The sequence below is a fragment of the Eubalaena glacialis genome, chromosome 2, assembly GCF_028564815.1.
Source record: "Eubalaena glacialis isolate mEubGla1 chromosome 2, mEubGla1.1.hap2.+ XY, whole genome shotgun sequence".
NCBI classification, from domain to species: Eukaryota; Metazoa; Chordata; class Mammalia; order Artiodactyla; family Balaenidae; genus Eubalaena; species Eubalaena glacialis.
Genome location: NC_083717.1, coordinates 55053345 through 55197523, shown reverse-complemented (window position 1 = coordinate 55197523; position 144179 = coordinate 55053345). Strand labels below are relative to the sequence as shown.

General features: G+C 36.3%; 1 protein-coding gene across 5 annotated transcripts; it reads right to left on the bottom strand.

The window, feature by feature from the left end:
* Positions 1-32837: 32837 nt before the first annotated feature.
* On the bottom strand, positions 32838-123292 carry UBE3A (ubiquitin protein ligase E3A). 5 transcript variants are annotated; one of them, XM_061180006.1, is made up of 13 exons: positions 122703-123292; positions 95729-95792; positions 92988-93107; positions 89834-89878; positions 65128-65432; positions 57882-59128; positions 49360-49504; positions 46060-46265; positions 45272-45436; positions 44030-44185; positions 43861-43934; positions 35892-36035; positions 32838-34857 (listed from the first exon to the last, which is right to left on the bottom strand). In XM_061180006.1, the coding sequence occupies exons 3-13, from the start codon at positions 93005-93007 to the stop codon at positions 34737-34739; spliced, it is 2628 nt and encodes an 875-aa protein (XP_061035989.1). In that variant the 5' UTR covers positions 93008-93107; positions 95729-95792; positions 122703-123292; the 3' UTR covers positions 32838-34736. The 5 variants fall into 5 exon arrangements, with proteins under 5 accessions (XP_061035989.1, XP_061035991.1, XP_061035990.1 ...); XM_061180008.1 differs by lacking the exon at positions 92988-93107; XM_061180007.1 differs by lacking the exon at positions 95729-95792 and having other exon boundaries at positions 122703-122749.
* Between the last annotated feature and the right edge of the window lie 20887 nt (positions 123293-144179).

The following is a 144179-nucleotide window of genomic DNA, read 5'->3' as shown; positions in this document are numbered from 1 at the left end:
GATTTTTGCAAGTATCTTCATGAGAGACATTCTTCTGTAATTTCCTTCTTTACAATGCCTTTCTCTGGTTTTGGTACTAGGATAATCCTGGCCACACACAGTAAATTAGGAACTATTTCTTCAGCCTGTATCTTCTGAACAAAATTGTAGAGAACCTGGTGAATTCTATCAACCATTTAAGAAAGTGTTTATTTCTCTTTCACTTTTGAAGGATAATTTCACAGGGTACAGAATTCTAGTTTGGGATTTTTTTCCTCAATGTTTAAAATATTTCACTCCACTCTTTTCTTGCTTGCAAGGTTTCTGAGGAAAAGTAGGTATGATTTTTATCTTTACTCCTTTATAGGTAAGGTATTTTTCCTCTCTGGCTTCCTTCAAGACTTTTTTTTAATCTTCAATTTTTTTGTAGTTTGAAAATGATATGCCTATCTGTGTTGTTGTTGTTGTTGTTATTTACCATTTGGTGTTCTCTAAGTTTCCCAGATCTGTGGTTTTGTGCGTGACATTAATTTGGGGATATCCTCAGTCATTATTGTTTCAAATATGTTTCTGTCCCTTTTCTCTCCTTCTTATTCCTACTAAGTGTATGTTACACATTTTGTAGTTGTCCCATAGTCCTTGGATATTGTTATGTTTTTAAAAATCTTTTTTGTCTTTGTCTTTCACTGTGGAAAGTTTTTCATATTCTCAAAATAGGAGATTATTTCCTCAGCCATGTCCTGCCTACTAATGAGGTGTTCTTCATTTCTGTTACAGTGTTTATCTCTAATATTTCCTTTTAAAACTTTCTTAGAATTTCCATCTCTTATTTGCATTATCCATCTGTTTTTGCATGTTATCTTCTTTTTCTATTAAAGTCTTTAGAATGTTAATCACAGGTTTTTAAAAATTCCTCATCTGATAATTCCAACATTTCTGTCACAGCTGACTCTGGTTCTGATGCCTAGTCTCTTCAGATTGTGTTTATGCCTTTTAGTGTGCCTTGTAATTTATTCTTGAAAGGTGAACCTGATATACTGGGTAAAAGGAATTGCACTAAACAGGCCTGTAGTAATGTGGTGGTGTGGTGTGTTAGGAGGAAAAGTATTCTATACTTCTCTGATTAGGTCTCAGTCATTTGGTGAGCCTGTGCCCCTGGACTGTCAACTTCACAGGTGCTTCTCAGTTTTTTTCTCCCTTAAGTGGAACAGGAGAGCTAGAGAAGTCTGGAGTTGGATATTTCCCTTTCCCAATGTAGGTAAAATAGTTTCTCCTATTGGCAGGCCTTACTAAGAAGAGCAGAATGCTCTGACCAATTTCAAAATGGTTTCTTTTTCCCTTCCTCTGCTGAAAAATATAAGGGGATTTTTCTCTGATATATACTATGAGAATGAGGTTGAGCTCCTGGAGAGAAAACTCACAAAAGTATGGGGGACCTCCCCCTATGACTTGGTTCCACTGGAGATTTGAACTCTCAAAATTGTCCACTCTGAACCTCCTTCAGTTCATCAATTACAGTTCAGGTTTTCCTAACTCAGCACTGGTTCCCACAGAGGTTTCTGCTCATGGATTTCTGCTGTAGTAAATTGTGATTTTCTGTATCTGCCTGTATACCTTTCCAATTTTTCAGGCAGTGGTCTGCATTGTGGTTTCTCTTCTCTGATGGATCTAAGAATAGTTGTTGATTTTTCAGTTTGTTCAGCTTTTTACTTGTTGTTAGGAATGGTGGTTTCTAAGCTCCTTACAGGCAAGTTTTTGTTAGCTTGTTAGTTTCTTCTTTGAAGGGCTGGAGCCCTGTATTTCTCTACTTTGCAATTTTTGGTGATGTTGTTCCTTAGTCTTTTAATTGGTATTTGAGAGCATTTACATTTGAGGAAATTATTATTTTATGGCTTACATGTGCCACTTTATTTGTTTCCTATTTATTTTCTGTTTCCCTTTTCTGGCCTTCCTATGGATCACTTGAACATATTTTTTAAGGAACAATCTGATTTATCTATGAGTGTCTTTGAGTTTTTATAGTTGTTTTTTGTAGTTTTACCCCTCCTTGGGCATAACAGTATAAACATATACCATGTCATAATCTTCTGATATTGGCATTTGCCACTTCAAGTGATAACCTTACTTCCATTTAGGTTCCTTTACCATCCACACTTTTAAAATACACATATCTGAAGTATTTCCTCTACCTATTTTAAGAACCAAATCAGATAGTATTATAATTTTTATTTCCACCATCAAACATGTTTAAATATCTCATGAAAAGGATAATCTACTATATTTTTACTCTTGTATTCACCCATTCCAATGTTCTCCTTTTCTTTCTTACGTTCTAAGATATCTTATATTCTTTCCTTTATGTTTAGAGAACTTCCTTTAAACTTTCTTTAATGATAGGTTTGTTAGAGAATTTTTCTTTGTTTTCCTTCATCTGAGAATGTGTTTATGTTCTCTTTTTTTCCCTGATTGTTTTGCTGGGTTAAAAAAAAAAAAAGTAGTTGGTGATTATTGTCTTTTAGTACCTGAAAAATTAACATTTTTCTACATTAACATTTGTTACTTCCTTTGGCCTTTATGTTTTCAAGTGAGAAATGTACTGTCATTTGAATCTATTTTCTTTCCTTAACACACTTAAATGTGTCATTTCTCTCTAGCTTCTTTCAAGATTTTTTCTTTTTCTTTAACTTTCAGAGTTTGATTATGATGTGTTTTGGCATGGATTTCTTTGGGTTTATTCTATTTGGGTTTGTTTAGCTTCCTAAATCTATAGGTTAATGTGTTTTTCTAATTTGGGAGAATTCTAAGCCATTATTTTTTAAAATATTTTTCAGTTCCACTCTCTTCTCTCTTCTGATACTCCAATGTTTTGAATGCTAGTTCTTTTGTTATTGTCCACAGGTCCCCAAGACTACTATTTTTTGTTTGTTTTTAGTCTTTTTGTTTGTTTATTGTTCAGATTAATTGGGCAAATTCTTTTCATCTGCCCTCAAGCTCATTAAATCTTTCCTCTGTCATCACCACTCTATTATTTGATCCCATCTATCAGTTTTTTAATTTGGTTATGTATTATTCCTTTCTAAAGTTTGCATTTGGTTCTCTTTTATAAATCTTATTGTTTTGCTAAGATTTTCTATTTTTTATTTGTTTTAAAAGAATTCATGATTGTTTGCTGTAACTTTTTTTTTTTCATTTTATTTATTTATTTATTTATGGCTGTGTTGGGTCTTCGTTTCTGTGCAAGGGCTTTCTCTAGTTGCGGCAAGTGGGGGCCACTCTTCATCGCGGTGTGCGGGCCTCTCACTATCACAGCCTCTCTTGTTGCGGAGCACAGGCTCCAGATGCGCAGGCTCAGCAATTGTGGCTCACGGGCCTAGTCGTTCCGCAGCATGTGGGATCTTCCCAGACCAGGGCTCGAACCCGTGTTCCCTGCATTGGCAGGCAGATTCTCAACCACTGTGCCACCAGGGAAGCCCTTCTTGTAACATTTTCATGACAGCTGCTTTAAAATTGTCAGATAATTTCAACATCTCATCCATGGTGGTGTTAATACCTGTAGACTGCCTTTTCTCATTCAAGTTGGGGTGTTCCTAGTTCTTGGTATGATTAGTGACTTTCAACTTTATCCTGAACAGTTTAGATATTATATTTTGTGACTCTGGATCCTATTTAATCTTTTTTTTATTAGGCAGTTCCGTTATTTAGGTGTAGCTCAAGGTCTTGGTGAGGGTGTATGGTAGGCTTTCTATTGCCCATTCCTCATACACATACACCTTTTCAGCAAAAGTGGAGTGATGACTCACACTGCTATGATGTGTGAGAAGTTCAGCTTCCCTCTTAGCCCTGTTGACACCTTCTCAGCAAAAGTAAGGTGCCAACTCACACCACTTTGTTGTCTCCAAGTGGGGGTGAAAGGTCACTTCCCCACTGGACCCTGCTGACATCCCACTGAGGAAAAACTAGCCCAATCACACCTTGCCCTGTTCATTCTCACTTGATATCAGGTGATAGTAGAATCTCAGATGCCCAATGGGCCCATTGTTATCAAGGTGCACTTTATATGGGGTGGAGTGAAGAGTGGTGACTAGCCTTGCCTCACACTATCTTATTAAGTCTCATTGCTACATGGTGGCTCAGCTTGCTACTGAACTCCATTGACACTACCATGGGTGGGGGGTGGGGAATTGGGAACGTGGCATCACTGTTTCCTCCTGGCAAGTAATGGAAGTTCAGCTCTCTGTTCAGTCTTGTTAACACTACTCTAGCTGGGGAATTGATGTACACTGCATGCTTCCACCAGATAGAGGATGGAAGATCAGCACAGTAATACCACCCTGCCAGGTAATCAAAGTCTTATCACCTATTCCATGGTGCAGGGAAATGTAATGGAATAACAATTCCCCATTCAACCCTGATGAAACTTCAGAGAAGGGGTCTACAGTTGTTCCATTGGTATGTGGCTGAAGTAAGATGGATACTGCCAAAGAGTCTGTTATTAGGTTCTTTGTCTAATATGAACAGATTTTTTTTCCTTATGTCTGTGCCTATTGGCAGTTCAAGTTGGAGGCTTGAAGCAGTGCCCTGCCTAGAATATATGGGAAGTATTAAAGAAACATGGGGACCTCACTACAACATTCCTCAAGTCTCAAGGTTCCTAGGTAGTCCACCTTCTTCCTTCCACACAGTAGGACTGTTGGAGTCCTCCTATGCTTGTTTGTTATGTCTAGGGAGTTTTGATTGAAAGGGAGAGAATCTGAGAATAAGGGGGATACTCTCTTTTGGCCTTAATCAGAAATCTCTTACTAATTTATTGGCTTAAAATTTATCTCCCTTCCATATGTCAATTGCCTGAACTCAGGAAGTTGTGATCACATTCTACTGAAATGATTCATTGTGACTTAGCAAAAAGTTTTGAGGTTTTATGTAAAAGCCAACTGGACATCATTTGGGCCTTTCTGGTGTGACTTCCTTCACTGCTGTGTCTCATTGACTTTCTGACTCAACTTTGTAATAAAGCTCATGGATGTTTTACAATCTTCTAAGAAATTCAGATATCACCTCCATTCAGAGGTGTCCATCAAAGCAGGGAACAACACAGTATGTTCAAACATCATGCTGCAGGCCTCCCAGAGCTCCCAAAGTCCCCACAGACACATTCAGTAGCATACCATATTGCATAGATTGAGAAATTCACTGTTCCAGAATTTTTCCTTGGCAAATCTAAGCATTATTTTTAAATCTTGGTCTCCTTCCTCCAGTTGTTCTAGACACTCTATGTATTTCACTCCAGAAGAGCAGCACATTTGCATGGAGAAATTTCTCCAGCCTGTGACGGTCTTTTTACTTCAAGTCAAGGTGAACTAATGATCAGTGTCGCTGGCATAAAACTATCCAGCAGGACAGTACTTTATGCCTTCAGTAAATCCATTCTTCTAGAAACTATGGCACAGTTTAGAGTATTGAGGCTTCAGATAAATTCAGTACGCCAGTTGAAAGAAAATCATGGTCCTAAATAATTCTGCAAGGAAGAAAATACTTTAAGATTAGTTCTGATCATAGGTAAAGAGAACAAAATTTTCTTTTACAGAGAAATTGTTTCTTGAGTAATGAAGAAACTTTATTAAAAAGTTCATACCGAATCCCTCCATCTCTTTGATGGCATACGGTTTTTCCAAAGTTGTGTGCATGTTCTCTTCCCAATTTTCTCTTTTTAGTTCATCATATGATTGGATAACGTGTGGAAATATGTAGAATTTTCACCTTATGTAGATAGTGAATGTTCCATTATTTTGAAATCTGTCATAGAGTACCTCTTCATATAGATATTGAGATTTCCCCCCTCATACTATTATGATTAATGTAGGTATAAAATATTGATTAATATTATGCTCTTTTTCTACAGTGGCATAGTTGAGCCTGAGGATAATTCTATAATTTCTGGCCAATGGACACAATTTTCTTGAGTTTTCACACTGAGGCTACAGTCCAGTCAGAGATGCTCAGTACAAGGATATATGTACATATATTTCTCATTGAAGTCTTCCTTGGCTCTCACTACATAAATTTGGAAGCTCAGCATTTCCTCTCCCTTATCCTGGTTTATTTTCCCTCAGAACTTTTGTCACAATCTGATATGCCATTTGATAACTATCTTGCCAGATTATAAGCATATAAGTTTATAAGGTTATCACCTTATAAACACATAAGCTTTATGAGTAAAGGTTTTGTCCGTTTTTTTATAAAACTGCTCTTTCAATGGTGTGTTTTTGGCCATCTTTATTCATGTTCACCTCTATTCTAAGAAGCAAAAAGAAGTTACTTTTGAGAAGACTGTCTGAGATGTGACTTCTTTGCTCTAATACTGTCTATTTTCACAAACACTGCATTTGCTGTAAATGGTAGTAAGAAGCACCTTTGTATTGAGCACAACATAAGAATTGAGATGATGTTCAAACACACTGCTACATTCATCTCAACCTGCTCTAACAAGAAAGTTCATTTGATACAAATGTGTGTTTCTGAGCTATTTTGCTCATGTAAAACTTAGAGTCATGTCATTTTTTTTTTTTTTTTCTAATGGCTAAAGAGACCTTTCTCTCTTTAACAAGAAAGGTCTGATTCTGAGCTTCATTTCGTCTTGGGTTTTTTGTTGTTGTTATTTGGGGTTTTTGGTGGATTTTTTGTTTATTTTTGGTGCACATACACTTCTTGTTTCATCCAAATTTCTTCTATTAGCAATAAAAAGATACTTATCAGAAAAACATATGATATTGAGATCATTTACAATTATGTTCGTTTAAATACTACTTTGACTCATTTTTCTCTAACTCAAAATAAGGATGAACTTATGAGGACAATGTATAATTCTGAGTTCATTTTCATAAATACTGCTTAGATTCATCTTGATTTCTTCTTACAGTAAGAAAGCAAATGTGAGATTATTGTTTTAAATTTAATTGCTAATATAAAACTTACAAAAATATTTATAATTGGCAAGTATTAGAAGGAAGGGGAACAAAGGGAAGAAGGAACAAGAAAATCTTGGAGAATAGGCAAATAGTAGAAGCAGAAAATAAAAGGAGAGGGAAGAAATTCTGCAGAGTCAGCATGTATTAGATGAGGTAAAAGAAGGGAGTAAAATCTTGGGGAATCAATTGGTGTCATAATGGGAAGATGAGGGAGAAAAAGAAGGAAAATCTTAAAGAATCAGAAGATTTCATTATTTCAAAAGGGAGAAAATAGTGAAGATTGGCCGTGATTAGAAGACAAGTGAAGGGTGACAAAGAGGGAAAAAATCATGGAGAATTTTCCAGAGTGAGAATGAGAAAAAGAGATGATAAAATCTTATAAAAGTGGCATGGACAAGTAGGGGTAGAAAAGGGAAGAAGTAGGAAGGGAAATTTGGAGACAACATTGGGAAAATGGGGGAAGAAATTCTTGGAGAATTGGCTTGCTCTAGAAAAAGGAGATGGGTGGAGAATACTAGAGATAATCATGTAAAATCGGCAGGTACCAAATACAGAAGTCGAGTAGAGGGAAAGAAGATAGTGAAAATTTGGGAGAATCACAGGTGTAAGAAGGGGAAAGAAGTGGTCAGGATGTGAGAGAAAATGTTGATACATTGGCAGATGTCAGAATGGGGAATTGGGGATGCAAAAGAAGAGAATATCCAAGGTACAGATCCAAAATTCAGGTTCAAGGTCCAAAGGCAAGATCCAAGAACAAGTACAGGTCCAAGGTCCAGGTCCCCGTCTGAAGTCCAGATCAAAGGTCCAATTCAAATCCATGTGAAAGTTCTAGATCCAATATCCAAATTCAGGTACAATGTCCAGGTCCAAGGACAGGACCAGGGCCAAGGTCAAGAATCATAATGCAAATATAAGGACCAGGTCCAGGTCTGAGGTCCAGTTCCAACATCATTATCTAGATCTGAAGTCCAAGAACAATGTCCAAGGTAAGGTCAGGTTCAAGTTCTGCTCTTTCATCTACTCTCTTTTATCCAATTATTTCATTAGGATGAATTCATGTATGCTGAATTGCTGGTTCACTCCCTAAAGCTTTACTTACATATTGCCAACGTGCACATTTCTTAGGGCAAACCAACAAGATCACTCCAGAGCACAATCATCGTGACACTTCTATGAAGGACTGAACAAAAACTCTCTGGTGATATAGTTTCATCTAAGGGTAAACTTAGGATACTAGTGGAGCAGCTGGACTGTGTGTTCTCCAAAAAAATCCTCCTTAACTATCATTTTCCAAAATTAAGATTTAGAAATGCAAGCAATAAATAATGTAATGCTGCTGGCAAAAGTAGTAGTAATAGCAGCAGCAGCAGCAGCATTAGAAGAAGAAAAAGGAGAGGGAGAGGGAGAAGGAGAAGGAGAACGAGAAGGAGGAGGAGGGGGAGAGGAAAAACAGCTCTTCTTTGTTGCTAATCAAGGGTGAAGTTTTTTGCTTTCCCGTTCACTGGGGCAGAAGGTAGATTCAAGCAAATAGTTTCTCTTATAAAAAATTAAAGGGTTTAAATGGATGGCCAACCGACAGATGTGGAGGAATTACAGTTTTCATTTTGCATTTGCACAGAATTAAATTTGCCTTTCCCTCAACTAGTCTGAATGAATGAGATTGGTCAGTTGTGACAGCATCTAACATTTATAGAATGCTCTTCAGTTCACAGAGCACATTCCCACTCCAGTGACACTGCCTTGGTCCTCAGCTTCACCATCTCCCACTGGGATTATTACATCAGCATTCTCTCTGGTCTCATGTGTCTAGTCCCATGGAGATTAACTGACAGGATCTGATGGATCTGATGGAGTCTCTGGACAATCTCTCAGAAAACAGTGCTTATGCACATTCACAGGAAACTTACCTTAGAATTTCAAGATTTTTCCCCCTTTCCTCTGCATCCCTGATTCTATCCCTGCATTCCTGCTGCAGTCTTACATGCTCTTGCCAGGGTGACCAATGAAACCCTCTGTGATTCTTAATTGCTTCCAAATAAAACCTGAATCCCTCAGAATATGTGAACTCATCATCTGCCTCTGCCTACCTATCATATACCATACCTCCTGACATACACCATCCTCTCCAGGCCCTTTAACCAACTGCCCTTCCAAGATCGTCTATGAGCATCTCTGCCTAGAGTAACTTCTCTCCAACTCCTCCCTACTCTCTCAAAACTAGGGCAGACATTGCTTCCCCTGGACATCCACTACTGGAGGCAGATTTGAACACCCCTTTTATGTTTTCATTGTCTCATATAAACACACTTGATGGGTCACTTTGCCACATTCAAGTGTGCAATTATAAACTGGCACATTTTTCCTCAACTTCACTTTAGGCTTCTTGAAAGCAAATACAATACAATATTTATGTTCCCAGTGTCTAGTACAATGTGGCTGTAGTAAGAGATCAATGAATACTTGCTAAAAATTTATTTGCTGAATAAAATGGATTTTATGGATGATGTATGTTAAGTTAAAGTAACTTTATAGAAGCCATGCCAATCTGAAGGGTAGATCTGGAATTAAAATCTAAGTACAATTCTTAATCCACTGCCCATGCCCATATGATGTTCATGTGCCATTATCTTGCAAGTGTTCCTCAAAGCCATACTGAGGATATAATCCTCAGGGCTAAGGGCTCTGGTTACACTGGGGTGAGAGAGAGCTGAGAAAAAGGCATATCATTTCCAAGGAGAGCTACCAGTCCTCTTCCCCTGCTTTCATGCTTCCCACTGTCAAGAGAGAGATGTCACTGAAGGCCCTAGGCAGGGGGATTGACAATGTTCTCATACACTTTCAGACACTGAACTTGCCCCCCAAAGTGATTTAATCAAGCAGGTTCTGGGAGAATGGAATTCAGAGATGGAAATCAAGCTGAGCTCTGTAAATACTGATGGATTGTTAATGCCACTCACCTCTTTTGCTAGTGCCCAAGCAAAAGATTAAGCATCTACTGCAAGAACTTCTAAATTGAGCAGACCTTTGTATTTGCCTATTTACAGGCAAAACAGCTCTCAGTTATGATGCAGACCTCACTGTGTTAAGTACATAAACATAAAATTGCTAGGTGGGGTCAGTATTCAAACAACTTCCCTAATGGGAATGCAGATAATCTTTAATGGTGGCTTAATCAAAATCACCTATAATTGACTATAGCATAAGCTTCTGGTGCCTTTGGCTCAAGGATTACCTCAGTCTAGCACACCTATAGGACTCAGTACTGGAGCATGGTCCCTTTGTGGGGAACAAACACAGTCTAGAAAGAATCTACTCTTGATGCCATGTGGCAGCAGGTCCACAGCTTCTGGATGAAATGAGTGTGATGAGGAGAGACTGCTGCCTCTGCTATGGTCTGTGCCTCTTCATGATCCCTAAACATACTTACTTTGTTGGATATAGGTGTGTGCCAGGAGAAAAGCAGACAATCCACTTTCATAGCCTTAGCCAGGGGAAATGGGTAGGCTATATAGGTCTGCTAACTGCCCTGGCCATAGTGATTGGTCTAGGGATCGGCACATGACACAAGGTAGAGCATTCAGTGTCTTTGCTGGGATTTTTTTCCGCCCAAAAAAACCATCAGGGAAGAAACTCTCTTTCTCCTGGGGTAAATCTTGAGCTGCTGGCCGTCCTACTCACCACGTGGGAAAAAACCCAGAGGGATAAACTTCCGAAGACCTCATGAAAGCCCTGCATGCAGCTGTGCCAAATACCAAGCTATACCTCAACATTTTTCTTTAAATTGAGGCATAATTGACATATCATAAACTACACATATTTAATACTGAACACATCCATCACTCCACTATTATCACAACTTCTTTTCTTCCGCAACTTCTTTTCTTCCACTAAGTTTCCTCTTTCTTCCCCTCCCCAGGAAACCACTGCCACTTTCTGTCACTATATTTTAGTGAAGAATTTTATATAATTGGAATCTCACAGTATGTACTTTTTGGTTTGGCTTTTTTCACTCAGCATATTTATTTTGAGATTCATCCATGTTGTTATGGGAATCAGCAGTACATTCCTTTTTATGTATAGATATAACACAATTTATTTATTCATTCACCTGTTAATGGACATTTGGATTTTTTCAATTTGGAGTTATACAAGTTGCTATGTACATGCATGTACAAGTCTTTGTAAGGACATCTGATTTCATTTTTCTTAGGTAAATATCTAGGAGTGGGAATGGCTGGATTATGTATATGGTAGGTGTATGTGTAAATTTTTTAAGAATCTGGCAAACTGTTTTCTGAAATTATATCATTTTACATCTCCATCAGCAGTGTATGAGAGAACTAGTTTCTCTACAACCTTGCCAATACTTGATATGGTCAGTCTTTTTATTTTTAGTATTCCAATAAGTGTGCAGTGGTATTCAATTGTGCATTAATGTGTTTTTCCTGAATGTTTAATAATGTTGAGTATTTTAAATGTGCTTATTTGCCATTCATATGTATTCTTTGGTGAAATGTTTTTTCATCTTTTGCCAATTTTTTAATTGGGTTGTTTGTTTTCTTACGGTGGAGATTTAATAGTTTTTAAATATGTTCTTGATAGAAGTCCTTTATTAGATATGTGATACACAAAATTTTCTTCTAGCTTACTAGAAGAAACTAGTGTCTTTTCACTCTCTTGCTGTCTTCAAAGGGCAGAAGTTCTTAATTTTTATTAATTCCAACTTATCAAACATTTTTCTTTTGTGCAATGGAGTTTTGTGTCGTGTTTAAGTCTTTGCTTAGCCCCAGGTCATAAATATTTCTTCTAGGAATTTTACGTTTTATATTTAGATCAGTGATCCATTTTTTCCTTAATTTTTGTATATAGTACAAGGTACAGATAAAAGTTCTTCTTCTTTCTCCTTCTCCTCCTCCTTCTTCTTCTTTTTTGGCATGTAGATATCCAATAGTTCCAGTACAATTTGTTGAAAAGATTAACCTTTCTTCACTGAAGTATACCTTTGATTCCTTGTTTAAAATCAACTGTCCATATTTGTTTAGGTCTATATCTAGATTATCTATTCCATTTTGTTATGTTTATGTCAAAAGCACATTCTTGACTACTGTAGCTTTATAACTAGTCTCAAAGCCAGTTTTAGTCCACTCACTTTTTTCTTATTTTTAGTTATTTTGGCTCTTCTAAGTCCATTGCATTTCCATATGAATTTTAGAATCACCTTATTGATATCTACAAAAAACTTCTTGCAATTTTGTTTGGGATTTCATTGAATCTCTAGATCAGTTTGGGGAGAATTGACACTAAAAATATTGAGTCTTCCAACCCATAAACAAGGCATATCTCCCCATGTATTTAGCTATTCTTAAATTTCTTTCAGTGATGATTTTAGTTTTTATTATACATGTTTTTCACACCTTTTGTTCAGATTTATCACTAAGTATTCCAGATTTTTGATGGTATTGTAAATGGTAGTTTGTATTTCAACTTGTGGTTGTTCACTGCTGGTATATAAAATATAATTTTTTATTATATTGATCTTGTATCCTGAAACCTTGCTGAACTCATTTATTAGTTCTAATAGCAATTTTGTAGATTCCTTCAGATTACCTACAGAGATGATCATATCATCTGTGAATAATGACATTCTTATTTCTTCCTTTCTTACCTAAATGACTTGTTTTGATTTCTTTATTTGACTGGCCAGAACCTCTAGTACAAATGTTAAATCAAAATTGAGAGACTGGACTTATTTGCTTTATTCTCAGTCTCAGGGGGAAATAATTTAATCTTTCACTAGTAAGTACGATGTTAGCTGTGGATTTTTATAGATAACCTTTATCAGGTTGAGGAAGTTCCATTCTATTCCTAGCTTACTGAGGATTGAAAGTGGATTTTGTTAAAATGCCTTCCCTGTGCTTATTGAAATGAATATGTGGGTTCCTTTTTAGTTTATTAATATGGTGAATAACATTGATTGACATTCAAATGGTAAACTAAATTTGCTTTCCTGGGATAAACTTCACTTGGTCTTGATACATTACCTTTTTAATGTATTATTGGGTATGATTTGATGGACTTTTGCTAAGAATTTTTGTATCTATATTCATGAGGGTTATAGTTCTATAATTTTCTCTCTTTTAAAAACTGTCTGGATTTTCTATAAGGGTAACACTGGACTCAATAATTTGAAAAATATTCTACTGTCTTCAGTTTTCTGGAAGATTTTGTGTAGAATCCGTATTATTTCTTCCTTAAATGTTGAGTAGAATTCAGGAAGGAAGACATCTGGGTCTGAAGTTTTCTTTGTGGATAAGTTTCCAACTACATATTCAATTACTTTAATAGACATGGGGCTCTTCACGTTTATCTATTTCTTCTTGGGTGAGTTTGATCATTTCATCTAAGTTGTCAAATTCATTGACAAAATGTTCACAATATTCAGTTGTTCTCCTTTCAGCATCAGTAGAATCTGAAGTGAGGTCAACACTTTTAGTCTTTAAAATGGGAATTTTGTGTCTTCTCCATTTTTTTGACCTGATCAATCTGGCTTGAAGTTTGTCAATTTTATTGATTTTTATATTGATTTTACTCTATTATTTTGTTTTACGTTTCACTGATTTCTGCTTTGCTCTTTATTATTTCCTTTCTTCTGCTTATTTTGGGTTTAACTTGTTTGTTGAGTTGGAAGCTGATGTCATTCATTTGAGATCTTTCTTCTTTTCTAATATAGATACTAATGCTATAAATTTTGCCCTAATTATTACTTTGGTGAAATGCAACAATTTTTTTTTTATTGGAGTATAATTGCTTTAAAATGTTGTGTTAGTTTCTGCTGTAGAACACAGTGAATCAGCTGTATGTATACATATGTCCCCTCCCTCTTTGACGTCCCTCCTGCTCCCTACCCCATCTCACTCATCTAGGTCACCATAGAGCACCAAACTGAGTTCTCTGCACTATACAGCAGGTTCTCACTAGCTATCTGTTTTACACATGGTAGTGTATATATGTCAATCCTAATCTCCCAATTCATCCCACCATCCCCTTCCTCCCCTGTGTCCACATGTCTTTTCTCTACATCTGCATCTCTATTCCTGCCCTGGAAATAGGTTCATCTGTACTATTTTTCCATATTGCACATATATGCGCTAATATACTATATTTGTTTTCCTCTTTCCGACATACTTCACTCTGTATGACGACAGACTCTAGGTCCATCCATATCTCTACAAATGACCCAGTTTCATTCCTTTTTATGGCTGAGTAATATTCCATTGTATATATGTACCACATCTTCTTTATCCATTCATCTGTCAGTGGACATTTAGGTTGTTTCCATGTCCTGGCTATTGTAAATAGTGCTTCAATGAATATTGGGGTACATGTGTCTTTTTGAATTATGGTTTTCTCAAGGTATATGCCCAGTAGTGGGAATGCTGGGTCATATGGTAGTTCTGTTTTTAGTTTTTTGAGAAACTTCCATAATGTTCTCCACAGTGGCTGTATCAATTGACATTCCCAACAATAGTGTAAGAGGGTTCCCTTTTCTCCACACCCTCTCCAGCATTTATCATTTGTAGATTTTTTGATGACGGCCATTCTCACCGATGTGAGGTGATACCTCATTGTAGTTCTGATTTGCATTTCTCTAATAATTAGTGATGCTGAGCATTGTTTCATGTGCCTCTTGGCCATCTCTATGTCTTCTTAGGAGAAATGTCTATTTAGGTCTTCTGCCCATTTTTTGATTGGGTTGTTTTTCTTGATATTGAGTTTTGTGAGCTGTTTGTATATTTTGGATATTAACCCATTGTCAGCCACATCATTTGCAAAGCATCGAGCTGAGCTCCCTGTGCTATATAGCAGCTTCCCGCTAGCTATCTATTTTACACATGGTAATGTATATATGTCAATGCACTCATTGTCCACACCTCATTGTGGTTTTGATTTGCATTTTTCTAATAATTAGTGATGTTGAGCATCTTTTCATGTGTTTGTTGGCCACCTGAATGTCTTCTTTGGAGAAATGTCTAGGCTTTCCATCCATTTTGATAGAAAGCCCAGAGTTAAACCCACACACCTACAGTCACCTTATCTTTGACAAAGGAGGTAAGAATATACAATGGAGAAGAGACAGCCTCTTCAGTAAGTGGTGCTGGGAATACTGGACAGCTACATGTAAAAGAATGAAATTAGAACACTTCCTAACACCATACACCAAAATAAACTCAAAATGGATTAAAGATCTAAATGTAAGGCCAGACACTATAAAACTCTTAGAAGAAACATAGGCAGAACACTCTTTGACATAAATCGCAGCAAGATCCTTTTTGACTCACCTCCTAGAGTAATGAAAATAAAAACAAAAATAAATAAATGGGACCTAATTAAACTTAAAAGCTTTTGCACAGCAAAGGAAACCATAAGCAAGACAAAAAGACAATGCTCAGAATGGGAGAAAACATTTGCAAACAAAAGATTAATCTCCAAAATATACAAGCAGCTCATGCAGCTCAGTATCAAAAAAAACAGATACATTTTTACATGTTGTGTTTTCATTTTTCTTTAGTTCAAAATTTTTCTTAATTTCACTTTGGATTTTTGTGTATGTGTGCATTTGGTTAACTAATTTCAAATATCCATGATTTTCCAGAGATTTTTCTGTTATTGATTTCTAATTTAATTCCATTGTGGCCTGGAAACATGCTTTGTATGCCTTCAGAATTAATTTTTATTACTGTGGTAAAAAGTCACATACATAAAATGAACTTAAAAAAATTTTTTGGCCACACTGCGTGGCTTGTGGGATCTTAGCTCCCCGACCAGGGATTGAACCCATGTCCTTGGCAGTGAGAGCACAGAGTCTTAACCACTGGACTGCCAGGGAATTACCAAAATGGACCATTTTAAAGTGTACAATTCACAATTCAGTGGCATTTCGTACATTCACAACTTTTTACAACTATTACTTTTATCTAGTTACCAAATATTTTTATTAATGTAAAAGGAAACCCCATACCCATTAAGCAGTCAACCTTCATTCCTCTTTCTCACAGCCCCTGACAACCAGTAATCTGGTTTCTGTTTCCATAGATTTACCAATTCATATAAATGGAATCATATAAAATGTGGCCTTTTGCATATGGCTGCTTTCAGTTAGTATAATGTTTTTGAGGTTCTTCCATGTTGTAGCACATATCAGTACTTCATTCCTTTTTATGATTGAATACTATTACATTGTATGGATATACCACATATTGTTTAACCATTCATTAATTGATAAACATTTGGGTTTTTCCCACATTTTGACTATTGCGAATAGTGCTGCTATGAACATTAGTGTACAAGTTTTTGTTTAAAACTTCAATTCGTTTGGGCATATACCTATTAGAGGAATTGTTGGGTCATATGGTAATTCTGTATTTAGTTTATTTTGGAAGTACCGAACTGTTTTCCACAGTGGTTGCATCATTTTATATTCCCACTCGCAATGGATGAGGGTTGCAATTTCTCCACATTCTCATGAACGTTTGTTAATTTCCTTTTTTTTTATTATTATTATAACCATCTTGTGAGTGTGAAGTGTTATCTCATGGCTTCGATTTGTATTTCCCTAATGAATAATGATGGTGAGCATTTATTCAGGCATTTGGTGGCCATTGTACACATTAATTGGAGAAATGTCTATTTATGTACTTTTCCCGTTATTTAACTGAGTTGTCTTTATTGTAGAATTGTTAAGAGTTCTTTAGATATTCTGAGTAGACATTTTTATGTTTGTCCATGTATCTACTCTTACTAGAGATTTTTATATCTTTATATGGCTTTGAATTATTTGCATCCTTTCATTTCAACCTGATGGACTGCCTTTAGCATTTCTTATAGAGCGGGTCTCATGATAATTAACTCTTTCAACTTTTGTTTACTTGCAAATGTCTTAATTTGTCCTTCAGTTTTTTGATGGACAGTTTTGCTGGATATAGAAATCTTGGTTGACAGGTTTTTGTTTTTTGTTTTCCCCTTCAGCCTTTTAAGTATATAATTCCACTGCTTTCTGGCCACCAAAACTTCTGTTGAAATAATTCAACTGATAATTTTATTGAAGATACTTTGTCTTTGTCTTTTGACAGTTAGATTATAATGTGTCTTGGCATAAGTCTCTTTGAACTTATCTTACAGAGTTTGTTAGGAGTCTTAGATTTATAGAGTCATGTCGTTCAACAAATTTGGGTAGTTTTCAGCCTTATTTCTTTAAATCTTCCTCTCTTTTCCATAGGGGACTCCCATAATGCCTATATTGGTTTATTTGATGATGGCTCACAAGTATTTAAGGCTCTGTTCACTTTTCTTTAATCTTTCTTCTTTCTGCCTGCCAGACTTGACTCATTTCAATTGTCCTGCCTTCAAGTTTGCCAATTTTTCTTTTGCCTTATTAAATCTGCTGTTGAACCCCTCTGGTAAATTTTTCAATTCAGATATTGTATTTTTCAGATCCAGAATTTCTTTTTGGTCCCTCTTTATAATTCTATCTCTCTGTAGGTATTCTCACTTTGTTCATATATAATTTCCTGATTTCCTTTAGTTTGTGTGTGTGTGTTTTCCTTTAGCTATTTGAGCTTATTTAAGACAGTTCCTTTAAAGTATTTACCTAGTAAGTGCAATGTCTGTGCTTCTTCAGAGGTGGTTTCTGCCAATTTCTTTTCTTTTTTGTAATTGGCCATGTTTCTTTGCATGCCTTGTAAGTTCTCTTTGTTGAAAATTTGCATTTGTAAGAACAGCCAGCTTTCTCAGTCTTTGTAGACTGTTTCTGTGCCAGAGCAGTCCTTCACTGATTAGCTGGGCATGTTCTGAACCTAGGGATCAGCTGAGATAAAAGCTTAAGGTCTTCTTAGAGCATGCACCTTGCTCATGCCTGTTTATAACCTTCTCAATTCTCATGTCTTAATATCTCAAAGAGTCTCACCTCAGCTTCTCCCCAGGACTTTAAATGGTCTGTTGTATGTCTCCATCCATAATTTCTTGCTCTGGATGTCTGCACAGCTGTAGCATCATTGCAACTTTCATGACCAGTGGCTGCCACTTTTCCCCATCTGAGATTTCAGTTAGTTGAGACAGACAGCAGTCCTTCAGGAAGCCCCCAGGCAGGTTAGAAAGTTGCAAAGAGGTCTGTTCTGCTCCCTCTGGTTTAAAGGAGGGAACTGGGAACTGAACTTTCACCTTATCAAAGCAAGACCACACCACACGAGGGAGTTGGTGGTGCATGTGGGAGTAAAACAGCAATAAAACTTTCTACTGTTTTGACTGTGATTTTTTCCTTGATTGAGCATTTGCATGTTTGCTATAGACTTTTGTCTGCTTTCCAGAGCTCGTACAAAGTTATTTTAGCCAGTTTCTGGTTCTTTTCTTACATCTCCATGGGAGAAAAACAGTTTAGAGCTTCCTTGTTCACCATTTTGCTGAAATCACTATTCTGTATTCAACTTTAAATATATTGATACTTATTTTATGGCCCAGAATATGATCGATCTTGGTGAACATCCCATTCACTTGAAAATTATGTATATTAAGCTGCTATTGTGTGGCGTGTTCTAGAAATGTCACTTAAGTCAAGGTGGTTAATAGTAGTGTTCAAGTCTTCTATAACCTTGCTGATTTTCTGTCCATTTATTCTATCAATAATAGAAAAAGATGTATTAAAATTTCTGACTTTAATTATGGATTTATCTTTTTCTTAACATCTTTATTGGAGCATAATTGCTTTACAATGGTGTGTTAGTTTCTGCTGTATATCAAAGTGAATCAGCTATATGTACACATACATCCCCATATCCCCTCCCTCTTGTGTCTCCCTCCCACCCTCCCTATCCCACCCCTCTAGGTGGTCACAAAGCATGGAGCTGATCTGTTTTTATTTGCATTTCTATCAATTTTTGCTTCAAGCATTTTGAAGGCCTGTTAGGTACATAAATACTTCAGATTGTTATGTCCTCTTATTAAACTGACTCCTTTATGATTATGAAGTAAAACTTTATTATCCTTTCCTGTATGTGTGTATATATATATATATATATGGATCTTTTTTAAAAATCCAATCTGATATTCTCTACCTTTTTACTGCAGTTTTTATATGATTTACACTTAATATGATTATTGTTATGGCTAATATTAAGTCTATCATCTTGTTATCTGGTTTGTATTTGTCTCATCAGTTCTTTTTTTTTTTCTTTCCCTTTTCTGCCTTCTTTTGGGTTGAGTATTTTATTCATTTCTTAGAGCTACTGTAAAAAAGTAGTACAAGCCAGGTTACTTAAAATAATAGAAATTTTTTGTCTCACAGTTTTGGAGGCTAGTCATCTGAAATCAAGGTGTCAGCAGGGTCATGTTCTCTCTGAAACCTGTAGGAGAGAATTCTTCTTGCCTCTTCTACCTTCTGATATTCTTCAGCAATCCTTGGTATTCTTTAGCTTTTAGATTCATTTCTTCAATCATCTCTGCCTCCATCATCACATGGCCATGTTCTCCCTGTGTGTGCTGTTCTCATCCTCTAATAAGGACACCAGTCATATTGAATTAGGTCTCATCCTAATGATCTCATCTTCACTTGATTACATCTGCAAGATCTTATTTCCTAATAAGGTCACATTCACAGATATCAGGGGTTAGGACTTCAACATACCTTTTTGGGGGACACAATTCAACCCATAACAAGTGTTTTATATGACTCTATTTTATCTCCTTTGTTGGCTTACTAATTACAATTTTGTTTTATTAATTTAGTGGTTGCCTTAGGGTTTATTATATACCTCTTTATTACAGTCTACCTACAAGTGATATTATACCTATCACAGTGTATAGTTTAAAAGCCTTATAATACTTTATAATACTTTTAAAATTAAAAGTTATATACTTTTATAAAACATGTATAATTAAAGGCAGTAGCGTTTCAGGTACAGAAGTGTTCTCAGCTTCAATGGTTGTTTACAGCTGGCATCTGTTCCAATTGGTTGGTGCCACATTGTTAAATATTTGAAGATTATCCCTGGATGGGCTCTGTTGACTATAAAACAAACTAGCACTTCTAATTTGTAGGGGCTCAAACTAGGGGAAACAACCCTGATGGAGAAGGGAAAGACAGTCAATAAACGAGTAACTGGGTTAATTCAGCTCCTTCACCAGTTGTGATAAAACAACCAAACCACCCAAACCACTGTGATGGTTGTCCTGCTATTTAAAGTCAGTGAAAGAGGGACCTTCCTGTACAGTGTGCAATGGGTCAACATCATTCTCCCACAGCCACTTACCCATTCAAAGGAGTTCTGATACTTTGCTAAGAAGTAAAATTTTCTTATGTCAGTTAAAATACCGTTAGCTGAAGACTTCCAGGATGGTTTGATGAAATGGCTCAGCCATGTGATTTAAAATCTGGGTTTTGTCCCACCACACAACCATCCATGTGTCAGCATCATCTCAAGGCTGGGTGTGCATGTTGGTAGGAAGGCATGACAGCACCTGGCATTAATAGCAACTGGAACAACATGCTTCCTTGTTCAGGCAGCTTGTTGCTTCTTAAAACCCACGTAAGAGAAGCATGCTCTTTTCCTCAAGCCATAGTAAACATTCTGTCATAGTGGTTTTGGTCAGACCCAATCCAAGCCAATCACTGTGGTAAGGCAGGTGGCATTATTCTGATTGGCTTAGATGGATCTATCTACCCCTGTGGCTGGGCCTGCCCTCCAAACTGCATGACAGCCATTCAGTTGGAGAAACATGGCCTGGATATTTGGGAGGCAACCTGAATTCATGAAAATTCATTTAGATTTACATAATATTTTCTAATTTAGACATCACTTTTATAGAATTTAATTTTACTAATAAAAATACCACTTTTACCCGAAATGTAAGTAAAGGATAAGGTCCAGGTAGGTGTGGGAGCTATCAAAACTTTGTGATTTTACACGGCAGGGTTTGGCAAAGCAGTAACTCTTAAGGGGAACAAACACAGAGGAAGTCTAAGATTTAGAGAAGGTTTGGTATGCTGAAGGAAGGCTCAGCACTGTTTCAGGAATACAATGTTTACATAAAAGAGGTTGGGGTCTGCTGCTCTTGAGGAGAGTCGAGGATAGACTGGGAAACAGGAGTAAAAGGGATAGGAGGAAGAGGAAGAGGACAGATGATTTACATACTACATGGGCAACAATCAATGGACCCCTAAGGAGAGGAAGATAATAGTTGTTAAAAGGTCAGTTGTTAAAAAAAAGAAACCATAACAAGTAACATTCTGAGTTGCAAAGTGGCTGGGTCACTAACACACTAAATTCCTGGTAGAACAAACGCAGCAGTTTATTTGAAGGTGCTTAGGTAAATGGAGCTATGGTTTGAGGAATAACAGAGCCAGGATTAGGAATTTGGGACTTCTGCAGGCTGGCACCAGCACCTTCTATCAGGCTCTGTGAGCCACCCTGTTGTCGCCCTCTCTTAGTCTATCTAGAGAAGGTCTACAATTAGGGCCACATTTCTTGAGCTCAGGATCCAGGGACAGTCTGTCAACAGCTGATGCGCCCTCAGCAAAGGTATCCTCATGTATTATCTTCTCTTCTTCCTCCTCCTCTACCTCCCTCCTCCCCACCGCCCCCCTTTTTAACTTTTGGGAGGTCTCATCTTTGAATAAAATTCTTATATAACACAATTAAAGAAAGGGCTCAATTTTAACCAATTGACCAACTCTATCCTTGAGAGATTCATACAATAAAACTATGAAAAGTATCTTTTTTCAACCACCTACATAAAAGTTCTCCTATTAGATTATACGTCTAAATCTCATATCTCTGTTGTTAATCTTATTAAAAACTTCCCCATTACCACCTGCCAGGGAGATATTGCCAATTCAGGTCCTATCACTCAGAGACGGTAGATGGCGTTTAAGTCTCCTTCCCCTTGGAATGGGGACAGTTCTCAGGTAGAAGCTGGGCCTGTGGTAAACAGGTCAGTGAAGAAGCCTCCTAGGACCTCTGTCCTTGGGAGAAGAACTTGCCCTTGATGATCCACAGTTCTTAACAACAAACACTGGAGCCTGGAATAGAACCCTGTGGTCATAGTGCCCACACATCACTAAGCTCCTTCACAGGTCTGCTGACAGAACACTGGCTGCCAGGTCTCCAAGTGGGCGGAGAAATGTCAGATCCCCAGACCCAACTTGGCATCTCCTGGAAAAGCCACCAACAGAGTGACCATCAGAGCTTGTTAGCACCAAAAATCAGGGACATAGGTGCTATTCCATATTAGGAGAGAACATAAAGCTTATGGAAACAGAGAAGTCCTACTCATTTCTGTCCTTCAACCGGAAAGAAGAGAATTTGCTGAAAAAGAAACTCAGTTTTCTGGACTCCATGAAGAAATACAAAGCTAATGCCTGGCTAATGGAGCAGAAAGCCTTTTATAAACGATGCCACTCGAAACTCTGAAAGTCAGAGCTGGCGCATGCTTGGTTGCTAGGCAACAAGGACCTGGTCAAACAGCTCACCTCCAAGAATATGTTGTGTAACTACACCATCACCTTGGTGGATGAGAGTGAGGCAGCAGTGAAGGCAATAATCCAGAACAGGAGAGAGGGGTAGAAGAACTAGATGCTCTTCAGACTTATCCTGGACAAGGACAGACTCTACCCAACCACAGCTTCCAGAGCAACCTTAAAGGCAGACTCTAAAGATAAGAGTGGGAGGGCAACTGTAAAAATAAGGGGGTCTCCCTCCAGAGGGGAGGGCAAACCAGCTCTGGTTTTATCTTTAGAGTCTTTGGATAATCCAGAGCAGGAAGAAAAACAGAGAAAGCTTCCTGTGGACAGCAGGCCACCATTCAGGGGAGAAGTGATCCTTAGAGACTCCCCTAGCAGGCCCTTGAGCATTGTGCAGAGTCATTTCCAAGATCCAGCCATTGGCAGGAAATCGAAAGGCAAGCTTCTTAAATACATAGTCTATGGCAACAGGAGTGGGGAGCACCCCAAGAAGAAAAGGTCAAGACCCCAGAACAGCCCACATGGCCCAGAGGATGTGCAAATGGACTAGGCACTGCTAACCCAGATCCAAGTTAGCCTAAGGCAGGAGTTTCTCATGAGTGAAAGAGCCAAGTATCTGGAGGACAGAATCCAAAGTCTACCACAGCCCACATGTTTTCTCTTTCAAGGTTACTCTTCTAACAGCCCCTGGGAGAAAGGAAGTGAAGGAGTACTGCATGCTCCAGGAATCAGAACACAGGGTGCAGGAAGAGGGCAGAAAATCATTCTTGAAGAGATTGGAAAACAAACTGGAAGCAATCCCATCACCAAGAAGAACATCTTTTTTCCTAAGGCACCCTTCCCCTTTCCACCCCTTTATCATTCAGCAACTACTTCTTAATACTTACCAAGAAAAATCTTACCCCTGACCTCAAGATTGCTCCGGAACTCAGGGAGAAAATGCTTTTCCTCTTCTATAAAAACATGACAACCAAGGCAGTATTTAACAGTAAGAAAGTGGACCTGGGTCACGACTCGCCCTGCAGCCCTTCAAATGGAGACACGGAGACAAGCAGCGAGCACGAGCAGCAGAGGCAGAGCAGGCTGGGCTGGGCCCGCATCTGGAGCTTCCCACGCAAGCCTTCATATCCACATCAAGGAGGAATATCTAAGAGGAACATGATTCTGGGAAACTTTTTGCCAGTAATGCTCTTACTGTAAAAAGAGAGAGTAAAAGACAATAATTTGGGGAATGTTAGCAAATTTGTTTCTTCAGTGGCTTGGGGAGGGAACAAGAATAGGAACCTGGTTCTAATTTTTGACCTTTTTCAATAAAATCAAACCAATGAAAACTAGTCGACTTGAAAACTAGGAGAGACCTCTCTCTTTTACTCTCCCTCTGCACCCCATCCTCAGCAGGCAAGCCCTACGGGGAGCCTCCTTACATTTAGTTAAGCAAAGAAATGCTGACTGAAGCAAGCAAGTCACCTGATGATGTGATAAGAGCACCAAACGGGAGGCAGAGGTTCTACTTTCTAGCTTCATATAAATTCATATAAATGTAATGACCAGAGTAATCTTGGGCAAAGTGCTTCACAGCTTGAGACCTAAGTTTCCTCATCTATAAAATGAGGGTTGGAGAAGATGATTTTTTAGAAGGTCATTTTTACCCTTACACCTCTACAATACAATTACTTTAACTTGTCACAGAAGCAGATGTTGGATGACTGCCCTTGAGCAAAATAAAACATCTTCAGTGTTTTTTCCTTCCAGTGGTCAGTCCAGTGGTTGGTTAACATTTCAGACTTTTTTCTGAGGTAATATAAGGAAGTTAAAGTCTTCGTTATCAATTAGATGGTCATGAGGTAAACATATAGAGAAGTGGCAGTTTTACATTAAAATGAATAATGGTAGGGCTCTCTTTAAATGTTATTTCTCTGTATTTCCTAAATACTTAAGTCCCATGATGACAGCAATCTAAGTAAGTGGAATTCATGTTATAAAGCACATGGCTAAATAACTGCAGGCTAATGTCACCTGAAATCAGATCTGCAGGCAGAGGCTACTCCTGTCCACTGCAGTGGTCTGCACTGTCCCAAATGACTGCATCCACTTCATGTAGATTCAGTGTGAATTTTATTAATTTCCTCTATGGGTTACTTGCATAGAAGTGTTGAAAGCACACAGGTGGTTGTGATGAGAAACAAAAAGCCACCCTTATATAAATAATGGGATTACAAGCATGGTTTTAGAGTGGGGAGTGGGGTGGGGACCTGCAGTAGAAAGAAGCTCATAAAACTAAAGTTACTTAGGAAAACATGATTGTTTACTCACCACCTTCTTAGGAATATATGGAAAACTGGTTTCCCTCTTATTGCTTTCCAAAACCAGCTACATTTATAAAAGCAGTATAAGTATAAGGTTGTGCTATCCCTGAACAGTGGAATGTGTGAGGAGCACCTGAATGCCAGAAAAGCTCCATCCAGGACCCCCTCTTCACATGCAGGAACAGCTCTTACACTACTTTTACTGGTAGCTTCTGTGGAGATCTGGAAGTCCAGTTGACAAATCAGGCCCTTTGGTTTTACAAGCATAATTTCATTCATACATTCACTCAACAAATACGTTCTGAACACTGGGGTGAAGAAAACAGACACATTCCTACTCTCATGGAGTAGAATTTAAGGGAAGAGTTAGGCAATAATGAAGTAAGCAAAATAATACACTGTGAAAGGTACTTTGGAATTATGAATATTTTAGGACTATAGTTTAAATTTGAAAAATATTTCAGTCCTTTTAACATGTTGAAGGCAAATGGCATTTTCTTTGGGTCTGGGTACAGGATGCAAGCACATGGGGGCAATTCTGAAATGCATTTTTAGGTAATAGGCTAACTTCCATTTGACAGGCCCAAGTATACACTGTAGTTGTGGTGAGCTGGGATTCTCCTGCTCAATCTCAGCTTGAAGCATTGGAGGTTATTTTCCTGCCCTTGGTGATTATCTCCAGAGCAAGGCTGCCTTCTTAGTTGCCTCAAGAAACCGATTTGATCTCGCTACTGTGAACTTTTTGACCCACTGGTAAGTGGGCCGAACCCAGCAGTGTTAGGCAGTGATCAGTCCTGAAAGGTGGACATTTGCTGTAATTGATGATTTTCAAGTTAATATATATCACATTTCAAAAGTTTTGAAATATTTTCACATAGCTGATGTATTTCCTGGGATGACCTTCTTTAAAACTGCGGTAAGAATTGAGGTGGGGGAGGGTATCAGCCAGAAGTGTGCGAGGGACAGAAGAGAAGAGGATGGGAAGGAATTTCTGAGGCAACCTGGTTGCTCTGTAGCTCTACAAAGCTTGTTTACATTCTGCTCTAGGCACTGGGGGCACAGCCATGATTAAGACAAGGTCCCTGCCCTCATCAGGCTTGGTTTCTAGTGGAGCACAGATAAAAATGAGCAAATAAGTGAACTGCTTTTCATTTTCCTTTCCTTGTGTAACCCTCAAATGCTAGCATTTTCCAGAGATTCTGTCCATGTTCTTTCTTCCTCCCTTTATTCCCTTTCCCTGGTGATTACCTAAAGGTTCATCTATACTGAAGAACCATACATTTTAATCTTGTGTAGGCTTTTCTTTAAACCCTTTTTTTTAACTGCCTCTGAACAGCTCCACTTGTGTATCTCTCAGACACTTCAACTAAAACATGACCCAAGAGTATTAACGTTCCCTCCAAAACCTGCTTCTCTTCCCTGTAGACCCCACACCACCACTACCGACCCATTAACCCAAACCAGAAATGTGGGAGTTATCTTTGACTACTCTCTCCCAGGAATATCTAATCAGTCACCCAGTCCCAGTCCCTAATATGTCTTAGACTGTCCCCTCCCTTCTATCCTCAGGCTCTTATATACCATTCTAGAATTATGGCAATGGTCTCCTAACTACAAAGACCGCGTGGCACTTATGCTCCTCCAGTCCGTGTTATAAAATAATACATATAAAATGCAAAATGAATTATCTTTGTATTATAGTATCTGCAAAATAAAAGTCCAAAATCCTTGGTACAGTCTACAAGGTCTTTCATGATCTGACCTGTCTTCCTTTCCAATCCTGTCTTGATCCCTTTGAGCCCTACACTCAGGCATACTGAACACCCTCCACTTGTCTGCCTAGTATACACCCACCCATCTGTTAAGATTCAGCTAATCCTTCACCTCCTAATTGAAAATTTTTTGGATCTGAATTCTCTGTCCGAACTGTATTTCTACATACTTCTATTACGCTTAGTGGTTTAGATGTATGTCTGGCCCACTAGATTCTGTCTCCCCATAAAAGATTCCTTGATTGAACAAAGCAGCTCTGAAATCAATCTGAAACCTCAGCAAACCTGTAACATGATTAGCATTCAATTGGTATTTGCCAGGTAAATGTTAGTGAAGAGAAAAAACTTCACACTTCATTTGGAATAGGACTAGAGGTAGGTTTGAAATCTCCCTTAGAGATCTTTCCTTAGCACCATCCTAAGTGTGCCTAAGTCCTTTCTATAGGTCTGATTTACTAAATAATGAGGAACGTGTGTGTCAGGAAGGAGGAAAGTAAGGGGGATGGTGCAGCAGAACACAACTTTTTTCTTTTTGCAAGTCTGCTCTCTGGCTCTGGATTTGTTTTTCTAGGAATGAAATCTCAGGTCGTGTAGTTTTTCTGGTCACTTTCAGGTAATAAACAAAGCATCTATTTTTCTGGGTATGAAGTCCACACTAGTGAAACATCAAAAGGCCACTCTCTCTCCTAATTGAAAACATAACTCTTGCTCAGGCCTTCTTCTTGGTGGGAAGCCTGAAGATAGGCTCTTCCTCACTTTACCTTCTTTCTCACTCAAAACCTATTTCTGGCCCTTCTGGAAGGGAGGGAATTAGAGGAAAGAATCCTGCCTTATCCAGTTGGTGCAATTATAATAGGATACTGAGCCTTCAGGTAGAGGTGGGGGTTAATGTCTTTCTTTCATGAAGTAGACTCTACAGGGAACCCCAACTGAGAACCTCTGGCTTGGTTGGTAGCTTCCAATTTCTTCTCCTCGCACAGCTTCTACATTTGATGGTACTCAGATGTTGGATGCCTCGCTCCAGAGCAGGAAGCCCACTTGTGCAGGGTAATTTTCAAGACGGCTCGTGACCAGTCTCTTACAACGACCCCATGTGGCCTATAGGAAACATACACTTCAGCCTCATCATTGGTAAATGTGCCCTTTATTCGGCAATATTCTAAACAAAATACAAACAAACCAAACCCAGCAGCATATTAGAAGGTTTGTGTACCATGGACCTGTAGGATAACCCCACGAATGCAGGGTTGGTACAACATACCAAAATCCATCAGTGTGATAAAGGACAAAACCCACATGACCATCTTAATAGAAGCAGAAGAAGCATCTGACAAAATCTAATATCCTTTCTTGAGAAAAAACACTCAACAAACTAGAAAGGGAAGGAAAATTTCCTCAACCTGAAGCAGCTATGAAAAACCTACTGTTAGCATCACACTCAATGGTGAAAGATTAAATGCTTTCCTCATAAAATCAGGACTAAGATAAAGATATCTGTTTTTGCCACTTCTATTCAATATTGTACTAGATGTGCTAGCCAGGGCACTTAGAAAAGAAAAAGAAATAAAAAGAACCCAGAGTGAAAGGGAAGAAGTTAAACTATTTCTATTTGGCAGATGCATGATCTTGTATATAGAAAATCCAAAAGAACAAAAAGAATAAAATACTTAGGAAAATATTTAACCAAAGAAACCAAGACTTGTACACTGAAATCTATGAAACATCAATGAAAAAATTAAAGACCTAAATAAATGCAAAGACATCCATGTTCATGAATTGAATACCTTTATATTGTCAAATTAGCGATATTCCCCATATTTATTTACATATTCAACACAATCCCTATCAAAATCCTAGCTGCCTGTTTTGTAGAAGCTGATAAGCTGACCCTAAAATTCACATGGAACTGCAAGGCACCCAGAATAGCCAAAATGACCTTGAAAAAGAACAAAGAAGATTCACACATCCCAAATTCAAAACTTACTACAAAGCTACAGTAATCAAGACAATGTAGTACTGGCATAAGGACTGACATATAGGTCAATGGAATGAAAATGAGAGTCCAGAAATAAAGTCTTATATTTACAGTCAATTATTTCTCCATAAGGGTGCCAACACTATTCACAGGGAAGTTAAGTCTTTCAACAACTGGTGCTTGGACAATTGGATATACACATGCCAAAAAATGAAGCTGGACTCCTACAATGCACCACATGCAAAAATGTATTAAAGATCTAAATACAGGAGCTAAAACTATAAGACACATATGATTTTTCAAGATATGACACCAAAAGCACAAGCAACAAAAGAAAAAATAATTTGGACATCACCAAAATTGAAGTCTTTTGTACTTCAAAGAACACCATCAATAAAGTGAAAATACTATCCAAAGGATGGGATAAAATATTTGCAAATAACTTATCTGGTAAGGGACTTGCATCAGAATTAAAGAACTCAATAATAAAAAGACAACTCAATCAAAAAATGGGGAAATGCTCTGAATAAACATGTCTCTAAAGATGATAAAACGGCCAAAAGCACATGAAAAGATGCTCAACATCATTAGTCATTAGGAAAATGCAAATCAAAACTGAGATACCGCTTCACTCCCACTAGGATGGCTGGAATCAAAGTCAGATAATAAGTGTTGGCCAGGATGTGGAAGAATAAGAACTCACAAGTTGCTGGTGGGAATGTAAAATAGTGCAGCCACACTGGAAAACAGTTGGCAGTTCCTTGAAAGGATTGGGCATATGACCCAGGAATTCACTCCTGTGTACACAGCCAAAAGAAATGAAAGCTTATGTCCACATAAAAACTTGTACACAATGTTCATGGTTGTAGTACTTAAAATAGCCAAACAGTGAAAACTACACAAATATCTACCAAATGAACAAAAATATGGTATAGCAATACAATATTATTCAGCTATAAAAAGAAATGAAGTACTGACACATGTTGCAACATAGATGCACCTTGAAAACATTGTTCTAAGTGAAAAAAGCTAAACACAAAAGGCCACATATTGTATGATTCTACTGATATGGAATGTCCAAAATAGCCAAATCTATAGACAAAAAGTAGGTGAGTAGATTAGTCGTTAGCACTTGGAGAGCAGGGAGAGATAGTCACTTTTAATGGGTACAAGATTTTTTTCTTTTTTTGCAGTGATGAAGATGCTCTGGAATTATATAATGTGATGCTTGCACAATTTTGTGAATATTCTAAGAGCCACTAATTATATACCTTAAAGGGGTGAATTTTATTATGTGAATTATCTTAATTAAAAAAACAAAGATGAGGGAAAACACCCCTCCTCCATTTTGAGGTAGATGAGGAAGGGTCAACTCCTGCAAAAGAAATCACTACAAGCATCTCCAACCTCTCAATAGATTCCCTCTTCTGTCTTGCAACAGGTTGACTAGCATCTGTATCTCAACTTCACTGAGTCTTGGATATGATAATCCAAGCTGAAGGAAGGGCAGGGCCAGGACTGAGACCCAGTCATCCAACTCTGAAGGTTGTGCCCTCAATCTGTGCACTATTTACTAGACACATGCCCATCACATTTTCTATGGTTTCCTGGAGACTGGAAGATAGGATAATTATTCCAGGTCCTGTTCAGCTGAACATTAAGAATCCTGATTTAAGGGTCAATTTGTAGCAATGGTTATAAGGTTCTGACAAAACAGGTATTCATCATGGTGAGTGCTTCATTTAGTATAAAAAACACAGTATTTAGCAAAGAATAGCTCCTCGATATGAGGGTTTGGCAACAGCAGGATGGTGTAAAACACCCGCTCCCATCTCCACTGGGAAAGGAGTGTAGCCACAGAGGTTGGCTGCACAGAGGCTCCTGGTTGCCAGAGCACATCCATAAAGCAGGAAAATCTTGCCTTCAAGGACTTTGTTCTTTTCATCCTTCCCCTCTTAGTAATCTACCTTCTCACAGGCTGAAATGACAGAGCCGGTCATTCTGGGGAGCCACTTCCTCCAAGAGCAAGTTCTTTAGCCACTAAATATTCAAATATTTAAAAATAAAAACCTTTTTGGGGGAGGAGGGAGAGGAGATAGGAGACTGAAGCCATCTTTAGTGGAAAAAAGAGAAGCTTCATTGAACATTCTATGGCACACTGAGTCATTTTCAATCATTCATCAGGTGGTGATTGACAAGCTAGTGGAAAAATAGAGCTAATCCTTTAACAAAGTTATTATGCAACTACTACATGGCAGAGGCACAAAGATAAACAATCTTCCCCATGAATCTGCCCACGTCAGGTAATGATTATGGGAAAAAAAGAAAAATCCCAGTGATTCCTCACTGTTCGATGTGCCCAACCATTCATGTACTACCAAATGGAAGTTTGGGTTGCTGTTAGGTTACAGAGGCACTCTGGGGATTGATGAAGTCTTTATGGGTGAGGGGCTTTTAAAATTTTGGCCTTCAAGGTTACTTGAGAAATATGAATTAAGCACAGCATGTGAAGATGTGGGTGGGGATGCAGGGAGACATGCCTGTAACTGATGGTAAAATTGGAAAAGGTGGGGCTGAGCCTATGGAGGGTTTTGGATACAGGCTTGCAGATTTATTCAAAGGGGAACAAGTTTTGAAGCAAAGGATATTTAAATTAGCAAAATTGTGTTTTGGCAGAACAAAAAAGAATGCAAGAGGACGTTAGTCAGGCAGATGAGTTAGGAAGCTACTAACAGCATCCAGGTGAGTCAGAGGATCAGGGGCTGAAAGGAAGTATGATGAATGATGGAGGGGGAAAGAAATGATACAAGCTGTGATAATTGAGGGATGAGGGATTCTGAGTTGAAAATGATGCTTTTAAGGAAGAAACAATAAATGGTAGGTACAGACATAAGAGTTTCATTTTTAAGTGCATTGATTTTGAGGTACCAGAAAGATATTCTGGGGATAGAGACTGAGCAGAAGACACGGATTTGAGGAAGAATCTTTTTGAGTGGTGGAGGTGTACCAGACAGAATTGGGCAAGTACAGACCAGAACTTTACAATTATAGTAGTATCCATCCAACTGAAAAAAGGACAGTAGCAGCTGAACCAAGTTCAGGGTGCTGCCGAGGTTAGAGTTCTCACTGGCAAGTAGGAGGCTATGAGTATCTTTCAGGAGAGCATTTCTAGTGGCACAGCAATAGTTTAGCAGCATTTCTCACAGGGACAACACATCTGCACCAAAATCTCCCTACAGTGGTTAACAAAAGTCAACTACTAGATTTGAATAGGGGTTAAGAAAAAGTCTTGGGACTCTGCACTAGTAACACTCTCTAGCCTCCCCAGGAAATTATACACTAACACTGTGGGTAAAAGAAGACGAGAGGGAGCCAGAGGAAGCTGTGCTTTGAATTCTCTCGTGGCTCAGGGAAGGGGTAGGGAGGGTAAAGATGGTCCTTAGAAGCCAGTGGAAGGTCAAAAAAGAAATTTAAGGTAAACAGGTAAGGGGAGCATGACTACAGATAGAGCAGCCTTGGGAAGACACTCTTTCCAATGAGAGTTTGCATGAAATTCTTGAGAAAACCCCTTAAAGGGGCCTGAAATCCCAGCACAGTCATGGTATTATGGGAACAGGGAGTGATGTTGCCAGGTTACAATCATGTCTTTTCTAATAAGATGGACCTGTGCCAATGGGGAAATGAATACCATTAGCAAGTTCTGTTTGAAGCCTCATTTCGTGTATCTCCCTGCTTAGGTATGTATCCCAAAATAAAGCTAGGGAAGTTGTCATTGGATTTTATCACACAACTCAGCACAGCCCAGGAAAGTATATAGGGGAGGAAATCCAACTCAATTTGCTGAAGCTGCCAGCCTCCAGAAAAGTTTGGCTACAGGCCGTGTTTTTATTTTATGTTTGAAATATTCAGTAACAATGATATGTAAGAGAAAGTTTGTATTTTATTTGGAAAACCAATTACTTTAGTTTATGGTTCTTTATTTCCTCCAGAGCTTCCTGCTGATCCAGGCAAAAGAGTACTTTATAACACGACATCTGGGGTAGATATCTGCTATAGTCAAAATTTCTATTTTTTTCCTCTTCCTAAAGATATTGTTCCGTGACATTTTTGTAAACAGTAGTGAAAAGGAGGCAATGATAAAAAGAAGTGGTAACATGCCTAGGATAATTAGTTACTAAGCAAGTGACAGCAATTAGTCTAGACAACCAATGAATTTTTCTCTTAAAATATTTTCAAGGGTAGGTTTATTTTCAACTGTTTGTTAAAAGTCTATTTGATGCGAATTCTATGTCTGATAACCTATACTCAATTACTATTCAAAAACTTCACACGTATTATTACAACTGTAGAACTTCAATACTGTAGTGATAATAAAACTTGAGAACCAAAGAACACAAATTTCTTCATGAATTTATTATACAAAACGCCCCCAGAGTATTTGATTTCTCTTATTCTCACTTTCATTATACACAAGAAGCACAGGAATGAGAGGCCTTTTAAGATGACTGTAGTAGCATGAGGGTCCCTTGCATCAAGGTAGTGTACATACCTTAACAGTGTTCTAAAGGCTGGCCCAGAAAAACCCCATGTTACTTTATCACAATATGGAAAGCAATGTCTTCTTTTTCCACTAAATTATGGTGAAAAATGTCACTTTTATTTAGCATTATGGTACATAACAGTTAAGTCTCAATTACTAAAAGAATTAAAATAATTCTTAAAGACATCCTCTTTCCCCCTCCAACGATTTGAAAGCTGTATTTTTCCTGCCAATTTCAAACAAATCATCAAATTGATCTGTCATAGTCAGTTAAAACAATCATCGAGGCACAAGCTCAGCACATTAGCTGTAACTTGTAGTAAAAGGATATATCAATATGTCTCTTCTCAGTTAAAAATACATAATCCTTTTATTTTATATTGCAATAAAAGAAATTAACAACACAGACACAGAAGACTAGAAAGGGGAAGAAACTACTTACTTCTGAATGTCCAGTAATTTAAACCAACCTGTACTTTTCCATAGTACATGAAAGTATTATTTAACACTTACTTTTTGAAATAAACTTTAATCTTTGGGGATAGACAATGTAAATAGGACTTAAGAGTAACAGTTCCATTCACTTCCAGCTCTCTGCTTACTGTATGATTAGGTAAAACAAGGCACAGTAGCCATCCTTTCCATTATGTTCCAACACTGATCACGTGCCTTGATAAAATGGCTGATTAGATAAGATGATGGCAACATGAAGGGAAGACTTTGGATTGTCTATTTAAAATGCGGGTAATAAGCAATTAATAAAAAATTTATTTTAAGTGCACTTTCACATGCTTTATGTTTATAATAAACAACAAACTTCCTACCTTTCTTGCAAAGGGTTTGACTACCATTTCTTTTGGCCAAATGCACTTTTCCCCAGTAAACTTAAAACAACAACAACAACAGTGACGACAACAACAAATCCCTGTCCTTCCATATACTAAGAAAGAGGATTGGCTACTGAAACAGTTCATTGCAAGACACATGAAGACGACATACTGTGGCATGAGTTGTTTTTAATTTGTTGTGCTGTTACTAAAGTAAAGTTCTGAGGGCTGCAGTTAAACATTCCAAGTTCTCCCTTCCATCTTTATTGATTTTAAGATTTTGCACAGAAAACTCTTTGGGGACTAGAACAGCAGCAACTGCATCACACTGTTTTCAAGACTTCAAGTTTCAAAAGCAAATTGTTTAAAAAAAAAAAATACAGCTCCTGATTTGAGTTAGATACAGGGACAAAAAAATAGCACATACTTGAAGGTTACATGGTCTACAAATGGTGGCAATATTTTCCTTGGGAGAGTAGTTTGTTGGTATATATTTTTTAAATATGCAAAAAGGCTCAACCTCAAGCAGTAATAAACACAAGCAAAAGTGATTTAACCCTTAAAATAAATATTCAGAAAAACCTCTCTGTACATACAAGTGAAAGAATAAGTAACACTTTCACGCAAGAAAAAAAAATATTAATAATAATAAAGGATTTGTTCATATAAGTAGCTGAAATCTGCTGTTCCAGCCCACATATCCCCAATAAAGAAGGGAGGCACAGACATAGGTGACTACTGTGGTTCACTATTTTACAGCCTTTTTGTACTGGGTCACTATCACCACCAATTTTATCCCTCTTGTTATATTTATTAAAATTTTAAATTTTTTTCTTTCCCTCCCCCCCTTTTTTTTGTTTTTTACAGCATGCCAAATCCTTTGGCATAAGTGATGGCCTTCAACAATCTCTCTTTAAGTTTTTCTTTGCTTGAATATTCCGGAAGTAAAAGGACATTAAAGCAAGTATGAGATGTAGGTAACCTATATAGAGAGAAAGGGGAAAAATAGGAAAATAAGTCATGGGAAATACGCTCAGTATTAAATGATCCTACTTTAGATGGTATATATGTTGAGATGGTTTGCAATGCAGACTATACATTAATGCAAGTCATGGATAAACTTTCTGCTCTTGCCATACAACTACCAAACAGCAGTTTGTCTCTATCTCATAAATTACTCAATGCTAATAATGATGATGGTTGATGATAACATATTGCATCCACAAAATTATTACCACATACCAGATATTGTTTTAGGTACTTAACCCTGAGAGCTCATTTAACTAAATTTTCTCACAATAAACCTACAGACTGGGTGTCAGTTTCCCCACTGTAGAGTTGAAGTCACTGAGAAGTTAAGTAACTTACTCAAAGGTGGAGGTAATATATTCAAACCTCGTTTCCAAAATTTCAAAGTCTGGGCTCTTTAATGCTTATTAGAAATATTCCTATATGACTATGTAATTGATTTGATAACCAATAAATTTACATTAATACCAAATAATACAGACAGTACCAAATAATATCAAATAATGTAGAAAACTAATAGAAATGTTTCTATACATTCAAGCTATTAAATATACTACTGCTCACATACGGTCTCTATGCACCAAATGTTAACTTACACGATGGAAACACAATTAATGTAAGGACTATGAAACTGGTGATTCTAGCATAATCTAGGACTGAACAGACAATCTCCTGAGCCTCAACTTTACCATTCTAAATAGATGACATAATATGGCTTTCAATTAAAAAATTCTCAACCAAAAACTAAACGAATCACACCAATTTATAAAATTTCAAATCAAGTGAACTCCATAATAATTTTTAACCTGGCCAGTGTTCAAAAACTTTCTCAAACATTAACAGCAAAATATTCTCTGAACTAATATTTCATGTGGTTTGAAGATTTCTATATAAAATTGCAAAAGTGCTCAGAAGCTTCTGGATAGATCACACATGTGTAATGTGGAATGCAAGGTTTTCAGTATACAGTCACAATTTAATAATTACCTTTCTGTGTCTGGGCCATTTTTGGCTATAATCATCTTTAATTTTCCTAGTCCGCCCACAGGTGCCCTGTCTGTGCCCGTTGTAAACTGCAAGAAGAGTCTTTTCTGCTCATCTGTAAATGAATGAACGATTTCCCAGAACTCCCTAATGAGAAAAGATAAAATACTGATTTTAGTTTGGCATTCATTATAACGAGCACTAATGTAAGTCTATGATTTGCATTAAAACCATAATAGGAGATAACCTGGAAGTTAATATCAAGTACCCTGAAGATTCTTTTCTGGTCATCTAGGACCTAGGAATTCCACTATGCAAATTTATCTGAAGGAAACAGTTTTTAAAAATATAAGAGCTCTTGTTCATCACTACATTACCTACAACAGTAAAAACTGGTAAACCTAAGTGTCCAACAAAAGGAAATAATTATGTAAATTGTAAATATATCATCAGTAACAAACAAAAGACAAAATGTGTGTACTGTGAAAAATTAACTCCGGATGTCTTCGGGTGTGTGTGTGTATTTTATTTACCCCTCCTTCTTTATTTTCTTTGTCTACGTGTGTGCGTGTGTGTATGTATTTTATTTACCCCTCCTTTATTTTCTTTGTCTGCTCATACCTTACACAACTTTGGGGGAGAAGGTGATACAGATTAGAGACAAAAGGAAAAGAAAAAAAAATAAAAAACAAACCCCACACCTAAAAGTACTAATAAAAAAGTATACAATTATTATATAATCAATATCAATAGTGTGTGCTGTGGAAGGGGAGATGGGGGATTATTCTGATATATCTGTCATCTGCAGTTATTTTAAGAGAATAATTTAATCCCTGGCATTCCTAAAACCTATGTGATAAAAGTCATGTTATAATGATGCTTGTTAAACTTACTCTAAAAACAAAATGCAAGCACATTAAGAACAATCCTGGCATGCTTGTTTGAATAATAATCCATAAATTTAACATACACACTACTTCTCAGATAAAAATTTTTAAGATTTTAGAAAACAATTAAAAACATTTTTAATTGGTGAAAGAACGCATTTTTTAAATTTAATTTTTATTTTATATTGGAGTATAGTTGATTTACAATGTTGTGTTAGTTTCAGGTGTACAGCAAAGTGATTCAGTTATACATATATCCATTCTTTTTCAGATTCTTTTCCAATATAGGTTATTACAAAATACTGAGTTCCCTGCGCTATACAGTAGGTCCTTGTTGATTATCTATTTTATATACAGTAGTGTATATATGTTAATCCCAAACTCCTAATTTATCCCTCCTCCCACCTGTCCTCTTTGGTAACCATTAAGTTGGTTTTAGAAGTCTTTGAGTCTGTTTCTGTTTTGTAAATAAGTGCACTTGTATCATTTTTTTTTAGATTCTACATATAAATGGTATCATATGGTATTTGTCTTTCTCTGATTTACTTCACTTAGTATGATCATCTCCAGGTCCATCCATGTTGCTGCAAATGGCATTATTTCATTCTTTTTTATGGCTAAGTAATATCCATTGTATATATGTACCACATCTTCTTTATCCATTCCTTTGCTGATGAACATTTAGGTTGCTTGCACGTCTTGGCTATTGTAAATAGTGCTGCAATGAACACTGGAGTGCATGTATCCTTTCGAATTATCCTTTTCTCCAGATATATGCCCAGGAGTGGGATTGCTGGATCATATGGTATCTCTGTTTTTAATTTTTAAGGAACTTCCATACTATTCTCCATAGTGGCTGTATCAATTTACATTCCTAGCAACAGTGCGGGAGGATTCCCTTTTCTCCACACCCTCTCCGGCACTTATTTTTTGTAGATTTTTTGATGATGGCCATTCCGACCGGTGTGAGGTGATACCTCATTGTAGTTTCTATTTGCATTTCTCTAATAATTAGCAATGTTGAGCATTTTTTCATGTGCTTTTTGGTCATCTGTATGTCTTCTTCGGAGAAATGTCTATTTAGATCTTCTGCCCATTTTCTGATTAGCTTGTTTTTTGATATTCAGCTGCATGAGCTGTTTGCATATTTTGGAGATTAATCCCTTGTTGGTCACTTCGTTTGCAAATATAGTCTCCCATTCTGTGGGTCGTCTTCTTGTTTTGTTTATGGTTTCATTTGCTGTGCAAAAGCTTTTAAGTTTCATTAGGTCCCATTTGTTTGTTTTTGTTTTTATTTTCATTATTTCAGAAAGATATTGCTGTAATTTATGCCACAGAGTGTTCTGCCTATGTTTTCCTCTAAGAGTTTTATAGTATAGCCTTACATTTAGGTCTTTAATCCATTTTGAATTTATTTTTGTGTATAGTGTTAGAGAATGTTCTAATTTCATTCTTTTCCATATAGCTGTCCAGTTTCCCCAGCACCACTTACTGAAGAGACTGTCTTTTCTCCACTGTATATTCTTGCCTCCTCTGTCATAGATTAATTGACCATAGGTGTATGGGTTTGTATCTGAGCTTTCTATCCTGTTCCATTGATCTATATTTCTATTTCTGTGCCAATACCAAACTGTTTTGATTACTGTAGCTTTGTAGTATAGTCTGAAGTCAGGGAACCTGATTCCTCCAGCTCCATTTTTCTTTCTCAGAATTGTTTTGGCTATTTGGGGTCTTTTCTGTTTCCGTACAAATTTTAAAAATTTTCTTCTAGAAAATGCCATTGATAATTTGATAGGAATTGGATTATCTGTAGGTTACCTTGGGTAGTATAGTCATTTTGACAATATTGAATCTTTCAATCCAAGAACATGGTATATCTTTCCATCTGTTTGTGTCTTCGACTTCTTTCATCAGCATCTTAATAGTTTTCAGAGCACAGGTCTTTTTTCTCCTTAGGTAGGTTTATTCCTAGGTATTTTATTCTTTTTGATGCGATGGTAAATGGGATTGTTTCCTTAATTTCCCTTTCTGATCTTCATTGTTAGTGTATAGAAATGCAAGAGATTTCTGTATATTAATTTTGTATTCTGCAACTTTACCGAATTCATTGATAAGCTCTAGTTTTCAGAAGAATGCATTTTAATATTTATTTGAAAGTTCTTTCCAGAAACTTGGCAGAGAATGTCACACTTCCTACATCCATAATTACAATTCTAGTTTTTGATATTCTAGTATTCCAGTATACAATTTCTATTACCAAAATGCTAGTATTTTTGTTGGTGTAATGCCATTATTTCTAACATAGCTTAGCAGCTTTATCAGAATTCTTGGCTCTCTCCACTTCCCTTCCCTGACACTCTAATATCCTCCCCACCCTTCAGTTCTTGCAAACCCCCCATTCACCTAGAGAAAAGAATTAAAAAAAACCTACACAACAGGAAATTGGACATGGAACGTACAGGCACAACTCTCAGGAAGGAGAGAAATCATACCACAGTTTAGGTCATTCCTTTTGGGTGGCTGGCAAGAAAAAGCAAGTCTGCTGTAACCCAGAGCCCTTTGTCGGGGCAGAAAAGCTTCCTCACCCTTCAGGAGTGTTCTAAAGCCAAACTGAATCAGCCACACCTTAAGAGGCAGACCAACGGGTGCCCTTGAGTAGAGGAGACAAACCCTGAAGGATGTAGCAGACCAGCAGTGGTCACTGTGACAAGTTTAGCTGTTTCTTTGGTTCTTTCTAAAAAATTAGAACTTAAAATATTAGGGTTACTATCAGTTTATATAATGAAAACACTTACTGAGCAAAATTCTTCTTTTCCTATAAGTGTTATGTTCTACATTAAAACTGTGAACTAAGAATGCAACTATTTAGAAAACTGAAAATGAAAAAAAGAAGTTGTTGTGTTTCTACATTAAAGTGGTAGCTGTATGGATTGCATCCCACTCACATCTTCTAAAACCTATCCAGTACATAAAGGAGACAAATTCCAATAAAAACACCCATAATCTATGCCTAAGTTAACCAGAAAAACAGAGTGGAAAACTCAAACTGACATGTAAACTGGAGTTTATATACACCTGAGTCCACACTAGCAGAGTTCAGCAGGAGCTATGTGGAAGAACGGGGTGTGCAGAATAACATGGGCTACGGTTCACCCGAAAAGGGCAGAGCCCCACCCCAAGAGTGAACTACTAAGGGCAGGTAAGAGCACTGGCAACAGGAAAGTATCTTGGACCAAATATGGCAGTCTTAGGAAGACATCATGCCTGAAAGGGATAGGGGGCACCCTGGAAAGCAGAGGTGTCCCTTGAAAGTAGCTTCTGGTTGTAAAGGGATGAAAGCAGCTGACAAAAATTGGCCCTAGTCAGGTAGAAGGCACTGGGCCACATAAACACACATGGAACTCAGTGAGAGATGGACAAATCTGAAATAGAAATTAGAATTCTCTAAAATACTCAAGAAATATGCAAAATAAACTTGGAAATAAAGCTAATTTATGTGGTGACTAAAGAAACAATATGACTAAAATTTCTACTATGGACGTAGGAGGTCAGAAACAGAAAAGCAAAAATAAAAAGTATTTTTTAAAAACTAAAGAAATATAAAGTATTTAACTGCATAAACATAATAGTTTTCATTTGCAAAAAAACCCCTGTAAGCAAAGTCAAAAGACAAATGACAAACTAGGAAAAAATATCTGCCAATTTATTCAAGTGCTAATCTCCCTAATACAAATATAAAGTTTCTAAAAATCAAAATGACTGAACAGCAAAATGAGCAGAACTATAAAAATTACTAATAGCTTTTAAGTATAAGAAAAGATGCCCAACCTCCCTCATTCATAACGAGAAAACCACAAATTATAACTACACTGAAATGCCATTTCTCAACTAACAGACAGGTAAACAGCTGAGTTTAACAACACACTGGGTTTGGGAAAATTGTAAGAAATGAGATACTCATATATTACTGGTGGGAGTGCAAAATGTCACAATTTCTGTGAAGGAGAATTTGGCAGTATTTAGCAAAATTACATATGTATCTACCATTTGGTTCAACAATCCCACTTTTAGCACCACTTCCCAATTTAATAATGTCTCTACATATGTATGGAATAATCCATATGCAAGATGATTCACTGTGACATTCTTCTAACAGGGTTGGAAATAACCAACATGTCTGTCTACACAATACGACAGTATTCAGCCACACTTTTTTTTTTTTTTTTACTGCTAAAGTAAAAAACGTAATAGGACCCAGGGTCTCCTAACAACACAGCCAAAATGTCCAGCATACAATCCAAAATCACCTGTCAAACCAATAACCAGGAAAATCACATGAAAGAAAGAGAATCAACCAATGTCAACACTGGGATGAATAAGATACTGGAATTAACTGACAAAGATTTTAATGAGGTCATCATAAAAATGATTCTACAAGCAATTACAAGTTCTAGTGTTTCAAAACTGAAACATTAGAAACTCTCAGCAAAAATTAGAAGTTATAATAAGAAAGAGCCAAATGGAAATTACAGAACTAAAAAACAGAGTAAGAGAAAAATACGAGATGGGCTCAATAGTAGAGTCAAGATGACCAAGGATAAAAATCTGAACAAAAGAGAAAATAGACTGAAAAAAGATAAATAGAGCCTCAGGTACATGTGGAACAATGACAAATGACTGAACGCTGGTATCATTAGAGGCATAGAAAGAAAGGAAAAAGAGGGATTTCTCTGGTGGTCCAGTGGGTAAGTCTCCGTACTCTCAATGCAAGGGGTCTGGGTTTGATCCCTGATCAGAGAACTAGATCCCGCATGCATGTCGCAACTAAGAGTTCACAAGCCACAGCTAAAGATCCCACATCCACAATGAAGATCCTGCATGCCACAACTAAGAGAGTCGGTGCAGCCAAAACAAATAAATAAAGGAATACTTAGAAAAAAAAAAAAAAGGAAAAACAGAGTGGTACTGAAAAAGTATTTCAAGAAATCATGGCTGAAAACATCCCGTGTTTGGAAAAAGACACAAACCCAGACTTAAGAAGCTAAGAAACCCCAAATAGCACAAACAAAACTGTTCTTCAGAAATAAAGGGGAAGTCACCCTCAGGCAAAGGAAAACTAAAAGAATTTGTCATTAGCAGATCTGCCTTTGAAGACTAACTAAAGGAAGTGATAAAAGATGGACTCTGAGGCAAACGGAAGAAAGAATAGAAATAGTAGAAATACAGGTACATACAACAGACTACCATCCTCCTCATGAATTTTATAAATCATATGTGATGACTGCTACAAAAATTATAACAGCATTAATATTCAAGACAACGATATTTAAAAGTGGGGTTTTCCATACTTCACGGGAAGAGATTTTGATAGCAATATCACATATGTATAATGTAATACCAACAGCAACCATGAAGAACACTATACTAAGCAACACACACAAAAAAAGAACACTAAAGTCATGAAGAAATCCTTAAAAATGTTCAAGTAACTAAGTACCCCACAGAAGGCAAAAAGACATCAACAAGGAACCATAAAGAAAGAAACAGAAAACAAATAAAATGGCAGACTTGAGCCCTAACATACCAATAATTACCTTGAATACAAATGGCCTAAATATACCAATTAAAGGCAAAGATTGACAGACATGAGTCAGCTATTTTTAAGAAACTCATTTCAAATTCAGCAACAAAGATAGGTTGAAAAGTAGAAAGACATAAAAAGATATTTCATGCAAACAAAAAGCAAAGCAATAAAAAACGAGGAATGGTTGTATCAGATTCAGAGCAAAGAAAATTACAAGACATAAAGAGAGACCTTACATAATGATGGGGGGTGGGGGTGGGGTGGGGAGTCAAACTAGAAGTATGGGATTAACAGATACAAACTACTATACATAAAATAGATAAGCAACAAGCATTTACTGTACAGCACAGGGAATTATACCCAATCTTATAATAACCTATAATGAAATATAATCTGCAAAAAAAAACACTATGTTGTACACCTGAAACTAACACAATATTGTAATACTGCAAATCAACTATACTTCAAAAAAAAATTTTTTTAAGCATTCACATATGATCTTAAGACATGTATCAAGTAGGAATTATGTTATATAAAAGATAGAAATAAAATTAAGACCTTAACTTAAAAAGTAATTTCTCCATAAGGAGGAGCACAAGATATCTTCAACTATTCTCAGGGAAACATTAAGATGCTACACAGTCATAACTATCTGTGGTCAATAATATCACTAACAGAGATACTGCTGTGATAATACTCACAAGTGAGGTTATCCTTTCATCATGTTATCTCAACCCTTTTATGGGTCACCTTTGAACTTCAAGTAAATAGCAGAACCGTGGTTGCTAAAAGTAAAAAAGCTCACAACTGCTGCTAGAAATGACCAAGGGTGTGCTAAATAGAGGAAATATCAGTAACCTCCCACAAACCAGAATGAAGAATAAAATAACAGAACAAAAGAAAATAATAGAACATAAAATAATATAAAATATTTATTTCTAGATACAATTGATATTCATTACGGTTTTCACACACTTGAGTCTTAGAGTAATAACCTTCAGAGACAACCTCCAGGAATGCCTTCCCATCTCACTCCACCAGTGACTGCCAAAAGGGCATCTTTGTCCCCTTAAACCCACCTTAGCAGGAGAGGAAGAAGCCTATGTCTTTCAGGATTGGACAGTAGTAAAGAAAAGAAGACAATAGCATTTGCTAGGAAGCAGTTAAGACTGGGAATCTCTGCCTCTTTCTGTGAGAATTTGGAGTCTTCAGATGTAGAATAACAATTCTAGTATGTATCTTGCCATGTTGTAAGGATTAAATCAAAGAATGTACCATTTCACATAAAAGATGCTTCATATAGGGTAGGTAAGTAACATTTCACAGAGTTCAAAAGAAAGGAGAAATACTCGGAAGTGATAGTTCTATTTTCCTCATCATGTAACCGGCAGTAAGCACATTCTAACCAGAATTACTAGGAATATTAGATACTTTATACCCCCAATGCAGAAAAAAGCATGCCACTTACATAAATCTTCCTTTTAAGAATTAAGCACCTTACCTAATCACAACAGAGTCCCTGGTATAGCCACCGTCATATTCTGTAGTTTCTTCTAGTGCTTGGAAATCTAGATTCTGCAAATTCAAGAAAACATGTCTTAACATCTATACCACACCATTACAAACAATTAATCAATAGAAGGTATTTTTGCAAACCCTTGCTTTCTTACCCGGCTTCCACATATAAGCAATTCAATTTCCTCTGGTCTGAATAAGTACTTTAAAGGAGATTCATTGGTCACCATATGAAAACCTCTCCGAAAAGCCTTGAACTGTTTTTCTACTGATTTATTGAGAATGTAGTCAGAATAGAGATTGACAAATTCCTGCAGAAAATATTAACCACAAGAACATCTTATAATATGCAGTACAACAAAACACAACGAGCTACAGGGCTGCATAACTTTTTTGTTTTTATTTTCCCAAAGAAAAAACATTCAAGAATATTTTTTAAAATTCAAACTTTACACACACAAAGGAAAATACCTTTAACAATTTCACAGCTCTCTATTATAGTCAATATTAAACTGTAAAAAGGCCATGTACAAATAAGTTGATACAATTTTAAAGTTCTCTCAATTAGGTATGCAAACAAAGAGACATTTAAACCATTTATACATCAATTTATAAAAGCTAACATTTTTAATAAAGTGCAATGTACTGGATATGTATAAGCAAACAAGGAGGTCGCATGTTTTCTATTCTAGAATATTTGGGGAGCTGTCTACTGTATCCAGTTCAACAAAAATATTGGTGTTTTAATTGATGCACAAGCTACTATACCAAATCATAAATGGAAAACATACTTTTGTATCCTAACTTAGTGAATATAATACTTTATCAAAAATTATATTAATATAAACACACACTTACTAAAGGTTTTATACATATCATAATTTCCCTGTTATGTTCTGGGTTATTCCCCTCTGTTTCCAGATGCATACTTTTCTAGTCAACAGAAAACACAGAACTGACTTCTTTAAAGTATTCTTTAATACTTTTCAGACGTATACTTAAGGCACATATATGTGTGAGTACATTAAATGCAATTATCATCTGTTTGGTTATAAGGACCTTAATTACAAGGTCCCTATTTCCCTCCCCTCTACAGCTTAATATGAGAAACACCCCACTTCATGCTTTATACCACAGCCACACTGAGCCATTCACTACCTCCTACGCATGCCTTCTTTCTCTAAAAGGGGCTTAGTGCCCAACCATGTGCTCTCACACCAGCTTACAGCCAAGATTTAGAAAACTGTGGTTATTTCATTTATAATAACTTGGTTACTTGATTTCTTGGGTCTCTGTATGGATGATATTAGATACTCCTTTAAAAACGGCAAGCATATATGATTTAAAATTCTGTTAATAAAGAGGAAAGACAAGGATGACATAAAAACATTTATTACCTTCCTGTTTTCATTTGTAATTGGAATTTTATCACCATTTTCCTTTAGATCATACATCATTGGATTACCAAAAAGATCCGTCTGAGATATCTGGAAAGTGATCATCATATCATCTTCCACATTCCCTTCATACTCCAATAAGTCTTTTAAACTCTGATATAGAACCTAACAGTCAGAAATGGAAAATTAAGGCTACCACAGAACTACAAAATACAACAGTTTGTATCACTCTTCTTGGGAAAAGATTAAAAAAAAAAAACCTTTAACAATAAGAATTAAAGCATAGATAGTATTCTTGCCCCAAGAGTTTATATGTAGAAACTAAAGAAAGACTGTCAGTCATTGGTGATGTCCCATTCTCTGCTGAGAAACCCCACACCAGCTACTTAGCTATGGATCTCACACTGTGCTCTTATGAGAGCCTTAGAGGTGTCTCAAGGTTAAAGAGCGGCTGTAGCCACCAGCCCCTTACTCAGCGCAGCTCTGATTTAACTGGGCAATTTCATGATTTCATTAAAAACAAACAAACAAACAAAAAATTAAAAACACTTTCCTACAGAATCAATCTTTACAAAGCCAGCTTGCTGACAGCAATATGTAAAAAAGTTCCCCTTCGAGTTTTTAAGTGTTTATGGTACTTCAGACAGATTAAAGCAACTTTATCTTACTAGGTATAGATACTAACAAAGATTCCAAATGAAAGCTTTAAAATTTTTATATAAATGAAACTCTATATTTGCTTTTAAATAAAATCTAAAAGAGAGAAGAAAAAATGACCAAAGACTTACAGGGTGAGAGTCTCCCAGGTCAAGAAAAGTTCCTTTTTTCCCCATTAGCTTCCTGTAGACAACCATGGGAAAATGTACATCCAGTATACAGTTATTGTAAATAGCCAGACCCAGTACTATGCCAATCAGAGTGAACTGACCCTCAGTTTCAAAAGAGGATGGATTAAACCAAAACAATTTTGTAGATTCATCATATGTGAACATACCTATAAGAAATGATTTTTAAAAATACATTACTTTCACATTTTATTACAGACTGATGAACAAATATTTATACATATAAAATATAAAAATATACAATAATTATACATGTAAGTTTATGTGCACTACGTATAGAAATATTTTTTCTCTTACATTAGCACTTGAGAAAACAAAGTTCAAATACATATGAATGTTATAAATTGTGGCAAATGGTAGCATATATTTTTAAGAAGCCAAAGAAATAAAGTAATAAGGCACTTTGGTGGCATTTTCTAAGAAGTTAGGGAAAATGTTCATTAAATTCAAGTTCTCTAATCTTCTACTAACACAAATGAAAAGTTAATCTGCATTCACACTTTATCCACTCAATCGCTGAAAAATAAATGTAAAAGGAAAAAAGGCTAATCATACTTTGAAAATGTTTCACTTATAAAAACATATTCAATCCATACATACTGTTTTAAAAAACAATTTTGAATTTCATTAAGGAAAAGTCTGTGTTTTCCCCAAATTGCACAATGGTTCCATGAAGTTTTTCCAGCACCTTTCTAACAAAGATGCCAAGTACTTAAACTCAGGTAAACTTGATAAACTTAGATTATGCCCAAAAACCAAACCCATTTAATACACACATTAACTGTGAGCCAATAAGTAAAACAAAAGTAATTTGTATTTGTAGTCGTCTTTCAGTTTCACATGGTCTTCACTATTTTAAACGCAAGCTTGGAAACCTTTTTGATATCACTCATTTAAAAATGGGAAACTGAATAACCATTAACAAGGTAGATTTATCTCCTTCCCTTTAAAGAAATATCTAAGATAAAAGTTAAATGATATTTTAATTGAATTAACAATTTCATTTTACTAAAATGTTTTTCACTTGCTACTGTGAAACTGAATGAAAATATTTTAAGAATTAGGTCTGGAAAACAGGGGGAAGTTCCAATAGAACAAACTTTAGAAATCAATAGAGCATATAAATCAATTTATAAGTTTTTTAAAAGCTTTGAAAATGTTTCTTCATTTGCACATTCAGTTTAAGTTAAATATAAAGGTAAATTTAAAAGGTCCCCTTGATCATAAGAACATGAATTAAACTAAGACATTTTTCTAATGCAATTTAATGTTCATGAAATAACATTTTATAAATTATCCAATTCATACTTGAATTTCACAGTTTACATCCAACTTTTTTTTACAGGCCTAAGTTACAATACCCACTGAAGTGTTTAAAAACTTCATTTAATTATAAATATGGTATTAACAGGGTCAGAACAGTTAAAAATAATTACAATTAATAACTTTGATGAAACATCACAAATGTATGTCCTTGGTCTCAAGGGCAATAAATTACAAATTAATCAGAATGTAAATTACACAGGTCACTACTCTCATCTTTCTGTGTGAAAGATAATAATCTTAAAGTTCAAGGAGATACCATTTGGGGCACATTTATTTTCAGGTCCCTGGAAGAAAAGCTCCATAAAGGGTGGCTCTTCTAAAATATTCCTTTTTGATATTTCTATTGTCATCATTTTAATTGTTTTACTATCAAGTGGAACTGTTTAATGTATGTTTTTTCTTAAAAGTATTTCTGCATATTATGTAAATATACTTTATAGCTAATGTTTAACTTTAGATACATCAGAACCTACAGCTAAAGTTTACCAAATTTATGAAGCTCATAAATTTTCTTTTCTATCTCAAAAAGGGCATGGTTCTATGTGTCTAGGTTTACTTTGAATGAATTACATACAAAATGGCATAGCTTTCTGATTAACAAACATTAGCTAAAATACAAAGTCTAAACTATTATATTTATGTCATGAACTCAAAATGTCTATTTTCATTTGCAAGTAGACTAAGAACAATTACAGAGAAGTCAATTCACTGTACATACTGAGAATCAATAGACTTTACCGGTTCAACTCTCAAAGCTTAAGGGAAATGATCTGTAGTACTCTCTGCCACATTCTTCACAATTATGATGGTAGCTTTTGAGAAATTCTTTTCCTATAACTGTCATGCATTCAATTTTAAAAGTAAGCAAACCCAGTAATCAAGTAGTTATACTGCAGAAATCGAATCAGATCAGAATTATACAATAGTATACTACCTAAGAAGCTGTTGTCTTTTTCCTGTCCTACTTTGCCAAGTTTGTCTATTACTTTGTCTATCAGTGAAACCCAAATTCTTCACTTTTAGACTGATATATTATAGATCAGTTTTTCCCAAACTGTGTTCAATGAAAACTCTTCTGGGAAGCAAATACTATTAGATGCAGGATGGAAGAAGGGTTCTGGAGTTCAAAAAGTTTGGGAAAATATTACAATATTAAGCCCAAGAAATCCTGTAGCAAATAAACCAAATTAATTTGATATCAGCCAGTGTTTCCAAACTTTGAGCATGATACACTTGTGAGACATTCCCAACAGTCTTCAGACCATTATTTTATGAAACTCTTGTCTCAGAAATGCTATGGGTCGGACTTTCCTGGTGGTCCAGTGGTTAAGAATTCACCTTCCAGGGGCTTCCCTGGCGGCACAGTGGTTAAAAATCTACCTGTCAATGCAGGGGACATGGGTTCAATCCCTGGTCCGGGAAGATCCCACATGCCGCAGAGCAACTAAGCCCGTGTGCCACAACTACTGAGCCTGCGCTCTACAGCCCGCGAGCCACAACTACTGAGCCTGCATGCCACAACTACTGAGCCCGCATGTTGCAACTACTGAAGCCCACGCACCTAGGGCACATGCTCCGCAACAAGAGAAGCCACCATAATGAAAAGCCCGCGCACCACAACAAAGAGTAGCCCCCGCTCGCCGCAACTAGAGGAAAGCCCACGCGCAGCAACGAAGACCCAATGTGGCCAAAAAATAAAATATTTGTCTAAGTTATCTAAATAAGAACTTGAATAAATGAGTGATGCAGGATCAATCCCCAAAGTCCACAAATTCAGTCATTATCTGTGACTCTAGGTAATCCATACCAAAATCTCCTTCTGTTGCTCTTCATAACTGAAAATATTTATAAACCTAGGTAAATAAATTCTTAATTCAAAAAGATATGACACCATGATCACATCACTAAAATATTTACCGATATCTGGATTGAAGATTTCCTCCACAACCAGCTGAAAAAATTCTTTGGAAACACCTCCCTCATCAACTCCTTGTTCTCCTTCAAATTCCACATACAACTGTTTCTTCAAGTCTGCAGGATTTTCCATAGCGATCATCTCTAGCTAGTGAGTGAAAAGATAAAGTGAAAAGGTGAATGCCAGTATTAGGATGAAAGAAAATAAAAATAAGGTGTAGGGGTAGGGAGCAAATAAAAGATAACATTTTTGATATATTTTAAATGGAAACAGGAAGCAAACTGGTAAAAAGCCAGTGAAGGCAAAGATTCAGTCTCATAGATAATGGAAAAATAGGACAGAAAAAAACCCGGCATAGAATTCTAAAAGGGTTACTTTCTAACTACTGATCTGTTATGAAATTAACATACAGTAGAAAATTAGAATTAGGTTTTCTGTAATTATGTATATAACAAACCTGGGCAGTAAGATTAGGACATGGAAAAAAGTCAAGATAACAAAAATGCCTTAAGTAACTACTCAAATTATTTCAGGAAAAACAACGGCATATAGAAGTTTGACTTCAAAACTGTTCACTTGTAGTTCTTTATGTTTACTAGAATAGAAGCTCAAGAATTAAGTCTTAATATCTATTAAACCATAAATAAAACAATTTCAATTAAGAAAAATACATTTAGGGAAGCAGTTTATGGTCTCCTAATAGCACCTTAGGTACAAATTACCATTTTAATGGATTAGAACATAATTTATATCCACTTTTTTTTGAAAGCAGATGAGACATATACTTGCTTATATCCTTACTCTTAACTTCTTACTAACAGTTATCAAACCCCAGTTTCAACATTTCTTCAACTATAAATCTTTACCAAATACTTTTTGTATCTATAGAATAATATAATGATTGCACTCAGTTATTGAGATTAATCATAAAATCAACACTGTATTCTAATGTGAAATATTTATACTGCAATTTGTTGTCTTATGTGTCTGAAATTTAATAACAGCATGCCTGACTGATCATCCACCTTATTTGCTAAAGTGACTTTAAATCTGCCAAAACAGAATATATTTAAGGGTGTTCAGGTTTTTGCAACTATTCCAACTAGAATCTTTAAAATGGTTTTGAGCAATGCAAACATCATCAGAGTAAGTGTACTATAGTCAGTCCTAAAGTAATTACTTTAAGTAACACACTATTTTGTACATTCTAGTGTGTCTATAAAAAATAAAATCTCACAAATTCATGATTCAGGTCAGTTGCCCTAGATAAATATTCTTCAAGCTGCCAACTGCAATTCATTAGCGGGTAGTCCAATCCATTTAATGCAAACCAAATAAGGGAAAAAATCAGAATGCATTCCACATAGTACTGGCACCTACTGTTCTGTGAAACTTTTGCTTCAATTACATGTACAGGCAGATATGCACATGAGTACTGGAATGCTATGTAAAATATCTCTTACTATAGGGGTTGCAATCAAAAACATTTGAACAAAGGCCAAAATGATCTCCTGGATATCTTCGACTTTTGGATTCTATGATTCTGTGAATTTAGAATCTTTAGCTTTAAGGAATGTCTATCCCGTACAACAGTGGTATCTACCATTTGCAAAATCATTTTTATGCCAAGTTGTATTAAGATAATTTATTTTTGAGACAGTGTCGCTGTGGAAAGATTGAGTCAAATACTCTGTATTAGTCCCAACTGTCACTTAGCATCATTTTTAACCTTTAAACTTTAGCAAGGAACTCAGTTGAACCTGTTTCCTCATCTGCAAAGGGGGAAAAAATATAGGATGGTATTCTTCACACTGCAAAGTTGTGAAGGCTTAATAAGAAAGAATGTATGAGAAAGAGTTCTAGAGTGGGTGATATTGTTAAGATAACACATCATATTGTTGCCTTTTAAAACACCTCTGCTCTTTGAACAAAAAATTCTCAATTTGATTTTATAGCCTAGTCTCAAATTTTGGAAATAACTTAGGGGAAAAAAAATAGTTCCAGTTGGAAACCTGTTTCAAGTCACTGGCTATAAAGAATTCCAAGGACTAAGTCAGAATTATCATCTTAGCTCAAATGTGGTTTACCCATCAGGCCAATATCCCGTATTGCCATGAAACGCATTGCTAATTCCTTCTCCCAGTTTCCACCTGCCTAGGTGTTATAGAAATGTACATCAATGTTTATGTACACCCTTACAACACAAAGACAAACCGGCTTCTATCAGGTACAGCTATTCCAAGGTGGAAAAAACAATTTTCTGTTATTTAATTATGTGTCCTGTATCTCTTCCTCACTAACATTCATAACTGAGAGCTGACTCTGTGTCAATGTGACTGATACTTTTTAAAGGATTTGGTGTAGTTTCTAAAGGATTCAGAGGCCCTGTGTTCTAGTCTTAGCTCCACACAAGACACTTCATATCACAAGTGAAGCAAATTTATCTTCACTCTTAATAAAATGTTACATGTCTGTCCATTCCCACCAATCTTCACTCCACTCCACACCTTGAATGCCAAAAGAATTTAATACAATATGTTCTATTATTATGATAATTATAAACAGGTCACTTTATCTGTTTTAGTTTCATCTGTAAAATGAGCATAAAAATATATCAATAAGTTAATGTATGTGAAGCACAGATGAATTCCCTGCACAACAATTCTTTATAAATACTAGCTCTTATTATTACTTTTATTTTATTGGCTCTCAGATTTTTTTCAGGCTTGGCTGAAAATTTAACGACTCAGCTATAACGGAACAAAAATATTCCGGTATTAACAACAAAACAATATATAGCACTTAATATGCCAGGACACTTTACACGTATCAACTCATTTAATTTTCAAAAGAATCTTATCAGGTCGGTAATATTATTAACCCTATTTTACAGATGCATACCCTGAAGTAATGAGATTCATAAACTTGCTCAAGTCAGTCAGTAAATGGTAGAACAGAAATTCTAGTCCAGGCAGCAAGCTCTTTACTATGCTTTACTGCCTCTCCTCAATGACTAGCAACAATCTTTTTTAAAATATTGAGTGATTTTCATTGTTATGCTCTTCTGTATGTTTCAATCTTTTTTTTTACAATAAATATATATTATTTTTAGAATAAGGACATATTCAAATATAAATATTCGTAGAAAGAATGATTTGAAAAATAGACTGCAACTGAATTCCGTGGGTGAAAATTTCCCATTATTAATTTTAGATTATCATTCTCAGATATACTACGTGGTTCTATAAATTATGGTATAATTTATGACATCAGTAGCCTATCTTTTACAAAACTTACTTTTGTGGTAACAAACACATAACAAAATTTAGCAATAATTATTTTGACAAAGCCCATTATTAACGGACTGCATTTATTTTTTCTTAAAAACAAGCACTTCTAATTCACTGTTCAATTAGAGAAGACTTAAGAATTAAATAGTAAAGGTATATCACTTTATGTAATAGACACATACCATTTAAAATTGAATTTTTTTAATCAAAAGCTATCTTGAAGGCAGGAGAATATTTGGAAATTGGAAGAATATGTCAATGAACAGTCTGAAAAAGGAGAATTTGCATGCATCCTTTAATTAAATTCATTTAGTACACAGACCTGGATTTTTACATATAGGTTTTCTTAAAGTAGGGTACACTTTGTATTAATTTAATATGGAGACTGGCAAAAGACAGATAATGTCAAATGTATCCTGATTCATAGTCGAAAAAAAAATTCCTTAATGGTATGGATATTTAAGTAGAAGTAGTAGTATTCAGATAAAATAGACCTCTCTAATACTTAAGAATGCTTAGGATCCGTAAGAATGGCTGGCTTAAACTACTTCAGTCAACTTACTAGAATCTACGTTTAAACACTTTGCTAGTGAGTATATTAAAACTATTGACTGGAATGAGATTTTTAGATTACCTGGATATATTTAGTTTTTTCATTTCTCTATAAAGAGATGAGGAAAAGTTGTTTATCTTAAATATAAAGTTTAGATGTCTGGGTAACAGCCAAATCATATAATCACATCTGCCTGTGAGACCAGGAACCCTGAGTTCTACTTCCAATTCTGTTATTAATTTCTGTAGGTCAGAATCTGAGTTTCATTTTCCTCACATGTAACAACTAAGGAGTTTGACAAGTTTCATTGTTTTAAATTATTTTACGATGAATCTATGTAGATCTACTTCACTCTCTTGCTCTACTTAAAGGACATAAATCAGGTATGAAGTTCTTCAATTCAATTAGAATAAATCTGAAGAAACTATAATGGCCATTGCATTAAGCACAATATAGTGAATGTAGAAGATACAATTAAACATACCTAAAGGAGCACAGAATAATCTTACTCCTAAAGCACTGTAGGTCAATTGACAAGTAAAAGAATCAAGTTTTGTTTCAATAATAACTAAGGGTGTCTATCAAGGAAAATGCTGGGGACTGGGTTAGACAGTATTGGTATAGCAGAGCCCAGAAATAAATGAGTGAGTGATTTTTAGAAGAGACTGAGCATAACCTCTTGGCAGTAGGGCTTGCATTTTTACCTATCACCTTTAATATGTTCTAGTTCTTATTTTTGCACTTTCCTATCCAATTCTACATCTCAGCCATTTCTTTTGGTCTTTAGATCTCTACTCAAAGTTCTAGGACTCCCTGACTAATCTGAACCAAGTCTCATACCACCATCACCCCTATGCCTACAATCCTCATCACTCTCTTAAAGCCTGCCAGTTCCTAAACATGTAATTGTATATAAAAATGGCCTCAATAAATATGTATATATAAACTGTACCAACAGCCATCTCCCAAATACTGGTTTCCAGTCTGGCTTTATCAGAATACCTGCGGTTACTAACAGAAATATATATTCCTAGGCTATACACGAGAGCTCCTAATCTGAATCTCTAGTGGGTAGAATTTAGGATTTTTTTTTTTTTTAAACAAATCTCTCATTCAGATGCGAAGGCAGTTTGGGGCACCTCACAGACAGCAATACTGTCTTCCAAAATACTCATACCCTCAACTCAATTTCCTAACATAAAAGGTAATTAAAAAAATTTTTTTTACATCTTCTTCCTTTGAAGATGCTTTGTCTAAGAAAAAAATGACAAATTATCTAAAAGATAATTTAAAAGAACATACAAATAGATAAATGTTATTAGCAAAATACTGTAAAAACCTCATCACATTAGGATCGTTCTCATTCAAATGAAAGCTGAGTTCTGAGCCCGTTTATCACTGTACTATTTCCTACGGAACAACAAAAAGTAGTAAAAATAAGTCCTAGGGAGAAATATTCCAGTAATTTAAAGGTGTAGGGGTAGTTTTTAAACGATTCTGATATCTATTTGTGGAAAGATAACATATATTTCATTGATTTTTAAAATTTGCTTTTCTGTTTTCATATTTTAACATCTCTGAAATCAGGATATAACATAAAACTGACAGCATCTCAAAACTAAATTGGCAGCATTTGTTCTTTTTAGCTGTAATAAAATAATAGTGTGTTCCTACAACCAGTGAAGATATCTTAGGTTTGATAAAATATTGTAAACACTAATACTCTTATTGTCATCAAAAACAGTTCCTCTAAAAACTCCAGTTAGGAAACAATTTGCTACTCTGGTTTGAATTATATGGTACATGAAAGCAAGGAATGTATTTTTCTTTAAATAAAAAAAAATCTATAATCATTAATTTACTACCGCTCCCTCCAAGCTAGTCAGTCTTACAATTAATAACTGAAAAATAAGACCCAATAGAAATACTCAAGAGTGCCATATTTTCCAGGAAATAGTCACTATCTTCCAGGCCTCATTTATAAACTAACGAGTAGATGAGCTCCAAGGCTCCTTTTAGCTCTTAAAGTCTAAGGCCCTATATAACCTTGATTTAATTATTAATATCGAGCACACCACGAAGTTTCTCATTTCCTCTTCTCTTCCTGACCCTACTCTGTAGTTCAAAATTAGCAGGTCATAAGAAAGTGGTCAATAGGTTTATTTCGTTTGTCAAACTGTGATATAAAAAGATGAGGCTTAAAAAAGGCAAAGTAGATCTTACTGGGGAATAAGATGTTGAAAATCCATCAGTACTTCTGAGAGTGTACCTGAGAGGATCACCTTAAACTACTTTTTGTTACTAAAACACTATAACTTTATCATGATCATCATCTGCTATGAATGTTTCCAAAAAAATTGGCAGATTATCAATTTGACTTCCAAGACCTATTTTGATGCTTTTTATTTTTAACCTTGTCACACTGTGTTATTAAAGAAGGAAAGAAGGGGAGGGAGGGAGGGAGGGGGGAGGAAGGGAGGGAGGGACGCGAAGGGAGGAAGAAAGTTAGCAGTAAAATCTGCTTAATGTGTACCCCTAAGAAGCTCCTCAGTGGTCATGATTCATCTTTACATCTCTATTGCTTAGCAAAGTGCCTCACACAAAGGGTTTCTGAAGTGGTAATATTCAAGTACAGATATTATCTAGTGAATCCTAATTTATAATAGGGCAACTGATAATATTTAGCTTTAACATAATTAAGCTGAACTCACTAAAAAAACAATTTGTTAGCATAATTTAAAAGCTCACAGTTAAATTTACCCTAACACTTACTCAAAGGACATCCTTATAAACTAAAATGGTTGTTTCCTCAAAATTCTAGAGGATAATTTTTAAAATAGAATAAAGCAAGTATACAATAAGCACCTAAACTTTTGTAGGTTCTTAGTCTTGCTTTACTAGGGGGGGAAAATGGGATGGTGTGGGGGAAGACAGTAAGGCTCAGTAGATTTCTGAGAAGGCAGCTAAGTAAGGTAGACAATTTTTTAAAACTCTGGATTGAATGTTACAGAGAGTAATTTCATTGTTTTTAAAGCCCAGGTACAGCTTTTGCTGGAAACAGATGAAAAGATCCTAACCCAAGAAGACAAAGATAAAATGTGTAGTTTGGGGATTTGCAGTTCTGCTCTAACAACGGAAATTCATAAGATAGACCTCAACATGCTTTCCATAAAATATCATCACACCCTTATACAATACCCTATCATTCTGCTAAACTATGGAAAATAAGTTGCTGGCTGTGTGAGGATCAGTTATTAAGTATATTAAGTCAGTAGTTATTCATGTAGCTCAAAACTACTAAAGTAAAATTAAAAGGGCACCAGAAAGCAAGCAAGCAATGATAATTACTCCAAGCAACTACTGCCCCTTTCTGTCTCCGGTGAAAAATTGCCTGAGTTGCTTAAATAATGAAGAATCTTTTTTCAACATTAGAAACCTATTTGGTATTTAAAAAAAAAAAAAACGGTAACAAAGAAAAGGAGCACAGAACCTCTGCAACTTTTAAATTTCTAAGATGTCAAACAACTTTTTCCACTGGTTTAGTTTTATAAATTCTCAGATTTAGACAAATCCATTCTAAAACTAAAATATATTTTGAAATAAATTTCATTACTTTCTAGTTATCTGTGTCATGGGTTCTTTTCCTTTATTAGTATAGAAGACTGACTATATCTTAATTTTAGTTGCCATTAAATTTTACTTGAAGTTGATGAAAAAGAACTAGCAATGCCAGGTACATCTAATATTATAAATACAATAAAATCCTGTGATAAAGAACCCTATAACAAATGTAAATGTTGGTACAATGTGATTGGCAATTGGTTTCTGTCTTCTGGCCAGGCTTACATTCTTAAATGGGGGCACTAAAATTCTTATTTTCTGTGGAGGGAAGGAGTGAACAAAAAGCAACCCATCTGGAGAAACAGGGAGCTAGAAGGTGGGTACCTGTGTTCTCAGTATTCTCCCAGTTCAGTCTCCCTGGATTGTGTTGATAATACAGGCACCATTAATTACAAGATTCCTGGAATAGTTGCTGTTTTCCCAGAAGTTCCAACCAACTCCAAGGCCCAGTGTAGTCCATATGATATGTAAGTAGGAAGAAACTACCACCATCAGGCAGTGCCAAACAGGGACCTTCTGAGTGACCCTGAAGGAACTCCTACCAGCAGCATGCACCACCTGCCCGGGTCACTTCATTAACCTCACAATAATGCAATACTCAACTTCACAGTATGGCATTTTTAGACACCACTTATTATTTCATGGTGTGGTTTTATTCTACCATTTCTCCCCATTAAGACTTGACATTCATACTTATTATTGGGTATCTCCACAACCCCCTTGTTTCTGTGCTCTGCAACATCCACTTCTCTTCTGAATGACAAAACTTTGGGGTTAGTTGTCAAGATTTAGAAAATTTATTCTTTTTCAAAGAGAGAGTGATCATGATACAAGACAATCAATATTTTGTGGAACATTTATGAACTTGGACAGGAGCAACAAAAATATAGTACTTACATTTACAATAAAAAAGTCCATGTGTTCCTATACTATATAATCATATACATACATTTTCCCCCCAAAGAGTCACTTATAAAATGAATTCACTGAACTGTATCACAGTCTCCCCATCATTAGGTATTCAATCTAGTACTAATTTTTAAACAGTAGCCCAACTTACCCGGACGAGTGCATCATCTATGATATGGTCACGTCTGACTTTGAGTCTCAAATATGGATTCAACTGCTGTCCTTGAACTAAGCTGTAGAGAACAGTGATTCTTCGTTCACTGTACATGCGAATTCTATTGTCATAATACAATCCCAAATTCTTTGTGACAGCATTCAATATAAAGGGACATGTCATAAAAGAGAATTTGTTCTCTGTTTCTACTTTGAAAAAAGTATAATCTTTATCCATTTCTAGAACATCATTCAGTGGTTCATTAATAAACTCTTCAAAAGGGATAAGTGGTTTTCGACAATCCAGAGTTTTAACAGCAAGTTCAGTTTCTAGTGGGTCCACTCGAGGACCTTTCTTGTTCCTTCTTTCTTCTCCCAATAGCTCCTGAAGTGTCAATTCACTGGACTCAGGAATGGGCTCTTCATCATCTTCTTCATTATGATTTGTGTCCACTTCCCCTCCCACTACATTTGCATAGTAAACCATTTTCAAGCACTTGGAAGCAGCAACAATAGCATCATCATCGTTCACTAGATTTCGATTGTTAAAGTCAGTGCTTATGACTTTGTATGTAATAAGTTGCTGAAACGTTTCCATCATTCTCCGAATCTGGTCTGCACTGTATTTAGACCACAGTCTGACCAGTTTTCCTTGGGCTGCAAGGGGTAACTTACTCATTGCTTTGCAAAACAGTGGCAAAGCCATTTCCAGATATTCAGGACTGTGGAGATTTCTATTCTCCATGACAATAATGAATAAATTCAGATAATTAGGATCTCGGGAGTATACATTGTGATATGTCAAGTCACATTCCACATTAGGTGACAAATACACAAGTGCATTGAGAAAGGCAGTTTCTATTTTTTCATTAGACAGCAATCTGGTATAGACCCTTCTAATGGCCTCAATATCCACAGACACATCATCAGGACCTAATTTTTGTAAGTTGTTATCTCCTTGTGAGCTATCACTTATCCTTGAGGAAGATGCTTCTGAATCTTCTTCCATAGCTGCAGTAGAACATGCAGCTTTTTCCTTTTCATCTTCATCTTTGTCTTCATCCTTTCCTTGAAGAGATTTCAGTTCTTCCTTGGTGTGTTGTTTGACTTTCCGAAAGCTTTGTACCAATGCCTCAGCACTAGAAAAAACTCTTCCAATAACACGAATTAAAGGGGAATAATCCTCCCTCTCTCTACATAATTCTAGAATTTCATATACCGTCTCTTCTGTTAGGTAAGTCACATCTAGAAAATTAGGAAAAAAGAGAACATTTATTTTCATAATATATATGTATGTTTGCTTTCTTTAAATAAGTTCTAGTGAAAAATAAAATCACCATTTTGCAATAAATACCATTTATGATTTACAACTCTTTTAAAAAGTATCTTAATACTTAGGTTCAACCAACAAAATATGCTTACTTATTTTTTTCAATGTACTACTAACAACTTTACTCATTCTTTTATATTCTATATATATTCTTATATATAGCTTTTAATGAGCTCAAGCTCTTTTCACAATGATGGTATATATTAACGTGCAGTTTTAACTGTAAATATGAACCAAGATATCATGTGCCGACTCATCACAATATACCGCTTACAACTTCGCTTTAGTTTAGAGCAGAAACACCACTATTTTTCTGAGAGGTTTCTTTCTTATTTCACTACTCTGTTTTCAAAAGACTAGGAAGGCAAGGTTTTAAGAAAAATTTCTTCAGAGTCCTCTTTTGGAAATAGCCCTTGTCCTAAAACCAGACTAATTCCTTTCTGAGTCTTCTTTTCTGAGTCTTAGTTTTTTTTTTCAGGGTGGCCATTCTGTGGGTGACCGAGAAGGATTAATATATCATTTCCCATAAGCTCTGAAGTTGACAGACACTGCCATCTGCAGCCAGGTTGGAATAAATCTTACACAGTGACAGGAAATAGTTACAAAGCAGTGAAAACAATAGGGTGGGAAGAAGGCAACTTATGAGCAGACAAGTGAAACAGACTACTAAGTAGTCACCAAAATCTGTTTCCTCTCCTTCCTGGGCACAGAGTTGGACACATTCTCCAGCTTTCCCAGCTTTTTGAGATAAGTGCTACTTTCAGGCTAATGCTTTTCTCCTTCTGGCTAATGGGATGATGCTTCCAGGATGGTTCTGAAAATCGTGTGTTAAAGATAGTGCCATTACAGCTGCAACTCTGAATGACTGCATGAACCAGAACTCTCTGCCAATCTAAAATATTATGGCTGTTAGATGAGCTAGAAACAAATTTCCACTGTTTGTAATAAGCTAGTATTCTTTCTGGGGTCTACTTAATATTGTATTCTAGCTGATCCTTACAAGCAGAGAAGCCTTTCATTTTCCCCATCTTGCCTTCAGAGTCTTTAAAATACAAGTAATGACCATCTCCCCCTAAGCTGATATATTACCACTGTTTTTGCAGCTTGTAGTATTTAAATCCATGGGAGTTTTATTATGATTTTCTATTATATCCATTCTTCCCCATAAAGAAATAACATCATAAAAGGCAAAAATGACAGGAGGCCCTGAAAGGCCAGACTGAATATCGACTTATTACACATTTTCAGAGTTACCATAATGTTAACAAATTAAAATCCTAATGAAATCACAGAAGAAACAAAGAAGAAGAGAATACTTCAAGGACTTTTTGAGATAAAAATCTCTGGAGCCATGGACAGTTGCAGCGGTTAAAGAGTTTGTTGCAGTTTGCTGGAATTCATTTTACTTCCTTCTCATATCTGTCTTTAAATATAGTGGCTTAGGCCTCCACTGTCAGCTTTTGCCATTAGACTTTTTACGTTTGTTATTATTCGCTTTCAGACAAAACGAGATAAACCTATACCTCCCATTCTCTTTAACAACAAAATTTAAATCTATACATATACTCCCTTAAGAGGAACAGAGTAAGTTTGGAGGTTACAGAATGCATGAGTGCTTAAGGTGAGTGCCACTGCATGAAATACATTAGAAAAAGAAAGAAAAACTCCATGTGTTCCTTCTCTTACACTTTTCTTACTCGAGAAGAAAATACAAGCACACACACAAAAATGAATTTTAACATGCTGTTTTCTAAAACTCCAAGTTCTCATCTTACTCACATGTTGATTTATTTTGTGCAGTTTAATATGAGCTTTCATAATGTTTGACTTTTTTCAAAGAAGTTACCGAGTACAATGATTGGAGTGAAAAACAATGTAAAACATTCAAACTCAAAGAGTAGTAAATCCCAATGCTTGGGAACATCATACAACAGGCAATGTGTTGATTTAACACCTCATATCATAAAACTCCCGGGCACTTACCATGAGTTTCAGCTAAAAAAAAAAAAAAAAAGAAGAAGAAGAAGAAGAAAAAACCTAACAATTTAAAAATTAAAATTAGCTTAGCTATAATGCACTCACCCTCATGATGTTATCAAAAAAACTCAAAAAGAACCAAACCCACCCTACATTCTCTCACTTATTTTCTGAGATAAGCCTATATAATTACAAAATTTCACCTACCAAAGCTGAGAAATATACCCCAATAACACTATTTTTTGTTATGACTTGCATGAATATTAGATTACTAGATATAAAATAAAATGTTTTAACAGTCACCAATTCATTGCATACAATAAACACGAGCATAAACGATTGTATTTTAAATGAAAATACAGAAGTAAAAATATTTCAATCCTGTAGTCAAATGACTACATTAATAAAAGAAGTGAAAACAGCCTTTAAACAGAAGATAACCAAATTTCACTTTACAAATCAATTCTAATAGCAAAGAAAAGAATGAATGCTCTGGGCAGAGATAATTCAAAAACCCTGAAAGGGGGTGGCTGGGCGCGCGCGCGCGTGTGTGTGTGTGTGTGTGTGTGTGTGTGATCCCTAATGACTATAAAACATGTCTGGCATTACTCAAAGTACTCAAATGTTTGACAGGTAAGACTAACCGATTACTAAAAGTATATGAAACGTCTAATGACCAACCACAAGATCTCATTCTCAACTAACAGAAGTTGAGTAACGCTGGGTAATACCCCAAAACTTTTGTGTCCTGATTAATAGCAGTTTAGTTTACATGGCTGTATCAACTTAAATTTTCTATTGCGATTACTTCTAACTCCAAAGCAAGTGCTATAATTGTTCTGTATCTGAAATGTGATCCTCTGAAACTGCTCTCTTTCCTCCAGCTCTCTAATATATCTGGGCAGACACTTTAGGCTGGCTAACTCCAAATCTATTCACCACCTTTACCCCGACATGCCATTGTGATATAAACTGAAAACTAAACAGTAGTATTCCAATCCTCACTTGCATTGGGGGACGGTATGTGACACAGGTCTGCCAGTGACCTAAGTGGAAGCCTATTGGTGGACTTCTGAGTATTTGTTTTCCTGATAAATGAGACAAATATGACTAACTCATACTTTGAGTAGGAAAAAAAATAATTTATTCTTATTAGCAGATGTACAAAATAAGCCAACTAATATCATTTTCAAATTACCCAAGCAAAGACTATACAGGTCTCCATAAATTATAAAACTGTCCTTCAAATTTAAAAAAAAAATAGTGTTTACTAATATTTTGAGACCACTTTTCATACAGGCCAGTAAAAATTATCGAACTGTGGAAGAAATAAAAATGGAGCACCCCAAATAAAGAACTTTTGTCATTTTGAATTAACTATTCAGATATGTTATTTTACAGGAAAGAGAACAAATGATATATTTGTCTGTTAACTCTAAGAAGATGTATTGGTAAAACAATATTACTGACAAAAGTCTTAATCCCTTTAATCAAAAGAGTGACAGCCTTGTCATCAAATACTTCAGCAGAGGATAATTTTAGAGTCATGTAGATAATCCTATCTTCATTGTGTCAAATGGACCCTTATACTTGTAATGAACACATATAAAATTTCTTAATATGATTCCTACCTCTGCTTTTATATTTGCTTCATAGTAAAAGACAATACAAAATGCAAATGGTTAGCGAATGAGCAGCTTCCAAAAACTGAACCACAAAAATACCAAATTTTATCACACCACGAATCTAATCTTTGGTCCTTGCTACCAGACTGTCAACACCTTCTTTTATGGGCCATAACTCTTTAAGAACGAATCCTTAAGGTTTGTTCTATTCAGGATATTTAGGCATCTTCTGCTAAACTTCAGTAACCTCTTCCTGAAGAGTGTGAAACTGCTAACTGGGAACTTATTTCGCACTATTTTAATTGGAAAAAATTATAATATGTTCTTATGACACCAGGCCCCCCCCAAAAAAAACAAAAACAAAAAACACCTAATTTCTTAAAATATAACCAGAACATAGTAACTATCTATTATAAATAACTATCCAGTTAGGACATAGGACATTCTGTTTCCTAATCATCAAATAATAAAGTTGTTAACAAAGAGTTGCCTTGCATGCAGTAAATATGGCTTATCTTACAGATAAGCAGCGTTCTAGACCCACGCACCCTCTGTTGGCATGACATGCTCTTCAGAACATCTTCAAGTGATTCTGACATTCTACTAATTCTACATAAAATGTACTAATACTTTATTCACATGGTGTTTTGTTTAAAATGTTAAACTGAGTTTTTCAGACATAAATGTAAATTAGTTAAAACATTGCATTTTGAAATATAAACATTCATTAACGTTTGAGTATCAATAAAAGGAGGTACTCTACTGAGAAAACAATAAATGAGACATTTTTGTATGACATACCTGTATATTTTATGATATATGTGTATTTGAAAAATACTCTTAATCTATAAAATTTTAAACTTAAATTCTGATGCGAAAAGAGTTTGGGGCAGACTATTCAACACCGGAAACTTTGTAACTAGAGCTAACATATATAATTAACACTCGAAATAAAAGTACTAGTGCAGTTACTATATTTATAATTCCTAGTAAAAATATACTATAGTAAATACAGATGTTGCAGGAAAAAGGGGGCAGGGGGAAAGAGTGTGGTATATTGGAAGAAAGTACAATGAACTGCTAAATTATATAGACTTGAGCTTAAACAGTACACAAAGACTGGGGATAATCACCCAATAAGTACCTCTAAAATGAACCACATAGCCAAAAAGAAGATGGGTACATCCATCCTGTATTATAACCCCCAAATGGCTTGCTGCCTTCAACTGTGGCAGCACATCCTACATTCACAGTAACAGTTGTTCTTATGGTGCACACTTGCTGGGGAAATATGTATAATGCAACTTCCACATTAACATATTGACAACATTCACTTATTTATCTAGTGTGTGAGCTAATTCATGGAATAGAAATATTCATGCAATAAAGCTGCAATAAAGTTATGGAAACAGCTTTATTATGGAAACAGAGTAGAAGCTATTAACACAATTCCATTTCACTAATTAATTTAAACTTGATTCAAATGACGTTACTGAAAACTTCAGAGGTAGTATCTAACTTCTATATATTCTAAACAAAAAGCTTCCTCTTTTAAAATACAATTACCTCTGGCAGGACTGTCAGTCATTCAAAAATCTGATTAACTTGTTTCTAATACCAATTTGCCTTCACTGGGAGAAAGAAAGCTTGAAGTTTATTAAAAAGAAAAAAACTTTTAAAAGTTTTGGAATACAGGATCATTTAGAAAGTAAAATAAGGCTTGGGTAAGACTACCATTGTTAGGTAACGATTCTTGGCAGTATGAGTGTGCCAAATGCCTGGGAGAAGGTGAGCAAGATACAGGAAGAATACATTAGGAAGAAAAATTGATTATTTCTCAGGTAACTATTAACATTTTGCCTTGCCTTCAGAAACAGAAAAAGATCACTGATTCCTCTTTCTGCTACTTCCACTGTATAGTGCTCGGGTTCCAAAATGCATGCCAGATATTTAGTCCAGCTATTCTAACATCTAAATGACTTTGTGGCCTAGTTTAGGTTATTAACTACTACTTCATACATTTTTCCTAGTGGAAAATATTTAAAATTTCTAATCAATCCATTAGCAAAGGAACTTTTGGGAATATAATCTGCTTCTAATTAGAGATCATCGGAACAGTAAAATAGAGTGAAATCATTAACTCAATTATTAGTTCTGTCCTCTATCACAATAAAAAATCGATTCCACTATACTATCATGTCCTAAGGTCACAAAATGAGACAAAAAAAGCAAACAGCAACACCTCACACATTTTGAAAATCTCCAATGTGGTTTTCAGTCCAAAATTCTCAATTAAAAATAGAACATCTTACCTTTAAAATCATCTCTTGCTCCTTGTCCATCTTTCTTGTTCATTTTCACGTCAGAGCAGTTGTTAGGGGCACCTTTAGAGTTTTCAAGGTAAGCTGAGCTTGCTCCTTTCTTGGAGGGATGAGGATCACAGAGTTTTGCATTAATCTTATAAAGCTCAAGGGCTTTAATAGCTGCTGCATTGTTATCCATACGACGAAAAGTTGGACAGGAAGCACAAAACTCATTCGTGCAGGCCTCATTTCCACAGCCCTCAGTTAACTGGTGGTAGTAGCGTTCTATTAGATGTTTTGCAGCTGCTCGCTTCCTGTACCAAACATTCAAACAATAAGTACAGTGATTAGTAGAGCTCTCAGGTACAAAGCTCAACAGACCATCAGCAAGGCAGAAGTTAGTCAAGCACTGAAGTAATAAACCTGCATATTAAGATGAGGTATAGAAAATGGAGATACACTATTTACACAAAACTTTTAACTGGTGAACTATTTGATACTTATTTCCTAAGACATATGATAAAGAATACCAATGCTTGTCAAAAATCATTGTTTTAATAGAATATGCTTTCCTTTGGTTTGGGGCGCAGTGGAGGGGCGCTTGTTTGATGTGCTTCAATTGTTTAGCACCACAGCTGAAAATCACAAGTTTTATGACTAAGAGTTTTAGTATTTTATCACTTTAAAAATTAACATTAAGAAAATGAGAGTCTATTTAAAGTATCAATCCAGCTTTCCTTTATATAATCACCATTTTGTTTCAACAGTCTGTAAATATTTGACTTATAGTTAACACAGAACTTCTACGTGGAACAAAGAAGGACACCCCCCCCCCATTATCTACTATATGGGAGATTTAAAAAGAAATTTATAAATAAGATATCCAAACCTTGTGTTATATTATAAGAAAGTGGCTCAAAACATACAATTTTGAACCCAAAAGGTATCATTAAACTTCCTCATTAATACCATGTCATAGGAACATGGAATATTTTAAATTCCTTTTAGAGCAAAATCTTATATTCTTCTTACTTTGTGAACATAAAGTATGTGAATTAATGTTCCATTATGGCTGTTCTAGCAGACCTGGGAAGGATATTGAAGAAGGGGTTATTTCATCAAGCAAGAAGCTGGACTACATTTCTATCTCTATGGGTTATTCCAACTCTTAAGATCTATACTTCTACTATTGATGATATGAGATCACCATAACTTGAGTAGTCTACTGGATCCAAAAAAACATAATTCATAGCTATTCCTTTTGCTTCCAAATAGACATACAGGAATAAAAACTACAAATAATCAAAACTATTTAAAAAATAATTTACCTAATTTAATTCTCAAAGTGTTCCTACAATGATCTCACAAACATGTAGGACTAAATGGCAAATGGCATTAGAGTTTACATCTTGTTAATCGTGAGATACATCTTGTTAATTATGAGAAACTGAACAACTAACAAGAAGACAAATAAGGGAAACACTAATAAGTCCAATTTTGTCTCAGAAGTAGGACTCTGTCTCTAAACTATCAAGGTAAGTGACAAACAGTAATAACTCAAACACATTCAATTCATTCTGGTGCTCTGTTTTTCATATGTTCCATGCAAATTTACCACTCAATGCATGCGAACAGAGAAAAAAGAAAAACCCACAAAACGCACTTAGATATTTTATTATATGTAGCTATAAACAATTCCACTCCTGAAAATTAAAACATACTATTTCAGATATATCACCGTGCAAAATACTAAGTGACAACATGTGAAGAAAAAGAAATATAGAATTTATAAGGTTTATACCATACACTGCTATTCTTCTTCCAAAATGCAATAGCTTTCCCTAGTGAGAATGTAAATAAGTATGTATTTCCTTTCTGGAAGAAAATTATGAACATTTATCAAAAGTCTTAAAAATGAATCAGAGGATGAACCATATGAATCAAAGATCCCATTTTGGGTGAAAATAATAGGACAATTTTGTTTCTACAAAACCTGGAAAAAAATTGACATGCCCAAAAATAGATTACTAAAATGAACTGATAACCATTCACACAATGGAATAAACAAAAATTATCAAGATATGAATTTGGCATAGATCACTAATTGATCTTTTAATTGTAAAAGTCTGTTACAAAGTAGTCATATGAAGCCATTTTTATTTCAAAGTGTCAACAGTCATTTCCCTGAATAATGTGATTGAATGAGTTTTTGAAATTATTCTATCATTTTACTTGCAATTTATTTTTTCTATAACATGTTACTTATATATTAAAATTAATGAATATGAAAGGGGAAAATGTTAGTGGTTTCAAAACTTCATATACGTGATTTGAATGGCCTCAGGGTTTACTAAATTGTCCGTATGAGCTTTTAAAGATTAATTTCAAAAATCAAAATACCAAAACAGTCTAGCTATTTTTCTTATTGTTCCTAAAAAAACAAACAAACCAAAAAAATACCGGCCATACACATAATGCTTCTGAATATAATACATAAACAAGTGTGAACATTAAAAACAGAACAAGACTGAGAAATCAGAAAACCGGCTTTAAGAATCAAAGTAGCTGTACTATCTGAACAACTCTGGGCCTCAGTTTCCCATCTTTAAGACTCCTTTCAGTTCTAAATCTGTTAATAGGGAGGTGAGCAAGGAACTATAATTTGTTGAATGCCTGGTAACATACTGGACACACTGCAAGGGACTTTTACACAGGTTATCTCATCTGAATCCCATGACTTTGAGGATGATCTTCAGTCCACAGCCGAAAAAGGAGACAGGACTGAAAGAGTCAAATCACATATCCAAGGTCGCACAAAGAAAAGTGCAGAACTAGGATGAGAGCAGAAGTCCAGAGGTCTTCCGGCTTCAGAGTCTAAGTCGTTTCTACTATATTGTCTTACAGAAGGTGATACATTTCAAAATAATTCTTAACAATAGTAGTACTAAAAACTTTTATGGAAAAAAAATCCCATAAATAATGTGTAATTGAAAAAGTAAAATGCCTTCTGAAAAATCATAATTTGAATCTCAAATTTATGCATATCTGGTATCACACAAAACACAAGTTTCTTGAGGAACAGGTAGCACTATATTCTGTAAATTTAATGTATCTATAATTTGTTGAAGACCTACGTGCTAGGCTTACAGATGTTCTCGCTTTAGACGACAATAAACCCTAGAAGTTAAAAGCTCACACTCTGAGGCCAGACTGCCCAAGTTCACATGCTGGCTCCGTCACTTAATAACTATGTGACCTTGAATGAGTTTACTTAACTTCCTGTGTCTCAGTTTCCTCATCTTAAAAATGATGGCATACAGAATTATTATGGCTGTGAGAGAATTAAATGAGTTAATATATAAAAAGTGCTTAGAACACTGCATGGCACATAGTAAGCACCATTAACTTATGGCACATAGTTAGCCACCATTTATTGTTACAATTTTTATTAGCATCCTCACAAGTCTATGATTAGCTATATTAACCTGCATTCTGCTGATGCTCAGAGCTGTTACCTAACAAGTCACATATCTAATAAGAGATCTGAACCCAGGTTTGACTCAAAACTTGGGCTTTTAATACCACTAAGGGTAGATTTAATATAAAAGTAGGCCCCTCTATTTGATCTGCTTCGCTGCCCCAAGACGTAGAAACAGCAGCTAGACTGATGAAACAGGACCGAAAGGAGGCCAAGACAGAACCTCTGTGTTATTAGTGGAATCAACCACACCAAGCATTTTTCTTCTTTCCTCACTTCAGTGACACCTTGAATTACCTGTATATAATTCTGTATCCCCATCTAATTTAGAGCACATAAAAAAGCCTCTACATTGGGAATATGTACACTAATAATGACATTTTGGTAAATAACCTGTACAAGATTAAACCCTATACATCAAGTTGCCAAATCATAGCTTATGGACCAAATCTAGCATGCCACCTATTTTTTTATAGCTTGTTTGGTTTTTAAATTTTAAATGGTTGAAAAAGTCAGTAAAAGAAACACATTTTGTGACATGTAAAAATTACATGAAATTCAAATTTTAGCATCCACAAAGTCTTACTAGAACACAGCCAAGCTCATTCATTTATATATTGTCTACTGCTGTTTTCATATTACAACAGCAGAGCTGAGTAGTTTTAACAGAGACTGTACAGCCTGCAGAGCCTAAAATAAATACCACCTGGCCTTTACAGAAAAAATTTCCCAACTCTTAATTTAGAGACTGTGCTTTCTGCCCTCCAGTGACACTTCCATCCAATCACATGGCCTCCTACTCTTTCTTTTCCCGCAGCAAATCATTTTATGCAGTAAAATGTATAACTCCCTCAAGTATGATTTCAAAAAAGAAAGGAGAGAGGGAAAAAGAAAGATAAAGAAGAGACGAGGAGAGAAAAAGAGGAAGAAAATGAAATAGAAAAAAGGAAAGAAATGAAGAGATGTCTTTTCCCAACGGGGTCCCTTTAGTGACACCTTATCTGTCATTCAAAACTACCCCAAGAGGGGCTATGGCTAACTTTCTACAATTTCCTCACATCTCACTGCCTTTTCTTCTATGTAAAAAACAAACCAAGTATTATACTTTATAATATACTGATTTTCTATAAAGGGATTTTTTCTTATCAAGTCAAGTGAAACCATTTAGTGATAGCGCTCTCAACGCTCTTGAGATTACTTACAGAGGTTAATACTTTCCATTGACTTCTTTTATTTCTATGACTGAATCAATGAGACAGTCCTACAAATAAATGTTCTGTGGAATAATAATATGGAGAGCCAGAGTTACTCTAGAAAACTTGGTGGAAATCTTTTAAAAATGGTTTCACCTTAGGGGGAAGTGTACTGATGTCAGCAATTAACTTTGAAATGCATGGGGGAAAAAAGATGGATTGATAAATAGAAGGGTGGATATATGATAAAGCACTGTAAATATTAAAGGTAGAATCTAGATGACAGGCATATGGCATCAACTGTGCAATTCTTTCAATTTACCTGCATGTTTGGAAGTTTTCAAAGTAAAACACTGGGGGAAAATACTGTTGCCATATTGTAACTTTTTAGACAGCAGATCAAATGGCAGAGGAAATGGTTTCAGCCATCAGGGGAGGAAAAGGAAAACCAATGTCAACATCATCAATGGTACTAATACCACATTTGCCGACTCTGTTTTTGGAACAGTCCGGTACTTAACAAAAACAAAAAAACAAAAAAACAAAACCCTATAATAATAATGATAAATACAAGAGTTAAACTCTGACCACATTATGCACAGCAACTTAATTTGCCTGTCAAGGAAACAAATACTAGGAAAGTATGTTTAATGTTCCTATACCAATGGCAAACCACTGGAATCAGAACCACTGAAACGGCTGCCAACAATATAAGAGATGGAAGTGGAAAATGATCTTAAATTGAACTTAGTAGGAAGTTGGAAAATAAACAATGAATACAAGAACGAAGAAAATGAAGAAATAAAAATAGTAACTGTCAGGGGACTTCCCTGGCAGTCGAGTGACTAAGACCCCGAGCTCCCAACGCAGAGGGCATGGGTTTGATCCCTAGTTGGGGAACTAAGATCTCGCATGTTGCATGGCGTGGCCAAAAAAAAAAAAGCAACTGTCAGAAAGTGAAGATGTATCAGTGAACAGTGAGCAAACAAGACTAATTATAATACAAAACGATAGAACTTAAAAGAAATAGTAACTGTGATGTGCAACATAAGAACTATTGGTGGAGGAAGTACAGAATAATGAAAAGAGATAAAAAGGCAAAGATCAAAAGAACATGTGAATGTTAAGTAGAGGGGCTTTAATTGAAAATGAAGTCAAATGAAGATGTGAGGAATCAAGAAGCCAAAGATAAAACAGAAAGGGCCCAAGGCTTATATAATCAGTCTATAAAGTTAATGACCACTGCTTACTAGCCTCAAAGAAAGTAGAACAGCTTTGTTCCTTCTAAGATGTTGCCTTTGTAAATCCTCCACCCCCTTCCCCAAAGTTTTATTTAACATAAAAAAATTTTAAGAACGACCAATGTTATCCTAGATAGTATCAGGCCTTACAGAAATAGATCCGACAAAAAAACATCTGTGACACAGCCACGATCAGGTTTAAGGTTGGGTCTATTACAATGGATTTGAGTGAATTATTAGATTATTTCAACTGTGAACTCATTATTACCATGATCCAAGCAACAAGCCATTAACTATAGAATAAGATACAGTTTTCACAAAAATAAGTTTTTATTTAAATTGTTACTTTTTTACTGTTAGAAATATGTTTACTGTAATAATAAGTCCTCAGTATTCTTTTATTGAGGCTTATAATCTCAATGCCTAGAGAGTTTGTTATACAGTAAACACAACTGTAGAACTAAATATTTATACAAAATTACTCACCTTAAAAAAACTTTTTGTTTTTTAAAACAGTGTGACATTTGAGAATGAAGAATAAACAAAATACAAAATATATCCATCCACCTCCCTCCAATTAAGATCCTAAAGGGAAAGGAATACAAAGTACATGTTGGCATTAGTGTAGCGCAACTACTAATTCTCTGTGATGATCATGAAATATGGTCTTTGATTTTTATTTCTGATTCAAAGACAATCAAGACAAAACTTGTACCTTGACTAATTATACACCTGAGTGTCTACCATGGATCAGGCAATATGCTGTAAATTCTGTGATAAAGATCTGGTTGGCTGACTATTTTGCATTCTAGAGAGCTGGATCACTCTTATAAAATAATCTTTTCTAGGAGGTTAGGGAGCTGAGAAAACCTTGGAGTTATTTAAAAACTTAATAGCTTTTATATATATTGTTGAGAAACACCTAGAGTTCTTTCAGTGTTAGGGTGAGAAAATTCTTAAGACTTAACTTTGAATTTATACTAAAGATTATTCAATACACATCAAAGTTAGCTTTGTATAGGTGATAAATGAGCCTATAGGTGCATTCCTATCAACTGAACTGTAGAATTACTACATCTATCTGAACAAAGATAAAAAAACTAACCAGCCAACCAGAAAGGACAGCAGGACGGAGAAAAAAGAAGCACCAGAACTGATTCCCCCACAGAAACTCTGACTTATATGTGATCCCAAAACCTTTTAGGAAACCTCCAAAACCAATTAGAAAGTTGCAGTACCTCAGGCAAGCTCAAAGCCTAAACCAGCCAGAAATGTGTAAGAAAAGTTGTTTCATATCAATTGCCTCAACCCCTCCTCATACTGGCACAGTTCACAATAGTGATGAAAAGCCCAACTTGCAGCATCACCCTTGGAAACAGAAAAAAAAAAGAGAAGAATTATGTCCAACATTCTCAAGGGGGCTGCCCAAAGAACTACCTTCTGTCTTGCCTAACTCAGAAAACTGATGGAACTAGCATACACTGGATGCCTAGGGAAAACAAAAGACAGTTCTCTGGCTTGCTGTAGCCTCAGAGAACCTTAAGTGCTACAGAAAGACACAAGAGAAGGCAAAAGACTATAAGCTCTTGAAAAAAAACCAATAAACCTCTTCAATTGGGAAATTACAAGCACAAGTCCAGAGAAGATGCACTCCCTAAAAGGTTTTAGAGGTACCAAGAATCTCTAGCTAGGCTGAATGATGGTGATCTTCTCCTCTATGAAGCCAGACCATAAAGACTGGGAGAGAAGCTGTTTTCCAAATGCAAAATCCACATCAATAACAACAAAAAAATAAGGCACATAAAAAAACAGGGAATCATGACCCAGTCAAATGAACAAAATAAAGTTCTAGAAAATGACCTAAAGAAACAGAGCTCTACGAATTAAATGACAAAAAATTCAGCCTAACTGCTTTAAAGAAACTCATAGTACTACAAGAGAACACAAAGAGAAAACTAGATGAAATCATGATGCATGAACAAATGAGAATATCAAAAAATATATATATAAAGAACCAAAGATTCTAGAGTTGAAGAATACAATAAATGAACTGAAAAATTCTCAAGAGGTAATGGCAGATTTGATCAAGCAAAAGAAAAGAATCAATGAACCTGATGGGCAGGTCTTTGAAATTCTTGAGTCAGAAGGAAAAAAGAAGAAAAAGAAAAAAAAAGAAAGAAAAATGAAGAAAGCCTAAGGGACTTATGGGACATCATCAAGATGACCAATATATGCATTAGGGGAATACCAGCAGGAGAAGAGAGAATGAAGCAGACAGCTTATTTGAAAAAATAATGGCCAAATGCCTTCCAAATATGAGGAAGAAAAAAATGGTATCTAATTTTAAGAGGCTCAAAGGACTCCAACTAGGATGAACCCAAAGAGGCCCGTACTAAGATGCATTATAATCAAACTATCCAAAGCCAAAGATAAAGAGAAAATCTTGAAAGCAACAAAATGGAAACTACTGGTCATGTACAAGGAAGCTACCACTAGACTATCAGCAGATTTCTCAGTAGAAACCTTCCACACCAGAAAGGAGTGGGATGACATATTCACAGTGCTGGAAAAAAATACCTTCCAACCAAAACACTATTATCTGGCAAAACTGACTTTAGAAATGAAGGAGATATAAAGACCTCCTAGCATAAACAAAAGCTGAGATAGTTCACCACCACTAAACCTGCCTTACAAGAAATGCAAAAGGGAGTCCTACAACTTGAAACAAAAGGACACAAAACACAACATAAAAGCATATGAAAATATAAAGCTTTCTGGTAAAGGTAAATATATAGACAAATACAGAATCCTTTAATATTGTAATGGTGGTGAGTAAATCACTTTTAATTCAGGTAGAGAGTTAAAATATAAAAACATTTTAAAAACTCAACTATATGCCAACAGATATGAAATATAAAAAGGTGTGATTTGTGTCATCAACAAAAAGGGGAGAGATGTAAAGAAGTAAAGTTTTTGTATGCAGCTGAAATTATTATCAGTTTAAAATACTTCATTACAACTGTAAGATTTTATGTAATTGCCATGGTAACCACAAAGAAAATACCTATAGAAGATGCACAAAAGAAAGAAAGGAATCAAAGCATGTCACTACAAAAAAAAATTAACAAAACACAAAGGAAGGCATTTCAGAGAAAAAGAGGGGAAAAAATAACTACAATATATACAAAAAACAATTAACAAAATGGCAATAGTAAGTCGTTCCCTATCAGTACTTACTTTAAATGTTAATGGATTAAACTCCCAATCTAAAGACATAGATTGGCTAAATGGATTTAAAAAAGAAAAGACTCAACAATATGTTGTCTACAAGAGAGTTACTTTAGATACAAGGACATACACAAGCTGAAAGTGAAAGAACAGAAAAAACATCCTATGCAAATATAACCGAAAGAGGGAAGAGATACATATGATCAGAAAATAAAGAAAATATTTATATATAAGAAAATAAAGTCAAAAACTGTCAAAAGACGCAAAGGACACATTATACAATAATAAAAGGGTCAATTCACCAGAAAGACACTACAATTATAAATATATATGCAGAGCACTGAAACATACTAAGCAAACATCAACAGAATCAAAGGGAGAAATAGACAGTAACACAATTACAGTAGGACATTTCAGTACCTCACTTTCAATAGTAGATATATCAACCAGATAGAAAATCACTTCGGAAACAGAGGACTTGAACATCATAATAGACTAAATGGACCTAACAAATAAATGACACTCCACACAACAACAGCATAATCTACATTTTCTCAGTTGCACATAAAACATTTTCTAGGAAAGAGCACATGTCGTGCCACAAAACGAGTCTTAACAAAATTTAAGAAGACGGAGATCATACCAAGTATCTTTCCCAACCACAATGGAATGAAGTTAAAAATCAAAATCAAAAGGAAAACTTGAATATCCACAAATTTATGGAAATTAAACAACATAGTCTTGAACAACCAATGGGTCAAAGAAGAAATCAGAAGAAAAATTAGAAAATACCTTGAGACAAACAACAATGAAACACAACATACCAAAATGTATGGGATGCAGCAGAAGCAGTACTGGGGAAGTTTATAGTGGTAAACACCTACATTAAAAAAGACCTCGAATCAATAACGTAACTTTAGACCTCAAGTAACCAGAAAAACAGACTAACTCAGAAGGAAGGAAACAAAGATTATAGAGAAATGAAATAGCACAGACAACTGAAAAAATAATCAATGACAGTAAGAGTTGTTTTTGGAGAATTTCAAGAAAATCAACAAATCATTTGCTAGACCAAGAAAAAAGAGAAATGACTCAAATAGCAAAATCAGAAATGAAAGAAGAGAAATTATAATTGATGCCACAAAAATAAAAAGAATCATAAGAGACTACTAACAACAAGTATACACCAACAAATTGAATAACCTAGAAAAAAATGAATATATTTCTACAAAAGCCCAGGATAAGATAGCTTCACTGGAGAATTCTACCAAAGATTTAAAGAAGAATTAACACCAATCCTTCTCAAACTCTTTCCAAAAAATGAAGAGAAGGATACACTTCCAAACTTACCTATGAGGCCAGCATTACCCTGATACTGAAATGAGACAGAGCTACGAGACAAGAAAAATACAGGCCAATATCCCTGATGAATATGGATGCAAAAATCAATAAATTACTAGCAAGTAGAATTTGACAACACCTGAAAAGGATTATACACCATCGCCAGGTGGGATTTATTCCTGGAATGTAAGGATGCTTCATCATATGAAAATCAATCAATGTCATACACCAAATTACCAAAATGAAGGACAAAAATAACATGATCATCTCAACTGATGCAGAAAAAGCATTTGACAAACACCCTTTCATAACAAAAAGTCAAACTAGACACAAAAGGAAATTACCTCAACATAATAAAGTCCATATAAGCAAAGCCCACAGTCAATATTATACTCAATGGTGTAAAACTGAAAACCTTCCCTCTAACATCAGGAACAAGGGAAGGATGCACACTCTCACCGTTTCTTTTCAACATAGTACTGGCAATCCTAGTCAGAGCATTCAGGCAAGAAAAACAAATGAAGGCATCCAAATAGGAAAGGAAGAAACAAAATTATCTTTGTTCACAGATGACATGAATATGCAGGAAACCATAAAGATACCACAAAAAAATGTTAGAACTAATAAATGAATTCAGTAAAGTTGCAGGATACAAAAATCAACTTGCAAAAATCAGTTGTGGGGCTTCCCTGGTGGTGCAGTGGTTGAGAATCTGCCTGCCAATGCAGGGGACACGGGTTCGAGCCCTGGTCTGGGAAGATCCCACATGCCGCGGAGTGACTATGCCCGTGAGCCACAACTACTGAGCCTGCGCGTCTGGAGCCTGTGCTCCGCAACAAGAGAGGCCGCGATAGTGAGAGGCCCGCGCACTGCGATGAAGAGTGGCCCCCGCTCGCCGCAACTAGAGAAAGCCCTCGCACAGAAACGAAGACCCAACACAGCTAAAAATAAATAAATAAATTTATAAAAAAAAAAAAATCAGTTGTGTTTCTATAAACTAAAAATGAACAATCTGAAAAGGAAATTAAGAAAATATTCCCATTTGCAACAGCATCAAAAATAAAATACTTATGAACAGACTTAGCCAAGGAGGCAAAAGACTTTTACAGTGAAAATGACAAAAAATTTCTGAAAGAAGCTAAAGAAGACACAAACAAATGGACAGACAGCCTGTGTTCATGGATTGGAAGACTTAGTTAATGTTGTTAAAAGGTCCATACTACCCAAAGCAATCTACAGATTCAATTCAATCCCTACTGAAATCCCAATGGCATTTTCTCAGAAATAGAAAAAAAAATCCTAAAATTCATATGGAATCTCAAAGGACCCCAAATAGCAAAACTAATCTTGAGAAAGAAAAACAATGCCAGAGGCCTCACAATTCCTGATTTCAAAACATCTTTACAAAGCTACAGTAATTAAAACAGTATGGTACTGGTATAAAGACAAGTCATACAGACCAATGGAACACAACAGAGAATACAGAAATAAACTCTTACACATATAGTCAAATGATCTTCAACAAAGTTGCCATGGGTACACATGGGAAAGAACAGTCTCTTCAACAAATGGTGCTGAGAAAACTGAATATCCCCACGCAAAGAATGAAGTTGGACCCTTAACTTATACTATACAATATAAAAGTTAATTCAAGATGGATTAAAGACCTAAATATGTGACCTGAAACTATGAAACTCCTAGAAGAAAACATAGTGGGATAGTTTCAGGACACTGGATTTGGGTAATGAATTCTTTGATATGATACCAAAAGCATAGGCAATGAAAGCAAAAATAGCCAAATGGGACTATATCAAACTTAAAAATAAGAAATATCAAAGGAAACAATCAACAGAGTGAAAAGGCAACCTATGGAAAACAATCTATTCAATCTTCTGGGCTCAACAGTCTATGTCAGGAGTACAGGAACCAGAGGGTTGAGGCTGGAAGATAGTAGAGGGGCCAAGGGACATCTCTCAAAGACAAGGAAGGACAGATGGGATGAGAGAAAGCAAGTAAGAAAGCACACAAAGTCTGCAACCAGAGGTGGGTGTTTTAATTAAAGGTTTCAGGGGCAGAACAGTTCAGACCGGTATGCCTATGGGAATGGGAAGGAGCAGGAAGCAGCAGTGAAGGTTTTTGAAGATAAAATGGGTGGGGAACTGAGATGTTGTTAGAGGTTACCCATGTAAACAAAGACAGCAGGGGATCTGCAGCAGAGTACAAAAGTATGAGTTCTTCAAAGACTGAGAAAGGCCTGGGAGATAACTAGATAATGGAGAGAGAAGATGACACAGCCAGAAAGCACAGCCTCAAAGGAACAGGGATTCTTATACTGAGGAAATAACAGAAACAGTCCAGAAGCATTAGTGGAAAAAGAGTAACAGTGTGTAGGAAATAACGTCAAGGCTTACAGCACCCTGTATCCAGTAATATAGAGACTGTTCTCACCAAGTCACCACTTTTCACTCCTTATTTCACTTAACCTTGCTGCGAAATGTAGGCCTTTTGGAAATTGTTGACTGTGGGCTTTCAGGACGCTATTTCCTGATTTCCTCCTTTCTCTCTGGCTGTTCTTCAGATACTTCCCTTCCTAATCTAGAAATGCTTATTATACTCCCCAGGGACCAGCCATTAGACACTTTTTCTTTTGTATTTCTCTTTGGACAGTTTCATCTTTCAAGGCTTTAGAAACACCTGATGACTTCCAAATGTCTCCTTCAGTACAGTTCAAACTTTGCTTGAGAAACTAGTACTATTCCAGCTCCTATGGCTATTTTTATATGGGCTCTTTCTTCAAGGAACTTACTGTTTAAAGGGAAAAAAAGCCAGAAGATTTTAACATCATAGGGACTCAAGAGGTATGGCAATATAAAGAGAGGCAATTTAGCCAAGATGAATCACAAAGGATAACTAGGAACTGACAACACAAAGGGTGGGAAGACCGGTTGAGATAAGAGGGAAATGAGTGAGTGAAGGCAGAAGAGCCTAAGAACATGGTCTTATGACAACTGGAAGCAGTTCAACAGTAAAAAGTAAAAAAGAAGGACTCAAAAAATATGAAGAGGCAGGGAGAAGCCAAATTATGGGAGACTTTATAAGACATGATAAGAAATTCAGATTTTAGCCAGCAGAGGAGTAATCTTACAAAGGCTAATAACTTTCTCCACATAAAAATGCATGCACATATACTCCATCTGGCAAAAAGTTTCAGAATGTTCACACTATTCATAAACCACTAGATAAGAACACTTGCAGCAGGAGTCACTAAAGGGTTTTAAGCAGGTCAGTGACTAAGTCAAATCTGCCTTTATGATAATTCCATTTTCGAAACTGGGACCCAAGTTGGCAAAACTGGAGGCAGGCAATCCAGTTAAGTGATGACTACTATTACAGACCAGGCAAAGAATGAAGAAGTAGCAGGAAAGAAGAGGAAACTGATGCAAGAAACATTTAAAAGATGCAGTATGTAGGGGCAAATGAGTGGGAACAGTTGAATACCTAGGTTTCTAAGATGGGCACCTGGGTAGAAGGTAGTGCTACAAGCTGAAATAACAAAAACAATAAACATTCATTAACATACAGTGAGTGGTTTTTGTACATTATGTCCTTTAATCCTCACAAATTATCCTAGGAGCAAGGATTGTAAACTATTCCCACTAACATTTCTTAAAATTTTTTTAAGGACACGTAAGATATAATGAATAAAATACAACATTCACATTGATTCTAAAAACTGCTTCATTGGAGTACTTCAACAAAATAGCAGAATTTTGCTCATTCTGCCTTCTGAGAAGACTCAGTCAGAGGCAGTTCATCTATTCATCCATCCCTACCATGAACCAGGAGCATGCTTCCTCGTATTTAAAACAGAATATATAGGTTTATACAATGCTTTGTGGAAAAGTGGACAGACTATGACTCATGTCACTTCTATGCCTAACACCTTTCATTAGTTCCTATGTCTATCAGGAGAAAACCAGGGACTTTTCAGTAGTGTCAAGGCCTTTCACTATATGGTTCTAGCTTTCTAATTCCAACTACATTTTTTGCCACTTCTCCCGTCTCTTAACTCTGTATTCCAGCATAACAGTTCAGAGGATTTGTTCTGCTGTCTTCCTTGGCTCCAGGTCTTAAAAAAGTTTTTCTTCCTGCCTAGAATACTATGATCTCTACATTTATAACTAATCATCCTCAAAGATTCAGCTTAGCTATCATTTCCAGGATCACGACTGCTGCTCCCACAGTAACCTGTACCTACTCTCAGTACACCTTATAATAACTGCCTATTAATTACATGGTAAGCTCCCTGAGACACATGATCCGATAATTTATTTATTAATAAATTAATAAATAACCTAGTGAATTTCAGAGCCTCAATGAGGAGTCTTCAATTTCTCTCCTGATATTGTCTAGATAACAGTGTCAATTAACTCTATCTTTTTCTAGTACTTAACCATAAAGGGAAACAGATGTCAGGACACCTCCCACTTTCTTAGGTATATCAGATGCACACAAAAGAATATGCAAAGGCTCAGTCTGAAGAAGAAGAACGTGCTATCAGAACCCATAGGAGAGAAACCTGAAAACAGAAGAGCTATCTTTATTTGGTTGAAGAGATTTGTATCTTTTACTTCAGAATGTATTTCAAGATGTTATTTAATCCATAAATGTTTTTATACACATGTAAGTACATCTGAGTTGGAAGTTGTATAGAAATATTTTCTCCCACTCCATATTGAAAACAGCATCCAAGCTATATCTCAACTTCTGATTTCTGGTTCCACAAGTAAGGAGCTAGGAAGTCACTTCTCCAATCCAATAACAAGTAAAAAGCTAAAGAGACTAAAAAAATCCACAACTCTTCTTGAATCCCTAGGGAGGGAGAACATAAACTGCAAACTGTTGTCCCTAATACTGAAGAGACAGTCAAATACAGGGAGTCACGGTTTTACTGAAGCAGAGATCCACAAGCAGGAACCTGTGACAGGACAGGAGACTGAGCATAGGTAAGTCTAGAGTTAAAAACTCTAGGGGGGGGCCAGTCACAGGGGAGCCCCCACAGTTCTTATGAGACTTACCCAAAGAAGCTCAAGCAGGTTCTCAAAGCAAGTACTAGGGAAAATCCCCTCATGCTTCCAGCAGGGGGAGGAGGAAAGGAACCATTTTGAGACACACCAGAGCCCTCTATTCTTCTTACCAAGGCCTGTCCTCAAGCAAACTAGTTTACCAGAGCGTACCCTGATGGGATATTATCAAATGCTTCCTTTCCCCTTACATCTCACTATCACATTACTAAAGGCCTATTTATAGCAATTCCTTTACTTGGGAAATCATGTCCAGCTATTAAGAAAAAATTACAAAGCATACTAAAAGGCAAAAAAAACTATTTGTAACCACAGAGCAAGCATAAGAACTAGAAATGGCAGGGATGTTGGAATTAACACACCAGAAATTTAAACCAACTAAGAGCTAGTTAATATATAATTTACTAGCTTTAATGAATAAAGTGGACAGCATGTAGGAACAGATGAACAATGTAAACAGAGAGATGGATATCCTAAGAAAGAACTAAAACAAACAAACCTAGAGATCAAAAACACTGAAACAGAATTTAAAAATGTCTTTTATGGGCTTAATAGTAGACTGGAAACAACTTTTCTCAGTAGACTGAGCAAAGACTCTCTGAACTTGAAGATGTATCAATAGAATCACCGAAAACTGAAAAGCAAAGAGAACAAAGACTAACAAACACAAAACTGACTATCTAAGGACTGTGGGACAACTATAAAAAGTGTAACATACACATACAGGGGATACCAGAAAAAGAAGAGAAACGACTATCAGAAATACTTGAAACAATGACTGAGAATGTCCCCAAATTAATATCAGACACCAAACAACAGATCCAGGAAGCTCAGAAAACACCAAGCAGGATAAATGCCTCCCCAAAAACCCTACACTTAGGCATATCATTTTCAGACTATAGATAATCAAAGGTAAAGAAAAAATTCTGAAAGAAGCCAGAGGAGGAAAACTCCTTACCTACAGCAGATCAAAAATAAGAATTGCATCTGACTTCTCCTCAGAAGCTATGAAAGGAGAGTGAAATGAAATATTTAGAGTATTAAGGGGAAAAAAACACCAACTTAGAATTCTGTACCCTGTGAAATTCTTCTTCAAAAGTGAGGAAGAAATAAAGACTCAGACAGATAAAAATTCAGGGAATTTGTTGTCAGTAGACCAGCCTTCTTGTTAAAAGAACTTCTCTAGAGAGAAGGAAAATGATACAGATCAGAACCTCAAATTTACATAAAGGAAGAGCACTGAAAAAGAAATAAGTGGAAAGTAAAGTAAAACCTTTTATTTTTCTTAATCTTAACTGACCTATCAGGTAACAGTTTGTTCAAAATAATACCACTATGTATTTGGTTACGAATACTTATGTGTGTGTACATATACGAGTGTGCACATATATGCTCATATATGTGTATATATACGCTTATATATGTATATATGTGTATATATGCTATTATCCAAGTGAAATGTATGACAGCAACGATACAAAGAATAGGAGGGAGGAATTAGGGTTATTTTGTTATTACAAGGTACTCACACTCCCTGTGATGTGATATAGCATTATTTGAAAGTGGACTAAGATTAGATGTAAATGCAAACTCTATGACATCCACTGAAAAAAGTAAAAATGTAGGATAACTGATACGCTAACAAAGGAGAGAAAATGGAATCATATAATATGCTGAAGTAAAAACCACAAAAGGCAGAAAAAGAACAGAAGACAAAAATAGGAACAAAAAACAAGGGCAACAAATAGAAAATAGTAACAAACATGTTAGATATTAAACCAACTGTATCAATAATCAGTTTAAACATTAACGGTCTAAATGCACCAATTAAAAGAGATGTCAGAGTGGATCAAAAAATAAGACCCAACTATATGTTGTCTATACTTTAAATATAAAGACACATGTAAATTTAAAAAGATAGAAAAAACATATACCATGCTAACAATAATCAAAAGAAAGCAGGAGCAGCTACATTAACTTCAGCCAGAGGGCTTCCCTGGTGGCACAGTGGTTAAGAATCCACCTGCCAATGCAGGGGACACGGGCTCAATCCCTGGTCCGGGAAGATCCCACATGCTGCGGAGCCACTAAGCCCGTGTGCCACAACTACTGAGCCTGTGCTCTAGAGCCCGCAAGCCACAACTACTGAGCCCATGTGCCGCAACTACTGAAGCCCGCGCGCCTAGAGCCTGTGCTCTGCAACAAGAGATGCCACCACAATGAGAAGACTGCGCACTGCAACAAAGAGCAGCCCCCGCTTGCTGCAACTAGAGAAAAGACCATACACAGCAACAAAGACCCAATGCAGCCAAAAATAAAATAAATAATTTCAGCCAGAGCAGATTTCAAAGCAAAGTAGTTGTCAGGGTTAAAAAAAGGGCATTACATAATGAGAAATGGGTCAGTTCTCCAAGAAGATATTATAATCCTTCATGTGTATGCACCTAACAACAGAGCATCAAATTACATGAGGTAAAAAGTGATAGAACTGCAAGGAAAAACAGATGAATCCACTACCATAGTTGGAGACTTCAATACCTCTCTATCAGGAATGGGCAGTTCTAGCAGGCAGAAAATCATTAAGTACACAGATGAACTCAATAGCACCATCAATCAACTGGATATAATCGACATCTCTGGACTACTTCATCCAACAACAGATTACACATTCTTCTCAAACTCCAATGGAACATTCACCAAGAGAGACCACATTCTGGGCCAAAAAACACACCTTAACACATTTAAAAGAACAGAAATCATACAATGTCTACATTCAGACTACAATGGAACTAAACTAGAAATAAGTAACAGAAATATAACTGGAAAATCTCAAAATACATGGAGATTAAACAACACATTTCTAAGTAACACAAGTCAAAGAAAAAACTCACAAGAGAAACTAAAAAATATTTTGAAATAAACACAACTTATCAAAATTTGTGAGATGCAGTGAAAGCAGTGCTTTAGAGGGAACTCATAACATTGAATGCATTTATTAGAAAAGAAGATCTTAAAAAAAAAAAATCAATCATCTAAGCTCCCACCTTAGTAAACTAGAAAAAAGAGCAAATTAAATCCAAAGTAAGCAGAAGAAATAATAAAAATTAGAGCAGAAATCAATGAAATTGAAAAAAGGAAATCCACAGAGAAAAATCAAAATCAAAAGCTGGTTCTTTGAAAAGATCAATAGTAAAACTGGTAATTCTCTAACCAGGCTAATTAAGGAAAAGAGAAGGCACACAAATTATTAATATCAGAAATGAAAGCGGGCACATTGCTACAAATCACATGGACATTAAAAAAACAATAAAGGAATACTATGAACAATTCTATGCCCACAAATTTGATAACCTAGATGCAATGGACCAATTCCTTGAAAGACACAATCTGCCAAAACTCACAAGAAGCAATAGACAACCTGAGTAGGCCTATATCTATTAAAGATATTAAATCAATTAAAAAATAACCTTCCAAAACAGAAAGCACCACTACCAGAAGGGTTTAACAAAAATTTAAGGAAGAAACTATACCAATTCTCTACAATCTCTTTCAGAGGACACAAGTTATATCACCATAGTCTATTCTGATAAAAGACTTACTTCTCCTATGATATAATGCATGTACAGTACTGAGCACAATGGCTTGTCATATGGTAAGTACTCAAGAAGATGTTATTACCCAAGTTCTGTAGGCTGTGTACATATATATCAGTTTATTTATATTTAACTGATCCCAGAAAATTCTTCCTACATTTCTACAAGGGAATTGAAAAGGTAGAAATAAACATTTTACATAATTGTAGTCATTTCACTCTTTTACATAATAAATATTTACTGACTACCGCTTGTATGCCCGGCACTCTCATTAGGCTTCCATGCTATTGATAGTATTAAATGAGCCAGACAACAAAGAAATCAATATGAAACCAGTCAGATGACATTAAATCCCATGAAGATAAATACAGCACAGGAAGGGGCATAGGGAAGACAGAGCATGACCATTCTTTGAAGAAAGTTGGTCAAGGAAGGCCTCTCTGATAAGGCATCATTTAAGAGCTCTAAAGCAAGTAAGAAAAGAGGCCATGTGGATATCACAGAGAAGGGTCAGAGAAAACAGGCACAAGTCTTAAGAACACCAAAACATTAAGGGCAAGAGCATAAAGCCAGTGTAGACAAAAATGGTCAAGAGAAAATGGAAAGGTCACAGAAGTGAAAGGAAGTTCATACAGGGCCTTGTAGATCCTTTGATTTTACTCTGAGAGAGACGGGAAGCCTTTGAAAGGTTTTGAGCATAAGTAACATGGTTTAACTTCGATCTTAAAAAAGATCACTCTGGCTGCTACATAGAAAATACCTTGGTAAGGGGTAAGTACAGAAGCAGCAAGACTACTGGGAAACAACTTCATTCTTTTGGCAATTGATGGCTTTAATCAGAGTGGTTGAGGTGGAAACGGTGTTTAAAAAAAAAAAGTTGTTGCAGTATCAATTTATTTTAAAGGTGGAGTCAATAGGATTTGCTGATGAGCTGAGTGAGACAAAGAGAAAACAAGGATGCTTCCAAAACAAAACTTTGGATGAACTGGAAGAAAAGAAGAGTTGCCACTGATTAAAATGCCAAAAAGATTACAAGAGAAGCAGATTTGAGAGGATGAAAATCAAGAGCTCTATTTTATTTTGGACTTAAGTGTGAAAATCAGACATCCAATTATTGTATATATATGTCTACAATTCAGAAGGTAAGTCAGAGTTGGAGATGAAAATATGCAAGTTGTCACAGTATATATGGTAAAGTTCTTACCTAGAGAGAATAGATAATGATGGCCTGAGAACTAGGTCCTTGGTCATTCCAACATTTAGAAAAAATAGGCTTTCCAAACACTGAACCATAAATCACTTGATACATTTACCCTTGGTTCCATTTACTGTATTAGTTATATACCTGAAAACATAGCCTAAGTGTTAGAGGTAGGGTTGGGGAGTAACTACCAAAGATAAGAAATCTGAAGTTACTAGAAACTGCTTTGAAAACATTAAGAAAATTAAAGAGTCTAAATTAATATGTGCAAAAAGACTACTACATGGTATATATAAATTTAAACCAAATCCGAGTACATAATACATATAATTGAATAAAAAGATCTCGGTTATTGTGTTAGTTCTATTTCTAGGCTAAACTATAAATTAGCATGCAGCTCTTAAAAACTTTTACTATGTTTTTCTGCACTCTAGGAAATGGGTGACACTAGGAATTCCTAAAAGCAAACAGGCATATTCTTTAATTTTATATAAATTACTATTTTAAATGTACTCAAGGTGTTCCCTAGTTAAAGGATGTCAAATGCAAACGCATCTCAAAGTGCTAAAAAAAAATCATGCTTTAATAAATTTAAGATGTTGCCATTAATAAAACACACTAGTTAATTCTTAGGTAAAAACAAGACTCCTTCATCACCTATTTTGTAAATCAATACCCACAAGATTAAGGTAGAACAAATCTTACTAAATTACTGCCTGGTTACAATTTCTACAGGTACAGGAATTTGAGAAACTGTATCAACCTCACATTCTTGCCATCCTTGGTTTTTACTACAAAATGCAAGCCTCCATCTTTCCTTTTCCATTCTTTACTCTTGATTTATCCATCTAACCTCCTCCACCAAGATTTCTAGAAATACATTTATGATATAGGCTGTCACCTATCTTCAACTGCTTTATATAATGGTTCCTCAATCTCTTAGCTTTCACTAAAACCTGATTTACCCCCAAAGGCTTTTCTTATGTTGCAACCCTTTTAGGTGAGGGTTCCATAGACAACTCAAACCCCTAAGTGCACCATTATTATTCTAACTGCTTATATTAAAAATAATGCCCATCCCCCCCAAACAAAACAAAGCACAGCACAAACACAACTTATTCTTTGAAACTCACGTTATCTACCTGAAATCCTTCTTCCTTCCCTCTCTGGTTTGGTAAATTATACCCATATACTAAAGGCTCTACTTTTCCCGAGTTATATTGCTGGCATTGTGACTTCCATGTCTGTGTGCATGATCTATCCCAACACTCTAGCCGCCAAAATATTTGACTTTCTTAACTTGAGGGTCCCTCACCTCCTCTCAATTTCAGCCAATCACTACCTTAGGCTCTGATCATTATCATCTATCCTTGTAAGAGTTTCACTTATACTGAACTATCTCTTTGACCCATCAGGCTTTTTGTAACCAACCCAACATCTTCACCTGGCATCACAACCTTTCCAACAGTGGCCATCGCCAATGACATATAAGTTCAACTACTCCAATGTTAACACTCTACACACATGCCACTTCCCATATGCTCTAATAGCCAACCCTGAAATACCACGCATCTTCTTCTCACTATTAAAGAAAAGTCTTTAAACTGCAAGTATGCAGTAAGCTAACCTTAGCTGGCCACTCAGTAGCATGAGACTCTCAATAATATTTGGTCCACTTCTTCAACCATTTCCCCCAATAACTTTCGAAGTTTTCAGTCTTCTCAAATCCCCTAATCAAACTCCATGTTCCACAAGAACTACTTGAAAATGTTTCTTAAAAAGTTACATAGTCAGGACTTCCCTGGTTGCTCAGTGGTTAAGAATCCTCCTGCCAATGCAGGGGACATGGGTTCAACCCCTGGTCCAGGAAGATCCCACATGCTGCGGAACAACTAAGCCCGTGTGCCACAACTACTGAGCCTGCCCTCTAGAGCCCACAAGCCACAACTACTGAGCCCACATGCCACAACTACTGAAGCCCACGTGCCTAGAGCCCATGCTCTGCAACAAGAGAAGCCACCACAATGCAAAGCCCGCGCACCGCAACGAAGAGTAGCCCCTGCTCGCCGCAACTAGAGAAAGCCCGCACGCAACAACGAAGACCCAACACAGCCATAAATAGATAGACAGATAAATTTATTACAAAAAAAAAGTTACAGGGTCACAAAACTACCAAGAAATATCACCTTACTCCCATTAGGATGGCTACTATGAAAAAAACAGATAATTACAAATGTTGATGAGAATGTGGAGAAATTATAACCTTTGTGCATTATTAGGTCAGAATGCTAATTTGGTGCAGTCACTGTAGAAAACAGTACAGAGGTTCCTCAGAAAATTAAAAATAGGACTACCATATGATCCAGCAATCCCACTTCTGGGTATATACCCAAAGAAATAAAAGTAGGGTCTCAAAGAGGTATTTGTACATTGCAGCATTATTCACAATAGCTAAAACATAAGCAACCTGTGTCCATCAACAGATGAATGGATAAACAAAATATGTTACATACATACAACAGATTATTCAGCCTTAAAAAGGAAGAAAATTCTGACATATGCTACAACAGGGATGAACCTTGACATCATGCTACGTAAGTAAAATAAGCCAATCACAAAAAGACAAATATTGTGGGCGCTCAGAGTATATGAGGTAGAGTCGTTAAAATCATAAAGACAGAAAGTAGAATGGTGGTTGCCAGGGGCTAGGGAGAAGGGTGAATGGGGAGTGATTGTTTAACAGGTACAGTTTCAGTTTTGCAAGATGAAAAGAGTTATGGAGATGATGGTGGCAATGACTGCACAACAATATGGATGTACTTAATACCACTAAATTGTATACTTAAAAACAGTAAAGATGGTAAATTTTGTCATGTGTATTTTACCACAAAAAAAAATTTTTTAAAGGTTACATGGACACATAAATTTGAGAAATACATTTTATAGCCCCTTCTTGGAGATGCACAATGTACATCAGCATTTTAAAGGATTTCCACTGTTTTCGGTAAAGAAATCTGCTGTTTAAGTCTGCATGTCCCAAGTTTAATCCACAACCACTTTTTCAAGAAGCACACAGTGGTGTAGCTGACCTAATTTACTAAGAAAATTGACAGTTCAGACACAAATGACTTTGACTTCCCCATTCTTACCTACCAACACATTTAACATCACATATGCATTTTTACTTCCTTCTTCTAGTTTCATAAGATGAGGGTCTTTGCTCTTATTCAAGAGAAATCCCTACACCTATATTCTTCATTCCAACCCTTACTATCTTAAAAACCTTGCTTCAACAATTACCACTTCTCACATTATCTTAAACTTCTTATATTCTCACAACCTATCACTGAAGTCTTACCTACTTCACCTTCCATTTTTCTTTCATCCAGAAAACTTTATCTTGAATTCCTAATATACCACTGCCCTTATTTAGGCCCTCATTGACTGAAGCCCTGGTCAACGTACCACCACATGATTTCTCCTCAATCCTGCTTCCCTGTTGGCAAAGTTATTAAAAATATACACCTAACAAGGTTACTACCCCTACTTAGCAAATTCTTTACTGACTCCCAAATACCTATGAGAGACAGGCCAAGGTCCTTTACATAGCATGCAAGCACCTAGTCCTTTCTTTCAAGTCTCATCTCCTTCAATTTCCTACCTTTCAGTCAGTCTATGATCTAAAAATCCTCAACTGCCTACTGTTCCCTACATTCACTATGCTGCTCTATAACTCTGCTCCTGCTTCTGCCTAGAATGTGCTACCTAACTCCCAGTCACACTTCAAGACTTAACTTAGCCTTCCCTAATCACCCCTATTTCCCTGCCATCTGGATTAGGTCCCTATTGCATCAGGGTACTTGAGTACCCTGGTACTTCTTTATGTTCATGTTCCATCCTGGGTATCCTTCTACCACAGTGATTGAAATGATTTGCTTCTGGGTCTTTCACACTGAGTAGACTAAATTTCTGTAGGTTAGGAACTAATCTTATGCATCTCTGTATCCACAACACAGCACCCAATATCTTATACACAGCAGGTACTTAATAAATGATTGTTAAGCTGAACTCTTCCCCCATCTATTTCCCCAAAACTGCTAGGTGAGCAAAAATATATAAGAATCCAGGGGCGTGCAATTATCTATCCAGAAGCAGTAATCTAGTAGCATGTTACCAAGATTTAGAGGTATTTATTTGGTAGGGAAATTATTAAACATGCGTATTCCTATCTTCCAATTTACTTTTTAAAGCATTATACTCTCTTTAACTGGAAATTAGTTTCAAATTATGTGATACCATTTAAAGCAATCCAGGGCAACTTAAAAGACACCACAGCCTCAACCAAGTTATACTTACATTCGGCTAGCTTCAATGTCGTCAGACTGAGGTTCTCCTGATGATCTGTAAAATGCAATTCAGGCAAGTTAAGCAAAATATTCCATATTTCAAAAAGGGGCAAACATTTTATTTTGGAAGACAAATTTGAAAACAAGATTTAATGGTTAACAGTTTTAAAAGTTCAACATGAGAAAAAAGTGATCAAATCAGATTGCCATACAACACATTTATTGTAAGGGCTAGACTAATAAAAACTCAGTTTTTTTTCTTTTTAAGGAAAGGAAACTGTAAACACTATATTTAGATACCAACATACAAACCAGTGTAATAAATCATAATTATTCACAAAGTCAAATATTTATAATAAAAACCCACAACTATGAAACCTTCTACAGCGAAGTATTGGTTATCCACACAATATCAAAAGTATTCACTGGTATTAACAGTCCCAAGCTTTAGATGAGGGATCAGCAAACAACTGCCTGGGATGACAAACTAAGACCTGGGTTGGCCGCCTATTTTTGTAAAGTTGTACTGGCACAGAATCACGCTCATGTATTTACGGCCGCTTTTACATTACAAAAGCAGAGCTGAGAAACTCTGTCGGAGACATTTGGCACACAAAGCCTAAAATATTTATTACCTAGCCCTTTAAGAAAAAGTTTGCCAACCTCTGCTGTAGATAATTCAAATTTCAATCTAATACCCTTATGAATTTTGAGACATTTAAGTCTGTTTTACCATTCTGACCATGATTACCTTATTTCAACAATGAAAGTAGCTTTCCCTGAAAATACACTGACAGGATGTACTACCTGTCAAAATTGTACCATCCTAGGGTATTAAAATTTTGCTGTGGATAACTGTGAATTGACTTCAGTTATAAATAGTTGCCAGTTATTTTCTATTCTTTTTTTTAATACACTGCTGCTATTTTAAGTAGAAATACTGAAAATTCTAAGACACTAAGAAGCCTTTTATTTTCATTTTGGGGCATGAACCAATTTTGCCAACCCCACCATGCTGTTAAAAATAAATTCCTGTTACTCTATTCACTTTTACAACCAGCATCAGTCAATATATATTGTATTAAGGTGAATCAACGTAATACTGATTTCTGACACTTTCAATTCACGAAACAGGTAAAATATTTTTTAGAGGTCAAAAGCTAAATTTTCAAACTGACATTACAAGGACTTGATTTGTAAATTTATCACTGACTTGAGACTTTAAATTCTAAACAACTTTTAACAAGAGAATCTTAAAATCAGAGCCACCAGAATAGAAAAGAATCTGTTTTCCATATTTCTTAGATTTTAAAAAACTCACTTCTTTATCAGACTTTCAAAATTACCCCTCACTGAGTGGTCCAAGGACAAGAATGCAAAAAATAAAAATAAAAAAAAATCCAGCAGCTCAAATATTTATTTTAGATCTTCTTTGCAGTATATTTACATTTTCAATTTTGCACAAAATGATATTAGAACTAAAAACTGGGGCATGCTGGAGGTGGCAGTGACTTGGCAGTGACACAAATGCAAAAATTTCACTCCACCCTCTCCCCCAGGGAGCAAGCAAATCACCTTTGTGACACACCTGGTCTCCACCAGCCTTGTGGGTAAGTACCCCAAGATTGCTTCCAAACTTGTATCTCTCAGACAGAAGAGCTAAAAAGTGATGATAACCCCATGTACCAGCTGACTCATTTTTGAAAGTGCGACCCTCCAGCATCAGATGTCATACTGTAAGGAGGCAGAGCAGGCTTGCAAAACAAAAAATAAACCTGCTGGCACTAAGGGAAGAGAGGCAGATTAGAAGCTTTCATACATGTAGGCGGCAAAACTTTTAAAATTAACAGGGAAAGAGAGAGAGGGGAAAAAATGAGGACACAATGACAGGGAAATTAAACTGCTACTGCAAAAAGGTAAGATGCAAGCAAGAGGAAAAACAAATCCAAGTCTCAGAAGCACAATTTGTAACTGCTACAAAGTTTTGAGATTCTGAAATGGGATAGAGGTTAAATACATCAAATGGTAACTACATTCTATTTTCCAAAGTCTATTCTCTAAACAAGAGGATATGTAAACATTAGCACCAAAATGTCATCAAATTACTGTAAATAAACTAGATCATTTAACATTAACATATATTAACGTGAGCTACCAAAAACCACTTTTAAGTCAAACCAAGTGATTTAAACCAATTCAGTCAACAAGAAGAACAAAAGAATAAGGATTGAAGATTATTACCTTAAAACAATCTATCCTAGGTCTCTTAAACAGAGTTAGCATAATTGTTTTTTACTCAAAACAAAAATCGTTTTTTAATCAGAGAAAGGTGAATATACACTGAACAAATAGAAGCACCTTTTACCTTAGTGAGCAATAAGTAATAGTACCTGCCTGAATAAATTTCTAGTCATTCTGCTTATTGTATTCTGTCTGTTTTATTCTAAATATTCTAAATAATTAGAATATTATTTATTCTAAATATTTTACTAATTTTCTAAACAATTTACTAAAGAATATCCTAAAATTAGGATCCAAACTCTCAAAATTATAAAATACCTAAGATCTAACAATAGTTTCCAAGCTTTAATTTAGCCCCTGAAGAGTCTCTTTATTCTTTACTCTCAAGTTCTTGGAAGTAAGGATCTGGTACATATTGTAATTTTACCAAATTGAGGACATATAATCAAAGGAGAAAAAAACCCAAAAAGTATTGACTTAGGTTAACCTAAAGTTCGTCAGAATAACAAATCAGAAAAGAGATTTCTATGAGGTGCAGCTTCTCTAGCCTGCAAGCCCTTCCACTGTAACTCTCTAGGAGAGACAAGTATACTATATTTATTAAAACTCTCACCACAAAAAAAGCACACTTTAAAATGCATATTAAGACTTTTTTCATAGTTTTTTTAATGTTCATAATAAAATGTTTATTTAAAAACTTGAAATTTTTTAGAAATACTTTCCTGTTTATTCATACAGATAGGTCTGGGGAAAAGGCACAAAATATTTTAGGAAGGAGATTAAATGGAGAAACAGGTCAACTCTTAGGTCCACTGTTCTTAGCAGTCAGTATTCCTGCCAACTATATATTTTCTTCATTTTTTTACAGCACGTATTTTACAATGACAGCCTTTTAAAGGCTGTAAAATAACATTCAAAATTACCTTTTACAAGCTGTGGCCATTCGGTGACATCAGGGTGATCACAGCTTTGAGTCACTGATTAAAAACAGGTTGTCACACCAGTCTAGCTGCTAACTTGATCTGAGCGTAGGTTTAATAACTCTAATAAATTAAACAAATCTTTAGTTAGAACACTTTAACATATAAACCCAATTCATTGTTCAAAAATAATCTTCAAAGGTTCAAATTAGGTGCCAATGCAACATCATCAGAAGAGTAATTATAGAAATGTTTTTAAGGACTATTTTCCAGCATTTTTTTTTCCTTAAATGATTTCTTCACTTGAGAAAATATAATAATCTCCTGTACTTTTATGAAGTGTTACAGTTTACAAAGCACTTTGGTCAACGGCATCTTAAGTCTAAAGACAATTTGGGCTCTACCTATTCAGAGCAGATACTATAGAAAGAATTTAAAAAAAGAAAAAGAAAAAGAAAAAACCAAGCAGCCTTAGAGTGATTAATTGACTTGCCCAAGATTTTAGTATTAGTGTTGAAGCCAGGACTAGGATTAAAAACCCAGATATACTGACTGCCTATCCAGAGTTAGTATTTTGTGATTTCATTTAGTTTTGCTATAGAGTCTCATGATTTAAAAATATGAACAAAGATTTAAAATATGGATTGACACCCCACAATTACAATAATTTAAATGGGACTAACAGTAGTAGAGTTTTCCAGGTAGTCAAATGATTAATGGAATAGTTATACGCCCACACCCACACAGATACACACACACACCACCCCCCCCCCCAGTCTATTCCTACTTATTCCATATTTAAATAGGATAATCTAACATTAGCCAAAACTCCTTGGGTATTTCATGAAAACATGTTCTCCACATCAGCCATAAATCCACTAATATTCAATTTCATGAGAGAGAATGGCAAAATATGAAAACATTTCCTCCTCCCTCAACCTAGTATCTTTTGATCCTCTTACTTGGCCTTAGCTGAACTTTCCTGATTCCTGATTATCATGGTTCACATTTATCAGGCATCCTAATCACACTGTAGTTTCAGGCAAAGATACACATCTGAAATATCCCAGAATCAAGAGCTCATGTCCTGCAACTAGTTTTTCCCCTGATGATTTCCCTACCAAACTATACATCCAGGCCAAATCTGAAAAGTGAACTAAGGAAAGATGAGAAAATTAGGAGAGAAAAAAAAAGATCCTTGATAGTTAACACCTTCCAAGTGACAACAGACAACCACAGAAGGTGGTTTACAGCATGGATCCAGAGCCCTATATAAAATAGCAAGTTATCTGAGAACCCCAAGAGAAGGGATGAAACATCAATGCTTAAGCCCATACCTCTGCAGCCTATGAACTTGGGCTTCAAATTCAGATAAGGGTGAGAGTTGGCCTAAGAATACATTAACTTTAGGGGACTCCAATACAGGCATACTTCATTTTATTGTGCTTCACAGATATTGTGTTTTTTACAAACTGAAGGTTTGTGGCAGCCCTGCATCAAGCATGTCTATTGGTGCCATCTTTCCAACTGCATTTGCTCTCTTCATGTCTCTGTGTCACATTTTGGTAATTCCTGCAATATTTCAAACTTTTTCATCATTATTATATTTGTTATGGTGATCTGTGATCAGTAACTTTTGATGTTACTACAACAACTCGCTGAAGGCTCAGATGATGGTTAGCATATTTTAGCAATATTTTGTAATTAAGGTATGTACATTACTTTTTTAGACATAATGCTATGGCACACTTAATAGACTGTAGTATAGCGTAGACATAACTTTTATATGCACTGGAAAGCCAAAAAATTCATATGATTAGCTTTATTTGCCTTATTGCGGTGGTCTAGAACTAAACCTGAAATACCTCTGAGGTATGCCTATAAGTGGGATTTTTAATCCCTGGAAGATATAATTCAAATTTCCCAGATTTTCCTATCATAGTTGCATGTTTTCTAATAAAAACCTAGAATATTCCTGAGGTCATATGGGAAAGCAGTAAGGCACCCCTGAAATGAACAGTGTTTCCTGTGGGGTCCTCAAAAGACTAATAGTGTATGTGGATTTAAAAGATGCAAGTCTAACTTTCCAACCTGTAAACATAAAAATGAGAAAGTCAAAATACCTTTTAACTGATTAATTAATTGAGATGAATTAATTCATTAAAGAGCTACGTGTATTGTGAAAATTACTGAGGCAAGTCCTCTCTTCTAGACCTCCGTTTTCATGAGGTCCAGCGCTCCACAGAGCAAACAGGTTCCAGAGTCAGTCTGGATTCAAGTCCCTGTTTGGTCACTTACTAGATGGAAAATCTTGGGCAAGTTACTTAACCTCTCCAAGCCTAAGTATCCTGATATGCAGAACTAAGATAACAGTAGTATCTATTTCAGAGGGCTGTCATGAGGATGAACAAACATATATATTGTTCACAACAGTGTCTGGCACATAGTAAGAGCCCAACAAATGGAAGCTATTATTAACTCATAGCCTAACAGCCAAACTCACCCTCTCAACCTTCTTATGCAATTATTTTACTTCTCATAGCATACTAACCTCTTCTAAAATTCTTCAGAATCCCACTTGGATTCCTCATACAGTCTACCTGGTAGCATAGTGATTTAGCACCTAGCACATGCTTTAAAAATGGCAGACACCCAAATTTGCTGAATACATTTGTCATTATTCTAACCATGACATTAAGATATACATGCAATTTTGAATTCCAAAAAATAAAACAGAAACATACCATATTTCGCCAAACTTCTGAGGAGCTGGTGAATTCTAAAATCAGGCTCTTACAGATTTTTAACCTAAAATATAAAACACCTCACTCAATTCTTTTTACACAGACAACTGGATGGATAACTTTCATAGAAAAAATTTTTTCTAAAATTTATTATAAAAGCAAATTCATTTGTAATACTTATGAATATCCAGAAACATATTAAGAGACAAATGCCCCTAATGCTGTTGCCAGGATGCATGGAAAGGTGGTTAGGCAGGCCCTGTGGTCTGAGTGCTTTCAGCTGGCAGAACCATGATACCCATTTTCATCCACAGAACTTACTGCTTGCTGTTTCTTTACTCTTCCCTCCCTCCAAAAGGGCTGAAAATATATGAAAACTGTTTAACTACATGCCTCTAATTCCTTCAGATACCTACAGCAATTAAGCTTTTAATTAAATTCCATATGCTGAGGACCTGCTATATTAGGTACATATATGGGCATCTGCCCAACTACCTCCTGGAGTAGCAGCCTTTGGCAGGTCCCTTGACCTGCAAGTCTTAGGTGTCAGGTTGTTGTAATAGAGAAAATATTTTTAAAGTATGTAGAACAATGCTGCCTGGAGCATAATAGGGCCTCAGTGTATGGCAGCAAATATTATTTCTTAAATCAAACATTTAATACATCTATCAAAACTTAACTCTTACCAAAAACCAAATTCTGAAGCTTAAAGCATGCATCCAAATAATCACTGTAAATTCTTAACTCATTTGTATATAATCAGAGCATTTCTCAGTTGAACAGGAACTAAAGTCTCTTAATACATTTCCTTTTATTGCATATGAAGAAACCAAGTCCCCCACCAAATCAGGAAACCCACCCAGCATCCTGCAGGTTGATGGCAGAAAATGAATATACTATACTGCATACAAATATTTTTTTAAAATTAACCAAGTGTTAAGAGGACTGAGTCTCAAACTCTGTTCTATAATACAATCACCTAAGGAACCTGTAAAAAATGCAGATACTTTATCTCAACCTCCAGAGACTGTGACTCAGTACATAAAATCAGGTTGTGTGAATCTGTATTTTTAACATACATTTCAGGTGATTTGCATACCCCAATTTGAGAAACTTTGCCTTAGAAGATTAGGAACACATAATTATAGAATGTACCAAATCTACGAAGATATAGGATAACTAACAGAAACTGTAAGCACCAGAAATGTTAGCTGCACTCTTTGCAAATTTAACCATTAGCACTCTTACACCAGACCTAGTGCATTTTATTTATATCCGCATTCCTCTCCAACAGAGGGCTCAGTCTAATAATCTCAGAATAAGAAATGAATCAAATAATAAGAAATGCCTGTACCAATCTACATCCACCTGTCCCTGTAACATTTTCACTTATCCTTAAAATAGTCCATCTGCCTGCTCTCACTCTTTCTCTCTCCCTCTCTACACAGGTGCATATATATTATTATTACATCTGTCATATCCTTTATCTCCTCTCCAACAGCCTATTTCCTTCACCTCCTTGTAACCCTAGGTCAAACTTAATTTCAGACTACCTTTTCTATCACTTTTTTATTGTGTCCACTCAGCAATCTTGTTCTCCTTTATGCCATGTTTATGGTGTCTTAAATTTATGGGAAAGCTACTTGTTGAAACTCATTAAGTTTTGTACATTTGTAAATTTCACAACAAAAGACTGTTCCAATAACTTTCTGGTGTAAATTTTCCTGTCTTTAGGTTCTCCTCATTCTAGTCCATTCTGCAGTTAGACTAAAATTTTAAAACACTGCTTTCATATAGTACTTTCAACATAATTCCCTCAACTCCATTAACTCTTTACAGTACCATTTCCTTACTCTCCTTCCTTTAACTGCCAGAAAGGCCTGAAAACCATTAGCTCAGATGCTAATATACAAAACCTTCCACATACTGAAAGTTTTCTTATAAAAGTCATCATCATTCTTGTATGTCCTAAATCCTATGGCCTCTTAATCCTACTTTTTCTCTGCTGCATTTCACACTGCTAACCATTTCTCACCCCTCCCGGACTTCCATAATGCTGTACCTGCCTGTATTCTTCTACCTCTGACAGGAACTAAGTCTTCTGCTAGTTCATCTTCCTACCCCTCAATCACAGCCACTCTCCAAGTTTCTATCAATAGCCCCTTTTCATAGATTAAGAATTAATTTTCTGTGCAATGTCATCATCCATTCCTATAGCACCTCTCTATACTTAGGATCCCTAACTCTACATCTTTAAGACTTCATGTCTTGAGTCATAAGCCTGCTACTCTCAATTACCAATAGTACACATGCACTTGGATGTTTCATTAGCATCTAAAATCAAGCTCAAGTATTCCCAAAAAAACTTACTTCACCCTGAATGTGCCTAATCTTGTTGTCCTACTAGTTACAGACAGAAAAAAATTGGTGCCATTCTTTATTTTCTCCGCCTCATTTTTTTTTTTTCTTAAAAGGTAGGAGTGTTCTAAATTTTGATGGAAAATCTGTATTTTAATCGCTACTCTTTTTTTTTAATTAATTAATTTATTTATTTATTTATTTTTGGCTGTGTTGGGTCTTCGTTTCTGTGCGAGGGCTTTCTCTAGTTGCGGCGAGCGGGGGCCACTCTTCATCGCGGTGCGCCGGCCTCTCACTATCGCGGCCTCTCTTGTTGCGGAGCACAGGCTCAGTAGTTGTGGCTCACGGGCTCTGTTGCTCCGCAGCATGTGGGATCTTCCCAGACCAGGGCTCGAACCCGTGTCCCCTGCATTGGCAGGCAGATTCTCAACCACTGCACCACCAGGGAAGCCCCACTCCCCCTCATTTTTATTTAGCCTAACCAATGTATGGTTTGATACTAAAGGTCATTCAAAGAATGTCTACTAGCTAAAACTAATACAATGTTATATGTCAATTATAACTCAGTTTAAAAATATGTTTGAGTGTCTACTAAGTGGATGAAGACACAGTGGTAAAGAAACTAGACAATCTTGTATCCGCATGTAATGGGGGAAATGCACACAATAAAAACCACAATAAACTAGGTAATTGCAATGCATAGTTAAATGTTGTGAAGAAGAAACCAGGATATGGTTAAGTGTACATATACAGTATTCTGACTTAGTCTGCAGAAAAAGGAAAGACGTTCTTCATGAAGTAATATATAAACTGAGCTTTGAGGCATGAGCAAGGTTTATCCCAGACATATTAAGAAAAACCGTGGAAGATAATGGTACCACTGCCAGTCCAGTCACCCATTAGAAAATTCTGAGTCATATTCTAAAGAGAAGGCCCCTCTCTTTCCAGTACAACAAACCGTTCACCCAGTGCTATCAATTCTACCTCAGAAATTCCCCCACACTCCAACACTGCCCCCAATTATTCCTTTGTTGGCTTTGTTCCAGAGTAACGTTTCCGATGAAACTATACATAATTTGGCCAAAACCTGCCAGTCCAGCCTCTTCTCTCAGACTAGACCACACTTTTAGAGAACATATATATCATTCATTTTTACACTTCCAGTGCTTGAAAATGTTCACAAAATATACTTCACAAGATAAACATCTTATGAACAGGAAAGTCTTCTTTTACGTGACTTGCTTTAGAGGTCATTTAACTAGTGAATACAAGATTAAAAACAAGTTGTCTGATTGTAAAGGCCATGCTCCTTCCCTTGTACACTTCTAATTTATACCCAAATCCTGTAAATTTTTTCTTTGAAATATCACTTGCATCCTTTTTTCTCCATGCATAGTCATGTTACAGATGCTCATTACTTCACCTAGTTTTACTTTTTCCTCTATCCTTGACTCTGCCACTAGAATTATCTTCCTAAAAACCCAAATTTGGGCATATCACTCTCATACTCAAAATCTATACTTTCCCAATGCCCACAGGATAAATTTCAAACTATCATATGAAGTCCCTGCCACCGGCTTCCACCCATTCATACAAGCCTTACTGGCCACTCTATGACATCATTACCAAGTACTTGATCTAGTCCCATCATTGGATTACTGGCTATCACATACTGGCCATCTGTATTTCTGATTTCAATGCTTTTGTTTCTCACGACACTTCACTCAGAAATACTTCTCTCTCCTTTGCTAACCTCCATCCCCCACCCACCTATTATGCCCTGTTTAAAAAAACTCTATTCATTTTAAAGGCTGTATCTCACAGAGTTCTCTAAGCTCTTCTGTAAATAACCACTGTCTTGTCTGGGAACTATATGTTCCTAATACTATAAAATAATTTCTTAATTTCCACCCTAAATTTATTATTTTATACATTATAGCTATCTGAATACGTTTCTCAGTGTCTCTAGCTGTAAGCTGGTGGAGGGTAGGGCTCATCTCATCCATATGTTTATTTTCATAGTAATGGGACTGTTTTCTTGACACCACACCTCCCTCTACAAGGGGAAAAAAAAAAAAAAAAAAAAAAAAAGGAATAAGGATCATGGCCTGACAAAGGATTCTAAACTAGCTCCGAATGCAATTCATGGATGAACAAACAAGGGTATTCTTTAATTCCAAATTAACACAAATTTAACCCAATGCCAATCTAACAAAAGTTTATTTTGAAGCTCAAACATGTGAGAATAACCACGAAACTTTCATTTTTCTCAAAGAATAATGCCTCTCTCCCAAGAACTTGTTCTACCAGGGACTAAAGCATAAAATATTAAATAGTAAAATTAAAATCAATACAACCCCTTCAAAAAACTTTGACAGTATCTACTAAAACTAAAGGTAAATCATTTAGTTTAGTCATTTACCCTATGACTTAAAAATTCCACTAAGTACACATCAAATAGAAATGAGTACATATGTTCACTAGAAGACGTTCAGTGGAATATTGAGAGTAACAATATTCTTAGTAGCCCCAAACCAAAAATGACTAAAATGTCCATCAACAGCAAAATGATAAACAAAATATAGTTGGCCCTTAAACAACCCAGGTTTGAACCATGCAGGTCCACTTATACGTGGATTTTTTTTTTTCCAGTAAATACATTAATACAGTACCACACTATCTGCAATTGGTTGAATTCACAGATACAGAACTGTAAAGTTCTCAACGTCTACTGTAAAGTTATATATGCAGATTTTCGACTATGCAGGGGATGGGTACCCCAGCCCCCTACCTAGCTCAAGGGTCAAGTGTACTATACAGAAATTATAAGCAACCGACTACAACCAACAATGTGGATGAATCTCACAAATATGTGAGAGAAACCAGACACAACTAAATGTGACTGTTTCTAATTACATAAAATATAAAAACAGAAAAATCTAATCTATGCTAGTAGAAGTCAGGATAGTGGTTACTCTTGGGGAAAGAGAGGTAGTGACAAAGAGAGCACAAGGGGCTTCAGAAGAGCTGATCTTGTTTCTTGATCTGAATGCTGGCTAAACGTGTGTGCTCAGTGTGTGAAAGTTAAACAAGCTACGTGCACACTTACACACTTCTGTATGTGTATCATATACTTCAATCAAAAGTTTATTTTAAAAAGCACAGTATGGTATGAGCATTAACTAAATGTTTAAGTGGAACAGAAAGTTAAGTCCAGAGAAAGATCCAAAAGTATATAACAGTTGCTTCTAATCATAAACAAGAAAACTGGACAACATATGAAACAGCTGTTTTCAGACCCTGGATAACAGGCAGTGTGAGACTGATCCATGAGAACGAACAGAAATGAGGCGAACCCTTCCAATGCTTGAATGTCTTCATGGAGGCAGCTTTCCAACCTGAGTCAATGGAGACGAAACACAGTCAGAGGACAGCAGTCTCACTGAGGTAAAAAGCAAGAGGTCAGAGTTGAGGCTGAAGTGGGTGGAATTTTTAATAAGACAGACTGCCACAGAGGGGAGCTATGCAGAGGAAAGTCTCCAGAAATCTGTCACTTGGGGGTCCTTTCAAGTCTGCCACTGTATACAAAACTGCATGAATAAAGGGAAAGACTACATGAAGCTGGGGAAAGAGGAGCTGTGAGCTGAAATATCCCCAGTGCTCATACAGGACTAGGAGATCCCTAAGTTCCTCCCAACCAGAGTGAAGAGAATATGCTGACACTGGGGACATTTAGTAGAGAACTAAGAAGGGCCATGCATTTGTAGTAGCTACCAGCCTTAAAGTAAAGTCTTCTCTAGATACACCCTAATAGAGCCTTGAAGGGATCAAGCTGACCAGCGAGTTACTTAGCTTGCTGGCAAAACAAAGCTTAACACTCTAAAAGACAACAAAATCCAACCACTCAACAATAGACTATAACAATGTTCAGTATCCAATAGGAAAGTACTAAATATGTAAGCAGGAAAAGACGGCCCATAACCAACAGAAAAACCAATCAATAGACCCTGAAATGAAAGAATTGATAGAATCAGTAGACAAGAACTTTTAAATAACTATTATAAATATGCTCAAGGATTCAAAGGAATACATGAAAACAAATCAAATGGAACTTCTAGAAATACAAAAAGTAAATAAATATATACATATTTATATAAATATATAAAATATCTGAAAGTATTTGACCCTGCAGGGAAAAAAAAAGGACAGTGAAATACAAGACAAAGTAAACTAAAGCACAGAGAGACCAAAAAAAACTAAAAATGTTAATGACCTGAAAATAATATCAAATAGTCTAACATTATACATGTAACCAGAATAACCCTGGAAAAAAGAGTGTAGAAGGAAGAGAGCTAACTTTAAAAAAATACATGTGAAGAAATAATGACTGACACTTTTCCAAATTTGATGAAAACATAAACACAGACCAAAAAAACAAAACCAAAAACTCAATAAATCCTAAGCAGGATAATCACAAAGAAAACCATCAATGAAGAGAAAATCTTAAAGAAAAGCCAGAGGTAAATAAAAAGACTTTAAGTACAGAGGAAGAAAGATAAGTATAACCACAGACTTCTCATCAGAAACAAATGCTGAAAAAAAAAAATGTCAACCTAGAGTTATATATCAAGTGATAAATATCCTTCAAAATATGAAGATAAACCTCTATACATCTACCAGAATGGCTACGTCAAAAAGACTGACAGTCCCGAATGCTGACAAGAATGTAGAGCAACTGGAAACTCTCATATAATTGCTGGTAAGAGTATAAAACAAAACAACCAATTTGGGGAAAAGATCTGGCAACTATCTTATAACCCAAACTGCACTCCTAGGTATTTAACCAAGAGCAAAGAAACCAAATATATCTACACAAAGTCTTTCACACAACTGTTCACTGAAGGCTTTTCACAACAGCTAGAAACTGAAAATAGCCCAGGTGTCCCTTAAGAGAAGAATGTAGTTACAAACTACTGACACATGCAGTACCATAGATGAATTTCATAAACATTATGCTAAGGGAAACCTTATACAAATAAGTACCATGATTTATATTTATATGGAATTCTAGAGCAAGCTAAACTAATCTATGTTAAAGTGATCAGAACAATGATTGACTTGGGGGTGTGGGTAATGTGGGGGCAGGAAATGGCTAGGAAGGGGTACAGGTTCCATAACTTGATAGGACTTTGTGTTGCAAAGATGTAAGCATTTGTCAAAACACATGGAATGGTATATGTGGCAGACTGTATTTTCTAAAGATGGCCACCCACAATATAATCCATCCCACATGCTCTTCTTACAAGGTTAACACTGGCATTCTCCCATCAGCTGGTGGGGTCTATGTGCCTTTTCCTTGAATTTGAGGAGCCTCGGTGACTTTCAATCAATAAAGTATGGTGGAAGTGTGTGCTCTTTTATAAGCTAGACTTTTGATGCTAAGTTATAAAAATGCCATGCACTTCTGCCTTGGTCTCTTGAGATACTCACTCTTGGAACGTAGCCACTCTACAGTGATGAAGCCAGCCACTTGGCAATGAAGCCAAGCAACCATATACAAAAGCAACATCTAAGTGTTCTAGACCAGAGCTCCAGTTGAAGTCCTGACAGCCAGCATCAATATCCAGATGTGTGAGCAAGCCTTTAGATTATAACAGCCTCGACTTATCAGGTTACCTCAGTTATCAAACAACTCCAGCTGACATGTTTGAAGTCAAGACAAGCTATCCTTGCCAGTCTCTGCCAAAAGTACAGATTCATAAGCAAAATAAATGACTGCTGATGTTTGGGGTACACTAAGTTTGGAGTGATCTGTTAGGGAACAATAGATAACCAGAACAATATACTAAATTCAATTAATAATACTAAATTTCTAAGTCTTAGTTGACTATATATGATGAAGTTAAGAATGAGATATTCTAACATCTACAACTTACTTTGAAAAGCATCAAAAATAATAAGACAAATTAATAGATAAATAGATATAAGACAGTAAATATAGTAAAATGTTAATTGTGGAATTACATTCTACAATTATTTCACATCCATGTAAGTCTGAAAATTTTCCTAATAAAATGTTGAAGAGTGAAATAAAGGCATTTTCATACAAATAGAAGCTGAAATGATTTTTTGGCCAATAGACTTGGTGCTTTAGAAATTTTTTATTTCTTCAAGTAGAAGGAAAACAACACCACATAGAAACTTAGGTCCATGAAAAAAGTCTACACAAATCTACACAAAGGAAAAGAAATGAAAATGGAAAATATGGGCAAAACATCAAAGAATGCTGCTTTTCGTTTTTAAATTTCTTTATAAAACAATTGACTGTTTAAAGAAATAATCAGAAATTCTATTGGGGAATTAATGGAACACTACAATGGCAAAAAGGTAAACGAATTTATAATGTATTAGAATTCTTACATTATACTCTAAGAGGTCTAATTTTGAAGGCAGACTGAGATAAACTAAGGTGCATACTGTAAATACTAGTGCAACCACTGGAAAAAAAACAGAGATAGGTATAAGCTAATAGTGGAGATAAAACAGACTTCCGAAAAAATGTTCAATCCAAAAGCAAGCAGGAAAGGAAGAAAAAAAAGTAGTATAGATTGTACAACTAGAAAACAAATAGTAACCTGGTAGTGTTACTATTGAAAATTACAATAAATATAAGTGGACTCAAATTAAAAAGCAGAGATTGTAAAAAATCAAAAAAATAAAACTATACACTATCTAAAAGACTTATTAAATATAATAGCATATAAGTTGAAAGTAAAGAGATAACAAAACATATAATATGCAAACACGAATCATAAGAAAGGAGAAGTAGCTCTATTAATACCAGACAAAGCAGACTTTAGGACAAGAAACATTACCAGAGAACAGAAACATTTCTTAATGATAAAGAATCAATTCATCAAGGAGATCTTCCAGTCCTAAATGTGAATGCATCTAATAACAGAACTTGAGAATACACGAAGCACGGGGACTTCCCTGGTGGCGCAGTGGTTAAGAATCAGCCTGCCAATGCAGGGGACATGGGTTTGATCCCTGGTCCGGGAAGATCCCACATGCCGCGGAGCAACTAAGCCCATGAGCCACAACTACTGAGCCTGAGCTCTAGAGCCCACGAGCCACAACTACTGAGCCTGCGTGCCACAACTACTGAAGCCTGCACGCCCCAGAGCCCGCACACCGCAACTACTGCATCCCGCACGCTCTAGGGGCCCACATACCGCAACTACGGAGCCCGTGTGCTGCAACTACTGAAGCCCGCCTAGAGCCCGTGCTCCGCAACAAGAGAAGCCACCGCAATGAGAAGCCCGCGCGCCACAACAAAGGGTAGCCCCCGCTCGCTGCGACTAGAGAAAGTCCACAGGCAGCAACAAAGACCCAACGCAGCCAAAAACTAAAAAGAATAAATAAAGAAAATACATGGAAACAAAAATGAAGAGAAGTGAAAGAAAAGATAGCAGGTTCACAATTATAGTTGAAGATTTCAACACTCCTCTCGTTAATTAATAAAGTAAGTATCCCCCCCAAAAAAATCAGTAATGATACAGAATACATGCCTGTCTAAAAAAGGACCTGTATCCTGAAAAAAAAAAGAATGTGCAAAATATTTGGATACTCACAAAAGAAGACATACATGTGACCAATTAATACATGAAAACATCAACATCATTAGTCATCACGCAAATGTAAATTAAAACCACACTGACACTTCACACTCATTATCTGGCAATTATTTTTAAAAAATAAAAACAACATATTAGCAAGGTATTAGCAAAGACGTGGAGAAATTGGGACCCTCGTGGGAAGGTAAAACAGTACAGCTGCTATGGAAAATGGTATATTGGTTTTCAAAAAAGTTAAACACAGAATTACTATAAGACCCAGCAATTCCATTCCTAGATATATACCCAAAAGAACTGAAAGCAGGGACTTGAAGAGATCTATTTTTAACACCCATGTTCATAGCAGCACTATTCACAATAGCCAAAGGAAGGACGGAATTCAAGTCTCCACCAATGAAAGAATGATTAAACAAAATGTGGTATATACACACAATAGAATATTATTCAGCTTTAAAAAGGAAATTCTGAAATATAATGTAACATGGGTGAACCTTGAGGACATTATGCTAAGTGAAATAAGCCAAAAGCAAAAGAACAAACATCATATGATTCCACTTACGTGAGTACCTAGAACAGTCAAATTCGTAGAGTCAGAAAGTAGAACAGGGGCTGGAGGGAGGAGGAAGAAATTGGGGGGTTACTGTTTAATGGGGATGGAGTTTCAGTTTGAGATGATAAGTAAGTTTCAAAAATGGGTTAAGAATGATGGCTGCACAATGTGAGTGTACTTTATGCCACTGAACTGTACAGTTAAAATGGTTAAGATGGTAAATTTTATGTTATGCATATTTTACTACAATTAAAGAAAAAGAAACTGCAGTGGGATACCACTACACACCCATGAGAAGATCTGCAATTTATTTGAGAGTATCAAATGCTGACAAGGATTTGGAAGAAATGGAACTCTCATACATTGCTGGTAAGAATGCAAAATGGTACAACCACTGGGAAAATAGTTCATCAGTTCCTTATAAATTTAAACATAAAACTACCACATGGGGACTTCCCTGGTGGCCTAGTGATTAAGAATCTACCTGCCAAAGCAGGGGACACGGGTTCAATCCCTGGTCCAGGAAGATCCTACATGCCGCGGAGCAAATAAGCCCATGCACCACAACTACTGAGCCTGCGCTCTAGAGCTCGTGAGCCACAACTACTGAGCTCGCATGCCACAACCACTGAAGCCCGTGCACCTAGAGCCCGTGCCCCATAACGAGAAGCTACCACAACGAAAAGTAGCCCCCACTCGCCGCAACTAGAGAAAGCCCGCGCACAGCAATGAAGACCCAACGCAGCCAAAAAAATAAATTAAATAAATGAATAAATAAATTTTAAAAATAAAAAAAGATAGGTGCACTTTACTGGATATAAATTAGTACTTCAATAAACATGATTTTTTTCTTAATTTATGAAAACAATATATAAAAAGATGGCATTTTAAATCAGTGGGGAAAGGATCCCTTAGGTGGTCTAGAGCAAGGGTCCCCAACCCCCGGACCGGTACTGGTCCGCAGCCTGTTAGGAACTGGCCACACAACAGGAGGTGAGCGGCAGGCGAGCAAGCGAAGAAGCTTCATCTGCAGCTCCCCATCGTTCACATTACCGCCTAAACCATCCGACCCACCTCCACCCCCTGTCCGTGGAAAAACTGTCTTCCACAAAACCGGTCCTTGGTGCCAAAAAGGTTGGGAACCGCTGGTCTAGAGAATCAGCTGCCCAAGTGGGGATATTTAGATATTAGAACTTAGAAAAGTTAGATATTTTCACACAACATCCAAACATATGCCAAATGCAATCCAAATCTAAACCTAAATCATACAATATTCAAAAAAATGCTGAATGTACTCAGATCTAAATCTATAAATCTAAACCTATAAAGTAACCTCATAGAAGTGCTAGAAAGTATGAGATTTCTGTATTATCTTTGTAAGCATGGTGAAACTCAGAAGCCAAAAAGGACAGATAGATTTACCTATACCAAAAAATTTTAATTTCACGACTAGATACTATATAATAAACAATGAGGTAAACCAGCAGTCCTATACAATGTGTTGGGAATGAAACTTGCTTAAAAAGATTTTTTTAAAGAGTAATTGGCAGTATCTATCAAATCTTTAAGCTGACATAGCCTCATGGTCTAACAGTCATTTTATAGAAATCTATCTTACAGAAATAATATGTACCATTATTTGTAATATCAAAAATTGAAAACAACCTAAATTCCACAATAAAGAGTTTCAAAATATATTATGAACTCTGAGTTAGTTTCCTAGCTCAGTTCTAAAGATTGATAGAAGTCATAAGATAGATAGTCTTCTATCAAGTTTACTTCAGGACATATGTTCCACATCTAACATTCTTTTCTTTCTTGAGTTTTTTCTTTTTTTTCCCTTTCCACCAAGCTGATAGGGTAAAATTACCTGTAGTTATGTGGGCATGTGATACCATACATAGATTTAATGCAGTAATTAAAAAGTATTGTTCAACTCCATACTTTCAGTTGTTCTAGCCAAAACCTCAGTGTCATCTTTTACTCCTCCCTTTATTTCACACTTATATCTGACCTATTACCAAATCCTACAGACTATAATTTCAACACGTATCAATAATTCAGCCACTTCTCACCAACCTGATAGGCCTCACCTTGTCCAACCCACCATCATCACCTCCTATCTGTATTGTAATAGCCTGCCAACTGGTCTCTTGATTCTGCCCTTCTCTTTCAATCTACGACCAACATGGCAGCCAGAGTGATCGTGCTAAAACCTAAATCAGAACTTTCCACTCTGCTCAAAAACCTTCAATGGCTTCCCATCCCACTCAGAGGTAAACGTCAAACTCTTTATTATGACCAAATGATCTGTATCCTACATTCCCTTTCTGACTCGATTTCCATCACTTACTTCTCTACAGCCCCACAGGCCACCTCACTGTTCCTCAAACACATCAGGCACTCTCCCACTTCAGTGTTTCCTTATTCACTACACCCTTTGCCTGAAATGCTCTTCCCCCAGTCATCCACATGTCTAGCTCTCGCATCTCCTTCAGTTCTTTACTCAAGTTATCATCTCAGTGAGGTTTTCTCTGGCCACACTAAAATTTGCACTCAACCTCTGCACTCTCAAATACTTCATATCCCACTTCCCTTATTTTTCTCCTTAGAAGTACTATGCAACATACGATATATTCTACATATCTTGTTTTTGATGTTTATGATCTCTCTTTCCCTACTAAGTGTAAGTTCCATGAAAACAGGAGTTTTGGTGGATTTTGTACACTGCTGTCTCCACCAGCACCTAGAAAAATGCCTATGACATAGTAGGTGCTCAATAAATATTTGCTAAATGAATGAGGTAGATGCACATGTAACCACTCACATGGAAAAGATTTCTATAACAAATAGTTGAGAGAAAAAAAACAAGTTGTACAGAATACAAGTTCAGGACAAAAATCTATACACAAGCAATGAATAATCTGAAAATAAAATTAAGAAAAATTCCATAAGCAATAACATCAAAAAAAATGAATCTTAGGAATATATAACAAAATAATTTCTTTTGAACAGAAGTGTAAGACATGTACAACAAAAACTACAAAACACAAAAAAATTAAAGACCTAAATAAACAGAAAGACATCCCATGTTCATGGATCAAAAGACATAATACTAAGGTAGCAATACTCCTCAAATAGACCTACAGATTCAACACACACCTTATCAAAATCCCACCTGCCCTTTTTGCAGAAATTGACAAGCTAACCCTAAAATTCACACAGAAATTCAAGGAACCCAGACAGCCAAAAAAAGAAGAGCCAAGTTTGAATATTCACATTTTCGAATTTCAAAACTTACTACAAATCTACAGTAACCAAGAATGTGTGTTAGTGGCTGAAGAACAGACATACAGATTAATGGAAGAGAACTGAGAGTCCAGAAATAAACTGTTACATTTATGGCCAATTGATTTTCAACAAGGGTACCAAGACAATTCAATGGGAAAGAATAGTCTTTTCAGCAAATGTTTCTGAGACAGCTGGATATCTATATGTAAAAATAATAAAGTTGGACCCCTACCTTATATAACACCATATGCAAAAATTAACTCAAAACAGATGACAAACATAAATGTAAGAGCTAAAACTACAATACTCTTAGAAGCAAACGGGTATAAATCTGTATGACTGGTCAGACAATGGTTTCTTATTGGGTTGGCCAAAAAGTTCATTCGGGTTTTTCCGTAAGATGTATGGAAAAACCTGAACAAACTTTTTGGCCAACACAATAAATACACCAAAGACAACAAAAGAAAAACAAACAGGACTTCACCAAAATTTATAACTTGTGTGCCTCAGAGGAAACAATCATGAAAGTGAAAAAACAACCTTTTGGGGGGGAAATACTTGGAAATCATATATCTGATAAGAGACTTGTATCCAGAACATATAAAAACGCTTAAAAGCCAACAATAAAAAGAAAAATGACCCAATTTTAAAACAGCAAAGAAACTAAATAGATCTCTGAAGATGGACAATCAGGGCATGAAATGATGATCATTAGTCATTTAGCAAATGCAAATCAAAATCACAAAGATACCTTCACGTCCACAAGATGGCTAAAATAAAAGGAACAGACAATTGGTTTGGCAAGGAAATAATTAGAAAGAACCCTCATATACTGCTGATGTAACTGTAAAATACTGCAGCCACTTTGGAAAAAATGTTTGGCAGTTCCTCAAAATGTTAAACACAGTTAGCTAAGACCCAACAGTTTCACTCCTAGATATTTACCCAAGAGAATGAAGATATATGTCCACACAAGAGCTTATATATGAATGTTCATAACATGATTCATTAATAACCAAAAAATGGAAACAATCCAAAGTTATCAACTGATTACTGAATAAACAGTATGTGTATACTCATACAATGTAATATGAACCTCCAAAATATCATTTAAGTAAAGGAAGATATACACAAAAGGACATATATTTTATGACTCCATTTATATGAAACGTCCAGAATAGGCAACCCATAAAGTAAGGAAGCAGATTAGTGGTTGCCACTCTTCAGGGGCTGAAGAAGGAAAGAATGGTGAATGACTACTAACAGGTACAGGGTTTCTTTTGGGGATGATGAAAATGTTCTAAACTTATATAATGGTGATAGTTGCCAATTGAATATATTAAAACCCACTCTAAAGGGTGGAATTTATGGTATGTGAATTATATCTCAATAAAGTTGGAAATTATAAAAAGTGTATGGAATGATTTTTTATAAACCACCTCAAAAAAGAAAAAAATTACAAGTATCTGTACTTACACAGATGTATTTGCTTGGTATTCACCAGGTGTTCTTATGTTTTTCTACATTTAAATTGAACAACCGTTAAGTTTTGCAACTGGCTAAGAAAGGAAGAGGAAACTTTCACTTCTTTTTATACTTTAAAAATACGTATTTTTTTTCTGTATTTCCTTATTCTCAAAAATAATTAATTCTACACACCAATATTTGAGGGGAGGGGCAACCAACCACGACATATAAAAGGCTCTCTGGAAATATGAAAGTTCCAGGATTTCTGGTTTTATGATTTACAGGAATAACCTAACATTTAAAATTGAGGCTGTGCCGGCAAATCTAGGTGTATGGTCAACAGGAGTAAAATTTTCGGATCACAATCACTGTGCGTTGGAAAAGAACGGAACTCTCTAATGTGACCCTTGGCCCTCCCCTCTCTCTGGGTTCTGTGAACATTTCCAAAAGTAAACAAACTATGCTATTTACCTGTTTGAAAAACTATAAAAAGTAAACTCATGATCTGCCAACATTAAAATGCTATCTTTCCCCAGTGTTTACTTGTGTTTATTATGTGACTTACTAGCAGTGAGAAAATCTTATCTCAGTGTAGATCCCAAGTGTCATCTATGAAAAGTCTTTAAAAATTCCAAATTACCAGAATTATTTCAATTTCCTGACTTTAATTATAAATCACTTATTGCAATCAACAATTCCATGATCTGAAAACAGAAGCAATGTGCCACACACATAGTCCCAATGACTTAATATTCTGAAATTTTCCTCTGGGTTCTTTCTGTACAATAGTTAAATTGAGTTCAATCTTACATAGAGCTTAACCTAAAATTGAACACAGAATTACATTAGCATTCAGCGCACACACAAAAAATATTTATAATGCAATATACTAAAATAACTAAAGGTAGGTGAGTTTTCCTAGAAACAATCCTGAACAGTATTTTACGTTTAATTTATTACATTTCATCTATCAAATGCAGCATCTAAACTCATAAAATCTGAATTAAGGACAAAAGACCATTAGCTTCTAATTTAACTTCAAAATGCTTTTAAAAATTCACAACATATAATTTTAAGTGAACTACATTGCATCTGTTAAAAGACAGAAAATTGTTTTTCTAAAGACCAGCCATACTCGAAGGACATAAATATTAAACATTGAGAACATTTAATTTCCTATTAATGTCTGGTAAAATACTAAAGTGTAGCCTAATTACAAATTTTCTTTTGAACAGTTTATCAATTGGAGTAATATTTCTCTAACTGGAAAAAAAATGCAGTTCTGATCAATCAGTAAAAGAACATTCATTCATCCAACACTCACAAATGCCTGAAACTGCACATGAAAAAAAATGAGATCGACATTTATTTTTCTCATTGAATCTTCAATTCAAAAGTAATTATTTAATGTCAGTTGAGCTAAGTACTTATTCAGGAAACACAGAATTCAATAACCATACCATACAAGAAAGCCCTAATACTAGTAAGTACAAAGAGATTCTAAAAGGAAGGCTTCCCTGAGTAATATTTAGGCTGAGCTCTACAGGATGGGTAAAATTTGTTGGCTAACTGTGTTCTAGGCAGACTGAAATGCACTGGGCAAAAGGTTTGCAACAAGGAGCCTGGATAGTTCAAAAAACTGAAAAAAGGCCAATATTGTTAGGTGGTTCTAAACAAAGGACAGTGTGAATTAAATCTGAGGAAGCAGAGAGAATCCAGATCAGATGGGACCTTGTAGACCAATTAAGGATTCTGCATTTTATTCTAAAAGCCACAGAAAGCCAAAGAATAATTTTAAAAAGAAAGTAACAAAGTTAGACTTGTATTTTTAAAAGTTCACTGGAAAAGACAGAATTGTTATTTGTTTATAATAATCTAAAAGAATTATAAACTAATAAAACTGATGGAATTCACCCAAGTTAATGGATACAAAATTAACACCAGCAATGATCAAATGTAACAGAAAAAAGATCCTATTTATTTACAGTGCAAAAAAATATGTATAGATCAAATATCTAGGAATAAATTTAACAAGGTATGTATAAAAGGAATTTAGGAAGAAAACTGTAAAATACAGACTAAATGGCAAGATAAACTATGTCAATTCTCAAGTTAATTTATGTATTCAATGCAATTCCAATTAATATCCCCAAAGAAACTTGATACACTGGCCTTAAATTATTATGGAAGAGTGAAAGTCTAAGAAGAATAAAAGTTCTGAAAATGAATAAAGGAGTAGGCTTTGACTCAGACTTCAAAGCTTAATATAAAGCTATTTGAAATAAAACAATGTAGTACCAGTGTTTAAAAAAAAAATTAAAAAATTAAAATCAAACCCAAGCATTTGGCAGATGATACAGGTGGTATTTTAAAAAATTAATGGGGAAAAGATTCAATACTTAATGTTGGGACAACTTGTTTTTCATATAAAAAAAAATTTGATTCCTAATTCCCTCCCAGATGGACCTAAATGCAAAAAAATAAACAACAACAAAAACCTCTCAACTATTAGCAGACAATATTAAAGGGGGATTTCTTCAATAAAAAACAGAAATCATAAAAGAAAAGACTCATGAGCTTCACTTCAAAAATTGAGATATATCCCAAAAGAGAATATCACAATGGACAATAAGTAGGGTTTTATATTTTATTCTTATTCTGATAACTTTCCCGGCTGCATTATAAAGAATGTTGGGTGAGATGATCTCCAAGATCCTTTACAACATAAATGTTGCATAACATGGTGTCTCTTATTTTCTTTTAAACCATTTAATTTATGAAACATTTAAAACATACAGAAAATAATAAAATTCATATCCATACATCCACCACCCAGAATTAATAATCAAGGAAATGCTAAAATGAGAGTAATATTTTGCTAAAATTTCACACCCATCAAATTTGCAGAAGTTTTTAAATCTGACAATCTCAAGTATGGGCTAGGATGCTGGAAAAAGAAATGTCCGTACACTGCTGATAAAGTATATACTGACATAACCATTTTAGAGAAGAATTTAGCAACATCCAGTAAAGTTATTCACAATCTATTTCCCAGCAGTTTCACTTCCATGAATCTTCCCAAAGAAATACATGCACAAAGAAATGTGTCAACATGATCACTGCAGCATCGTTTATAATAGCGAAAAAGGAAACAACTCAAAATATCCATTAGTAGTGGGACACATTTATTCGATATATCGTACAATGGAGTACTATACAGCAGTTAAACCAAATAAACTAGAGCTACATGCATCAACATACATATCCCAAAAAACAGTTTAAAAAAAAAAAAGCTGATGAAAGAGCTGTACAGTAACAATACCATTTTGTAAAAATTTTAAAACACAAAATCCAACATCATATATAGCATTTACAGATACAAGTACACATATACAGTAAAAGTATAAACAAGGATATGAAATTCAAGAACCTCGGGATAGTTATTACCTCGGGTAAAGAAAGAAGGTAATAGGACTTGGGGGTGAGGTGGCTACAAGTGCATATGTAAGACTGCATCTGGTTCGCTAGGGATCAAAATTGGCATAATTTATAGTTCTGAGTGAGGGGTAAATGAGTACCTGCTACATTATTTACTCTGTTTTAAATGTTTTCTTTTTTAATTAAAATACATACAAATATTTTAAAAAGAAAAAAATGAGCATATAATATCCAAGCCAAAAATTACTTTGGAGATCATCTAATCCAACCTACTTCCTTTATAAAAGAACTAAGGAAAGATATCAGAATAAGAACACAAAATAAATACTATTGTAGTCAACACCATTTTAAACACATACTATGTAGCTAAAAAAGCACTTAAGGGGATTAGACCTTGATCGCTGGAGAGAAAACCTTGGTAGGCTGAATAGTGATCAGCCCCAATTTCTCAAAATCTGGTGTCAGCTAGTAATATGGAATGGGCATGTGTGCGCACATGCGCGCGCGCACACACACACACTCTCCTAGGAGTGCCTTGTCAAATTCAGCACAGGAATAGGCAGTAAAGTGGGTCTCTGGCCCACTGTCCAGGCTGACACCTAGTCCATCTTTACTTAAAATTACTTGAAGTTCTGAGGCCTAGAGGATTGTTCCTGATCATACTTCATTATATCCTGATCATAGTTCATTAGCCCACAGCAGGTATCTAAAAGTAGTCCTGAACTAACTAAAAAGTAGCTCATTCATCCAGCACTTATAAATAAATAAAACAGCACACAGAAAAAAAAAAGAGAGAGAGACAGCAAATATTTAGTGTTCACATAGAATCTTCAATCCAGGAGTAAATAAATTGTTTAATTTCAGCTGAGGTAAGTGACCTACTTATCAATATTTCACAACTGAGATCCATCTGCTTTTAAGTTCACCCCTCCCTACCCTTCATCTACCCAAAACATGGAAGAGGAATTTTGAGGAGGAGGAAGGAGACTGACTCAGATACTGAGTTAAATGAAACTCTAAGATTTTACTTTTTATTTTGAAGATAATATGAAATATAGTACACTGGGTAATAATTAAATTTAAAGAAATAGATGTTTTTAAATGCAGAAATCTAGTTTTATGTATATGAAAGTCTAATGTTTGCTCAGCTTTTCTAATATATTATACTTAAGTGTTCTCATGTCAACATTAAAGTCAACTTTTAAGAAGCAGTTCCACCTGTTTACAGGGCAGAAATAGAGACAGATGTAGAGAACAAACGTATGGACACCAAGGGGGGAAAGTGGCGAGGGCGGTGGTGGTGGTGGGATGAATTGGGAGATTGGGATTGACATATATACACTAATATGTACAAAATAGATAACGAATAAGAACCTGCTGTATAAAAAGTAAAATAAAATTCAACAATTCAAAAAAAAAAAGTTCCATTTTATCAAGGACAATGTACCCCTATGTTAGCTACCAAACTTTATCCATTTAATTTTCTGTTTTCCTTCTCTGTTCTTTAAACATGTTTGATATGTGTCCTAGTCCATTTAGGCTGCTTATATAACAAAATACCATAGACTGGATGGTGTATAAACAACAAAAATTTCTCACAGTTCTGGAGTCTAGGAAGTCCAAAATCAAGGCACCGGCAGATGTGATGTCTGGCAAGAATCACCTTCCTGCTTCATAGATGGCCATCCTATGGCTAGATCCTCACATGGCAGAAGGGAGGGAGGAAACTGTTTGGAGTCTTTTAAAGGGCACTAATTCCATCATGAGGGCTCCATTCTCATGACCTAATCAACTCGCAAAGGCCCTACCATCTAATGCCATCACAATGGGGGGGTCAGGATTTCAACATATGAATTTGGGGGTTGGGGGGGACATAAACATTCTATAACAATATGTTACAGACATAGCAAAATGTGTAAGAAATTGAATATGAATGAAGCAGCTTAACTAATTAGGGAAGCTTTTCATTTCTTAGGAGCTCTAAATTTGGATTATCTTAAACAGCATAGTTTTCTATCACCAACATGGAATATGGCACATTATCAGCTCACTTCAGAAAACTAGAAAAAAATGTTACCTAAATATTCTTTGTGTGAAATGGGATTTATCAATTAGTATACATGTCACATACAATAGGTGTTCAAAAGACAGGTAGTTTTTAATTCTCAAAACAAAAACTTTATTTAGCAAAGGTAAATATTTAGTATCCTTATTCATGGCACACTGTAAGATTATCAATATTGGCAAATACACACACAAGGCACAATAAATAGAATTCCTAAGAAAAAAGTACTAAAGTAATTAATAAGCTGGAAATAACCCAAATTTCTCCCTGTGACCCATTAGCTTTACATAGAAAACACTGCTGGGCATCTCATCCTTTCCCTTCCAAAAAACAGGATTATGCTTTACGTATGATAAAAGATAGGAAAGTATTTGTTGTATCAAGAAATTCCTGTAGTGGTACCTGCAGTGCTAGAGCTATCATCTGAGAAGAAAATAAAGAACATCCCTTTTAGAAAGGGTGCTAAAGAGTGCCAAGTGACAAAATGTGACATTTGTCCATACTGAGTGGTACATACACGGTTGTTATATTATTCTTTGTACTGTTTGTATATTTAATTTGGAAGGAAAATTCAGAATTTACGCTGCATCACAAAGAATATAAAAATAAATGAGTTAGCATATTGGCTACAGCTCACAAGGGCAATTAATCCTAAGACTACTTTCTCACATTCAAGAAGGAGACTGATGAAGTAGAAGTCTATTAGAAACTTGAAATGGATAAGCCATTCTTTTTGATACAAGGAGACAAAAGTCAACAAATGAAAAGAATATGTGTAAAGTACTGGTAGCATCTTCATTCAGCCCCTAGTTATGTAATTTGTGTGTAGAACTACTCGTCTCAAATGTGAAAAGGAACATTCTGAATTACTGCAAGTATGAAAAATGGGCACCTATTAAGACCTAAAAAAGAGCTACAAGACTGCATACCACAAAGAGACAAGTCAAAAAAAAAAGTTTCATGTTTTACTTCTGTAACATAAAGGGATCTGTGCTTGACTAACCTCATCTGTTCCCAAAGGGTACAGAAGATCAACTTCTGGAACACAATGAACTGTTAAGAGTCACCACAGTAGTCTCCACACTGGCAAGCCAAGAGTTTCATTGAAAGATTTTTATCCTACTTGGGTTAAGTGTTCAGGGCTCGTACACCACCTCCTTGCTTTATCTGCAGCACAGATGTTGACTTTAATTAATGAAGTCTTACTTAGGATTCTCTTCCACAATCCACATATGACATCTTATATGAGATTCCGAAGATTTCCTAAAATTGAACTTCAGCAATAATTTTATCTAGTAAGGTTCTAAGTCTCCAAAACCTCTTTTCCTTTCAGGTCAACCTTATGATTCACTTGCCTTTATCACATTAACAGGAGAGGTCAAAAGTAAAGCAAATTACAGAAGTGATTTGACTTTGGACTAATAATACTGAATAATGCATCACTAACTATTAAGATCTACTGTTTATTTCAAATGTAGTTACCAAATATAAAATAAATTCACATACTAAGTATTTCCAAAAATAATATATCTATGGAAAGGTTAAAAATGTTAGTAGAGAAAAGCATGAAAATATACCAAGGTTCCAACCGTCTGTCCACCACTAACCAACCTGTTTTCTTGGGCAAGTCACTAAATCAGTTATAAGGTCACTTTATAGAGTACCATTAATTTACTTTTTTTCAAGAATGATCTCATTTGAAAATCATTCCTCAGAAACAAAGCAAGTATCACCTTTACTTGACAGAAGGAACAGAGCCAAGGCTTAGAAAGCTAAATGGCCTACTCATGCCCAGCTAGGAAGCTAGAGAAGAAGGATGAACCTACAATCTTCTGATACCAAAGTTAGTGCTTCTTCCTCCACATCAATGGTTCTCCATGGCTTTCGTTCACAGAACCTGTTGAGACTCTGAAGCACTTAAAATTTTATATATAATTTTAGGGCGTTCACAGTCACAAGGCTTAGAATCAAACAGTAATAACTGTCAGCTAAATCTCATGTGCAAACAGCAGTAAAAAAAAAAAAAAAAAGTACTAGCCTTATTTCATTTTCAGATAGACCTTATACTTAATGATCTTTTTTTTTAACTTACTATCCATAATGGTATTTATGTGTTAAAGATAACAGATAACTCAGATCAAAGCACTGTAAGTGACAATTTTGAGATTAAATGAAAATGAAAAGTTGGCAAAGAAATTTATCATGTATTTGTAAGTCATCTCATTAAAAAACTATTTATAGGGACTTCCCTGGTGGTCCAGTGGTTAAGACCCGCACTTCCACTGCAGGGGGCGCGGGTTCAATCCCTAGAAGATCCCACATGCTGCGTGGTGCGGCCAAAAAAAAAAAAAGAAAAAAGAAAAAACTATTTATGTAGCATCTTTAAGTATTTCAAACATCTCATGTTTTGGACATAGGATATAGGCTTGTAGATTAACACTATTTCCACTTACTGTAATTTTACTTTATTTTCTTTATTAGAAGAAAAAGCCCCACTTCCTCCAGTAACTGCTATGGTCAGAAAAGGCATCTTGTTGAAGGGTGCCTTCTACTAATACCATAGAAAACACTCACTTAACTGCAATAAGGTGGGTGGGCATTCTCAAAGCAAAGTAACACTCCTCCCAACAGGTAAGACAGAACATGTACCATTGTGTGCAGAGTCCTGACCTGGAGTCCAGAGGCTCAAAATGTGCCCTGGCTCTGCCACCTGGTGACTTTTAAGAAAACCATCTTAAAGCTCTGCACTTCAATTTCCTCATGTGTAAAACAGGAATAGCCCTACTCAGACTCACAACTTCTGTGAATTTATAACCAGAAGACAGAATGATGACTGTCCCAGAAAAATACCAGAGTATTTACAGGCAACTTGCCAAAGTAAATTTATTTTTTTTATACGTATACATACACACAAACACTAACACACTATGTGCCAGATATTGGGTGGAGGATTGGGACCAAGATATGAAGTATCTAACATATGCCAGACAGTGTATAAAGGAAGCAGTAAAACAATATTCTTTAGAACAGGAGCTGGGAGTAGGAGGTGTTGAGTCCACAGAACTGCCTGAGGAGTGGAAGGGCACCAGGAGAATGGGGTTCCATTATTTGACAGGGTTTCACAAAAAGTGTTATATGGAGAAAGTCACTAGACTATACACTTCCAAAAGACAGAGACATGAGTCTTGTCTTTATAGCCCCTACACCAAGCTCAGCTCAGAGTAGCCACAGTAGACACCTAATAAATGTTAGCTGATAACTAAGTCATCCATACTCTGGTAACACACTCTCTGGTAAACACCAGAAGTCCCTGTCCTTAAAAAGTGAGTTCAAAACCAGTAATCAAATTAACAATGTAAAGGATAATATGTTAGAGTCCACTGTCTATACGGTGCTTTGAGAACATTCAGAAAAACTGGGTAGGAAGACTTCAAAGGATAATAATTATTAAGTGCCTATGTGTTAGGCATTTCACATGCTTTAATCCTCACACCTCTGAGTTAGTCTCACCACCCCATTTTACAGATGACAAAACTTGCAGCTCGAGATTAAGTAACTTGCCAAGGGTCAGACAACCAGGGGTAAGCCAGAATTAAAAGCAGGATCTAACTCCAAAGCTATTTACACTATACATACCATAATGTCTTTGGTTTTTATACTGTACCTTTACATTTGCAGTGGGGAGAGACCAGGGACTGTCAAAATCAGCCAAAACTCTGTCGTCCTGAATCATCATGAAAAGAGCATCTAAAACTTTACCCAAGTATTTTACTTGAAAAATCACTTCTGAAAATTGGTCTTCACTCATAAAAATCATAAAACTAATTTTTTAACAGCTGCATATGTATACTTAATGTCATGTTTCTACATTTTGACCTATACAACTACAGGTCTAAACAAAAGGGCACAACATGACTGAAGAACATGACCAGTAATCATTTAAGAAAACAGACACTTACTTGTAAGTGTTTGGGCTGAAAAATTTAAGTATGATCCATAGTTTTAGATTATTCCACTGACTGCATATTGAGAGAAACAGCAAATTATTCCAAATATTTTTTTAAGGGGAGAGAGGATTGTTTTTGGAGGGGAGAGAGGAGGAGTCATTTAGAAATGATCTATGGTTTAAGGAATAAAACATTAAATGTTACGTGTCAAAGACACTGTAGGTACCCAACAAATCTTGTTAAATGGACTGGGCAAGTGGGATGAGAATGTGTCTTCCTCTCGCTTCTGACTACTTACTTAAGAAGCTATTTTTTAAGCCATGAAAAAAAGTGTAAATTTAAGAGATATGAAATACAAGCAGCATATAAAACCTGTGAAAAGGAATCAGAACATTGTAAACTGTGTAAACTCCTCAGTAACCCAGCAATGTCAGAAGATGGTGTACATGCTACTCAGCACATTAATGCTACTTAATACTGACACAATAAGACTTTCATGGTTTACATTCTAATTTTTTAATTTTTTTTAATTGTTTTTGGTTTGCTATTTAAAGCATTCCTTCAGTGCCACAGGAGTTTAAGTTTTTTTTTTTTTTTAATATTTATTTATTTGGCTATGCCGGGTTACAGCTGCGGCATGCGGGATCTTTTAGCTGCCGCATGCGGGCTCTTAGTTGTGGCATGCGGGATCTAGTGCCCTGACCAGGGGTCAAACCCCCGCCCCCTGCATTGTGAGCCCAGCGTCTTAACCAATGGACCACCAGGGAAGCCCTGAGATCATTATTTCTTCAAGCTACTTCTTGTTTCTGTTTTGTCATGATTAATAATTTCTTTAATGGGTTTCTGGTCATTCTTTGGACTTATCAGCACCATCATTAATACTGTATTCATTTCATTAAAAATGCGATAAGCAGTTCAGATTTACAAGCAGGATCTAATTCCAAAGTTATTTCCACTTCTTTTTATCTTCCTAAACTCTAAACTTTTTTACATGGTTTACAAAATAATCTCTTAAGTAAGGGTACTTACTCGTCAGAGGTGTGAGATAAACACTTCTCAGCCCTCTTGTCCAAATCACTTGACAACATTTACTGGGTATCTCAAGGGTCTTTCACAGGTAACTTTTTAACAGTTGTACTTCTGAACTTTAGGTCGTTTCCATTTCAATCCCCCTTCTCCCCCCTGCCCCCAGACAAAATTCTGGAGTAATCTGCTGCTTCTCTCAATATTGCAGATAGTGGAATGATCCGAAATTATGGGTCATACCTGTATTCCTTTCTGATTGATGGAGGGTAACTTTGGACTGTAAACCCCATATGCTATTAGCTGACATTTTCGATGGCACCCTAGCCACTTAATAAATATAATAACAAACAGACTTTGTAATGTTTCTTTTTTAACATATCCATACAACGTTTTAAAAAATTCGGAAACTAAATTATCTTTCAAGGATTCTAAGATTAACCAAACAGCGTCCATATTAAAATTATTTTTAACAATTTTATGGACCAAAACGTCTGTCGCATTAAATTCTGACTTTACCAACAAAATCCTCCACACCATGACGAGTCCTTTTCATTTTCTCAACTGGGAAAAAAAGGGCCAACTGTTTGCAGGTTTGCATTTAATAGTCTCCAGCAAACCCAGTAGCTCACGTTTAATTTCAGAATCGCAATGAGTAATCTGTGAACACAACCCTTGGGCTTGATTTACCACTTCATCCGCCCTCCCTCCCCACCAGTCCACCCCCAAAACCCCAACCCACCAAAGCACACGTCTAAATATTTCTTCACCAAGAAGGCCAAAACCTCGAAAACAGCGAGGAAGAGCTCCCCTTGGAAGGAAAAGGCCAGCCCTTCCCAGCCTGAGGCCCAGGCCGGCTCTGCGAGCCCCGCTCCAAGAAGGGCCACCTCTCGACGGCCAGCACGCCCCGCCCCGGGCCCGCTCGTGTCCCCTCGGGCGACAAAACCCTCCCTCCCTGCGGCGCCCAGCCAGGACTGACAGTCACGGCAGGAGCAGCAGCAGCCGCTGCTAGCAGAGGCCTACTTCTGGCACCGGCCTCTCCAGACCGCGCGCGCCCCCAAATACTCGCCCCGGCGGGGGTGGAGGCGTCCCTACCCTCGCCGGAGCCTGCCCCGAAGGGGAACCTGGGCGGCCGAGGAGACGATGGGAGGTGCCACCCGGCCGCCCCGGCCCAGGCCCGGTCCTCAGCCACACTGACCTGTCGTCGCCCCCGCGCCTGGGCTGCGGCCCCCGCAGCAGCAGCCGCCTCACTGGTCGTCGCAGCCCTCGCCCGCCGCCTCCGCCCGCCACCGCCTCGTTCCCTTTCGCTGCCTCCACCGCCGGCGCTCATGCGGGACCCGCGCTTCCTTCTCCGGAGACCGAGACCGGGAAAGGAGGCGCAGGGGCCGCAGAAAACCCCGCGCTCGTCGCCAGCCGCCGCTCCGCCGTTGCCTGTCCGCACCGGGGGGCTACGGGGCCCGCCTGGCCGGGGCTAGGTGCGAGGTGGTCGGAGCACAGCCCCGAAGAGGAGCCGAGAGAGGCGCCGCCGCCCGCGGCCGTGAGCGCCGGGTCGGCAGAGGTGAAGCGCAAGTCGGCGCGGCGGCGGATGGCGGGCGCCCGAGCCGGCGGAAAGCTACGCGGAGGCGGGGTGCGCGAGCAAGAGAAGGGCGGTGTGTCGAGGTTCCGGCGAAGGGGAGTCAGGCTCTATCGTCTCCTGCAGTCACCCCGAGCCCAGCGCCACCATCTTGGGAAAAACGCGGATCTCGCGACCGCGGCGCAAGCGGGGAGGACGGCCTGGGCGGGCCGAGTATCCCGGCAGGCAGCGCGCGCCACCCGGCCGGGCGAGGGCTCCAGGCCTGGACGCACGGACGCGGGGCGGGGTCGGTGTGCGCGCGGGAGGGCACCGCGCTCTGCCCCGCCCTCCACCGCCGCCTCCGCTCCCCTTCTGCTTGCCGTCGTCGCCAGCGCAGGGGCTGTTGGGAAGGGGAAGTAGCTAGCGCCTCCTCGGAGTCCCACCAGGGTTGGTCGCCATATTGGCACTGGGAAGTGGGGGCGATGCCTCTTTTGAGCCACCGTGGTTTGTGGCCCGACAGAAAGCAGGCGGTACACTCCGGAAACCCCCTGGAGCCCTCTGGAGTGTTGGCGAGTCCCGTGGTCTACCCAACCGAGGAACGTGCCTGAACTTGGACGCTCCCGATTTTGTTGGGGAACGAGTCGGCTCCGAAATTGCGCCAAGGGGGCTTTGATAGCTGCCAGCCCCGCGGTCGGGCAGAACACTCCATATTCTAGGTCTCCGATCCCAACCCCTTTACGCCCTGAGCTGCTTTGTAAACATTGCAGAGGTAGCCCAAGAGTGCGGACCAGCTTTCAGGGGACCAAGGTCATATGCTTAGGACTTCTGCCAACACACGATGTGTCACTAGTTTACATGAAGGTGAAAGCCTGTCTCCTGCAATTTTGACCTTCAGTAGGTTGTCGATAAAGAGAAAGTGGCCCCTTAGTTGACCCCAGCTGGATACAGGCTAATTCTGATCGGTATGACGACTGAATCCATTTAAAGCTGTGCGCCTTCATATTTAGCACCAAGGTCACCATCTTATTTAAAAGGATTTTTTTATGGCTCTGCAACACTTACTAGCAAATCTGTAATGGGGTCACTAACAATTCATATCCTTACGGTTTGTGGCTTTTGCTGATAAGTCCATAGAATACCATATGAGATCCCATTCATTTAGTATTGAAACTTTTTATATCAACAATAATACATAGCAGTGAATTTAGCTGTCATTCTTAGAACATCTTTTTTATATAGTCATATATATGTGTATATATATGTATATACATATATATATGTGTATATATATATATATACTGCTTCCCAACTAACAAAAATAAGCTAGTGGAATTTAAATTATTCTAGGACAACTGATGATAACAGTATTAAATCATGCCCAATTTTAACTCAGTTCCTTATTCTTTTTTCATTTTCTTCCATTACAGATTCTCATTTGGAAACTTTGCAGTTATGTTTTATGAGAGAGATTAGTTAAAATCAGTCTCTTAAGGATTTATCTTTGCATATTTTCAAAATAGGCAAGTGTAAATCTTTAAAGACTTTATTAGAGTAAAGTAAAATATTACTACAATATCTAGCATATGAAGATTCTTTTAGCGATTCTACTTCCTCTTAAGTAAAAATTGTCTGAATAATTAAATGTAATTTTTTTTTGTAATAAACTGGTATATCAAATGTGGCAGAAAACCATGAGTTCCAAGAAAATTAAAGACGAGAAATAAACCTCTTAATTAAATGTCAGTTAAATGCCAGTTCTTTACTAAGATCAAAGATGATTCCAATTCCTCCTTGAAATCTGGAGAAATTACCCATAGCCCTTTTAGCTCGTTAATATTATATAGGCATTCTTACGTGTGATGCTAGTGTCAGACTTGTTTCAAGAACCCACTGTGCTGTTTGCCTTGTCCATGTTCAAATTTCAAAATGTTTGCTGGTAAAAATTACCAGTATGGAACATTGTCAGGAATCCTTAGAATACTAATAGTGTTCCATCTCCATATATATCAGTTTTTATGAATAATTTTTTTTCCCAAGTCAAACCCATATTTTTCTTCAGGTACGTTTTCCCAGAAAAACAACTTAGTAGCTACCAAGTTAAGTAGTAAATTTGTTAGACTATTGTAGGCAAAATGAGACTCAGTAGTTTCTAAGTTTCTCATTTCAGGTGTAAAGTGAAAGGAGCAGTTTAATTTTTTTAGCATAGTGCATTAATTCCTTTAACAAACTTTGAACCTCTACTATTTACCCAGAACTGTGCCAGGCTTTGGAAAACAATAAAAGATCAACAATCCCTATCCTTGCCCTCAAGAACTCACAGTCCAAGAGGAAATCACCAGTAAAATGAAATTTATTTCAGAGTAACCCAACAGTTTTTATGGAACAGTTTGCCCCAAATTGCTGATGAAGTTGGTTTTTCAACAGGGCTGTTTTGCTGCTCAAGATTTCTTTTTGATGTGAGTCACAACAGATGAATCAAAATGCAAAAACACAATTTTTTATTACCTAGCATGCCCCTGGGATCAGGAAGAAGCTGAAAGAATGGAACAAAAAATGGTCGGATATGGTGGGATAAAAGTTACTGTTGCTATATTTAGGTTGCATCAAAATGTTACACACTCAACTATTGAAAAAGACTAGGCTTTCAGTATATGAGTAGCTCTCAGTATTTAAGAAATACTGTTGTAGCAAAATTAATTCCATGAGAAACATTGCTTGGCATATGACAAGTGCTCAGTAAATGTTAGTGCTTAGTAATAGCTGTAGTGATATTACCATTATCTGTATCATTGTTTATCATTACGGACTTCAGGCATTAACTCCTTCACACCTTCACCCTTATTCCTACAGATTACCCAAATCTGTACTCCCCCTGATCTCCTGTCCTAAAGTATGAGCCATCTTTCTTCCTTTCTACAGCTAATATATATATTATATATATATGGGGAGAGGTGCTCCTCAAGACTTAATCCCTCAGTCATTCCCTCTCCTGTTCATTAATTCTCCTATTAACTTTGTCTTTTCTGTTTGGAAAAGCTATCAGATTGCCATTTCCTTCCAAGTCCCTCTTCAACTACTGAAATTTAGCATGTGCCCCCATTTTACTATCAATATATACATTGCTAGTATTAATGTCAGTAATGGCATAATGATCAAATTTATAAGTTGCTTCTCAGTTTTCATGGTATCTGACCACTTTGCAGCCTTCCGCACTGCTAACCACTACCTACTGGAAACTGCTCCCTTGGTTCCATCACCCTGAATTCTCCATCTTCTGGGTCTTGGACCACTCTTTCTCAAGTCTTCTTTACAGAATGCTTGTTCTCTCTACTTTTGGTTCTCTTCACCCGCCATTATTACAGTCTCTCACAGAACTGTTTATGTATACTCTTTCTCTATCACTTATATAAGTCAGGAATGAAATCTGAATCTTGAACACTGACCTCACTCAGAAACTTGAGACATGTATCTTCAGCCCCTTATTGAAAATTTGTAGTGAATATCCTACAGGCACCTCAAATTCATCCATGTCTGAAATCGAACTGCTGACTGTGTCCCATTTTTCATCATTAACTGAGATGTGGATAATTGTGGAGAGAAGCAGGTTTTGGAAGAATAAGCAGGAATTGGTTTTTGCAAATGTTAAATTTGAGATGCCTATATGTCTGTAGTACAGACTGATTGCTAGTTGGCCCCTAATATGCACTCTACTCTTCATCCATGATAATGGAATATCTAACCAGATACACAGTTGACTGTAATAAACTCTCTAAGTGTGGCCATGTCACTAAGTTCTGGCTAGTGAAATGTGAGCAGAAATGATGTGAGCAACTTCCAAATCATACTCTAAAAGAAATGAGATGCTCCTTTCCCTTTGTCCCTTTCTGATGATTGGAATGTGGTGGGGTTGTGAGCTAGAGCAATAAGATGTGCCCCTGAGGACTTCCTGAGTCACAGTTTGTATACCAGTGAACTTTGGTGTGAGACAGCTACTAACTTCTATAATCTGCCATGGTTACTCTAGATACCTTTCACTGCAGCTGACCTTGTATCCTAATATCCAAATGAAGAAATCAAGGAAGCAGGTGGACATAGTCATCTGGAGTTAGGGGTGAATGAAACCAAATCATCCTACATTCTTTGACTTGATTGATGACTTTACCATCTGTGGCAGTCCCCAATCATAATGTTAATAATCCTAGATTTCTTCCTCTTCCTCACTCTCCTGACACTTAGGAGGCAAAGTTATATATTCCTTAAAGAATTGATTTTAGAATTAGGTAGCATAGCAGAGTGGTTAAGAGCATAGGTTCACAATTTATTAACAACTGCAAAAATGCTGGGCAAAATCATAAACTCCTCTGTGATTTGGTTTTCTCATCTGTAAAATTGGGTTGCTGTAAGGATTACATGTTAGTATACATAAAAGCACTTAGAGTAATGCTGGGTACGTAGTACAAGCTCAGTAAAGGTGAGCTTTTTTTTAATCCCATGCAAATTCCAGTTCTGCCGCTTACCAGATATAGAAACTTAAATTAAATATTCAATTAATCTCTCTGTTTCCTCATCAGTGAAGCAGGAAAAATAATAGTACTGACCTCATCCGGCTACTGTGGAGAGTGAACAGGGACAGTACATGTGAAGTGTTTAGTGCCTGGCATATGGGAAGCGTCCAATAAATGGGAATAGGCACTATTATTACTATTAATAGCTGTTATTGTCATTATTATTATAACATCCATTTCCTTCTATATAATCCCACTGCTGCTACCATAATTTAGACCCTTAGTGTTTCTTACTTGAAACAGAATATAAGCTCCAGAAGGGCAGGGCCATTTCATCTTACTCATTATTGTACCCCCAACACCCCAATGCTGGTCCAATACTTTCCTACTGAAGCATCTCATCATGGAATGTTTTTTAAAGAAACAAATGTGAATCTTATTGCTCCCTTGCTTGAATATAGCAGTGGCTCTTCATAGCTTTCTGGAAAATGTTCAAACTCCAAGAACAAGGCCCACTGGAGGTGGACCCTGCCTCCCAGCCCCGTTTCCTTCCACTTCCCTCATGGATCCCTTCCTGGAGCGGTACTTTACAGTCATTTGGAGCCCCTTTGCCTGCAATTCGTTCTGCCTTTTAAACAATTTCAAGCACCTCCTCTGAGAAGCCTCTCTAATCTTTCCAGGCAGGCTTGTTGCTCATGCCACTTCTTCCTATCATGTCACTTTTCACATACTGTTGGTTTATGTGCTATGCTTACAATTCTGTCTCCCCTTAAGAAGTTCCTTGAGAGAGGAGAGTGCCTTTGGTTTGCTTTTTGTTCCCAGTATCTATCTCCGTAGCTAAAACCTGGCAAGTCCTCAAAAAGTGTTTGAATGAATGAGCTAATATATGGTAAAGTAGTGTATCTTTGGATATTTCACTTTTCAACTGTGCCAAGCAGAGATACAAGGTGCAGAAGTGCCTGCCCATACAATTTAGTGGGGACAGAAAAATCAGGCAAATAAATTTGTTTTGATAAATTATCAAAGTAAGATATTTTAACTTGTTGTGAACTCCAGCAACTAAGTAAGCAACAATATATATCTTTTAATCTTTTGGGACCTTAGTATTATTTGTATAAAATTAAGATAGTGAGCAAGATAACCTACAAAATTCTCTTAAGTCTACAACTTATTCAACCACTAAATTTCACTAATTGCACATATATCCAAGACTACTTAAGAAGTCATTCAAGCAAAAACCTGCAAGTCATTAAATCATGCTTTGACTATGGTCATTTCAGTCTTTGTGGCTGCCTTACCCAACTGGAGAGTAGATGGAAAAGAGGAGTTTTATTGAACAGCGGTTGCTGCATTCACACTGAATTCATGCGTCCAATACCATTTTTAAGACATATCATACTGATTCTAACAGGAACTCTAACAATTTTTTAAATCTAAGGAAGTGCGTTGGTTAAATAAAATCTTGGTTAGTAAAAATAATGTAGACAACTATACTTACTGGTTTTCTTTGGGATACCTCAACTAAAGAAAATATCTAGCAAGGGAAGAATCATGAATATAGTTTGCAATTGATAAGCAATATTTTTTTATTCTTGCTCGACACAAGAGAATAAAAAATTATCAAAATGATAAAATTTACTATTGGAATTTTTTGGTATTCCTTGAAACAAAGCTTGCCTTCTTTTTATTGTTTTTATTTTTTCTTTGTGACAGTAAACCATCATTACAATATAAAAAGACAAAGGTTTTTAAAAATTCTAACGCTGATATTATTCTTGACATAAAATATTTTATATTGCTTCTTTTTTTAGTTCCTGCTAAGCAAGATAGTGATTGCATCTATATTTCAGTACTTAACGCAAAGTTCCTGAAAATGAATTATTTCCACAAATTGCATTTCTGCACCTATTAAGTGCTAGTTGCTTAAATAAATTGTACTAATTCTGACAACAATCTTTGCTATTATGCATTTCATGGATTAGGAAATTGAGCTTAAAATAAGTAACTTGCCCATGTCCCACACATAAAACCTAGTAGAGCTAGGGTGTAAATCCGTGGGCGGGGGGTAAGGGGGTGGTGTGTGTGTTTTGCTGCTTTCCCAGAAGACAAAGATAAGTTTTTTGAATTTCAAAAATGTGTTTCATTGAAATGTTTTCTCAATTTTCCAGTCATCACTTTTATTCATTGCTTCCTAAAAGTATTATAAGAACAATATTCTCAAATTGTTACCTGAATAGAAAGCTCCTTTTCCATACTCTTCAGTTCAAAACTGGGCTTCTGAGAGCCTCAGCCAGCCAGCACTGCCACCACTCCCTTCCAGTACTCAGTCCTAATTGTGTGATTTGGGGCCAGCTGCTTATCTTCTTTAAGCCTCAATTTCTTCACCTATAAAGGGGATGATATTGTGATGATTAAAGAGACAATGTGCTGCTAATGACTTGGCTCAGTGCCTAGCACAATATAAATGCTTAATAAATGTTTATGAATAAATGGGTGAATGGATGAAATTGTCTCAATTTGGGATTGCCCCAGAAACAGATCTTGAGAAAATGATTTGGGTACAAGTAGTTTATTTGGGAACTGATCCCCAAAAAACATTAGTAGGGAAGTAAGGAAGTAAGTTAGGGAAGGGAGACAACCAATAAAGGGTGGATTATCAATCAAGCATCCAGTATGGGCAACTAGTATGTATATGTTGTAATTAATAAGTAATCTGAGTGGTGATACTTTGAGAATTGAGTAAATATTTCAGTATTTTACCCACTAGTTTTAGCATCCATGGGTGATCATTGCCTAAATTAACTTTACACTGGTGATTGCACAATGATAAATTTTCCTCCATTCCTTCTAGGTTTATTAGTCATGTTCTTCAGAAAAGAAGAAATTTTCCACCTAACCACCACTTTTCTTTAGTATTAATATGGATTCATAGCTTCCCTTTTTATCCATATGGCATAATACATTACATCATTATTCTTTTTGGTGCTCAAATTGTCCCAGATTTGTCCAGTTGGGGCCCCTCAAGCCAACTGTGTATCCTTTTGACATGTCCCTATCCGCCTGAGCATTTCTTTGATTTTGGCACAATATAATGTTCAGACTTATTTTGCCCCATTTCAGTCAGTTTCCATTTCAGTTTCTCAGAAACCTGGTTCCTTTTAGTAAATCTGGGCACTAGTCATTGCATCTAACTTGTCATTTCTTCAATGGCCATACTTATGGAGTATGTATATATATATATATATATATACATATATATATATTCATAATGATATTTCATATCCAACAATGCTGGATTCTTTTGCATTTCCTCTCATTCTATATTTATCTCTCTTCTCCCACAGTGAGAACCCAATATATTTATCACATGCTCTATCTTACAATACACACAAATTACCAATACCACTATCAACAACAAATCTACTAAGTTCAAGATTTCTTTGCAATTCTTTTAGTCCTTAAACTAAATTCCCATAAAGATGTTCAGAGTATTACGTTCAGTAGTTTCTTGAATTAATTCTTATTAGTTTGATACATGATTAGATTTTTTTGTTTCTGTTTGTAGGAATTTTAGGGCTTGATTCTTTCATCTACATTAGTTTAATTTTAGTTTTTGAATACGTAAAACATTTTGATGTTTCAAATATGAAAACTACATAAAAGATATACCTGGAGATGTTTCACTCTAATTCCCACCCCTTCAACCCCATTCCCACCCACTCTCTGTAAGTAGCCACTTTTATTTTTTTAAGGTTATCTTTCCTGAGTTTCCTTTTACAGAAATAAACCTACAAACACACACATTTTTATATGTATATGTAATATATATGTATATATCCTTAAAATTATTGTCCCTTTTAAGTTTATCTCTTTTAGTATTTAAGAAACATAAATTATGACAGAGAAAACTTTACACTCATACTTTATATAATCCCCTTAGGATCCTTTATTGAGATTTCTACTATTTGATTCAACAGCTATGCAATATCCTTTGAATTCTACCTATTGTATATGTAACAATAAATGAGCATATTCTTCTTTCCCTGTTCTCTCTCCCTTCTCTTCTTATTTTAAAAATGGTGTTAGTTCTACTTTGTAACAACATATTTTTACATACTATTCTTACACCTAATCAACAGTTTGTTTTAGTGTTAGAGCTATAATTAAATACATTTAAATCTTATAATCAGTCCTTTTACTGACGTTTCCTCAGTCATATCTTGGTTTAATAAAGGCTGTCTTTTAGTAAATTCCTCAGGAAGAGATCAGGCATACAGTATTCCCTGAGTTTGTTTATGTTTAAAACTGTTTTCCTACAGCTTTGATATTCAAAGCACAGCTTGGTTGGCTCTAAAAAATTCTTTGGTTCACATTTTATCTTTGATCTTCATGTATATGTTGCTCCACTCCTTCTTAGCTTTTATTGCTTTTAAGAAATCTGATGGCAACTGGATTTTCTGTCCTTTGTCTGGTGTTTTAGTGTGGAGTCCAGATTTTTCTTTATTTTTAATGTCTAAAAGTTTTACTAAGATATGATTTGGAGATGACCAGTTTTCCAAGTTCACAGTGAGGCCCTTTTCAACATACAGATTCAGATCTTCTTTTATTTCCATAATATTTTTTTAAAATGTAGTCATAGGATCAGATAGGACTAGCATCAATTCATCACAACAGTGGAAGTGATACATCCAAGATCAGTCTTAAGCAGATCCAAACATCACAAATAAGCTGAAAGAACATCTGTCTCTCACCCCCATGTTATTCAACACTGTTGCACTGTTCCCACTCCCTGAGCTCACACCTTTGACCCAGGAAAGTATTCCCTATAGCCAGCTAACAAAGAAGAAAAAGACCTGAGCTTGATTCACTATGGGTCAACTTGTGAGGTTGGTATGATCAGAAAATGAAAAACAGTGGTGTAGGGTAGTGGAAAGCATCTCACTGGGTAGAGCTTTGGGTGGTACGTCATCCATTTTGGGGGAGAGAGATACACCTGGACTGGTGGGCAATAGCAAATGACTTAGCTGATTGCAGGGGCTATAGACAAAATTGTTCTAAATAGCAAGAGACTAAGAGCATTCCCTCTAAATTAAGACAAGGATTTTCACTCTCATTATTCCTATTCAATATTTTCCTGGAGGTCCTAGCCAGTGAAATAAGGCAAGACGAAGAAATAGAAAACATACAAATTAGAAAGGAAGAAGTAAAACTATTATTATTCATAGATGACAAAATTATATACTCTGCTATAATAAAGAGAATCCAAATGAATCTATAAGCCTACCTTTAGAATTAGTAAGGAATTTAGCAAGATTGTTTGAAACAAAGCCAATATATAAAAATCAATGTTTTTTTCTATATGTTAGCAACAGAAACTAGAAAATGAAAAATTTTGAAAACGTTATTGATTATAGCATTGAAAAAGCAACAAATACTTAGTAATAAGTGTAATAAGAGATATACTACTCCTTAACATAGAAAATTACAAAACATTGCTGGGAGAAATTAAAGACCTAAATAAATAGAAATTTATTCCATCTTTATAGATTAATTGACTATTTTTAAGACGTCAATTATCTTTAAATCAATGTACAGATTCAATGCAAGTGTGATTTTAAAATCTCAGCATTATTTTGTGGAAATTAGCAAGCTGATTTTAAAATTCACGTAGAATAAAATATTTAGGATAAATTTAACAAAAGGAGTGCAAGACATGTACACTGAAAACTACAAAGCACTGCTAAAAGAAATTAAACAAGAACTAAATAAAGGGAGAGATATATCATGTTCATCGATTGGAAGATTCAATCTTCTTAAGATGTCAAGTCTCTCTCAAATTAATCTATGGATGCAATGAAACTTTTCTTTTTGTAGAATTAACAAGGTTTTTCTAAAATTTATATGGAACTAATAGCCAAAATAGTTTCTTGAAAAATGGTTCTTCTGTTTGTTTTTTTTGTATACTACCTGATTTTGAATTTTATGATAAAGCTAAAGTAAACAAGACAGTTTGGTATTAATATAAGGTTAGATTTATAGATGGATGAGTCAGAATAGAGAGTCCAGAAATAAATTCACTTTTATGGTCAACTGATTTTCAACAAAAGTGCCTGAGCAATTCAGTGGGGAAAGCATAGTCTTTTAAACTAATGGGATTCTGGGGCAATTGGATAGTCATAGGCAAAATATGAACTTATACTCTTACCTTATACCATATACAAAAATTAACTCAAAATGAACCATAGACCTAAATGTAAGAATTAAAACTATAAAACTTCTAGAAGAAAACATAGGAGAAAAATTTTTGTCCCCAGCATGGGTAAAGATTTCTTTGATGTGACAACGCCAAAAGCACAATCCATAAAAGAACACAACAAATTGAACATCGTCAAAATTTAAAAATTTTTTTATCAAACTACACTATTAGTAAAATGAAAAGCCACAGACTGGAGACAATATTTGAAAATTATCAATCTAATAGAGGATATATTCAGAACATATAAAGAACTCTTACAAATCAAAAATAAGAGGACAGAGAGACTTCCTTGGTGGTTCAGTGGTTAAGACTCTGTGCTTCCAATGTAGGGGGCACGGGTTTGATCCCTGGTCAGGGAACTAAGATCCCACATGCCGTGGTGCAGCCAAAAAATAAATAAATAAATAAATAATAATAATAAGAGGACAGATAATCCAATTTGAAATTGGCCAAATATTTGAATAGCCCTTTCACCAAATATAATATTCAAATTGCTAATTAACACAAGATATTCAACATCATTAGTTACTAGGGAAATTCAAATTAAAACCACAAAGAGGTACCACTTCATGCCCACTAGGATGACTACAATCACAAAGGCTGATAATATAAGGCTGTTGTCCAGGATGTGGAAAATTTTCTGGTGGATATATAAAATGGTGCAGTCACTTTGGAAAGCAGTTTGGAACTTTCTTGAAAAGTTAATCATGTGCTTGTCATATAACCCAGCAATTCTTCTCCTAGGTTTCTATCCACAAGGAATGAAAACATACATACCCACCAAGACTTGTATAGCATTATTCATAATAGCAAAAACTGGAAGCAGTGCAAATCTCCCCCAATTGGTATATCTGTACAACAGAATGCTAATCAACAATATAAAGGGTCAAACTACTGATACATACAACATGGATGAATGTCAAAACATTATGCTAAAGTGGAAGAAGCCAGACAGAAAACACTGTATATTCCATTTATATAAATTATATAGAATTCCATTTATATAAAATTTCTAGAAAAGGCAAAACTGAAGAGACAGAAAGATGATCAAAGGCTGCCTAGGGCTGGGAGTGGGAGCAGGGATTGGTTGCAAACAGACATGAGAGAACCTCATGGAGTGATGGAATTGTTTTAAAATTATACTGTGGTGATGTTTGCAGAACTGTATACATTTACTAAAAATTGTTTAACTGTACACTTATGAGTGGATCTCACATATGTAAATTATACTTCAGTAAAGAGACATGAAAACATAAAATATTTGACAATCATTAGATTATTTTTACTAGTAGGCAAGGCCCTTGTATTTTTTTAAAGATTTTTTTTGATGTGGACCACTTTTAAAGTCTTTATTTAATTTGTTACAATATTGCTTCTGTTTTATGTTTTGTTTTTTTGGCCATGAGGCACGTGGGATCTTAGCTCCCCAATCAGGGATTGAACCCGCACCCCCTGCATTGGAAGGTGAAGTCTTAACAACGGACTGCCAGGGAAGTCCCAGGGTCATTGTATGTTAAAAGTTGCTTCTCTCTCTCTCTTTTTCTCTCTGTCTCTGTGTCTCATTCCATGTGCCAGGGTATATACGTTCACTTGGGGATCCTCTGGGGTCCCAGCCATCGTACTCTGTATATATGCTTGCTTTTATACTTGCTTGATTATAGCCTGACCAAACTGGTCACAGGAGTTTAAATATAAAGGACAATAGGTAGTCTAAGCTTCATTCTTTAATATAGCATTTGTTGGAATCTATACTGAGAGTTATTAGGAATATGTTGGTGTGTTAATAAAGACACACTATGATTCTATTTTAGTTAGGATTCCATTGTTGATTACCACAGTAGGAAAATAGTATTCAGGCAAGGGAGATTGGTAAGGCAGGATTTGGGCATGCCTGGGTTCCTAAGAGATATAGTATGAGAAAACACCATAATATCCTTCTTAACCACAATGTTGGGCTGAGAAGATACATGCATAGGGACTGGCATTTGGAAACAAGTACCAAGAGGAGAAGTTGAGACTGCTAGTGGCACCAGCAGGTACATAATTAGGGTTGGATTAGTAACAAAGAACCTTCATTTTGAGAGTAGAGTGAGATTGTACCTCAATGGTTCATGGCCTCAGCCTAGAGCTATCTTTATTTGGAGATATATATATATACACACACACACACACACATATGTATCACATTTTCTTAATCCAGTCATCGGTTGATGGGCGCTTGGGTTGCTCATTGTTTTACATGTGGCTGTCCAGTTTTCCCAGCACCATTGAAGAGACTGTCTTTGCTCCATTGTATATGCTTGCTTCCTTTGTCATAGATTAATTGACAATAGGTGTGTGAGTTTATTTCTGGGCTCTCTGTTCTGTTCCATTGTGTGTTTTTTTGTGCCAATACCATACTGTTTTGATTACTGTAGCTTTGTAGTATAGGCTGAAGTCTGGGAAGGTTTCTTCTGTTTTTCTCAAGGTTGCTTTGGCAGGCAGAGCCCCCTCGCCTGCCTGCTTTTATCCCTTGCTAGCATCCTATATTAATATATCTACTTCTTGCCTTCACTTTTTCTCTTGCTGAATTCCTTCTGCTCAAAAAAAAAAAAAAAAAAAAAAGATTGCTTTGACAATTCAAAGTCTTTTGTGGTTCAAAATAAATTTTAGAATTATTTGTTCTAGTTCCGTGAAAAATGTCATTTTGATAGGGATTGCATTAAATCTGTAGATTGCTTTGGGTAGTATGTTCATTTTAACAATATTAATTCTTCCAATCCAAGAGCACCAGATATCTTTCCATTTCTGTTAAACCTTTTGAAATTACCCTTCATCTCTTTGGAACTCTATCCATTTATTTTTCAATCTCTTTCGTCTCTCTTCTTCATATTAGATGATTTCTACTGATTTATCTTCAGGTTCACTGATTCTTTACTCTGTCATCTCCATTCTGCTATGTAGTAGCACATATGTATGCTACATACATTCTGTATGTAACCCATGTAGTTAATTTATTTCAGATACTGTACTTTTTCAGTTCTAAAGTTTTCTTTTTCAAACAAAAATTAAATTTTTTTTTATTCATTGCAAGTATATTTTCCTTTACTTCACTGAGCAAAGGTACAACAGCTGCTTTTAAATTCTTGTTTGATAATATTTGGGTCATCTCTGGTTGGCATCTGTCAACTTCTTTTCCCCTGAGGCTAAGTCATATTTTCCTGGTACTTCATGTATCAAATAGTTTTGTATTATATCCTGGACATCAGGAAGACTTATGTTATGGAGACTCTGGTTCATGTTATATTGTTCTGAATAGCGCAGGCATTTAACTTGGTTATACTCAAACTGAAAGCTGTCATAGCTGATGTGGGGAGCATGTGCACACTGTTTTCAGTTTGCTTCATCCATTCATGTTTCAGTGATCAGCAAGAAAGTTTGGCTGAGTTTAAACATGGAATTTGCGGTTCACCTTCTCTTTCTTCTTTATGGGGTTCCTCCTTATTCTCTGATGATCCTGATTACTTTGGTCTCCTTTCATTGGTTCCTCTCTCCAGAAGATAGCAACCTTTCTATCAAATGTTACCTGCCCCACATTGTCATCTCCCTAACTGTGGCTGCCCTTGGGGCAAAGCTGGAAAACATGGGAACTCTCTCCCTTCAGGTCACTTGTTCCCAATTTCAGCTCTTTCCCCAAATCTATTTGTTCAGTCTCTAGAGCCCTCAGGCATTTTGGTATTGTTGTTGTTATTGTTCAGAGTTCATAACTATTATTTGCAGGAAGATTAATTTATCAGGCTTTTGATCTTATATAAATTGCTTCCAATTTCTGATGGAGTGCAGCGGGGCACGGCCAACTTTATGGCTTGGTAGATTAAATAATAGTCCACCATGGAAATTTCAGTTCATGAAGTCACTTGATGTCCCCTTATCAGGCATTTAGTCTCTTTCGGAACCAAGTAGCAAGCTAATTGGAAAATTTCAGAATAGGATAAATATCATTTTCTGTCTACTCAAGAGTCACCATGGCTTACAGTTCCTGACTGAGAACATGCACCTCCCAAGGTGATAAATGTTGGGAAAGGCCTTCCTTTTTAAATGAAATCTCACTTACCTACTCTATTATCTCTATGTCTTACCCAGGCATCTTTGGTATCTGTCACTCCCAGGTTTCCAGTGTCTCAGTAAAATGTCATCAATGTAGCAGACAAGGGTGATTTCCTGTAGAATGACAAGATAAGCAAATCCTCTGCAGGTTGTTCTGGCACAGAGTTGTAGAGGTTATGTAGCCGTGAGGTAAGGGAAATAAGGAGTCTCACTACTCCTGCCAGACACAGTGAATTCATTCAGATGTTTTCTGGTCATTGAGACACAGAAATTATCATCTTGCAGATTCATCACTATGTACCAGTAACCAAGAACTGTATTTATTTGCTCTGGTAAAGAAAATATACCTGGGACAGCAACTGTAATTGTAATCACTATTTGATTGACATTATAGTAATCTGCTGTCATTCTTCAAGACCTATTTTGTTGCAGGAAGGGGGACCCCTTCCAGGGCCCGAGAGTGGGCACTTGTCTAACACTCGGAAATGAATTGTCCAAGGAGACACATGTGCTGACAAAGCAAGAGACTTTGTTGGGAAGAGGCACCCAGGTGGAGAGCAGCAGGGTAAGGGAACCCAGGAGGACTGCTCTGCCACATGGCTTGCAGTCTCAGGTTTTATGGTGATGGGATTAGTTTCCGGGTTGTCTCTGGCCAATCATTCTGACTCAGGGTCCTTCTTGGTGGCCCGCACATCACTCAGCCAAGATGGATTCCAGCAAGAAGGATTCTGGGAGGTTGGTAGGACATATGGACTGGCCTCTTCTCTCTCCTTTTGACCTTTCCTGAATTCTTACGGTTGGTGGTGGCTTCTTAGTTCCGCGTTCCTTACCAGAACCTCCTGTCACAAGATAACTCATGCAAATGGTTACTGTGGGCCTGGAAAGGGTAGGAAGTTTCAGTCAGTGGTTCCCCTAACAATTTGATCTCCGGAGATGTGATAGGAATCACCAACTACTATATATTTCAAGCCTTTGAAAGTGGTATGATCTTTGAAATTTTCACAGGCATGTGTTTTTCTGTTTTGTTAGAGAGGCAGCTCCATAGTTTCCTTTGGTCTTTCATCCAATAATATGCTTTGCTCCACTGACTAGGGAGCCAGTTGAGGATTCTGTCAATTGCTAAGGTTAGTCCAATCATACTCTCAAGATCTAGGAAAATAATTTTAGCTTGTTTTCATGATCCTCTGAGACTTAGACACAGGCTCAAAGTCTTTTTTTTTTTTTGACCCTTAGTGTTCCCTATCTGTTTAGTGAACCACAGAATTAATTCCAAGTGTCCACAGAAGACCTGGGTTTTTCTCTTTCTTCAGCACACAATTGGCCTTGTAATTGTCTGCTACTCAGACTGGGAAATGTTAGGAGGAATATTTACCATTTGTACTTGTGATATTATCAGAAATTGTTTCCTCAAGCAATTCAAGGGGCTCTGGGTCTGTGAAATAACTACAACTTGGGACTTGGTGAAGGATTTTGAATCCTCATGGTATTTGTTCCCCAACTAAGAATTCCTTTTGCAATATGGATTAAGTTAAATTGCTTCATGGATTGTTCCTATATTTTTCTTTTATGTACCTTGTGATTGATTGCCCAACACTAAAGACCCCCTGTAGACAAGCCTTGCTAATTATCATTCTGGCCTTGTTGCATATTGTAGCTCCACACTCACCTTGTCTCTGGCAGTGAGTTGCTGCTACTCTGCCTCTGCTTTATCATTTTGCTATAATAAGTATCTGAGTGAAAGCAGAGAATTAATGAAGTCAGAAATTCAAACACTGTAGTACTGGACTAACTTACTAAAATATTTGGGAACAGGGGAGTTTAACACCGTAGATTGGGATTCAGTAGGTCTTAGATGAATCTCAGGAACCTGAATTTTTGCCAAATGCTTTAGGTGATTTCAATGGTAATTATCCAGACACCCCCCAGCACTCATCCCCCCCAACCATAACCCACTTCAGAGAACAACTGTCATTAATCATTAATGGCTGCCCCCAATTCTTTTGAACTCCCTACGGTCACTTTGATACGCTCCGACATTTTGAATTCTACCTCCCAAAGTGGAATTGAAACAATCTTACATTCCCCAGTCTTCTGTTTTTCTGTGCAGGGTTACTTAGGCTGTACATATTAGATAGTGGTAGCCTTCCATTTGCAGCAAAAATAGTCTTGTCTGGGACAGCATCTCCATTAGCAGGTCATTTCTATGATATGGTTCTGAGAAATGTTCTCAGAAACCTAACCTAGAGGCAGTCCCTTCTGATTGTACTGTGATCTTTGCAATATTTCTTTATAAATCTTTAACTGCTGGGCAGGAATGGGTTAACTCAATAAGCCTGGGTAGTTCAAACACTGCACATTCTAAAGAAGGGCCTGCTTTCAAGACTAACCCTTGACTGGAACCCTGGGAAATAATCTTTGAGCCCTTGTAACACTCTGCATTTTAAGGCATTACATGTCTACATGACAGACCCTGAATAAAACTTCTGAACACCAAGGCTTGGGTGAGCTTCTCCGGTTGGCAATATTTCATATGTGTTGTCGCACATCGTTGCTGGGAGAATTAAGCACATCCCCATGTGAATACACTGGAGAGGACACCTGGAATTTTGTGCCTGGTTTCTCCTGGACTTTGTCCCATCTCCTTTTTTCTTTGCTGATTTTAATCTGTATTCTTTTGCTATAATAAACTGTAGCCATGAATATAACAGCTTTTCTGAGTCCTGTGAGTCCTTGTAGCAAATCATCGAGCCTGAGGGTAGTCTAGGGAAGCTCTGACACACCTGCCTAAACTGGTTACAGTGGATTCTGTTGTCTTCAGTCAAGAACTATTACTGACACAGAATTGATCCAGAAAGATCCTCAAAGAAATAGAAATCTGGGACTAGTGTCTGAAATGGTTGGCTGAAGGCAGTAAGAACACTAGGTAGTGTTAGAGAATGGGACAGTAGTCCACAGCAGCTAGTAACCAAGTAGTTACTTAAATGATAGCCTGTAGTCAACTGGACTAAAGTGGGTATTGAAAAAAAGACTTTGATGAACCAAGAGATTCTTTGTCCATATCATTAAGAAGGCTCCTAGATGACATTTACAAAGTCCAACTTAAGAGAAGAAGTCTTACATAAAAGAGCTAGAATAGAAATCTGAATGGTTTGGCCTACATGGATATTTAACAGAGGCTAATTGGTCAGAAAGTACCAAGGACTGAAATAGTTGTGCAGTCTACTATGCCTTTTTTGATAAGTACAATGCTAGCTCTGGTTAACCAAAGCTTGACTGATGCCATCTCAATAGAGGCAACATACTTCCTAGAAAGACACCATGGTCCCTCAATCAGAATGGGGACTTGTGAGCACCAGCTGCATCATTTCTCAGTGGTTCCAGTAGGTCCACAAGCCATCCTGAGATTAATTCTCCAGATTCTGAATGTCAGTTGTAATAAGCATGCTTGTCATCTGGCAGGATTCTCACATCAGCTCCCTGACCCATGGAGTGAGGGGCTATTGTGGTATAAACATATGCACCTACCCTGTATTCAAAAAATAAACCCAAAGTAGTGCCATTTTACAATGGGAATGTTGGTGATTAGTGCTACCACCTAAAACTTGAACGATACAGAAGTATTGATTTCTACCACCTCTCCCATTTAACTTGCCTGTATGTCCTGTGCAAAAATCAGATGGATATTGGGGAGTCACATTGTGATTATAACAGGTCTAATCAAATGGTGACTTCAATTGCAGTTACCATTCCTAAAATGGTTATCTGCCTCCCTCCCTTGTCTCTCTCCTACCTCATTTTTCCTCCATTCCTTCTCTCACATTTTAAAATTTTACATTGTAAAATATATCATACCTACAGAGAATTGTATAAACGCTATAAGTACTGTTTCATCAGTGATAATAAAGTGTATCCCCATGTAAACACTACCCAAGATAGTATAGGAACTAGTGCTAGAAACTTAGAAGTTTCCCACACGCCCTTCTCTAATGGTAAACCTTCCCTCTAACCTAGAGGGAATCATTATGCTGCCTTAAGTGACAATCATGCCTTTGCTTTTCTTTATAGGTTTGTTATCCATATATGTGCCTCCAGGGAACATAGTATTTTGAACACTACAGAAATAAAATCATACTATATATTTTGCTTTGTGATTTCTTTCTTTACCTTAATATATTAGTGTTCTATTGCATTGTATCTAATTACCACAAACTTGGTGACTTAAAAACACACATTTATTATCTCATAGTTTCCATGGGTCAGATCATCTGAGTTAGTTGAGTCATCTGCTCAGGGTTTCACCAGGCTGAAATGTAGGTGTCAACCAGGGCTGCAGTCTCATCTGAAATTCATAATCCTCTTTCAAGCTCACTGGTTATTGGCAGAATCCAGTTTATTGCAGTTATAAGACTGAGGTTCCCATTTTTTTACTAGCTGCCAACTGGACACAACTCTCAGTTTTTACATCCCTGCCATGTGGGTCCCTCCTTTCACAACATGACAGCTCATTTCTTCAAGGCCAGCAGGAGAATTTCTCACCAGTCTGCTACAGTGGAGTCATATTACACACCATAATAAAGGGAGTGACTATCCCATCATATTCACAAGTCCCATCAACACTCAAGTGGAGGGGACTATTGTGTGTATACTAGGGGTTTGGAGTCTTGGGGCTATCTTAGAATTCTGCCTACTGCGCTAAACATGATATTTATACTTCATTTATTTTAATTGCTGTGTTATTCCATTATATCTATATTATTCACTTACCATTCTACTGTTGATTTACAATTGTGTTATTGTCTAGATTTTTATTATGACAAACAAGTTACCATGAACATTCTTATTTACGGGTCTTGTTACAAACTTCTTGTGCAAGAGTTTCTCTATGATAAGTAACCAGAAGTAGAATTGCTTGTTCATAGGTTATGTACGTGTCCAACATCACTAGGTGATGACATACTGTTTTCAAAGTCATTTACCAATTTATACTCCCTCCAGCAAAGCATGAAAATACTCATTAGTCTACAGCCTTTCCAATTCTTGTTTTTTTCAGACTTTAAATTTTTTGCCAAGTTGGCAGGGTAGTAATTTTATATCATTATGACTTTGCTTTGCATTCCTGTGATTGCTAATGAAATTGAGCATCTTTTTGTATGTTTATTGACTATCTGCTTTTTCTGAAAATAATCTCCTAACTGGAAGGGCTATGATGAAAGAGTGGTTGTCGGGCTTCTTTGGGTTTTGGAGGCAACATATGCCACATTTGAGCATGCTGCTCCAAAAACTATTTACTGAGGAATCCATTAGGCTGCCAGCTCTTAGTGATCTTGAGCAAGAGAAGGCTCTCTAGCTGGAGGCTTCAAGAAAACATTTCTGCCATCTAGCCGTTAAGAGGCAATGGATCCAGTTAAACTTGAAGTGCCTGTGATTGACTAGATACTACATGGAGTCTGTGGCAACTCACAATTAGAGAATCACTGCCAAGAACCCAGGGTTTTCAAACAAAACTAAGTTTTCTTTGGTAAATATTCTCCCTTTCAGAAAGAGCTCTTCTCTTTTAATTGAGCTTAGGTAGATGGGACATCATATGTCCATGCATTCTGAGTGGCCTTCCTGTACTACATGTTATCTGGCCCACTAAACAATAAAATTCCACCAAATGGGTGGTCTACAGGACAATGAATTCAAGCAGCCCATGAGGGTTTGGTAAGTTGCTTGAGCAGCTGGCTCACATTCCCAGTAGGCCAATTCTTGACCCATTGCCACCTCTCATTCAACTCTCACCTATGGACTTATGGAGATTTTACCATTACCAGTTGATCTGAGCCTAGTACACAGTTTGTCTGCATGAAATGCTCTCACCAGCCAGAAATGATTGATCATTGCATTGTTTTATCTCTACTTCAGAGAATCTCTGAAGATTAGTGGGAAATAAATCTTTCAGATGGGAAGAAGCTTGAGTGGCTCACTGAGTTGTTCCTCTACTTATAGAGCCAACTGCAGTGGCTAAAGGATAGCTAGATGGCCAGGGACTTGTAAGAAACAATATGGATATATCAGTGACAAGATTGTTTGGTTTGAAGGTGGAACTCTAAGAATGCATCTACATTGTGAGCATGTCAGTGTCCCCTGTGAATGCCACCAAAGAGACCCCCTTGTGCAGTGTGTCAGTCAGGGTCCAATCAGGAGAGAATCCACTTAATAATTGGAACAGGGAAAGTTTAGTGTAAAGAATTATTAACTATATAGGGGATTGGAGTACCGAGGAATTGGCTAATT

Bases quoted from the DNA above. Each gene is read 5' to 3' on its own strand.
- UBE3A (XM_061180006.1), bottom strand. From the start codon at position 93,007: ATGGCCACAGCTTGTAAAAG. The intron at 49,505-57,881 runs GTAAGTTGGGCT...TTCACTCACTAG, and splicing joins TAGATGATGCACTCGTCCGG to CTAGAGATGATCGCTATGGA. The intron at 43,935-44,029 runs GTAAGAAAGCAA...TTGAATTTGCAG, and splicing joins TGCTTATATGTGGAAGCCGG to AATCTAGATTTCCAAGCACT.